The sequence below is a fragment of the Adiantum capillus-veneris genome, chromosome 1 (genome assembly GCF_014529385.1).
Source record: "Adiantum capillus-veneris isolate H3 chromosome 1, ASM1452938v2, whole genome shotgun sequence".
NCBI classification, from domain to species: Eukaryota; Viridiplantae; Streptophyta; class Polypodiopsida; order Polypodiales; family Pteridaceae; genus Adiantum; species Adiantum capillus-veneris.
Window position 1 is genome coordinate 58,119,148 of NC_140931.1, and position 144,179 is coordinate 58,263,326.

At 42.8% G+C, this 144,179-nt stretch overlaps 2 protein-coding genes across 3 annotated transcripts; both read left to right on the forward strand.

Annotated features, from left to right (window-relative positions):
- Positions 1 to 34,596: 34,596 nt before the first annotated feature.
- On the forward strand, positions 34,597 to 36,713 carry LOC147464854 (uncharacterized). 2 transcript variants are annotated; one of them, XR_015188733.1, is made up of 4 exons: positions 34,597 to 35,137; positions 36,324 to 36,409; positions 36,525 to 36,625; positions 36,698 to 36,713. XR_015188733.1 is itself a non-coding variant. In XM_086516918.1 (3 exons), exons 1-3 carry the CDS (start codon positions 34,687 to 34,689, stop codon positions 36,540 to 36,542), a joined length of 555 nt encoding a protein of 184 aa, XP_086373044.1. In that variant the 5' UTR covers positions 34,597 to 34,686; the 3' UTR covers positions 36,543 to 36,663. The 2 variants fall into 2 exon arrangements, 1 of the variants encoding a protein (XP_086373044.1); XM_086516918.1 differs by lacking the exon at positions 36,698 to 36,713 and having other exon boundaries at positions 36,525 to 36,663.
- Positions 36,623 to 98,310, forward strand: LOC147464855 (ribulose bisphosphate carboxylase/oxygenase activase, chloroplastic-like). The gene is made up of 9 exons (XM_086516913.1): positions 36,623 to 36,760; positions 48,488 to 48,601; positions 49,014 to 49,075; positions 57,348 to 57,402; positions 57,492 to 57,693; positions 63,511 to 63,617; positions 63,885 to 63,940; positions 64,337 to 64,429; positions 97,888 to 98,310. The coding sequence occupies exons 2-9, from the start codon at positions 48,547 to 48,549 to the stop codon at positions 98,017 to 98,019; spliced, it is 762 nt and encodes a 253-aa protein (XP_086373039.1). The 5' UTR covers positions 36,623 to 36,760; positions 48,488 to 48,546; the 3' UTR covers positions 98,020 to 98,310.
- Positions 98,311 to 144,179: the final 45,869 nt, after the last annotated feature.

The following is a 144,179-nucleotide window of genomic DNA, read 5'->3' on the forward strand; positions in this document are numbered from 1 at the left end:
GTTTTGTTGAGCCCACTATGTGGGATATGGTGCACACCTCGGGAGCTTTGGTCTTAATGATGGGGTCTTTTTAGACTTGCCTATGGCTTTACCATTATTGAGCCATAAGTCCGAAAGGAGTTATCCCTTGACAATTCTGCTATGTTAGACCCACCCCACTACTCTCTATAATTAACCAATTCGAGACGTGGGTGTAGATACTTAAGTGCTTATTTTCAAAGGCTAAGAGGAGTAGCAACTAAGGTTTTGAATTGCCAAAGAATACACTAAGTAAACATATAAGTATAATTAGCATGGCTGACAATAACCAAGAGAGTATAATAAACATTGATAACTTTGATTTTGCAGATGAAGGTGCTAATGATGATGCCCCCATGTTTATCAATTATCTTGTTACTAGGTTGCATCAAGCTATGGGCAACCCTACTTTGCACGCCGAAGTTACTCAACAAGTTTGTGCTTATGGGATTTCCCTTCCTCTCCAAGAGGAGAGAGAGCTTAAATGAATCCCTAAGTTCCTTTGAAGATGTGGCTCCACAAAGACGGTGGTCTAGACGATCGCCAACTCCTCCCATGAGGAAATTGTCAACACATAGTCCTTCTCCTCGTCACTTTGAAAGGGAAGAGCGGAAACAAAGGAAGAAAAGGTCAAGAAAGAGTTCGCCCTCTTCTCATTCTTCTTCACCTTCCTCATCTCCCGACGAAAGCTATGGCTATTCTTCTAGAGAATACAAGAGGGGAGGACATCGAAAATCATACCTTGCTTGGAAAAGGTCACAAAAGCTCAAGAAGTTTAAAAGAATATCTCTTTTCTCACCTATGCTGGCACCTTTGGTGCCACCAACAAAGTATTGGCCTTCATCCAGCAATTTGATGTGGCCTTGGAGACGAGGGCTTCATGGAGTCCTCCAAGCTACACCATGTAGCTATGCACTTCCAAAAATTGGATCGTCAATGGTGGGCTAGCCTTCGTGGCAATGGTGAAGCCCCAAAGACATGGAATAATCTACAAGTTTCCACCATGAAGCAATTCCTTGCAAGAGATGCAAAGGAGAAAGTACTTATCGAATGGCACAATTTGAAGGTTCTCTCACATGAGTCTATTCACAGGTGTCTTCCAAAAGATAGACTTCGCCGAGCAAAAGCAACAATTTTTTGTGGGATTATCTGAAGAAATGGCCGAGTATGTCAACTCCCAACGGCCTGGTTCTATCACTGAAGTAATCCACCACACCATGGTTGCTTCTCGCATCAATTTCCAACAAGAGGCTAAATGGAATGTCAAGCCCATGGAAAACAAAGGCAAAAGTAATGCAAGCGGGAAAACCAATGCCCAAAATTCTTTCAAAGGCAGTTCCAGTAACAATAACAACAACAATCGATCCAAGGAGAAGGGAGTTTACAAAGGTAAAAACAAACTCTCTCATGAAGAGCTTGAAGCTTTTCGCAAGGACCATAAGTGTTTTAAGTGTGGGGAGCAAGGACATGGCTATCGTTCTTGTCCCAAGAGAAATACCCACAGTGAACTCCTAGAGCTTCCACCATTGAAGCTCCAAAAGAGGATGCTCATTGCAAAGGATCACCTCTCTCCTATGCTTGGGAAAAGGTAAGGAAACATGATGCCTTCATGTTGTTTGACCTTGGCTCTACTCACAACTTCATATCAATGGAGTTGGCCACCAAGTTGGGCCTTCAAGCTTTTGAGATGGGAGATACTGTAACTATTGACACAACTTTCAAGGGACAGAAAGCCTCCATTACTCCCTTGATTGGGAAGTTGAGACTTCATGTTCAAAGCTATGTCAACAAAGAAGACTTTTTCATCTCTCCTCTCCAACATGAGGATGCTATCCTAGGGGCACCATGGTTCAACCACATGGCTGCCGACATGAAGTTCCCTGAAAGGAGAATCTACTTCACCTACAAGGGAAAGATCATATATATAGATGCTAATGAGTCTGGCCGTACTATACCACTTGTAAATTCACCAGCTATTGATAAGTCAATGAAAAGCTTGATTTATGTGTACATGATTTTAGTCAAAGAATCCACTAATGGTGCTAATGATTTATCAAATGAAAATGGTAGGAATCAAGTAGAGTTAGACTTGTCTACTTTTCTAAATGGATTCCACTATGTTTTCATCGTTGATGATATCCCTATGGACTTATATCCACAATGAGGGGATGATGACCATCAAATTGAGCTCCTACTAGGAAGCTCACTGCCTAACAAGCCTCCTTATCGAGTTTGCCAAACTCAACAAGAGGAGATCATGAGACAAGTACAAGAATTGGTGTACAAAGGGATGGTGAGGCCTAGCTCCTCTCCCTTTTGTTTCTCCAGTCCCTTTAGTGCAAAAGAAAGATGGTACATACCGTATGTGTGTGGACTATCGAGCACTAAAACATATCACTATCAAAAATAGATTTCCCGTGCCTAAGGTAGAATATCTGTTTGACAAGCTACAAGGCTCTACCTACTTCAGTAGGATTGACCTTAAAAGCAGCTATCATCAAATAAGGATAGTGGATGAAGATATCCTAAAGACCATGTTTCATACAACGTTTGGTCTTTATGAATATCTAGTCATGCCTTTGGCTTGACCAATGCACCAGCCACATTCAATCGTTTAATGGAGAAGATATTTAGAGCCTACCGCAAGTTCCTTGAAGTGTTCTTTGATGATATCATCATCTACTCAAGCAACATCTCCAAGTGATTTTTCAAGCATTAAGGGACACAAGCAACATCTCCAAGTGATTTTTCAAGCATTAAGGGAGAACAAGCTTTTTCTCAACCAAAAGAAAAGCGAATTTTTCCTTCAAGAGATTCAATACTTAGGTCATATTATCTTTCAAGATAGTATCCGTATGGATCCATCAAAGTTAGAGGTAATAAAAGCATGGCTTAATCCAAGGAATCTACTTGAGCTAAGAAGCTTTATTGGTATATGTGCATACTATAGACGCTTCATAGCAAAATTTTCTCAAATAGCAGGACTATTACATGACTTAACAAAGAAGAACATTAAGTATGCATGGACTGCTAAGGAGCAAAAAGCTTTTGACAAGCTCAAAGAGAAGCTTACCTCTACGACATTCCTCATACTTCCGGATCTCTCAAAGACATTTGAGGTCCAATGTGATGCTTGTGGTGATTGCCTTGGAGTAGTCTTGCTTCAAGAAGGGCATGCCATAGCATATGAGGGCCAAAGGCTCAATACGGATGAATAGGTCGTGGGCATTTATGAGAAAGAGCTTTTAGCTCTTCCACATTCCCTAGACACATGGAAGCACTATTTATTGGGGACTCCATTCATTTTACGAACAGACCACCAAAGTCTCAAGTACTTCATAATTGCAAACCAAGCTTTCCGACAAACAAATGAGGTAGGCAAATTTTCTTTCGCAATTTTATTTTCATATTGCTCACGTTGCTAGTAAGCACAATCAAGTGGACGATGCACTTTCACGATGACCAAAAGTCAATGCGTGTCTATAGCAACTCACAATGATCTATCTTCTATGATAGATGAGTATGCTACTGACCCTGACTTTAAAGATGTAATGTCAACCCTTGCTTTGGAGAAGAAAGAGGAACCATTCACCTTGCAGGATTGTTATCTTCTCCATGGAAATAGGCTATGTGTTACCCATTCCCTTCCTGAGAAATTCATGTATGAATCCCATGCTCCTCCCTATGTGGGACATAGAGGCATTCAACCTACTCTTTGAGGAGTAGAGACGTACTTCTATTGGCCTACCATGAAAGTGGACATACAAGAGTATGTTTCAAAATGTGTGGTATGCCAAAAGCCTAGGTATGATAGAGGGAAGAAAATTGGATTACTCCAGCCATTGCCAATCCCTAATTCACCATGGGAGAGTATATCCATGGATTTTATCTTTGGATTATCCAAGTCTATCCATGGAAATACGGGAATATGGACAATAGTCGACAAGTTTAGAAGGCAAGCACACTTTATTCCTGTCAAAAAGACTATTAAGGCACACCAAATGGAAACCATCTTCATATCTCATATTTTCAAACACCATGGATTACCAACATCCGTCATGCTAGATAGAGATCCTAAAATAACCATCAGTTTTTGGAAAGGTCTCTTTGAAAATCTAGGTACAAGATTGAATTTCTCTTTGGCCTATCACCCACAAACGGATGGCCAAAGTAAGATAGCCAATCTTTCAATACTCGATCTACTAAAGACTTATGTTACAGAAGTAGATCAATGCTCACAATGGGATAAGTACTTACCCCTTGTAGAGTATGCATCCAATAATAATGTCACTACTACTACGGGAAAAGCACCTTTTGAGATCATCGAGGGAAGACCTAAAAGTCCCTTGCTACTTAAAGTACTTGGGAAAATCTTCACTGCTCATGAGTATAGTCGTGACCTACAAGAATCTTTTCAAAAGGTTAAGGAGTCTATATGCATCTCTCAACAAAGGCAAAAAGTTGCTGCTGACAAGCACAAAAGGGCCTTAACGTTCAAAGAAAATGATTTGGTCTTACTTAAGTTTCCCAAGGCTTGATTGAGGCAAATGACCAATAAAAGTGCTATGGGCCATCAAAAATGTTATGCTAATTTAGCAAAAAGATACTATGGTCCTTTTCAAATCCTGAAGCCACTCAATGACATGGCTTATCAACTCAAGTTGCCAAACCATTGGCTCATACACAATGCTTTTTCACGTGAGCCTACTTAAGCCCTACAAAGGAGAGCCACCAAGAGAATTTATTATTGAAGACCCTCCAAAAATCGAAGACCAAGAAGAGGTGCAAAAACCCAAAGCTATCCTTTGGCATGAAAAGGTACTACAACATGGTAAGATTATACGACGATGTCTTATTAAGTTCAAAAATTATCCCTTTGAAGATGCTAGATGGATGCAAGGAATACAGCTTAAGGATAGTATGAACCTTGTCAATGCTTACAATGTTGCACTAGAGTAGGCAAATGTAAATGCTTTCTAAATGAACAATGTTTTTGTCTTAGACTAATCCTCTTTTGTGCACAAATTCAAATAGTATGCATGCTTAGAATCGTGTTTGTGATGACGACGTCACTCAAACACCAAGTAGAATTTGTCACTCTACTTTGGGAGTATGATATGAACTAAAGAGCATACATGCTTGCGACAGCTACGTCTCCCAAGCACCATGGACTAGTCATCCATTCTAGAATGATGTTGCAGGGTGAAAAGGGATCCTCTACCCACTAAGAAACATAGACTAATGACTAAAACTTTTATCTCTTCTACCTCATAGTCGAGGATGACTATGATTTCAAGAGAGAGGTAATGTCATACAATCTAATATCTAACCAACCCAAATGATTTATCATATTAAACTAATCATTTAATGTGGGATAAGAAACGGGAACAAGGGTTAGAATATAGATATGTGCTTATGGATCTGTCTCAACACGGGGCCAAGGTTAAAGGGATCCAAATGAGAGATGGTATGTTAAAGAGCAATGCTACCTAATGGAGCTTAAAGACCTTAGGGTTAGCTTCATTAAAGACCTCCAAAATTTAGTGTTAAAAAGTCATTTGACCTTAAGCAAGCTAGGGCTGACCTTGAGGTGGGAACCCTACCCAAGCATGAGGTGCTTGTCGGCTTGCTAACTAAAGTGCTTATAAGAAGTGTTTGTGGGAACTTTGCCCAAATCTTGAGGTGTTTTTTATGCTTAAAAATGACTAAGGTTCTTGAAGTGTTCAATTCAAAGAGAAACTCTCAAGAGGCATAAAGGGTTTCCATGCATAATTGATCAAGTCTTAAAGTGTTCAATTCAAACCAAATGACTTAAGAAGCATAAAAGACATATGTCAAAATCCTCCACATGTGGTCCTCATGATGTGCTTGAATCCTATTGGATAGGTTATAAAGGGGTCCAATGAGAATTTTGATGCATAAAAATAAATAAATAATTAATCACTTTCTCTCAAAGAGGAAAAAGAGGACACATGTCCAAATGATATAATAAATAATATGAGTGAGAGAGAGAGAGAGAGAGAGAGAGAGAGAGAGATGTGGACCAAGCATGAGAGGGGGGTATACACACACACATTCTCTCATTGTGTGGAGTGCAAAGTGCAAGAGCTCCATCTCCTTCTCCAAGCTTGTTGAGAAGTGGAGAGTCTACACCAACACTCTTGGCTATGTAATTCAAATCCAACCAAGAGCCATGCTTCAATGCTTAAGCTTGTCATCTTCTTCATCTTCATTACTATGCCATTATGCTATGCTAAGCAAGAAGGGCGATGATAAGTGAGGAACTATTTCTTTCTCTATGGATGATTCTTCTTCCTCTTCCCTACCCTCATTCCCCGCTAGCTCTCTCCACCGTCGAAGGTGTTTGAGGCCTTGGGACTAAGGCCTGGGATAGGTAATGATTTTTGCAAAGTTTATGTTATGCTTGTGATGCATGAAGTTTTCCATCTTCATTGCATTACCTAGGTCACAAGGAACACAAAGATTGTATTGTATCAAGTCTCTCTTGATGGGAGAATCTATAATACAAACGGCTTTTGGAGGGGGGACCATCGGCTCCAAGTAAATCTGGTCCTCAACTATTGTCATGTTCTCTAACACTCTCTCTCTTGCAAAAGTATTGTTCATGCCAAGTTAATTAAGTACTATGTTTATGTTGCTACCATCAATTAAGTTCACCCCCTATGTTCTCAAAGTAATCTCACAAAAATGCTCACTCTAATTCCCTTAATTCCACTATTCTCAAAGTTCATAGGCAATTTCCATTACAGGATCTCTATCTCCCAACACTATGGATATTGGCAAGCCATGGTATTTTAAAATCTTGGATATGAAGAGAGTTGTCATTTGATATGCTTAATAGTGTTTTTCACAGGTATAAAGTGTGCTTCTTTGCTAAACCTATCAACAAATATTGTCCATATTCCTATATTCCCATGGATAGACTTGGGTAATTCAATGATAAAATCCATGGATATGCTCTCACGTGGTGAATTAGGAATTGGCAATGGTTGGAGCAATCCAAGTTGCTTTCCTCTATCATACTTCATCTTTTGGCATACTATGCATTTTGAAACATACTTTTGTATGTCTATTTTTGTTGGGAGAAGAGGGGGGGATCGACCCCTTAAACAATTCAACACAAGCTTCCAAGCATCACTATCAACCTGTCCACCTCTTCTTCCAATTTCCAAGCACACACACTCACACTTAGACTATGGCACACACACACACACACACACACACACACACACACACACACACACACACACAGTAAACATAGAATTGACATAGACATGCTTGTAAGAGAGTGTAAGAGATGTGTAAGAGATGGAGACTAGATTAGAGAGTACACAACAAAATAACCATAGCATAAGAGAGTAGAGAAGATAATCTGCAAGAGAACGGCCTAAATCTAGCCCCAAAGTCCACGGCACCTCTCTTGTGGAGTTGGTATTTAATATATTATTTTTGAGTTTAAGGTGCCAAAAATTGAGGCCCCTCTTTTTACAACCACTTCACTTTTGTAAATGAGTGAAGCTCATTAGTTCTTGCATGACCCATAAGGGGAGTTCTCACTACAATTATTTACAGAGCCATAGTGGCTTATTGAAACTAAAATATTGTGTAAATATAAAAACGGCCGAGAGGGTTATTGCCTGCGCCTCTTCATCAACTCCCAGCATTCCACTCTACAAAATCATCATCATCAACTCAATTAGTAAAATAAATAGACAACACATAATTAACCATTACGCCCAGCTATCCTAATTGCAGCTAACCACTACAACAGGAGGGTACCCAGTCTCGTAACAATTTTCATGGTAGGCCAATAAAAGTACGTCTCTACTTCTCGAAGAGTAGGTTAATTCCCTCTATGCCCTGCATAAGGGGGTGCATGGGATTCATACATTACTTTCTCACGGAGTGAGTTAGTAGCACATAGACTATTTCCATAGAGAAGATAACCATCCTGCAAGGTGAATGGTTTCTTCTTCTTCCCTAATGCAAGGACTGAAATCATGTACTTGAAGTTGGGATCAGTAGCATACTCATCTATCATAGAAGATAGATCATTGTAAGTTGCTATAGATATTGCATTTTCTCTTGGCCATCGTGATAGTGCATCGGCCACTTGATTGTGCTTGCCAGCAATGTGAGCAATATGAAAACTAAATTTCAAAAGAAAAATTTACCACCTCATTTGTTTGTTGGAGAGCTTGGTTTGCGTCATGAAGTACTTAAGGCTTTGGTGATTTTGTTTGTAGGATGAACAGAGTCCCCAAAAGATAGTGTTTCCATGAGTCTAGGGTGTGTAGAACAACTAGTAGCTCTTTTTCATATATGCCCAATACTCGCTCATTGGAATCGAGTCCTCGACTCTTGTATGCTATGGCATGCCCTTCTTGAAGCAAAATTGCTCTAAGGCAATCACCACAAGCATCACATTGGACCTCAAATGTCTTTGAGAGATCTGGTAGTGTAAGCACAAGCTAAGAAATAAGTTTCTCTTTGAGCTTCTCAAAAGCATCTTGCTCTTTTGCAATCCATGTATACTTAATGTTATTTCTTGTTAAGTCATGCAATGGTCCTGCTATTAGCGAGAATTTTTTTATGAAGCGTCTATAGTATACACACATACCAATAAAGCTTCTTAGCTCATCTAGATTCCTTGGATTAGGCCATCCTTTTATTACCTCTAATTTTGTTGGATCCATATGGATGTCATCTTATTGAGTCTCTTGTAGAAAATTTCACTCTTCTTTTGATTAATGAAAAGCTTCTTCTCCCTCAAAACTTGAAAGATTACCTGGAGATGTTGCTTATGCTCCTCAAGAGAATTGGAGTAGATAATAATATCATCAAAGGACACTCCAGTAAACTTGTGGTGGGGCCTAAAAAATTTCTCCATTAAGCGTTTGAATGTGGCCAGAGCATTTGTCAAGCCAAAAGGCATGACAAGATATTCATAAAGACCAAACATGGAGCATTTGTCAAGCCAAAAGGCATGACAAGATATTCATAAATACCAAACATGGTGCGAAAAGTTATCTTTACAATATCTTCATTGACTATCTTTATTTCATGATAGCCACTTTTAAGGTCAATCCTACTGAAGTAGATAGACCCTTGCAATTTATCAAATAGATTTTCTACCCGCGGCATGGGAAATCTATATTTGATAGTGATCCTATTTAGTGCTCTATAATTGACACACATGCGGTATGTTCCATCTTTCTTTTGTACTAGAAGGACTAGTGAATAGAATGGAGAAGAGCTAGGCCTCACCATCTCTTTCTCTACCAATTCATGCACTTGCCTCATGATCTCCTCTTGTTGAGCTTGTGAAACTCGATAAGGAGTCTTATTAGACGGTGAGATTTTGGGTAGAATCTCTATTGCATGATCATCATCCCCTCATTTTGGAGATATCTCTCCAAGGATATCATCGATAAAAACATCTTGGAATTTATTTAGGAAATTAGACAACTCTAATTCCTCTTGATTCCTACCATTTTTATCTAGTAAAACATTAGGATCATTTACATATTCCTTAACAAAAATCATGTACATGGAAATTGAGCTTTTCATTGACAAAAGCATGTGTATTTACAAGGGGTATGGTGCAACCCGACTCACTAGCATCTATGTGCACGTTTTTTTCCCTGTACTTGAAATATATTCTCCTTTCAAGGAACTTCATACTAGCAACCATGCGATCAAACCATGATGCCCCTAAGATGACATCCTCATGCTGGAGAAGGGAGATGAACAAGTCTTCTTTGTCGACATATTTTTGTGGACATGAAGCCTAAATTTCCCAATCAAGAGAATGATTGTGGCTTCTTGCCCTTTGAAAGCTCCATGGGCATTCATAGTGTCTCCCATCTCATGAGCTTGTATGCCTAATTTAGTGGCCAACTCCGTTGATACGAAGTGCCAGGGTCAAAAACGATAAAGGCATCATGCTCTCCCACCTTTCCCTGAGTATAGGAAAGGGGTGATCCTCTTTTGAAGCTTCAACCATAGAAGCACCAATTGGCTCATTGCATGCATTTCTTTTGGGATAGGTGTGATAGCCATATCCCTACTCTCCACACTTGAAGCATTTGTTGTCTTTGCAAAAATGCTTTAACTCTTCGGGAGAGAGTCTACTCTTACCTTTTTAGACTCCTTTGTCCTTAGCTTTGTTGTTGTTTTCGCTAGAGTTGCCTTGAGAAGAATTTTGAGCACTGTTCTTTCTTCTAGGCTTATTTTGGTCTTTAGTTTCCATGGGCTTAGAATTCCTCTTAGCCCCTTGTTGATTAATTTGTGAAGTGACCATGGTATGGTGTATGACTTTAGTAATGGTCCTAGGCCTTTGAGAGTTGACATACTAGGTCATGTCTCCAGATAGCCCAACACAAAACTATTGTTTTTGTTATCCAAAGTCTGTCTTTGGTACAATAGCTTTGAGATGTAAATCCCAAAACTTGTCCACATACTTGTGGATAGACTCATAGGGAGACAGCTTCAAGATTCGCCATTCTCGGTGAAAACTTTGTCTTTGGCATCACTTGCAAGAAAGTGCTTCATTATGTAAGCTCTTAGAGCTTTCCATATCTTTGGAGCTTATCCATTAGCTTGTAGACTAGCCAACCATTGTTGGGAACACTTTTGAAAATGAATAGCTACATATCGTAGCTTAGAGGACTTCGTGAAGCCCTCATCTCCAAAGGCTGCATCAAATTTCTGGATGAAGGCCAAGACTTTGTTTGTGGCTGTGAGACCAAAGACCGGCATAATGATCTCCTCCCAAACTCCCTACTTATAGCCCTTGGCTCTAGTAAGTAGGACCCCTTACCTTATGCCCTTTCGCCCTTGGCCTACCCAAGCCCTCAACTCTTAGCCGTACCGAGCCCCCTTGGCCCTTGGCCTGACATTACTCCCCCCTTAAAGAAGCATTTTTGTCCTCGAATGGTTGTATCTTCATAAGAACACTAATGTTTCCCACAATGGAATCCTTCATGGATCTTTCAATCTAGTTGTTTGTTGGACCGATAGAAATTCAATGAAACCAAGAGAAACATTTTGATTTTCCATATTTTTTTCCCTTTGCAACCATCTTGTGTAACCATCTCATATACAACATAGCATGTAGATTCTATTTAGAACTCATGTGAGCATGCTAAACAAGCTATTACAATTAGGATGTACCCAAAAGAGTACTTACTTTCACTTTCCATGAAAGTAACTGGCCGACGTAACTCATCAACAAAGTAGAAGTCCTTGAGTTATTACCTTATCGCATCAGTAAACAACCCCACTATAACTAGTGTTCAAGGTTGAGAACCTGATTTATACATGAAGAGACTAAACCTAGTCGCAAACATGCCTTATCTTGTGGTAAGAAAACTCAACTAGAGCAATACATACTTTCTAATTGGATTTCTTGGTGCTAACATAAGGTCTTTGCATATCCTTTAGCACAAGGCTACACTTGTAACCTACCTATCATCTTTGGATAGCTAGTAGTACTATGGTGTGTTTTCCCATAGTTTATAGACAATCTTCCAAAATGACTGATAAACGGGAATCACAATGTCATACAACATTGCTAAGGAAGCAACAATGTCATCAATAGCCATCATGGTTAACTTGAAAGATCCACAAGCACCCAAACCGAGCCATGACCTCTATTGGTGATTGGTAGATCCAAAAGAAATCTCATAGAGATACTACACATAGAGTGCAAAATGCTTCATAAGCAACTAATTTGATGAATATGCATGCCACTCCAAATCAACCTTTGTTAAACACTAGGACCCATAACACCTAGTGTGCATGCATTTAGCAAAAACCGATCTGAACCTGCATATCCATGTTCGTTCTTGGCCCTTGGCCTGACGTTGGACCATAATGGAAAGTGAAAATCAACCACACCTAGGTACCCAATGAAACATGTTCATCAACAAAAGATAGCCTTCCTACATATATAAACAACTATTCATCAAAGCTATTTTATGTGTACCTCAACAAGTATGACTAGGTAGCCAACAATTTTTTTCCACTGAAATTGTTCATGATACGATGTGTGTAAATAGTCTTAGAAACGGATTTGACCAGCACCTAGGGATCTTGTTACGACATATAATTAAAGGGTGCGAGTGTCAGTCCCAAAGACTCATATTTTCCACATGTGGAATATGTCTCAAGTAAGGATGTCAGAAAAAAGAACATCCTTCAAGCACGAGATGTCCTTGTCAAGAAGATTGCATTCCACCTATTCACTAGCTATGCACTACAAGTGGGTGGTGGACCTGATTGCGAAGTCAGTAGGCCTGTGGCAAATGAGGTACATTGTTCTTGCCAGAGAAGATCTTACTAACGAGGTTGAAGGCAGAGCTTTGCATACCAAAGCTACTAGTTCAATATGCAAGTTCTTGCTTGAAGATGTTATTTCCAAGTATGGATGTGTTGAAAAAATTACTGTTGATAGAGGAGAGTTGGATGCAGATGAAGCTCAAGAGCTTTTTGCTTGTATGGGCATTAAGCTGGCTCTCACTACAGTATACAATCCAGAAGGTAATGGGAAAAGTGAAATATGACATCCACCTATTGTCAAGGGCAAATTGGTGATTGGCCTAAACTCTTACCATTTTCTTTGTGGACTGATCGCACTACACACAATTCTGTTATAGGTTTTATGCCGTTTGAGCTAATGTACGGGCAAAAACCCATTATGCCTACAAAGGAAGCGGTTATGACTTGGACCATAATGCCATGGGAAGAGGGTATGTCTACATAAGATTTGCTTGCTCTATGTATTCTCCAACTTGAAAGGCATCAAGAAGATATCGAACATGCTAAAGAGAAGCTTAAGGAGGCAAGGTTGAAGAATAAAGCAGCATTTGATGGAAAGCAAAGACTATGACCTCATGCTATCCAAGACAGCGAGGACTGGGTACTTGTTTATGATAGTAGTTTGAAGAATCAATATATTGCTATGCAAAAAATGGTTAAACGGTGGTTTGGACCATATATGGTGCTTCATCTTTTTGATAATGCAACATATCAATTATGTGCAAACTTGATGGTACTGTGCTCAAGGTGTCTATTGCGGGAAGACAAATCAAGTTGTTCAAGAAGCAAGAAGGAGAAATTGTTTTTGAAAATCTCAATTTGGATCAACTTCCAGAAGATAATGTTATGTATGCATCAAAAGATGTGTCTGATGATTCTTTCGATGATATTGATTAAGTGTAATTGGCATAGATCGGAGGCTATGTAGGTTTAAAGGGGGTGGATGTCATGCAGCTCCACTTCTATGGAGAGAAAGTGAGCAGAAGAATGCAAATTAAGCTTCATTGAAGGCTATATATTTAGTGATCAATGGTCAGGACTTGATAACAAGCCAATTTTAAGCTAAAAGTATGCCAGATGTAGCTCTAAAGGGCCAGAAGTTGTCTTGTTAATGCTAAAAGAGAGTATTCTAGAAATGGTCACAACTGGGATTTTATTGATTAGAATTGTAGTACTTGAAAGTGCTCTACATGCCTATCTTTACGGTTTGTCAATCGAAGCTACGGATAGGAAGTTATGCCAGTTTGAAGTTTGAATCGATAGCAAATCTGTACCGGATTGGGCAGCTATACTGATGAAGGGTCAAAGTTGATATGAATGTAAGGGCCTGAAGTGTTCACTTTGAGAAGCACATCGGTCTTTTCAGATCGGCAATCAGAGTTTTGGTTGCCAAGATATTGTCAGTTTAAGTTTTATCGGGGGCCAATTCTGTACCAGATTGGTCGCCTTGGTTAATGTGTCATCTAAAGAATTTGAAGCCCGCCATGGTTTGTATGTGTTCTATGAGGTATGAGAATGCCATAGGAATTTACGGTTGGTCAATTGGAGGTTGAAAGGGTGAAATATTGCAATTCAAATTCGGGGGTAGTTGCTAGTCGGTTAAGGCCAGGTGAATTTTCTTTTTTAAAAAATCACCTCAATTGGAAAGCTTGGCACTGTCCTAGATTAGTGGTATTGTCATGGCTTGAAGTGGGATAACCAAGCTTGCATTGAGATCTTACGACCGGGTCACTGGAGTCCTAAGCAAGGGATTGTGGTAGGAGGAACAGGTCAATAAAAGAAGATTTTTTAAAGGTAAGTTTGGGATTTTGGGGAGGCCTTGGAAGCCAAATGTTTCAGAAGCTCCACGTGGCAGTAGAGAAGGTGGGGGGGGGACCCCATATTCCAAGTTCAACTACCGGATTATGGGCTACTTATCCCAAAGCATGGCCACCATATGGGTAAACACGTGGAGAGTGGGAGCTTGCTGTCTCGCAAGGCTATGGCAACCGTCAGGGTGCTGCACTCAACGTGCCATGGCCTTTTGGCAACACAAGAGCTGAACATTGGTGATCGACGGCGGTGGGACTGGGCATCGTGGTGGTGCCATTTGATTGCTAACGTGGCAATCTGTAAGGGTCTAGCCCCACTTTTGAAGCAAAGGGTGAGGGCACTAGAGACCTCGCTAGTGCCTCCCCTCAGTGCAAGTAAGAGAGCTTCAAGGCAATGCAAAGGTGGCCTCCAAAGTGGTCGGACAAGGGGAAAGTCACATAGAGAGAGAGAGAGAGAGAGAGAGAGAGAGAGAGAGAGGGAGAGAGAGAGAGAGAGAGAGAGAGAGAGAGAGAGAGAGAGAGAGAGAGAGAGAGAGATGGATTCCACCCATCACCCTTATAAGGGACAGTTCCACATGCAATAACTTGAGTTGAAAGAACAAGTGTCCAAGGCTTCTGGGGCTTACTAAAAAACGAGCAGATGGGCTATTAAACAAATTTTTTTGCCATTTTTCCACTTGTTGTTGAAGATTATTGAGCGGGGAGTTTCCCCCTGGGGAGAGCAAGATCAGAAAATTTTTGGAAGGGAAAGAAGATCAATAGTAGGAGGTCTTTGGGAGGCGGAGACGACGACATTTGGACTACTCATCGAGATTGCATCGACTCCATCGGCTTACACTTCTTCTACATATCTCCCTTGGCTAATTTCTCTATTTATATGTAATCAACCAGGTTAACCCATTGTAAGGGAGTTTAAACTTCGTATTCTACAACTTAATTACAGTATTGTGCTGATAACGGTGCCGCTTGGTCAACGTGCATCTTTTCTTGTTCATTTAGCAAATTAATTTCTCCAAGCTTTAGCATTTCAAGCTTTAATTTCCTAAGGTTGAAGTCCAATAATGCTTAATTCTCCAAGCCTTAGCATTGCAAAGGTTCAAAATTCCCCTATTTCTTCCAAGCTTCATGTGTGCTGGAAGGGGAAGAATAATTGGGGGAAACAACACACTAGAAGGAGAGAGTGTGTGGTGCCTTTATTTTGTATATGAGAAGGGTAAAATGGTGTCAAAAGGCTAGTAGATAGAGGGTGTTAATCATGAGTGGGCGGCCATGGGCCTTTACCCCAACACATAGTTACTTGTGTACTCTATTGGAGCTCCTTAGTTATTGCATAGGTACATAGAAATACTTCTATAGGGTATCTTTAAGAGCTGCCGTATGTACTCCAGAATTGTTTATAATGTTCACATGTAATTTTGTTGTTATCCATATGTACTTCAAGAGAGCCTATAATGCCCATAAGTACTTTTGTTGACCTCCATATGTACTTCATGATTGTTGTCTAGAGTTACTTATATACTTTACAAGAACTATTTCCATAGGTACTTCAGATGTATCTATGGTGTCCCTCTTCACTTATAATGTTCAAAGTTACTTGTATACTTTACAAAAACTATTTCCATAGGTACTTCAGATGTACCTATGGTGTCTCTCTTCATTTAGGTTATTTGTATATGTGAAAGAGACTTGGATGACAAGGGGTTCATGAATTCTTTTTGTTAAATTTTTAAGGAATTGTTGACATAAGCTTAGGATTTACAAGATATTGATGTGTATTTTTAGGGTTTAAAACATGCCTTTGAAATAGTTAAGCCAATGTATGTTGCATAGTATGTGAAGCCATCATGCCAGCTAGTGTGAAGTATATAATTGAAATGGAAATTACCTATTCAATTTGATTCACTATATTGCTTGCATTGCCTAATGGATTCTGACCACGACTAATTGTCTTGTCATCCTTGCATATAGAGTGAAATATCTAATTTGCAGCTTCAAGAAAAAGCTATCAGTAGGAAATCCTTGTTTTGTGAAAGTATCTTGCAACAATAAGTAAAGAAGGGAGGCAGGGTTTTCTGACAACCTGCATCAATTATTGGCTCATATGATACATAGGGAATAGTTGTGATACTAGGATCCTATGCTACATGTGGTGAAGCTTTGTATGCTCTCCTAGCTGTACGTAAATGCTAGGATGCCGCCATCACTACCATCCACTTTGTTTTGCATATTGGGTGGGATCAAAGGCAATATTTTCTTATGATTGATGTGTAGAGATTGTTCTACAGTCTGCTCAATTGCTACATGTCCCCATTTGTATGGCATCAATGCTAAGGTCACCCTTCTTTCATGCATGTGTATGCTAACTGTAGAGAACAAGAAAATAGTAATAGTGCTTGGCTCACCATCCTTTCAAGATTTTTATGGTAGATTTTAGGTTGAATATTGGTTATACGCATTGTGTAGGAGGAAAAGCAAAGGTGACCATTGATGCAACATCGAGCACAAAGGGCCACACCAAAAGTGAAGCTCATACCACTCCACAAACATGGCTTGATGTCAGCTCAAGCAAGGAAGCTAGCTAGACACCATGCTCTTATGCACAAAAAGGTTTAGTGAAGAAGGAATATCTAGTAGATCTCACAATATACAAGCCAATCACCATAGCAAAGCTAGCATATTCCACGCTAGGTAAGCAAGCAACTCCTATGCTAGTCAAGGAAGAGACAACAAACGGGAGGCTAGGAGTAGGTAAAAGATGTGCAACAAATCACCCCAAGCGCCTTGAACTACCTTTTGAAGAGTTGAGGAGGAACTCAATTGTGTTTACAAGCTTCAATGTTGGTCATGACTTGTATGTTAGAGTGTTGCAATGTAAATTTTCGTGTCCCTTTCCAAACTTGCAAGATTATGTTTGTGTTAATGTTTGCATTAAGTTTTTGGTGATGGCTTGCCATGTGGGCAAATGTATACATTTGGACCTCTACAATGTGCAAAACCTTGGAGCGATGAATGCGGACATGCTTCAAAGAGGTGAGCCCCTCTTAAGTGGGTGGGATGGTTAGGAACTATGTGAAGTGGCAGAGTATACACTTCCAATTGGAAAGCCAATGTTCTTCAAGACATTCTATGCCTTCTTTGAGCTACACCAACAATACTGCAAAAGTGATGTCCTACTGATAAATGAGAGTTGGTACAAGTGTATGTACAAAAGGGAGGGCACATTCTTTGCCTTCTTCGAGTTGCACCAATAGTATTACAAAAGCAATGTCCTTCTCATAAGTGAGAGTTGGTACAAGTGTATGTACAATACGGAGAGCACATATATCATCATGCTTGAAATTACAAATTGGCATGTGGCATACCTGGTCACCACATTGGGCACATTGCTAGTGGGATGATATAAAGTTGATGCCCAACTCGCATTTGCATGGAGATACAAGGGACCAAAGAAATCAAGAGAGGATACCATTGTTACCTTAATGCTGAGATGTTAGGGTCTAGGATTCCCTACATGTCCTCAGGGCCCATGCATGTACAAGAGCTAGAATAGATTTTTTGTTGGCCCTGCATGACCACCTTTTATGTATACCTATGTAGATTTGATGATGTATATTTACCATTGATGGTGAATATGTATGGAAAAATGAGTAGCATAGTAGTGCAAAATGCGGAAATCCATACAACCTTGCCACGTCATTGACTATACGAACTGCCACGCCAGCATATCTCCGCATTCTACATAAGTCCTCAAAGTTCAAGCTTTTGGTCTTTTTAGGGATTTGGGCCCCACTATCGGTGCTTCATAAGTTCTTTTAGTTGGTTGGCTCAATTTCTCTTATCCACTCGACCATTTCTCTTCCAGTTGGGCATGCCACTCATCACTCTGTGACATGATCTGGTTGTGCCTCGGATTGCTATACCTAGCCGTCCTTGTCACCATCCCCCGCTAGTTCTATCTCCTCATCTTCAAAGTCCTCTTCGACTTCCTCTTTCACATACTCGTAGTCCTATTCTAAGTTGTGATGACTAAGAGGTGCTACGTCCATGGCTGGTGGTTGAAAAAGTTAGTCTAAGCTTGTCATAGGAGAAGAATCTCTCTCTCTCTCCATACCCTTTTGGGAAAAGCATTTTTCCAACCATACACAATTTCTCTTTATGCAATTGCAAAGAGAAATTGTAGAAATATAAGCTTTTCTCAGATGATTACAATGCCTTTCTTAGATATGATGGGAATCCTTTACTTTGTTAGATTCCCCCTCTTATCTCTCTCTCTCTCTCTCTCTCTCTCTCTCTCTCTCTCTCTCTCTCTCTCTCTCTCTCTCTCTCTCTCTCTCTCTCTCTCTCTCTCTCTCTCTCTCTCTCTCTCCCCCTCCCCCCTAGTCCCTCCCTTCTTTCACACCAACTTTGCACAGCAATCCTTGATTAACAATATAATGGTTTTTATTTATCATGCATTAAGAGATATTTATGGCTACAGGCAGAGAACCTAAATCATTACATTAATTTGCAGTGGATGTGTGATGCTCACAAATAAGACAACCATATTTAACAACTCTCTCTCTAATTTTGTAACACTTCATAAATTTAAAAATAGACTCACATGGGTTCTTGTATGGGGGATCTATTGGGGTAAAGAGCCAATAGCTACCCCACCCATGATGAACTCCTTACACATTGACCTCCACTAACTTACTTACTCTCTCCTTTATCTAGTAATAAAGGAACCCAAATCAGATACACTTATTGGTGTGTGTCCCCCCCCCCCCCCCCCCCCAAAAAAAAAAAAAAATCCCTCCCACGTTTCTCTTCTTCCTGCACTGCATGCACACATAGCACACACCATGCCTACAACCAGTATCAGGGCCTAAGAGCAGTGGTGTTCTCTTGGAGTATGTGAGAGCTTCAAGAAGAACCTTATCTTGTAAGGCTTGGAGCAAGGTAGCATGAAAAACAATGCAGCATTAATTGCAAGGAAAGAAGCCTTGCCCAAGTGTGCAGAACCTTAGGAATTGGAGAATGGCGTTTTTTTAAGATCTAGAATTAATGCAACAATTGAAAGGCCTTGTAATGTTGGACATAGATTACTAGCATTGTAGGTATGCAGAAAAAGAACACAGGTGATTTGCAAGGCAATAGTGTTGGATTTTAGAAATTGAAGACAAAAGCAAGGGTACATTGTTGTAGGCATGGTTGAAGAGAATCTTTGCAACAAGATTTGTGGAACCAAGGCATCATGTGGAAAAGTTAAGTCAATCTGGCACTTGAAGTAATGCAACCTGTAGCAAGGTAGTGTAACATGAGATCATTAGCAAGTAGCACTAAATCATAAGCATTGTAGCCTTATGTAGTAGCATTGAAAAGAAGTTACAGCAAGGGAAAGAAGCTTGGAAGATGTGGTATGTGTACTTTGTGTGTACCACACACACACACACAAAGCATAGTAGTGCTATCCTTCAAAAAATGCAAGAAGGGAGTGTATGGAAGCATACACACACACACACACACACACACACTTTTTTTGTGTAAATCTTGTTGATTCAAATTACAAGTGGGAAACCTCAAAGCAAGGAAACCCACCAAGCAGAAAAGATACAAAATCCCGGCATCATAGGCAAAATGCAATGCGTGACCCAACAAAAAATTGAAGTAGGGAAATGGGTCAACAACAATGCCTTGAAACATCAAGGAGTTGCGATGGTGCCAAATGGTCCGGAGAACCCAAAATTTGACCCAATCAAAAAAGATTGCAAACTGAGATTATAGAGACTGAAGCTCCCCAAAAAGCCAAAACCATATGTGGTAGAGGGAAAACACGATTGAAGAGCAGTCGACACCTATCGAATGAAGGACCTGGAGCACCGACAACCCCACAATAAGTGCAACACAGTCTCCCCTCAGCATAATGACATCTGAGACAATGAGAAGGTGCAATATGCCGAGCACTCAACAAGCTGCCAATAGGTAAAACTCCCACCAAGCAACACCACAAGAAAATACATTCCTTCAAAGGTAGATGATTCTACCAGATACTAGCCAAGATTTGCTTCGACCACAAGGCTGATTTGGAGACCATAAATGATTACCATTCCGCACAATCCATACGTCAGATTGTAATAAAGCATAAACATTGGCATTAGAAATGTAGTCTAGCCTCAAGTGAGCAAGATTCAAATAAAAAAAATGTGAGTCCCCAAAGGAGAAATAGGGGAAAAATCAACAAGCATCCTCTGAATCTCCTGCCAAAGAGAAGAGTAATGGTGCCCCAAGCAAAAGCAAGTTGCCGCAAGGAAATGAAAGAACGTGTCTAGTATCATCTACCACTTGATGCACCTGGCATATTCCTTTTTGCAAAAGGAAATAGGTTTGGCAAGGTGACCGCTCAACCAAATTCAAGGAGAAAGCCTTGCTCCAATGCAAACTCTCCAATCAAAAGGAATTTCCAAGAAGGTGTTGGCAACCATGCCATTGCATATGCAAGGTGACAACCTTTCAGTCCACAATGAGAGAAGAAGTAATGGTTCATCCTGGAATTTGTTCTTGAAGCTGCCCAAAAATAACCTCCCAATATGTCGGCTGCCAATTTCCAAATGATGGCGTAACAATATGTGACACCATAAGTGTCTAAGGCTGCTCCTGTTGCACCAAGATTGGTAACACTGATAGCTTTCCAAGCCAGAACATGAGTGCGCAAATCCAAAATATTCAAGCCTCCAAGGCGCTTGGGAGAACACAACTTGTCCAAGCTTGAAAGGGCGCTTTTTAACCACCAAATCTGTTGAATCAATCACAATGCCTACTGGAGTAGGGATGTCTGTGTCCCACAAGATGTAGAAACGATTAGTGTTTGGCTCCAACTTAGGAGAACAAATGACCTTACCTAGTTGAGCAACCAACAAGGAAAGGAAGTGACACCAAGTGCAGGGGAAATCCACCACCTCAACCCAAACTGGACACTTATGAGACGAATAAGACTCTGATAGTCTTTGGTGAGAGCCCATGGCAAAACATGAGTTATTTGTGTATTGAAGAAGAGAGGAGATATTTCAAGCAATGCATCTCGAGCATCCATGTCTATGAGTAATTCTTCATAAAACCCTCTCGCACCAAAATAAACTCCTTGGGTTGCTTGCCTCTTGAGTAGAGAATCAACCCACTACCTACATCCTGAGCAGTAGCATTTTTCCGGGAAGAAGAGAATCACTGCATTAAGGGCATATTGACCAATAGGATCCATGAGCTCCTGGACGGGAATATGCACTCCCATGATAGGACCAGACCCTTCCCATGCTCGGCATGCATCCTCAAAATCTTCATGAATACAATCTTTGATAAGAGATAAAGTATCCATAGCCAGATTCTCCAAAGCTTTTCAGTTCTTGTAGGTACATTGATCTCCAAAATCCATCCGCTCCAGAAACCACACTCACACCCCCACACATACACACACACACACTCTTCTTTTCTTTTTTAAAGACCTGGTATTAAAAAAAACAAAGAAACCCTGATCCTATTGTACAAACTTTTTCGGAAAAGATCTGTTGTACACACTATCTTTGAGAACCTTCTGTTGCACACACACAAGTACACACACACACCTCCCTCACAAACCGCCTGATGGGCCGCATGTAGCTAAGAGCTATTTGCAGCCATCGACACACTGTGTAGGGCCTGCAGAGTGTAGAGATTGCTCAGGGCAGAGTCATGCGACAGAGGAGCGGTAGAAGGGATCGCCACACACCCGTACACCACCACACACACACACACACACACACAGATGAGTACTTATTTAGCTAACATTTTTCTCTGATACCTATCAACTATGTTTTAAAAAAACACTAGCCTTACTCACATGTGGCTTGGCTTCATAAAAAAACCCAATAAATAATGCTATTTTTCCCCTATGGACACCCACCCATGCTAAAACTAGTGTTAGTGACATTCTACATGTGGACAACTAGCTAATCTAGATAGGTGAGGTTATTGTGCATGTTTCCCTCTTGGGTACCCTTGGATACTCCCATCGTGGGATGGTATCCCTAAGGAAGAAACTTAATAAGCTTAAACGTGGGCATAAACTCTCTCGTGTAACGAGGCCGGTTTCACGCCCTGTCTCTTAGCCTCAGTCTCTCCTCCCTGACGTGGTTGCTGGCACGTAGGCCGCTCTGTACACCATGACCTAGCCCTGTCGGAGGCGGCTACATTTGGTTTCTTGATGAGAATTACTGCTCACTACACGCCATGATTGTTCAAGCTCGACCTTCTTCTATTTAAACATGTGAGGGTGCACTTTGCCTCTCACTTAGCCTTGAGTGTGTTTGATAGTGTGAGAGTTTGAAAAAGAGGACTATGTGCATTGCTCTTTGATGTGGTGGTATGGAGCTCACAGTGCATCCCACACAAGTTTGTACCTGGCTTAAATTCATTCTTGTACTGTAATATGGTAATCTCTCTATGAAATGGTGGTTCTGAGGTGATGTAAGCACCTCTGCCTGTACCTCGGTAAGACACTGAAGGAACATTTGTGGTAACTACTTGATGGTTTGGTAAAATAGGTTTGGTAAGGCCCACATATTAGTTGAAAATAGCCTATGAATGGGTATAACATGACCTCATAAAAGCGGTTGACAGTAATTTTCGACTGTGTTAATAAAGATTTAAAGGTGAATGGCACAGTCTTGTGATGGCTATCTTTGGCTCTATATATGTATGATAAACACTTGGAGTGGTTGATTGTTAGGATGTATTGGCTGATTCAATGGTGCATGGGGTGGTTCCTTGCCCAAAAAAGGTGCTGGGTAGGAGGAAAAATTGGGTGTAGGGTTGTTCTGTTCCAACCTTGCCTTTTGACATTACTGTGCACTTTGGTATATATTGCACTATAGCTTGGTTGTACTGAGCCCTGCATAAATGAAACCATTTCATATTCTAAGTTATACTTGGCACCCTTCTTACCCTAGTGAAGGAACCACACATGGAGGGGGAGTGTTACACTACTCTTGACTGGTATGTTCTGCCATGATTTGTCCATACTATAGACGGGACCTCTTCATATTGCTTTGGACTCTGGCAGTACTATACACAACTAATGTACCTAGTAACTAGTAGGACCACCTGCCTTTTAGGACTAAAAAACATTGATGTCATGCTTTCTGTCTATTCTCTAGACTGTATTTTCTGACGGGTAGTAACCTCTGCATATTATTGTGTAATCTAACGAGGTTTGCTTCCCTGGTGCCATTTTGGGAAAGTTGCACTTGCAAAAATTCTCGCTTACTGTTTTACGTGGCATGACATCTGAAATGGTTGTTACAATGTCAAGACTGTAAACAAGTATTGTTATTTGTTTAAATTCTGCTAAACAAGCTGTAAAAGGAATTTTTCACAAAGGATGCATTAGCATCTTAGTTCTGGCTCTTTTTTGACATGGAAGGATGGGTTACTACGCTGGTTTTTGTTTTTTGGAAGGTTTGGTACCTCGTTCACTAGTTTGATGCAATATACTTAGTGGGAAGATTGGTATAAATATACAAAATGACTTAGTACATACAAACTAAAGTAGAGTGATTCAATTAGCCCAAGTGGACTTATATATTTTGGTTGATTTTGATAAACATGACCGAGCCGGATACCTTTTACTGACAAATAGAAGTTTTTGTTGATAAGAGGTATTTAAAAGTTCTTGTTTGGTTATTTTATAGCTTCATAGTACTTAAAAAACTAGAGGAATTAGTGTCTGACAAATCTGGCAAAATCTGGTATTGACTAATGAGATGCTATAGAAACTAAGACACTTGGATAGGAAGGGGTGGTGGCCTTCTGATAAAAAATAATAGGATTGCTATTATCTATTTAAGGTATAAATAAAAGATGGGGACCATACTTATAATATAATTTTTAAGTTAAATAAAACTTTTTGACAAAAAAATATAGAATACCTTGAAAACTTTGGACATTGGTTTTAAGTTAAAAAAGTTGTAAGTTGGACATGGATAACAATTGATATAGTCCATTTACACCTGTAAAACAAATCCAAGGCTAATGCATGTGTTGTCTTGTTTGGATGGGTGCAGGTGAGGACTCTATCCTTTCTTGGAATTTTTTTGGCTTTAAAAAAATGTATGTCCATGATTACACTTGCTCCTACTACTTGGGAAGTACTTCTACTATCAGTTTATATCGGAATGAGACTTCATTCTCATAATCCATATACAAAGATAATTCTAAGACTGAGTTGTTTTTGTACTTATCATTGCCTTTTCTCTAAAGCCAGTTGTCTTTTGAATGTTAAAGTTCAATTATATCTTATTACTAAGTAAAAACATCTACACACATGTGCGCGCACAGTAAAGCGGAACACAAGCCTTGGATGAGAGCTATATGGAACACTGAGGGCTATGCCCCCCCCCCCCCCCCCTCCCACACACATGCACACGCACACACATTCTCGGCCTCATCCGTGTGGAAAGTGAGTTCTTCTCTTACATTGGATAAAGAGGAAAGTTGTGCGTACTACACGCATACACACATAGAAATTTGAGAGCACACACACGCACGCACGCACGAGTACGCGCGCGTGCACACACACACACATCTTTGAGTATGTAGGTAGAGAGGAGAGTGTGTGCTTTTGACACGCACACGCACACACACACACACACACACACACATATCTTTGAGTATGTAGGTAGAGAGGAGAGTGTGTGCTTTTGACACACACAAACATCTCACACTTTCGCACTCGGCGAGCAATTTTAAAGTGGCTTTTGGATTGCAGTATTGGTGGTAGATCTCGACATCCGGCCCTTGACTTCGGCATCAACTTCTTGACTCTCAACATTAGGTCTCAACATTGAAGAGCTACAAACATCTTGATTGAGAACGATTCTCTTGGATGAAGCAATTCTTCTTTTGTTTTTGATTCGTCTTTCGGCATGGACAAGCCTTGCTTTTGACGTTATTCTTTGGCATTGGCTTTGTTTCAACATCAACGGTTCCAAGCACACACTAGCTTGGAGGCGTTTTTTCTTCAACATTACAGATGGTGAGCATTGGATCACTCTGGATCATTGCCAAGGATGTTTTTCCAGCCAAGGTGTAGTTTTTTGGCAGCGACACTACACGTGGAGAATTTAAGTAGTGTTTGTCTATGGGTTTGATAGATTTGACATTTATTTGCCATGTTTGTGGTTATGTATGCACTTGTGGTTACTCGTCCATAGATTCAATCTCCGATTCTCAAGAATACAACCTAGTTGGCTGATTACAAGCATAGGTTTACAAGTTTTACTCGATACAATTTTCTTCAATTGCCCTTTTACATATGATAGATTTTGCAGGATCTTTTAGTTCCAATGGGAGTTCTATTCATGGTTTATGCGTTTAGAGGCATGGATTTGTGATGTGTGCTCTTTTCATAACAAATTTTGTACAGGGATTGTGAGTTTAGTCCTCGCATTTCATTTGATGCCTATTTGTGCATGGTTCTCTCAAGTACATTGAGTTCCCGACATTGCCTTTGTACGATGGAGCCAATATTGGCTTGTTGTTTTGGCAGTTACTCAACTGTTTTTGAGACTCAATCCAAAAGACAGTCCTTTATAAGACTGGACTATAGTTGTCATGTATACTGAGACTTTTGGAGGGTCATTGGTGAGGTTTTCTTTGAGCTGAGGTATTTTTGAATGTTGAGATACCTTCAATGATACAAGTAGTTGGAGATCCTCTTTTATGAGGCCTTACCATTGGCTATGTATAGAGAGGGACATATGCATTTGATGCTGTGTTGATGGTCTATTTGGTCTGCTTTGACTTGGTTTTTGCACATTTTACCTTCTTGCCAGCTGATGGTTGATTTTATGCGCATTTTGGGTTGATTCTTGGCTCCCCGTACAAAGGAGATTGCAATTTTTTTCCTGTGACTCTAGTTCATGCATTGATAACCTTTTTTGCTACACTTCTGGGTTGAGATTTTTCTCCTATTATAGAGGAGATTCTTCCTTCCCCATGTTAATCGCTATACTTTCTTGGTTTTCTCACCATAGTGTTCAAGTCTTGCAGTTGTGGCCTCTTCTTTAGAGAAAGTTATTTACAACATAAGGAACCTCAATGACATGAACTGTTCCATACGGAAAGATAGATTTAGGACGTCTTAATCTAAAATCGTCAATTAGAGCCACTCTTTGATCCCCCAAAGGGTGATGGCTACATGGGTACACAATGGAAAATGCTTGGTGTCAAAGCTAGGTATCCTATTCATCTACACCTTGTAAGTATGTGTACTTCACTATTGTGGGTGAGGCTACGCTAAATCCTTATGGAAAATGTTGTGCAATATGTAGAAGAGAAAAAGCATAAGCAACAAATTTTACTTGATGAAGAAGCTATTTGAGTTTTGTATGAAAGAAGATGACATAGTTTTTGAACACTTAATGCGTTCAATGTACTTTTCAACCAATTGACGTCACAGGGACTCAACTTTGACGAAGAGGTGTTGTCCATCTTCTTGTTGTGCCCTCTACCTTCCTCATGGGACATTTTTATTACAACCATAAGCAACTCTACACCTGAGGGGAAATTGGTTTATGATAATGTAGCTGCTAGTCTGCTTAGTGAAGACATTCATAGGAAATCCATAGAGCCTGCCAAGCAAGGTGATGCGTATGTTGCTAGTGGAAAAGGACAAAGGGGCTGCCCTCATACACTATGCTAACAGCAAGGGGATGTGTATGTTGCTAGTGGAAAAGGACAAAGGGGTCGCCCTCATACACTACACGAAAAGCAAGGATCATGAAAAATCTCATAGAAAATCTAGAGGTTCTTTGCAAAATGTTGGGTGCTAGCATTGCAAGAAGAAAGAGCATTTAAAGAAAAACTCTTATGCATGGCAAAGAGACAAGAAAAAGTCTCAAAATAGCAAGAAATCTAACAATGATGGAAAGGCAAAGCTAAGATTGAGGAGCTCAATATGGTAGAGTCTCCTAAGACTTCGGATATGCCTAAGGTCCTAGCTTCCACTGGAATGGTTCTTGGTTGACTGGGAAGGGAAATCTTATTATTTTCAGAGGTCAAAATATTGGAACACTCTATTCTATGTTTGTCTCGTGTGTAGAAGAGGATTGTATATCCATAGTCGAGCTGCCGTTTAGTGAGGTGTGGCATAACTAACTAGGCCATATGAGCCAAAAGTGAATGAAAACATTGGCAGATTTTGATTACTTACCAGTGTTTTTTTTTTTTAAAACTTTTCCATGTGTGAGCATTGCATCTATGAAAAAAGACTTGGGATACTTCATCACCATTATACAGGAAGTGCTAGCCACTAAAACTTGTTCATAGTGACGTTTCCTATGTCGACCAAATCTCTAAGGGAAGCTAGCTATTTTGTGACCTTTATGTTTAATTCTACTAGGAAGGTGTGGGGTTATCCTTTGCATCATAAGGATAAAGTCTTGTCTACTTTCTAGAAATTATTAGCATTTGTAATCAACCTGGCACAAAGCTAAAAGCTTGAGGATTGATAATGGTGGAGAGTACATCTCCAAGGAGTTTGAGGATTTCTGTAGCAAGAGAGGTATCAAGAGGTAGATTGTTGATCCTTAGAATGGAGTTGCAAAAAGGATGAATGAATAATTCAAGAGCGAGTCATAACTATGCTTTATATGAAAATTTGACTTAAGGTTTTTGGACAGAGGCAGTATTGATAGCAATGCATATCATTAACAAGTCACCTAGTACGCCATTGAATCACCAGATTCTATAGGAGTTGTGGTCCAAAAAGAAGCCACATTATGATCATTTATGTGTCTTTGGATGTGAGACATATGCACATTTGCCAAAGAAGCTTCAAAAAAACGTAGATCCGAAGGCACGCAAGTGTATTATTGTTGGTTATGGTACATATGGATAAATGGGATATCATCTATAGAACCCGGAATCTTGTAAAGTCATTCATAGTTCACACATTATCTGCAATGAGTTAAAGATGCACAAGAAACCTATCAAAGAGGTTGAGTATAGAAGGTTCACATTTGAGTACGTTGCCTCAAATTTAGTGAAAACTCAGAAGACTAGTGATGCACCTTCCACTAGAATCACTCTAATTGACAGGGTAGATAGCAATAATTATCCATTGAGATGATTTAGTAGATCCTCGCTGTTATGAGCGCGTATAGAGCTAGAAGAGAGCAAGAGGAGGTGCTCACAATGTACAAGAACTTGGATCTGATGATAAGATTAATATTGATTACAAGACTTAATACTTTATTAAGAGAGCTAGATACAAGACTTGGATTACATGACTTGAGTACAAGACAAAGCTTGATTGCAAGGACAAAACTTGAACATAAGAACTAGAAGAGGGATTTCCTCATAGGAGGTTCACAACTGGTGTTGGCAAGAATGAGGGGCTTGTGGCCCAAGACTGCTATTTATACTAGTGCTTGAGGAGGTTACTTGAGGAGGTTATGACTTTCTAGGTTCTTCTTAAGGAGGTTAGAATCTTCTAGAACCTTTTTGATCCTTCTAGTTCTTCTAGAACCTTCTGGATCCTTCTTCAACTTTCTAGAGCTTTCCAGAAACTTCTAGATTCTTCCGGAATCTTCTCCAAGCTTCTAGAAACTTCTCGATCCTTCTAGATCCTTCTAGATTCTTCTAGAGCCTTCTGGATCCTTCTTCAACTTTCTAGAGCTTTCCAAAAACTTCTAGATTCTTTCGGAATCTTCTCCAAGCTTCTAGAAACTTCTTGATCATTCTAGTCCTTCTAGAACCTTCTAGATCCTTCTTCAACTTTCTAGAGCTTTCCAAAAACTTCTAGATTCTTTTGGAATCTTCTCCATGTTTCTAGAATCTTATAGATCCTTCTAGATTCTTCTAGCGATGATGTAGGCGATGACATAGGAGATGATGTAGGCAACGACTGACTCTCAAGCATCCATGACATTACCCCCTCCTTTAGCGACGAGTTCCATGAGGAGCTGTGGTGTTCCTTGAGTTGGGCTCCCATGGATGTTGTTTATGGAACTCTTGGGCTTTGAGAGATGCATATGCTGTAGATTGTGTGCTGGTTCCCAGGTTCGTTCACTAACATCATAGCCTTTCCAATGCACCAAGTACTGTAACCTGCCACGCGAAACTCAAGAATCTAGAACCTTCTCGACCTCATATTTGTCATGTCCTTGAATCTCAACGGAGGAGTTGGTTGGAGGGCTCTTCGTGGGATCTTAGATGTGTGACAAGGTTCTAGGACTGAGACATGAAAGACCGGATGGATTTTCATGGATGAGGGTAATCGGAGTCGATAGGTGACTGGATTGACTTGACGGATAATTTTAAACTGGCCAAGTCTTCGATAATCAAGCTTTTGACAAGGACGAGATGAACGCAGATCACATCGGAGGAGCCACACTTTATCCCCTTCTCTGTATTTTGGATGCTTCATGCGATGGAGATCTGTACTTTCCTTATACTTGGATTGAGCTTCTTTGATATTAATCGTAAGTTCTTTGTGAATTGCAGATAATTGTTGTGTAAGATGAATAGCAGCTGGATTCTTGACTTGATAGTGTCTGTGGATATCCTGTTTGGGATGTTGACCATAATTAACAAAGAATGGAGTGTGACGGGTGGAGGCATGAAAATTGTTATTATAGGAGAATTCTGCTAGTAGTAGGAGCTCGACCCAATTATCCTGGTGATAATTGATAGAACAACGGAGATACTATTCCAAAACTTCATTTACTCTCTCTGTTTGTCCATCACTTTGTGGGTGATTGGCTGAGGAGAGGTTGATTTGTACTCTGAGTAGCTTTAATAAGCTTTTCCAAAAGCTAGAGACGAATTGTGGACCTCGATCAGAAACTATGTCATCCAGTAATCCGTGATAATGATAGATATGCTGTAGAAAGAGTTTGGTTGTACCTTTGCTGGTGATGGCTTTAGTGGTTTGAATGAAGTGTGCCATTTTTGTAAACCGATCCACGACTACTAAAATGGAGTCAAATCCTTGTGACAAGCGTATCCCTACAATGAAATCCATGGAGATGGATGACCATGGTTTGGTTGGAATGGCCAAGGGGTGGAGTAACCCATGAGGACGATGACGAGGAGCCCTTGATCTATTGCAAGTGTCACAAGTGCCTACATACTCCTTGACAAGCTTTCACATTTGAGGCCACCAAAAGTCACGGGAGAGAAGCTCAATTGTCCTATTAACCCAAAAATGCCCTGCTTGAAGTTGAGTGTTACTCTCGCGAAGTTCTTGTAACTGAGCTTGAATGCTTTGCAATGCGTTGATGAGACCTTCCATCGTCGGCTCCATGATGGCTTGAAAAGATTAAGAGATGGTAGTCTTGCCAAACTGTTATGAGCGCGTATAGAGCTAGAAGAGAGCAAGAGGAGGCGCTCACAATGTACAAGAACTTGGATTTGATGATAAGATTAATATTGATTACAAGACTTAATACTTTATTAAGAGAGCTAGATACAAGACTTGGATTACATGACTTGAGTACAAGACAATGCTTGATTGCAAGGACAAGACTTGAACATAAGAATTAGAAGAGGGATTTCCTCATAGGAGGTTCACAATTGGTGTTGGCAAGACTGAGGGGCTTGTGGCCCAAGACCCCTATTTATACTAGTGCTTAAGGAGGTTAGGACTTTCTAGGTTCTTCTTGAGGAGGTTAGAATCTTCTAGAACCTTCTTGATCCTTCTATTTCTTCTAGAACCTTTTGGATCCTTCTTCAAATTTCTAGAGCTTTCCAAAAACTTCTAGATTCTTTTGGAATCGTCTCCAAGCTTCTAGAAACTTCTAGATCCTTCTAGATTCTTCTAGAGCCTTCTAGATCCTTCTTCAACTTTCTAGAGCTTTCCAGAAACTTCTAGATTCTTTCGGAATCTTCTCCAAGCTTTTAGAAACTTCTTGATCCTTCTAGTTCTTCTAGAACCTTCTAGATCCTTCTTCAACTTTCTAGAGCTTTCCAGAAACTTCTAGATTCTTTCGAAATATTCTCCATGTTTCTAGAAACTTCTAGAATCTTCTAGATCCTTCTAGCGATGATGTAGGCGAGGACATAGGCGATGATGCAGGCAGCAACTGAATCTCAAGCATCCATGACACTCGCATCCACCTTAGCGGTTTTAGCCCAGGCTAGACTATGTCATGCTGACTGATTACAGGGAGCCATCTTGTTACAAAGAAACTATCCAGAGAGATGGCAAGTTCAAGTGGGAGAAGGCCATGCAATCAAGGACTTAGTTGAGTTGCAAGAAAGCAAGCATGCCTTACCTTCCAAATGGGTTTATAAGAAGAAGTTTATACCTGACAACCCTAAGCCTAAGTACAAAGCTAGATTGGCTGCTAAGAGATTCAAGCAGCAGAAGCGAGTTGATTTTGACAAAATCTTCTTTTCTGTGGTCAAGATGACTACACTGTGTACAATGCTTGGACTAAGAACCTTTCTTCATGGGGATCTCGAGGAGGGTTTTTGTAATCTCAAGAAAGCGCTTTATGGCTTAAAGCAGGAGGAGCTTGTTTGTAATCTCAAGGAAGCGCTTTATGGATTAAAGCAGGGTTCAAGGTACTGGTATCAAAATTTGATGTAAAAAGAGCGAGGAGGATCACTGCTTATGGGGGGAGGAGCTTGTTTGTAATCTCAAGAAAGCGCTTTATGGCTTAAAGCAGGGTTCAAGGTAATGGTATCAAAATTTGATGTAAAAAGAGCGAGGAGGATCACTGCTTATATACACAAAAATTCAGTAATAGTTTGTTGCCCATTCTCATCTTATATGTCGTATAAAGGATTTGGCCAAGAAAATCATTTTCTTGGTATGCATATCAAGAGAGATATGAAAAAGGGTATTCTTGAGTTGTCTTAGGATCTTATATCCACAAGGGCTTGTAGCGTTTCAATTTGCAAGGGGGAAGGTAGTGAGTACCCCACTACCATCATATTTGAAACTAAGCAAAGAAAATTCTACCAATTCAGATGTTGAGAGAGTAGAAACGGAAAGTGTGCTGTAGGCATTCCCTTGTATGCTATATTGGTAGCTACGAGGCTAGACATTGCATTTGCAATGGGAGTGGTTAGGTGGTGTATGGATAATCCTAGCAAGTAGCATTGAATAGCAGTGAAACATATCCTCAAGTACTTGAAGGATACAATGAGCAAGTGCTTATGCTTTGGTGATTGGACATATATGATGAGCTTTAGGCAATGGCCCATGAATAATATCTGCAACATGGGTGGGTGGGATGAAGATGAAGGTAGTAATTTATTGTTGGTTGCACGCATGCGGATTACGAGGGTTGCAAAGATAGTAGGAGGTCTAAATTTGGCTACATATTTATATTTATAGGAGGAGCTATCTCTCAGAGGTCATCTCTCTAGCTGTTTAAGGGCTAATACTTAGGTGGATTACTTTTTGACATATGTATGAACCTTAATCTAATATGAGGCCTTTTCAAATCTTGAGAAGTTAGAAGGTCGTTTTGGTTTTTCATGTGAAGAAGATCATGCAATTATGTAGCGTGATGGTGTTGGGTGGATTTACTGTGTAGCAATGGCGGATTTCGAGATGAAGATGCAGCGTGTTAGAATATTTATCTTATTTTCTGTCTCATTCTCTATGTGTATTCCATGTTTCTGAGTGCAATACCAATGCAGTAATGTTAAGAGGGAAGTGCCTGTGTTGTTTAAGCGATGTTTATGTAGTAGGAGAAATTCTTACATTTGTCAAGGTATACACTGGAATTGTCAAAGTATGTGTAGAAACTGCTTGACTCAGTAACCATTATACACTAGGATTGTACATCTTCTTCCATTACAAAGGCTGAGTACGTTGCAGGGTCAGATACCAACATGGAAGCTATATGGTTGGCATGTATTGTAGATGAAGTTACCTTCTCTCTCTCTCTCTCTCTCTCTCTCTCTCTCTCTCTCTCTCTCTCTCTCTCTCTCATATATTGGTTCAAGACTCGTTGGATGGATCTTAGAGGTCTCTTGGGATAAGGCATGGAAATTGATATACTTCCCAAGGAATGGAAATCCCTTGGTTACCCATCATAGAGGAAGGCATGCCATACACTTTGCCATTAACCATGCAAGGAAAAAATGCACCAGCTCTTCACTCATTGTGCCTAATTTTCTTTGCGTCTTTGTAGATACTAGGGATAGGTTCTCTGCCTTTGGTTCAACTAAAAGTAGCACATGTAATAAACCAAGTCAAATGAGCATTAGGGCTTGGTATGACTTAACATGGGATTGGGTAGATAATTCTTTACAAAAACAACACACAAAAAAGTTTCTTACAAGAAATTGGGAGACGTGTGTTTATGCTTATTGGAAATGTACGTTACTCTTCTTTGGGAATGGTAACAAATACACTAATAGACTTTATAGCCACGAGTTCATTATAAAATAGTCAAGAGAAATGAATAAACATACACTATTCCTTTTCTCTCTATCTTTGGCAACAAATACGCTAGTAGAATTTGTAGCCAAGAGTTCATTATAAAATAGTCAAAAGAAATGAATAAACATACACTCTTCCTTTTCTGTCCAGCATTGAAAAGTATGAATAATAATAATAATGACATAGTGTTGGAAATTGCAACCCTTCTCCCCCTTCCTCACCTATTTGGCCTTGCAGCTTGTCAAAGTCTCCTTCCCATCGGATGGATACTTTGAAAATTAGAATGCACTATGAAGGACAAGTTTCAAAAATGCCCTTCATAGACAAATTCTTTACTGTGCATAATATATAGGTAAGATTTATTTTTGGAATACTATCGACTTTAAGATTGGTTCCATAAAGTTTAAAAACTCAGAGCCTTTTAGTGAGCATGACATGTTCAACATGTTTGTCAAAAGAACCTTGAAACTTGAGAGCCAAAAAAAAGGGTACAACATGTTGCCCGCTTTTGGCAACTGAACATTGCAAAATGATTGTGCATAGAGAAACACAAGATAGCGAGCTTAAGCGATTGATGCCTTTGTTATTTCAAGGGTTTATCTTTGTAGTTGCTCTTGTAGTTTGTTTCGGCTTCTTGCACAAGACAATCTCTTGGGTGAAACTTCCAAAGTCATTGTAATTTGCAGTGTTGAATGCCTTGGATAAGGGTTAGATTTAAAAGGTGGCTTAATGATTGGGATGGTTCCAATGATCCTAAAAAGTTCCTACCTCTCTCTCTCTCTCTCTCTCTTTCCCAAGTGTGGTAGAGTGGCTATCCCGTTTCTAGAGTGGGACTACTCTAGAGTTCAACTCGTCCCATGATCCATGATCCATCCCTCAAGACTTCTCTCTCTCTCTCTCTCTCTCTCTCTCTCTCTCTCTCCCCGTCCACTGTTGACACGTGGCAGAATATTAAGAGATCATCCACGGGAGTGAAAAAAGGGGTGGCTCATGCAAAGAGCATATAAACGCTGGTCAATCGAGTGAATGATATTGCAGCACTGGCTATGGTGGTGTTAAGCCAGGAGAGACACGAGACACGGGCATTGTGACTTCTTTAGAGACATGTCTGCCCTATCACAAGGTTGTGGGCCTCACGGTGAACTTCTCACTCGCTCTAATTTGAGATTTAATGGAAAGCTTGCCTCTCCATTGTTGCAGCATACAAGCTGCAGGCACATTGTGCACCTCAGAAGACGAAAAGGGTACCCACGCTTTCGTTCTTTTAGGGTTTCTACTTTGAGATGCTCCTCAGAGCAGCAGCAGCATACACAGCAAAATGATAATAAAGAGAGAGATAACACAGAGCAAGTAGGTGATGTAGGCACAGCTGCCCCGCCCGAGCCTTCAAAAGTGCGACCCAAGGAGTTCCAGTCTTCTTGGGATGCCAAGGACTCGCAAGGCAATGACTATCTTTACAGACTTGGCAAGGAAGCTTCCAATGTGAATATCAGTGTCGGAGCTCGAGCTGGCATGGTTGATGACCTCTTCACAGGGAACTTTCTTGGGAAGGAGGGTAAGCTATTTTCACCTTCAATTTGCAAGATTCTCTCAACTTCTTTGATGCTTTGGTATTGTTCAAGTGAGCATCGATTTTACGCAGTTTGGGCATGCACTTTGGGCTAAGAATTCTGCATCAATATATCTATAATGCATTCTAGGCACATGAATTCATTGCAATGAAACCCTTTTGGTCTCCAAGGGTGACAAAATCTGTGTGCTAAGTGAAGTACGTGAGTTTCTTGTATAGATAATCAATTGGACTGACATATCCTCTCATCATGTCGGTATCCATGTTCTGTACAGTGAAAGATATGTAGGTTGCATTTAATATTATTGCTTTTGGGTAGAGTCAAAGCCCAAGTCAGACATGAAGTCTAGTTTTTGTGCATACACATTAGCGAGTTAAGATCCAAAGAGGTATCTTATATTGCTGGCTACACAAAGTGGTCTTGATGTTGTACTTTCAGAGTGCCATTTCTGCCTACCATCTCACCAAGTTCCCTCTTCATTTGACTGATTATTGGTCTTTTCTCCTTTTGTTATAATTGTCTATGTAGAATAGGCCTTATTGATGGGGTGAGCTACTTCTAGAGAGTGGCACATATTTGGATAAGTTTTCTGGTATGAGTCATGCATGCATTTTAAATACATGTCTATACTCGCAGTGTTGCCTCATGGGCATTAATACTATTTACGTAACTCCCACCCTCTGCATTTCCTCAACTATTCAAGCCTCATGGGAAAGCTGATGTTAGTTTGATGCTTGTGCTTACAGGAATGGTGGTAGCCACACTTACCACCCAGTTTTTCGTTTTTAGCTGGCCGAAGCTGCCATTATTCACCCTTGCAACTCACTTACTCCACTGTTTCAGTAGTATCATAATATCTTTTTTGGAATACGTCAAGTCTTGCAAGAACCTTAGAGCTTGTGCTAAGCCCGCCAATCACAACCTGTTAGTGTTGTGACTGGCTTATTGAAATGATTCTGGCCAGTCCTACCTTGTTGGCTGTAGGTTTTGATACTGTTTTGTGTTCAACCTGAAGCAAGGTCCATAGGAAAGACATTAAATTGCTAATTTCTGCATAGAGATGCTGGTTTACGTTCACGTTGACTGCTTATGCTGCATGAGCTGTCCTGTCTACATGTAAGTAGAGGCAAGATGTTATGGAGACTTATATTCTCTTCCATTTATGAGCAGCGGATATAGTATTTGCTTACAGACAAAAGGTCACAAGATCATTTGATCACTTACAAGGGGATTATTACATAGCTCCTGCCTTTATGGTAAGTAGTGATTGAATGCTACTAATGCTATCTTTCTCTATCTTTTTTAATACAAACATAAATTTACTTTATTGATTTAGACATCTTTATGATCGATGTTTTGGATTGCATGCAGGAGAAGGTTGGTGAGTAGAGAATGACTTCGCTCAACCTAATGACTAGGATCTATTGCATAGTTCTTTTAAAGAACATGGCAATTCTGAGTTGATTGAAAAAGTCTGTTCAATGACTAATTTGTAATTCTAATTGTTTTATGTCTCAGATTTTTGTTGAATGTTATTTTTTTAGTTGTCCACATTGTGAAGAATTATATTGCAAGCAGCTTGGATGCAAAAGTACCCCTTATTCTTGGTACGTCTCTATCCTTTCACTATGCACATTGTCTCTTGTTGAAAGAGATGAGATGATATATTAATGTCTTTAAAAGGCCAAAGTGACTTATGAGACCAAAAAGAGTTACAAGTGATGAATCTGATACAATGTGTGAGTACAAAAAAGAGTACAAAAAGACTAAAACAAGGGGGGGGGGGGGGGGGGGGGGGGGGAGCTGATACAATGAGTGATACAAATGAGAGAGAGAGAGAGAGAGAGAGAGAGAGAGAGAGAGAGAGAGAGAGAGAGAGAGAGAGAGAGAGAGAGAGAGAGAGAGAGAGAGAGAGAGAGAGATGAAATGAAATGAAATGTTATATTAACGTCTTCAAAAGGCCAAAATGACCTGTGAGACCAAAAAGTTACAATTGGTGAATCTGATACCATGTCTGAGTACGGAAATTACAAAGTGACAAAGAACTAACACTAAGACTCTAAGGAGAAAGGAAATGGGGGGGGGGGGGGGGAGGGGGGGGTTCGTATGAAATCTCTCATCGGTCGTTGTCGGATCTCATCGACCTCCTCCATGGTCAGTACTGTGGTTGGGCGTCTTTCATGTCGAGCTAGAGTGATCTGTATCTTCTATTGCAGCCTTCGTCGGTAGTGGGAGAACCCCCAAGGTCGTGGACGTCTGGATCTGCCAAGCTCTGTGGCTCGATCAAGCAATGTACCTCTAGTATGAGTAGGCTCTGAGATTTGCTATAATGACTGCTCCGTTGGCTCTCCTCTGGCTGGTGTAAAGAAATCTATGATTCGTCTTTGAGACTGTCTTTCTTCTGATGTCCTCAGCAAGCTCTCCCTAAGTCTGCGCAGCTCTAGCAGGAACAATCCGAGACACCTCTGATCCTTGTATCTCATGACTCTAGAAAAAGGTCCGAACCCTTCTCTGAATAAGCAATGGTAGCGGCCGCGTATCTCATAGTATTCCGGGCAGTGACACGTGCAGTGTAGCTCTGTCTCTGGCTCTAAGTTACATAGGTAGGACATATCCTAGCTCCTACCGGCACCCCTCGATATATATATATATATATATATATATATATATATATATATATATATATATATATATATATATATATATATATATATATATATAAGAGAGAGAGAGAGAGAGAGAGAGAGATGAGATGAGATGTTATATTAATGTCTTCAAAAGGCCAAAGTGACCTATGAGACCAAAAAGTTATAATGTGGTGGATCTGATACAAAGTCAGAGTAACAAGATGACAAAATGACAGAATGACAAAATAAAATACTATGGAATCCTAAACTGCTAGGTGTGGACTAAGCAGCTAAACAAAAGAGAGAGAGAGAGAGAGAGAGAGAGAGAGAGAGAGAGAGAGAGAGAGAGAGAGAGAGCTGAAAATGAAATGAAATGAAATATTATATTAACGTCTTCAAAAGGTCAAAATGATCTATGAGACCAGAGCGTTACAATGTGGTGGATCTGATACAAAGTCAGAGTAACAAAATGAAATGACAAAATGATAAAATATAAAAACTATGAAATCCTAGGCTGGTAGGTGTGAACTAAGCAGCTAGCCGGGATAGCTAAATCACAAGTCACAAGAGATCCAGCATTGGTCGCTGGCGGATCTCATCAATCTCCTCCATGGTTATCAGTCTGACCGAGCGTCACTGTCACGTGACACATCCAACCCTATGTGTCCGTGGACAAGCTACAGCATGATCAGGGTTCAGTTCAGTCAAGTCAGTCTAGATTAGAAGTGATCTGGCACTTCTGTGAGTCTATTCGTAGACCGTGCATGCCCAGTCACTTAGCATAGATGCATATCCTCTGGTTGCACACAGCATGATCATCAGTATTTCCATCAGAATCCATTAGACTCAGTTAGGGGATTTTTCCAGTGATTTTAGCCTATTTTTCCTATTTTTGACATTTTTCACATATCAATTTAAGTGACTTTCCAACAAAAGTAGGTAGGGCAATTTTGCTAAGTTTGTATATAAGCAAACCCAAGTTAGCACTAAATGGTAGAAGAGGGAGCAGGAGCACCGCTCAACAGACACCTTCTCAGCAGGACCCCAAGGACTTCTAGCGCTTTTGCTCCACAGCATCTTGGCTAGCGTATCTTGTCTAGTGTTTTTGGACAAGACACAGTAGATCAGCCAGCGTTTTGCTCTTGCAGATCCCTGGCGACCAGAACACAGCCGATCAGCCTAGCGTTTTTGCATTTGCAGAATCCCGGCGACAGAAAGACCAATTTCAGCCCCTAGTGTTTTTGGTTGCAGATCAGCCCCGGCGTTTTGCACCTTTACCGCGACGGTAAGTCCAGGACCATGAGCGTTTTCAGTTTTCAGCAGCTAGCACCCGCAGATCAAGTCCCGAACCTCGCAGATCTCACCTTCCCGCAGCAGTTCCTCGTCGCACGGTCAGTTTCCGCAAGGTTTACAGTTTCAGCCCGGAAAACGCAGATTTCAGCATCTGTGTTTTCAGCGCGTCGTCGTCGCATCATCGTCATCAACATCGTCACCCAATAGAGTCAGAATTCAGCAGATAGAAGATTAGCAGATTTCAGCCCATAAGCGTTTTTGGAGAGCAGTAGGAAGATTGTAGATTTCAGCCCTTAGGTCGACTTCGTCATCACCGTCGTCATAGCCTAGACTTGCATCAATCATTTGCATTCAGTTGTACCAGTTTGTGCAATCATAAGTAGACCACTCTCGCCGACGAGAGTGGGGCCTTCGGAGGAGGGTTTTACAACGTCTCTGGTGTCGTATCTCTCTTCTCTCTCTATCTCTCAGTCTCATACACTTGCACGCATAGTGTCCATTCACTTTGTTTGTGATCATAGCATTCTCTCATTAAGAACGGAAGGCTCTCCCTTCCATAAGAACAAAAGGAACCTTGAGCACAGTTCGGAGCACTCATCTTGAGCAAAGTGCAAACATTCATTCCGCTGCACCTAACATTGGTATCAAAGCTTTGGTAGTGTTTTGTATCACTCAAGGAAAGAACCACAAGAACCACAAGAATTTTTTTGCTTGTTGCGGTCGCACGAACCCAAGTTCGCTTGGGCGTGTCGATTCCTAATCGTGTTTTTGAAGAGTGATAGGAATCCCAGGAAAGAAGGGCTTGTCCAGCCTTCCCTTGTGCCTCTTTTCACTCATTGAGAGCGGACCGTGCACTTAGCGGCCAACCAATCGACGTGAGGTGGGAAAAAGCAACCTTGGTGTGAAGCGCAAGGCGGCCAAGGGTTATGCCCGCGGAAAAGAGCAGAACTCGAGTGAAGAGAAGATCCTTCTCAAACACGGTTTGCAAGCGAAAGAAAACTTCAAGACCCTCAAGAACCTCAAGAACCCAAGACTCCCAAGAACCCAAGTTCCTAGTGAACTTAAGAACCCAAGACCCCAAGAACCACAAGGGATGGTCATCACTCGAAGCGGAATGGATACTTCGCTTGGAGGTGATGAGCATGAGAGAGGCGAAGAAGAATTTTCCCCACTAGGAGGTTTTTCCGACCCTCCCCCTTCCCCATCTACATCAAGGATTGCACACTCCTATGGAGGCTTTGGAGCAATTGTTTCTGAAACAGAATTTAAAACGCGAAGCAAGAAATGCAGAAAGAATGGCAGAAATGAAACGCAGAGACGCAGAAGAGAAGGCAGAAAGAGAAGCAGAAAGAAAGGCAAGACAAGAACAGTGCGACCGACACATGCAAGAGTTCTTGCGACTCCTTTCTCACGTGCCGGCACAGATGCAAGAGATTCAAGAGACGGAGACTCTCTCAGTCTCTTCTTCTATAAAGCATGACACACATGATTTGTCTGACTATGAGAAGCATGATGAATTGAATGACAATGACTTGCATGACAATTTGAAGGACAATGATTTGCATGATGATTTGGATGCCAATGACAAGCATGATGATTTGCATGATCAAGATGTGATTTCTCACAAGCATGATGATTTGCATGAAGAAGACGTGATTGTTCACAAGGATGATGTGTTAGTGGATGCTTTTTCTAGCGAAGCTAACCTCGTTGTAGATTCGATCAATCACGAAGAACCGATCTTGACTCTCGAGTCGAGGTCCAAAGAAACCCCACAGGACGATTCGATCATTCAGGAAGAACTGATCTTGGCTCTCGAGCCTAGGTCCAAAGAACCCTCACAGGAAGTATTATGTGTTCGCATGATTAGTACGCACGCATTGTACGAGTGTTTCATTCGTGGTCGTTGCCTGTATTTTAGTCAGCGTCTATATGTGATTCTTTTTCCTAGGCATGACATATTGTACGTTGAGCACGTTTCACTCATGAATGAGCACACATGTATGCGGATTATTCATGAAAAGCTGAAAAGTATGCATTCAAGGAAGTCACATTCTATGTCTCTTCCTTGGCACGACACAGTTGTAGAAAGAGCACATGAAAGTATGAGCACCAAGCATGGGCATTTTTATTGTGAATTGCCACAGCTGATTGCTCTAGATCCAAAGAGAAAGATTCGGTCTCATTGTTTGCATGTATTTGATGAACAGGTTAGCACTCCATCTCTTTGTTCATCTACATTGCATGCACAGTCTTTAGCGGAGACACGATTTTTTCCACTCACTTTACATGGAATATGTATGTTCATGGTTTTGTGTTGGAAGTGGTTTCAGGAATTTTCAGCCATGGAGATTCTTGAAGAAGAAAGAAGCAGGACTCTAGACGAAGTTGAAGCATGGAAGGAGCCACAGAAGACTTTGTGTCGCTTTCGGCGCGGCCCACAGAAGAAGGCATTGTAGACCTTTATGAAGTTCAAGTACCGCTCGACCCACACATCAGAGTGGACCGGCCAAGAGTCCCTTCCGGGATTTCGGATGCTATTGGCGATCTCCCTCGACGCCATACAGTTCGGTACCAGTACCTCACTTTGAAAAGGAGGGGATGTCACGTGACACATCCAACCCTATGTGTCCGTGGACAAGCTACAGCATGATCAGGGTTCAGTTCAGTCAAGTCAGTCTAGATTAGAAGTGATCTGGCACTTTTGTGAGTCTATTCGTAGACCGTGTATGCCTAGTCACTTAGCATAGATGCATATCCTCTGGTTGCACATAGCATGATCATCAATATTTCCATCAGAATCCATTAGAATCAGTTAGGGGATTTTTCCAGTGATTTTAGCCTATTTTTCCTATTTTTGACATTTTTCACTTATCAATTTAAGTGACTTTCCAACAAAAGTAGGTAGGGCAATTTTGCTAAGTTTGTATATAAGCAAACCCAAGTTAGCACTAAATGGCAGAAGAGGCAGCAGGAGCACCGCTCAACAGACACCTTCTCAGCAGGACCCCAAGGACTTCTAGCGCTTTTGCTCCACAGCATCTTGGCTAGCGTTTTTGGACAAGACACAACAGATCAGCCTAGCGTTTTTGCATTTGCAGAATCCCGGCGACAGAAAGACCAATTTCAGCCCCTAGCGTTTTTGGTTGCAGATCAGCCCCGGCGTTTTGCACCTTTACCGTGACGGAAAGTCCAAGGCCATCAGCGTTTTCAGTTTTCAGCAGTTAGCACCCGCAAATCAAGTCCCGAACCTCGCAGATCTCACCTTCCCGTATAGCAGTTCCTCTCCGCACGGTCAGTTTCCGCAAGGTTTATAGTTTCAGCCCGGAAAACGCAGATTTCAGCATCTGTGTTTTCAGCGCGTCGTCGTCGCATCGTCGTCATCAACATCGTCACCGACATAGAGTTAGAATTCAGCAGATAGAAGATTAGCAGATTTCAGCCCATAGCGTTTTTGGACAGCAGTAGAAAGATTGCAGATTTCAGCCCTTATGTCGACTTCGTCATCACTGTCGTCATCGTCGACATAGCCTATACTTGCATCAATCATTTGCATTCAGTTGTACCCGTTTGTGCAATCATAAGTAGACTACTCTCGCCGACGAGAGTGGGGCCTTCGGAGGAGGGTTGTACAACGTCTTTGGTGTCGTATCTCTCTTCTCTCTCTATCTCTCAGTCTCATACACTTGCACGCACAGTGTCCATTCACTTTGTGATCATAGCATTCTCTAATTAAGAACGGAAGGCTCTCCCTTCCATAAGAACAAAAGGAACCTTGAGCACAGTTCGGAGTACTCATCTTGAGCAAAGCGCAAACATTCATTCTGTTGCACCTAACAGTCGCGCATGTCGGGCCAAAGTGATCCGAATCCTCTGATGTAGCCTCCGTCGATGCTGTGTAGTCCTTCGCAGTCGTGGGCGTCTGGATCTCCCCAACTCAGTCACTCGGTCGATCAATGTGCCTTAGGTGTGAGGTAACAAGATATGCTATGGTAGTAGCTCCTCCGGGTGTCCAGTGTTTGCTCTCAAGAAGTTTGTGATGTGTCTCTGAGACTGGCTGGCCTCTCCTCTCATCTGGCTCTCTCTGTGTCTGCGCAGCTCGAGCAAAAGCAAACCAAGGCATCTCTGATCCTCGTACCTCATGACTTTGGAGAGTGGCCCAAAGCCCTCTCTGAACAAGCAGTGGAAGCGGCTTCGTATCTCGTAGTAGACGGGGCAGTGGCATGTGTAGTGTAACTCTGTCTCAGGCTCCATGTCACACAGGGGGCATGTCCTAGCCTCTGCTGGTACTCCGCTGTATCTCCCAGTCTCGATCCGCAGCTGGTGTGAAGATGTGCATATCTGGCCAATAGCACACCGTATCCCATGAGACAAGTGGGTGTCCATGTATCTGGGCCTCATCACAAAACCGTGCGCCGTAAGCTGGAGAAGATGCTCTCTGTAGAGAGAGAGAGAGAGAGAGAGAGAGAGAGAGAGAGAGAGAGAGAGAGAGAGAGAGAGAGAGAGAGAGAGAGAGGAAATGAAATGATATATAGTTTGGGTCCCTCTTCAACTAGAAGTTATGAACCTAACTCCCTTCAATTTTAGCCAATGATAGACATGTTTTGTTGCTAGGGGAGAAGGATGGTATTTGTATGTCTTTGAAAGGCCAAAATGACATATGGGACCGAAAGGTTACATCCATGTGTGACTCTAGTACAATGTTTGGGGAACATAGGAATAAAAATAAACGAAGGTACCTAGAAGGTGTGTAAGCCGACCCTACATCCTCATCTTTGTTAGTTCCTCGCCGGATCTATCCTGCACACATGACATGACACAAGCCAAACTCACACCTAGACGCACGTAGTGAGCGGACATCAGACATCATGCTCACCTCCCAGCCATAGAGTGAATGTGGGCTCACCCCCGAGCCTGGGAGCCTGTATCCAAGTGGGCTAGCCTTTGCCACAAGGGCCGGTGTCCCATACCACCAAAGCCCACATCGGTACGGGTGTGTGGGTAGAGCTGCCAAGGGTCCAAACATCAAGTGTGGTGATCCCACAAGATCTCCCCACAAATGAGGCTCAAGTCTTATTTATAGGACTTCATAACCAAAGGGCCAGGTTCACACTGGTTGGACATACTGCAGGCGCCCATCCTGATGTGTGGGGACGTAACACTTCCCACCTTGTTTTTAATTGCTGTCCTCGGCAATATCCTCGGTTATAAAACTGGGGAAATGATTCCTTAACGATTTAATTGACTCCAAAGTGGCTTGGGCTTCAGGACGATTCTTCCACTTGATCAAATATTGGGGGCATGAAGTCTTGCGAGACTTGCGGACCCTTTGATCGAGAACTGATTCGGGTTCAAGTGGAATGTAACGGGTGGTGTCTTCCAAGTTCGAAACTTGCTCAGGAGGAATCACTAAGTCATCCTGCCCTAGCCGTTCTTTTAGACGGCTTACATGGAACACGAAATGTATAGCAATGCCTTGAGGCATGTCCAACTTATAAGAAGCCCCACTAATCTTCTTTGTAATCTGAAATGGACCACAATAACGAGAAGATACTTTCAAGCATGGACCAGTCTGAATCGTTTCGGAATCCTTCGGTACCTTGAGGTACACCCATATGCCCGCTTGGAGTTTGCAGGGTTATCGATGCTGATAAGCGTAAAAAGGGGCACGATCTTGTGCCGTTATTATGCTTTCTTTTGCAATCTGGAGCATTCTTGCAGATCATGTAAGAAATCGGCTACCGATCGCATCTCGATCCCCTTGAATCCGGTGGCAATTGGTGGTTTCGGCTCATAACCGTACATAAGCAGAACGGGCTATAGCTAGTAGCCGAGTGCTTTGTATAGCTATAAGCAAACTCAATCTGTGGGAGATAGTGTTCCCAATCAGATTGACGTCGAGAGACATACGCTCATAGCATGTACTCCATAGTTTGATTTGTGCTTTCGGTGTGTCCATCAGTTTCGGGATGATCCGAGGATGACATGGACAAACGGGTTTCCAATTTTTGGAAGACCGTTTGCCAAAAGTTCCATGTGAATTTTGGATCACGGTCACTGACAATTTTGTCGGGCAAACCATATAATCTGTATATATGTTAACAAAAAGTTGAGCTAGCTCATGGCTCTGTACGGTGAAAGGTGTAGGGATAAATTGTGCTATCTGCATGAGTCGATCAAGGATGACCCAATGGCATCGTGACCACGGTTGGTTCGGGGTGATCCAACTACAAAGTCTAGAAATGCTTGTCCATTTGCTATCAAGAATTTGCAAAGGATGTAATAACCCAACGCTTTTTTGTCGTTCAGCTTTGTTGAGCTGACATTGCGTGCATTCCTGCACATACTTTTCATCGGAAGATTTCATGTGTGGCCAATACAAATACCAGCCAATCAAGGCCAAAGTACCATGTATGCCAGGGTGTCCTGCACTTGGTGCATCATGACACTTGAACAAAATTTACCTGCGGATATCCGCATCAACGGGCACACACACTTTGCCTTGCTTGAAAGTAATCCATTACGAATGGAATACTTCTCCACTACCTTTCTCTCCGTAGCCAGCTTAGCACCGTCCAGACCGCCATAGCTTTCTAGGTTATGTATTCCCTCTTGGATTCGTTGCCAAATTGCACCAAAGTGACGATTGTTATGGCAACGCCTTTTGAGAGAGAGATAGAAGTGAGTTGAAATTCCAGCAAACAAAAGAGTATTTACCTCAGAGTTCCTATTAAGGGCATCGGCTACCATATTGGTAGCACCCTTATGGTATGCAAATCTTGAAGTCGAACTCCTGTATGAGTTCGGCCCACCTTGCCTTTCGACCACGAGGTCGGGTTGATCACAGAGATATTTCAAAGAATGGGGTCCGTCCATACCACGAAGCGGGCACCAAAGAGGTATTGGCGTCAAACCTTCAAGGCGTGAATGACTGCGAGCAATTTCTTCTCTTGCGTGGAGTAACGTGCCTGCACGTGTGTGAGCTTACGACTCTCGAAGGCTACAGGTTGCTCATCCTGGTATAGGACAACGCTAATTGCCTAATCATTGGCATCCGTTTCCACCACAAACGGTTTGTTCAGATCCACAATCTGCAACATCGATGCAGTAGTAACAAGTCGCTTCAATGTTTGAAAACATTGATCAAGCTCATCGGTCCATCGAATTGACGGACTAACACTACGCTTTTTGCTTTAGACGTCCTTTAGCAGGCGAGTAAAGGGTTTGGCAATACGAGTGAAGACCTTGATAAATTTCCGAAAGAAGCCCGTAAAACCCAAAAAGGATTTTACTTGCCTAATTGTTCGAAGAATGGGCCAATCCAGCATAGCACGGGTCAATGCGAATGCCATCGGCCGAGATGACATGACCCAAACACAACAATTTTGTGTGGCAAAATTCGCACTTGCTTTGCTTCGCATACAAATTTTCTCGTCTCAAAACACGTAAGACGAGACGAAGGTGTTGCATGTGCTTTTCGAGTGTTTTATTGTAAATTAAGATATCGTTGAGTAACAACACAACCCACTTTCCCAAATACAGACAAAAGAGATCATTCATCATTTGTTGGTAAGTGGTAGGAGCGTTGGTCAACCCAAAGGGTAATACCTATCACAAATTGATGATGTGGCAATCCTGCCCGGACAACAACAGATGACCACCCTCAGCAGAGCTGCTAACGTGGACAGACAATACGGCAGTCTGATGACATGGCAACAATACGGACGTCTGTAAACGGCGCTAATAGGCTGATGATGTGGCAACTCGAAAAATGCGTGGACAATATGTTGACGTGGCAGAACTGTACGGAAATCTGCTTTTTGTGTCGGCGACTTTTTATGGCAGCTTTTGGAGCCAACTGCTTTTGAGTTTACTGCTTTTGGGGCTTCCCTTGTAAGAATAAATGGAGCCCGAGGGCCTCACTTTTCAGAGCATCTGGATGCAGAGTTTGAGAGTCGAGTACTTGCAAGAGTTGTACTTCGATCAAGCATTAATATAAAAGAAATACCGAAATGGGCACGAGTCTTTGGGGCCAATCTCTCTGGGCACGGAACTATGCCAGGCTGTGTCGACCATAGTGAATTATGATTTTAAAGTTGTAAAATAATTTAAGTGATTTTCTGTGTGTCATGTCGGATTATCTGCTTGGGGTGCCTAAGCTTGTGACAGTGGTATCGGTGCATCAGGCGTGTGCTTTTCTCAAAGCATACCGGACCTATCAAAGAGCAGAAAGGGCCCTTGGGCACAATTTTGGAAATTGTTATTGAAGTCCCGACCCTGGACATATTAGCCACTCCCACCCTTACTTCATCGCGCATCGGGTGCACTCCCATCTTCATCGCTTTGTCTTACAGGTTTAAGCCATAAAGAATCCCACATTACACATAGGTTCTCATGGAGAATTTGACACAGAGAACACCTCTCGGCGGGAAGGCAAAGAAGAGTTGAAATATGTAACAAACTTGGACACCCCAAGTCTAGATTCTGCGACACAATAGAGATTCACTTCAAAATACTTCACAAATAAAGAGTCGACACGGTCCGGCGTAGTTCCTTGCCAAGAGAGATTGGCCCCAAAGACTGGCGCCCCTTTCGGTATTTCTTTTTATATTAATCTTTGAGCAAAGTACAACTCCGCGGGTGCTCGCTCTCAGACTTTGCGTCCAGATGCTTGACAAACCGTTCTGGAGGCACCTGGCCCTATCAGCTGGGAGTACATCTGGGCATTGCTTTGTTTTGTGGTGATTCAGCCTCTTCATTTGTTGTCTGCTTCTTCTCGTCTTGAATCCTATTTATCATTTAGCCTCTGTTTCTTCATCAAGTTAGCTTCTACTATTCTAAATTGAGATTATAATTGGTCAATTTTTCTTGATGCTGCGTATAGACATGCTTACTATCGTAAAAAAGCTTTGGCACTTATACGCATACAGTATGGGTTACATAATGTATGGCTGATGTACATCGGATTAATGGCTGCATTGTTTCTTTTCTGAGATACTGTGTAGTTTTTTTAGAAACAGACTGTATTTTGTGAAAACAAACTGTATCCTTCAATCTTTGTTTTGTTGCTCCATACTTTTAACATATGGCATTGAAATAAACGATTCCATAGAACTTTACAGATGTACGATATTAGATCTCTTTGACAACAGGTGCTTAGTCGCATTAGTTTCTTGACGAGTTATTAATGTTGAGATCTATGGAATTTATTAGCACTTATTAATGAGTAAAGTTTTTATTTCTGTTTTGCATTACAGTGTTGACGAGTTATTAATGTTGAGATTTGTGGAATTTATTAGTGCTTGCTAATAAGTAAAAATTTTATCTCTGTTTTGCATTACAGTGTTGCTGAGCATGAGCACTGAATGAATGGGAATTTGGATGACTTCTTACAAGTTTGATTGTTAATTTCAGGAGTGTGGGGTGGGAAAGGTCAAGGAAAAACATTTCAAACAGAACTTATATTCAAGGCTATGAAGGTTGAGCCTGTCATTATGTCTGCTGGCGAAATGGAATCAGAATGGGCTGGTAAGAAATCTCTACCCTGAAAAGCTTTTTACTCTGCCTGTCTGAATGAGGCCTTTTCTATCTGGTAGTTTCATACACGTTGGATTCAAAAACAGTTAGTCTAGGCTGCCAGCTTCTAGAAAAGTATCAGACAAAGATGTTCATGTTTTGAAACATTCTGGGACTGGTTGCAGTCAGATTTTCTCTATATAGCGCATGTGTGAGAGGCAAGAAGGTGCATTCTTGAATGCTTGCATATAGTGGGACTACGTCCATGTGGAGAGCGAATCCATGTGAGAAAGAGTTACTTAAAAGTGTTTGGAGGATTTGATTTCTCTTTCCCTCCTGTACTAGTTTGGTAAATTTGAGCTTTGTATGCCTCCTGCATTTTACTGCAAAGTTAATACCTTATTGGTCTTGCTGAGGTGAACAGGTGAACCTGGACGGCTCATAAGAGATCGCTATCGTGCAGCTTCTCGGGTTGTCAAGAATAGGGTAATCACCTCTCCCTACCCCCCCCGCCCCCATGTCACACAAACGGCAACCAATCACACATGCAGGCATTCCCTTTTTAGTTTTGTAAAACCACGTGCTATTATCAGTGTAGGTAATAGATGGGGCAGATGAACTGCCTTGTAAAGCCATCATTGCAAGCAAATCTAAAAGTAGTGTCTCAAACTGGCAATTATTTATTCAACAATTCTGCAAGAACCATAGAGAGAGATTCTGAAAGAACCACGAAATAAGCGAAAGAGTCAAGGAAGACGTCGTATGTAGAATTATTATGCATCTACCACATAATCAAAAGAGTCTAGAATTCGGTCAAAGTACGAAGGCATTAAAAGCAGCCGTCCATGCTGGCACAATCCTAAAAATCTAGAAGACTTTCCACCAGTAAAAGATGGTAAGCAAAGATGAAGCTTGTACTTAAGGGTAATAACTTATTTTTATGTGTGCATATAGTCTTAGAGCATGTGGAATACTTTCCAATTGAAAAGTATTACGACAGCTTTGAGCCTGGTTTGCAGTTGTCCATGGTGGATATTCTCTCGTAATTTTGATGGACTTGATATGTTGGAGGACAGTGGACAGTTTGTCTTGGTATATCGCTGGAGACATGGTGGCTACAATTTGCATTGGAATTGCAAGATGCCTACAGGTGAATGTGTTGCTGGAGATGGTTTGATATGGTCTATATTCTTGTACCTATTCTCCTTGGAAGGGATTGCTATCCTATCAAGCCTTATGTGGCCCTTTGGTGTTAGGTGGTGTATCTGTTGACCAGAGGTGGTAATGTGCTGTGGATTCAGCAGGAACTTTGTCGTCTTTTCTCGGTCTTCTACATATCCCTTGGGTGGTGGTCCTGGATTCTTGTTTAGAAGGGAGGATCATCTTATTACCTATGCTTAAAAGCAACAGCTGGATTGATGGTACTCACTGGGAGTATTGTGACTACCTTATGACACGGGCTTCATAGCCAGAGAGGTTTTGTAGCTCTTGCACAGACAGCATGTCTGGATAGAGAAGCATATTTACATTGGTTTGCCATTGGTGGACAGGATCGTCTGTCCTAGTGCCCCGCAAGTTTCTTTTGAGAGGTCGTGTGCTTGATGCTGAGGTGGACTAGACTTGTCAGATTCTTCGCTCTTTGAGGTGCCCACATCCCTTCAACTTGTGGTGCACCCAAGATCTGAGGGGTGGGTATTAGACTTTTGGAGGTCATCTCCGGGTTTTCCGCTTTGGTCTAGTGAGAGAGGGCTTCTTTGTGGCTGTGCTCGGCCTTGTAAGGCTCTACTAGGTGCTAGGTATCATGAGAGCTCTACAGTTTTGTTCATTGTGACCACTCGGATACCAGCTCTGTGAGGGACTCCTATTTTTGTGGTCTTTCTTCATGTTCCCCAGATTTATGGTTCGTGGAATATATATATGGACTCCGGCAATTTGCTGTGTCCCAGTATGGGGGAATGAGAGCCTTGCACAATTCTCTTTCGTAGATTTTCCCCCGCAGGGCTTGTCTATCTCTCTCCTCCTCCTCTCTCTTTTGTTTTTCTCTCTCCTCTTCTCCTCTCTCATTTCCCTACATCTTCCTTTGCACTGTGGTAGATCACCATGGAAAGGCCACATATGTCACCTAGGCTATGAGGAGGAGGATATAGTGCTGATGTACTTATTCAAAGATTGTGGAGGTAGCATTGGATGTTAAAAATGCTTTGGACCGTTCCGATGCAACCTGAGATTGGATGATCAATGAATCTTCATACTTTTTTTTTTGCAAGAGAAGAGATCCTTCCATTAGTTAATGATAACTGCCCAAAGGCTACAAACCACCTCTACAAGAGAGGGCGACAACAGAAAACATGGGGAGACTTTCCCAGTGAGAAAAAATATGTACGTTGAGGGCTAGATCACGAGATGGGAGGAGAAAAAAGCCTCACTGGTGGCCGGTAGTGCCATCTAGAACCATGGGGAAGAAAGGCCCTGGGCGCCATAGTCGCAAGAAAGCCTCTCGGCGCTCTTGCATGCGGTCGGAGCTGCTTGAAGTCACCCCTGAATGTGTGTGTGTCAGCTCCAGCCAAATGTCCCAAACAGTCTGTGCCGGTGGAACAGGCCGGAGCCTCGAAGATGCGGAAGCAGCGTGCCCGCCAAATGAACCAGAGTGTCAGGTTGCAGATGAGCTCCCAACACTACTCTCTGTTACTGCACCACTCCTGAGGGATGAGCTCTGTGGCAAGGTGCAGTGTAGGTCAACCCTCCTGGATCACTATCATCCTGCTGGTAGTAGCCAACTCAAAATGGAGTGCTGGGCCCGTGAGAGTGGACCAAGCTGCAACACCCCAAATGTGCTGTCGGGCTGTAGAGAGGGCTGGCATCGACTGGAGAACCCGAAGCCAAACGTGTTGTGCCATGGGATAGTCCCTCAAACTATGTCGCTGACTCTCCATAAGACGGGCACTGGCTGCACATGCTGCCAAAAAGCCTGTGTACCAACCAGCTCCCAACTGCTATAGCCCCATGCGCTACCAGCCACTGAAACATCGTACCTCTCCTCGGCTGCCTGCTGTCCCACAACCGCTCCCAAAAAACTGTCAAGAACTCAGGTGTGAGGCCCCACTTTTGCCAGTGAAATGCTGCAGCTGGGTGAGCCTCTCTTTGTGTTGTCAGAATGTGTCGCCCTAGATGTGTTGTGTACTGGAAGAAAGGATCCCCTGGGTGGTTGGCTGAAGTGAAGGGATCCCGCCAGAACCCCTCACCTGGGTCCCACTGTACTCATACCAGAGGGCGGCTCTCCCAAGCCCAAAGTCTCCAGTGTCTTGACTCAAGGTCTGCTGGGTCAGGATCGATGACACAGGTCCTCCCACAGATGCCCACAACTCTAATCCTCTGATAACAACACTCTGCAACCTGTGGTGCCTCTATTGAGACTCTGTGAAGCTGCCCTTCCCCCTGAATCTCGAAAAACATGTGGGGCACTGTTTCCAAGCAAGCCCTAACTGCAATGAGAACCTGCAAGTGCGTGAAGGCCCCCATCCATCTAGGGGTTGCTGCAACTCCTGCTCAAGTTGACCCAGCGCATCTCTGTAAAAATCCACCTGATGGACGGACTCCAAGGGCCACCCATATGAGTTACTCGAGCACGGATCTGATGTAGCAACAACTCCTTCCAGGGCTCCTCACCTAGAAGAAGACCTCTGACCACCAACTTCCCAATGAGGGCTTTGCTCTGCCGTGCTGGGTCGATGATCCCCAGCCCTGCCTCTCCAGGTGGCTGACACAGGAACTTGAGAAGATCCAACAAGACATGATGCACCACATAGTGGCCAAAAGCACCTGGTTGGCCACTACCACTCTACCAGCTGAAGAGAGTCGTGCAAAGCTCCAATGTAACAACTTTCTCCTAATGGATATGAGAAGGGGGGTAGTTTGCTACTCTGGAGACATATCCAGGCCTACCTGACAGTCGAGATATCGTACCGAAGTCCCTGGGGGATATTCACGTGAAGCCCTCACCCGGCGACCAATCGAGCGTAGGAGCACTTCCAACCCTGATGCACGACAAAACACCTGAAGAGCCTGCTCACACCTGTGCTAATTGGCCTCATGGCCCTCCAAGTACATGCCTGAGTCGTCAGCAAACTTAGCGTAAAGCAACTCGTCTCCCCTAATAGGAGCTCTAAACCACGCAAACCAACCTCTTGTGGAGTCAGAAATTTGCTCATCGCCTCAGCATAGAAGAGAAAGAGGAAGGGGGCAAGAGGGCAACCCTGTCTAACGGAACGCGTGAGCATGAAGTGTTCCCCTCTTCCCCTTGCCAAGAGCGCCTGACTGTGTGCACATCTGTAAAGAGCTGACACCCCTATGATCCAAGCATCTGAGAAGCCCATTCTGGGCAGAGTGTCCTCCAAGAAATCCGAGTCAACTCTGTTGTAAGCCTTCTCAAAGTCGAGGAGTATCACAAGATCCTCTCCTCGGAGACGTACGAGGGCCGACTCCTCCCAGAAGGTAAAGATGTCAAGGATACCGCGCTCAAAATTTATTTGAGTCTCATGTATAATGCTCTCAAGTACTGGCTGAATTCTCAAGCTCAGAGCCTTCGCTAAAATTTTGCAGGCTGAGTTGAGTATAGTGATGGTTCGGCACTGCTGAATCTCATCCAAGGAGCCTCCCTCCTTGGGAATAAGGTAAATCAACCCCTCACTCAAGTTGTTAGGCATCTCTCCAGTGTGCAAGATGTGTTGATAGGCGCTACATAAATCTGAAATACTCCAAGAAAAAACTGGGTGTCAAACCATCCTCCCCTGGGCAACTACCTGGGGGAAGTGCTCTGGGGGCCTCATGTAGCTCCTCTAGCTGGAGAGGCAACTCTGACGCATCTCCTCAGTAACTAGGCAAGGCATGTGTGCCCAAACTTGCTCTCTGCACATGCTCTTTGATGCTTTGACTGAGGCTTAGCTGAAAGCAACTCACGGTAGAAGTCAGTAGCAATTGTACGCATATCCTCAGGCTTTGAAGAAACTGATTTTTAGTAATGTCGGATTGAATTACTGATGGGAAACCACAAGTCGAGGAAAACCCATAGAAATATTACAAGTGGCAAACGAGAAACAATTAAATCAGTGTTAGCCAGTTGATGAGTTGGCAAACACTGGTATGCGCATGGCAAGGCCTTAGAGTCTCAAAGAACTCACTAGTAACTCTATCGCCCACCTGGGTCTATTGAGATGCCCGTCGATGAACGGCAAACTCATGGCGCCGCTCCTCAATGGTTGTCAGCTTGTGTCATAAGGCCATACATAACTGCTCCCAAGCTACTAACTCAGCCCCGTGCATAGTAGAATGACTACCTCTATTCCTGTCTGAGCGGTCCTCCAACATGTTGAAGTCTCCCCCAACACACCACTGCATGCGGCAAAGAATCTACAATCTGTGACCAAAACTCAGCTTGTGCACTTGCTTCATTGGGCGCATAGATGCTCAAGAAGTCCATGAGGCAACCATGAACCTGCATAGTAATTCACTGGGCCCTACCTAGCACAATAATACCTCTGCTCACAATGGCCTGCTACCATGAGTCCGCAATAGTCATACATACCCCTCCTTGAATGCTTCCAGTCCCATAAGCAGCTGACCAAAAAGTCTCATATCGGTCACGCAGAATCTGACCACATCGCTGAATACGGCTCTTACAAATATGATGGTCTTGGAATATCAATCATACCACCCAAAAGGAATTTTTGAAGCTTTTGGCGCAAGCAGCCCCTCTTGCGCTGAAACTGAGGCCCACCTAAACTGTGTACATTCCATGCGACAATTCTCATGGGCTCGGTGACAAAAGACCATGCTGCTACAACAGCCAATCTCGCTATTCTCGAGGCCGGTTTGGACGGGGAATAATTTGTATCTAAGCAACCTCTAGACAAACGCATGTGAAGTGACTGTCCCACCCAAGCCCGAGTAAAGCGTGCAGTCCGTAGGGTTGTATCCTTTGTCCAAGAATCCTCATGTACAAATACATAGCAAGGGGGGCTCTGAGTGTGAGCAGACAAGTGAACCACAAGGTGTCTACATGCTGTTGCATCCAGTGGCGTCACAATGAACTTGGCTAGAGGCCAAAGTTTCTGTACCAAATTTGTCACACGCAGGTCCCGTGTGTGGTGTGAGCACTCTACCGCCTGGACCTGGAGCCTGTCAAGAACTGTGTGCAAGGTTCACTTTGTGTGATCCTTGCCGCACAATAGAAAGGAGAAATCTACCGCTGTATCCAAAACCTCTGTGCCCCTGGCTGCTAGAAAGAGAACGTGCACTCGAAAGCAAGCTGCCTCAAGGTCGGGAGAAGGGTCACTGAGGAAACGGGTGAAGCTATAGTAAAAAAAATCCGAGCGTCTGCCAATATCAAAAGTGCCCACTGCAAAAGTAGAGGCCCGAACCACAAGTGGCATCCTCAAGTAGGGCTCTTTCTCTCGAGCCATTTGGCTCGAAGTGAAAGCACTACCAAGAGAGCGTCTAGCTGCGGATGAGTGTTCAGTCCCCTGTGTTGTCGGAGGAGTGCGGGATGGTCGGGTGATGCGGTTGAGGGCCCAAAAGGGGAAATGGGGGGGGCGGGAGGTGGGGATGGAGTAGGGGGGGGGAGGGAAGGTGGTGGTGGTGATGGTGGCAGTGAGGTGGAGGGGGGATTCCTCAGAGGACTCCTGCTGTAGGGGGCCAAAACGGTTCCTTGTTGGAACCCAATGCTGCTGAAGTGGGGGAGGTCGGCCACCGGGGGCAATGCAACAAGCTCGTCCCTGTCGACGGCGGCCGGGCACCTGCTGCTAGCCGTGAGTTGGCTGATTGCTGGCTTGTGTGGAAGTGCCAAGCTATGTGTCCTGGGTACCTGAAAGTTGGGCATGTTCAGCCTTGGGGGGCTGAGTGGGTCGAGATCTCCTGCGAGGACAGGTCTTCGCTAAGTGGCCCATCTGCCTGCAAATGAAGCACTGGTTCGGGAGTCCCGAATACTCCACACTCTGGCGTAGCCAACCCCCTCTCACCTAGGTAGGCGAACCACCTTCGGGAGGGTATGAGTGTCACGAACCAGAACACGTACTGAAGGCACACCAACAGCCTTGGTTGCAACTGAAGTTATCGTGTGCGGGGTCTCCAAGATTGTCCCGATCTCGGAACCAATCCTGGAAAGAAGCGGTAAGTACTCCTTCCTCCGGCCGGGGAAGCAGACCGAAATGGGCAGATCTGCCTCCTCGACAAGAACATCCGAAGCTGGATCGAAATCATGGTGCCACTGTTTGAAGTGAGCTCTGTCCGCTCGGATGGCCAACGGGCTCATTGAAATGACCTTGGCAGCCATCTCGGGAGTCTCAGACTCAATCTGGTAGTATCCTCGCCCAAGAAGCTGGATGTCAATAATCTTTCCCACCTTTTCTAGAAGGCAGGCTTGGAGGTCACGTACCTCACCTCTACTGAGACGATTGCCAATGATCTTGCAGATGATAGAGCTAGCCTGAAGGTGTTCCGCCTCTCCTGCAAGGCTCGCATGCTTTGCTGGCGACGACAGAGCAAGTCGGGTGGTGGGCTCGGCGGGATTGGGCGAGGGGGCTTCATCTAAGTCCCTCTGTGGCGGAGCATGGGCCTCCATTTGCATCTGCATCTGCTACTGCTGCGAGGTCGGTGTGTTTCCCTGCTGGTGTGGCTGGCGACTAAAACAACCGAGGAAACTCCAAAGTGGAATAGGCTGCGAGGGCAAGGGAGAAGAAGGGGGGGAGGGTTCTTGCAAGGAGCAAGGCAGCAGGTTGAGGAAGGGCAGGGGCGAAGGCAGCGCGGGGTGGGAGGGGGCAGCAAGAGCTGGTGGGGACGGCGGGAGTAGGCTGGCGAGTAGGTCGGGGGGGGGGAGGGGTGGTCGGGTGATGGTACCAAGCGCAGGAGAGGGGAAGGAGTGAGGCTGGCGATGGCGTGCGTTGCAGCAGCAGCGAGCTCTCAAACGTAAGGTGTGCAAACTAAAATCTACATGAATCTTCATACTTGAGCTTCGACACTGTATGGAATCATTGCAAGGGACGGGAGAGCAGCAGGCCAGAGCTGCCTAGATCGAGACTTCTCATGGATACACTGAATCCAACGTGTATGGTCCATATGCTTATACGCTAAACATGACCGAGGGAAGAGCTAAAGGTGCTACCTTCTCGTAACAAAGAATATTTTTGATTGAGCTGTGATCATTAAATTGTTAAAAGATTGTGGTTATAAGGAGACAAGCCTACTTTGTTCATTGGTTGGTGGGCAAATTGGGCAAGGAAAGTTGTTATTAAGATGAGTGATGAGACTGACCACCAAGCAGCAACATTTGGTGGCTATTTTTTTATAAAGAGCCTTCACGTTGGCCTCTCTGCCCTTTTTGAGTAACTACATATCATTTTAAAAGTCGATTGCTACCGCATCCTATATGCTCATCTCAAGCAACTTAGCTTATCCGCAAAGTTTTCTCTATGAAGGTAAGTGCTTGTGTCTTATCATCATGATGGAAATCCAGCCTCTCAAATGTGGCAAAATCGTAATATTTTATAAATTTAAGACCTGAAGAGTTTCTTGATAAACAGAAAATACTGTAGAGCTAGTTACTGTTGTTATATGATGCCATGCCCACTTGCTTCCATGATGAACACCATAGGAAGTCATATTTTTCAGAGTATAACTCTGAATCAAGGCTCTATGAATCTTCTGATTTGTTTTTATTACTTGATTGTTTGTAGTAGTTATAGGTCACTCTCTTCTGATCTTGCAGGGTATTTTGAGTTGTCTCATGATCAATGACTTGGATGCTGGCTTAGGAAGATTTGGTATGAGGCAAGTCCTCTTCTTGCCTTGTCAAATTTCTTTAAGCTTATCAACCTGTGTTCGTGACAACACTGCCATGAATTGTTTTCAGGTAACACACAGATGACTGTGAACAATCAAATGGTCGTGGGAACACTCATGAACTTGGCTGATAACCCAACTCGTGTGAGCATTGGACAAGATTGGCAAGATGAGGATGTCGTGAAGAGAATTCCCATCATTGTAACCGGAAATGATTTTTCCACTATGTGGGCACCTTTGATTAGAGATGGACGTATGGATAAGTTTTACTGGTACCATCACATCTCTTTATCTACAAGTGCTTTGTCTGGCTAGCATTTGTGAAATGACTTTTAGCCCTTGATCTTTGCAAAGACCTGCGAAAAATGTAACTTAAAGGAAAAGGTAGATCACTCTCTTGAAGCTTTAATGTTTTCCAGTTTGAGTTTCTGGCTTGATTTTATTTTATTGCATGTGCCTCTCCTGCTGGTTAGTCACCCTATTTGAGGCAGAGGGAAGGATTGACCTTTAGACTGCAGAAAGATGTGTTCCAAGGGTGACATTAGCTTTCTCCAGGCCTCTGTAATATGGCTGATTGTCAGGTGATTGAGACCTGGTCCTCAATTGTATAAATCGTGGATGGACATGCCTGGAAGGTTTACCCAATATTCACAGGTTACTGAAGAGATGAGACACTATTTTCAATGAAATCTGGGTAATGTTATTGCAACGTTGATGGACAATAAGCACACTACTCCCAAGCCCGTAGTCCGAGGTTTAAGCTTCTGTATGCCTAGTTTTCCTGCAGGGGTTCCTCTTTTAGTGACTTGGAGCTTGGTAGGAAGATATTGCTTGCCTTGAAGTAGGAAAGCAGTGCCTGTTTTGAAGTTCATACACCCACCAAGGAGGACAGTGATTCTCACCCATGGCTTCTTGACTCAGCTGTTGTGGAGGCTTCTTTGCGCATTTGACCTCTTGTTTCTGTACATTTTTTTTTCCCAAGAAAAAGATCCTTCCATTAGTTAATAGAACTGTCCATAGGGCTACAAATCACCTCTACTAGAGAGGGCTACATCAAGCGTGGGGAGACTCTCCCAATGAGTAAACAAAATATGTACAATGGGGCTAAATCACAAAATGCGAGGAGGCAAAGGCCACACAGGTGGCCGGTAGTGCCATTTGTGAGCACCCTGGACCATGGTGAAGAAAGGCTTTGGGTGCCAGAGTCGCAGGAAAGCCTCTCTGCGCTCCCGCATGCGGTCGGAGCTGCCTTGAAGTCTCTCAAACTGACCCCTGAGAGTATGAATCTGCTCCAACCAAAAGTCACGAACAATCTCCGCCGGTGGAACAGGGCGAGCCTCGAAGATACGGAAGCAACGGGCCCGTCAAATGAACCAGTGTCGGGCCACAGACGACACACCTCTCTCTCACTGCACCAATCCTCGGGGGTAAGCTCAGTGGTAGGCTGAAGTGTAGGTCGAGTCTCGACCCCCTTGGATGACTGTCATCATGCTAGTGGAGGCTAGCTCAAAATGGAGCGCAGGGCCCGACCAAGCTACAACACCCCAAGTGTACAATCGCACTGTGGAAAGAGCTGGCATCAATCGAAGTACGCGAAGCCAAACTTGCTGTGCCATGGGGCAGTCCCACAGACAGTGACACTGACTCTCCAAAGGATGGCCACAAACTGCACAGGTTGCCGATAAGCCACTATGTACTAGCCAGCTCCCCACTGCTGTAGCTCTGTGTGTAGCTAGCCACTAGAACAAAGTGGCTCGTCTCGGCTGTGTGGAGTCCCACAACCGCTCCCAAAAACGTGACAAGAACTCAGTTGTGAGACCCTCCTCCTGCCAATGAGTGTTGCAGTAAGACGAGAATCTTTTCGTGTTGCCAGTATGTGTCGCCCCAATCGAACAGTGTACTGAAAGAAGGGGATCCTAGGGTGATTGAAACCGGCCCGTAGGGCGGTAGACTTTGGCTTTCACCCGATTCTTTATTTTAACAACTTTAGGACACAAAGGAACTTCACGAATAAACTTGTGACCAGAATTCAACACTTTAAGACATTTCACAAAACTTGGCGAGAAATTGCTGAATTCTTTGTTTTGCGCTCCGATTCGCGTGCCGATCACTTATGTGGATAGCCCGCGAGCTCTCGCACCTACACTGTCACTTTCCCCTTAAATTAGACGAGATTCCTGTCGAGAAATCTCTCTAAATTGTCCTGTACAAGCCACTGATGCTTTCCTGAGGCTCCCCTAGCAAATAAACGATCTGAACGCTTTCATCTAACCCTCGCCAAGTTGTCCAAACCTGTCCATGGCTGTAATAGCAGGTTTTTGACCCAATTTCGCTAGCATAAGGGCGCAAAAATCCCTGAAGGCCAAAAGTACACGTCAAGGACACTTTCCCTTGCGGTATGGAAGCTTTTCACTGAGCAGCAGGTCAATTTCAGCATGCTGTAATTCCCTGTTTTGTCACTGTAGGTGCTCAAAGCCCTGTTTAAGCATCGCACGGCTTTCCCGAGGCTCCCCTGATGATGTCGTGCAGTTTAGGTACGAAACCCTAAACCTGCAGAAAAAAACAGCAGGCTGTAATTTTCTGTTTTGGATCGTTTTGGGCAGAGCGAACATGTCTACACGTGTGTCAGATGCTCTCGCACGCAATGGGACAGTTCCTTCGCATTCCTTTGCGATGGAACTGTGTGTACTGAAGGGGATTAGCAATTAGCTAATCTGGTTCCTGTATAGAAGGCTCTTGCCTTGGCAAACACGCATAAAATCCCTAGAACTGTACATGGTTATCTGAGAAGCCCAACTAGAGGGGCATTACCATATGTGCAAAGGGGAGAGAGAGATGCGGGAGAGCAAATCATCGTGCTACATAGAGCAAGGGAGAAGGCAAGCTTTCCATTAAAGCTGTGATCATGTGCACCCACTACTCTCTCTCACACACACACACACACACACACATTGTAGAGCAAAAATCAGCCCCCTCTCTCAAAATGGGCGCCCCCAGCTGGGATGAGCTTGGCAAGTGCACCTGGAGCCGCCATGTGTTTAGTTTGCCTCTTTTGAGTTAAATTCCTAGTACCCACCAACTTATAAGTGTAGCGAGGGGCCTAAAATGACTTTGAACTGAGCCTAGACACCCTTTTACTGCTTGGATTCCAGAGCCGGTCGGCCCGATCAACTCGTGGCGACAAGGCCTTCCCGTCTGCGGGTGAAACTCTCAGCCGTCGACCGTTTCACACTGGCCATACAATGTCCGACCATTTACAACTTCAAAAAGAGGGTCCCAAAGTTTAAATAAAAATCATCGGAAAGAAACCAACAACTAAGGTTAGCAGTTGCCTCGTCCTCCTGACATACCCCCCTCTTGAAATCGCAAATGTCCTCGATTGTATGCCATATATACATGCCATTGATGATCTTGTGTTGTTAGTACGCTTTTATCATTGCATGTACCCTGCAAGAAAGGTCATAATGCATAGATACAAATGACTTAATGAGACCTTCATACTTTTGTCATTTCCATCTATTATAGAAGTGAACATTATACCTTTAACACTTGAAGAGCGATGCACACTTCTATTATACTGAATCCATATGTACACTTGATGTGCTAGCTCTATCATTACCCCTGTACACGTTGGGTTGGGGCATACGTGGGCTATAACCCAAAGGCCTCAAGGTAAAGCTATATTACATTTGGTGACTCTGACAGTTCATGCTCTTCCATCCACTTTGCATCCGTAGGTGGATAGTTCTTGAACTTCACCAAATAGCTCTTGCAACCTGTCCCTTAACTTTTCTTTCTTTTGGCATGTGCTTCATAAGACTCGGCTGAATCTTCAACTTTCTCTTCTTTTTCAGACTCCTGGGAAGCTGTAGGAGCAAAGGACTGCTTTGCTGGTCTTTTCTTTGACATACCCCTTTTCACATTGCCTTGAAACCCACTGTCTTCTCCCTTCAACAAGGTATGACCAATGTTGGCAGCTTTTATAAGCTGAGTAAGGTAGCCACTTTGTTCTTTGTACAGTGATTTTTGATCTCTTTAGGCAGACCACAAAAATACTTCTCAATCTGCTCTCTCAGTGGCACAAACCGGTAGGAGGTTATTGAGAGCAACGGTTTACAAAATCTCCGGTTGTACTCCTGTAGGCTCTTGCAAGTAGCCGAAGTGAGTTGGTGCCAATCAGTCATGACATTAGCTTCAAATTCATTTGACAGTCACACATATGCAAACATTTGCTTGAAGTATACCCATGTGGCGGGTGCCTGTCCTTGCATCAACAGTGTCATCCACCATGTGAGCGCATTGCCTTTCAAGAGAGTGGTAGCTTTCCTGACCTTAGAGGCCTCTGTAAAATTCCCTCCTGCATAAGCTGTATCAAATTGTTGGAGGAAAGTAAGAGCCTTCGTCTTCTCCTCGAAACCACTGATTGTATCAAACTTTACCGCTGTACCACCTTCTTTGTATGGCTTTTGCTTTTCCAATACTCCCAAATTGTCGTAGGGAAGTATCTGCAACATGACTTGGAGATATTCCATAAACCTAGGATTCTGCACCAATTGAGAAGATCCAACAAGACGTGATGTACCACATCGTAGCCAACAACACCTGGTTGGCCACTACAACTCTGCCTGCCAAAGGGAGCCGTGTCGAACTCCAATGCAACAACTTCCTCCTAAAGACTAATAGATAGGAGGAGGGAAGTAGTGTGTTGCTCAAGGGACAAGTCCAGGCCAACCTGACAACCCAAGTAACGAACTGCAGTCCCTGGGGGAATCCATCTAAAACCTTCACCTGGGGACCCATGAGGCGCAGGAGCACTGCCAACTCAGAAAGCTACTGTCTTCCTCCAGTTGATCAGTGCTCCTGATGCACAACAAAACACCTCAAGAGCCTACTCACACCTGTGCAAATTGGCCTCTTGGACCTCCAAGTACAAGGCTGAGTCAGCAAACTCAGCATCAAGGAGCTCATCTGCCCTAATAGGGAGCGCGAGGCCCTGCAAGTCAACACGTGAGAAGTCAAAAATCTGCTCATCGCCTCAGCATAGAACAGAAGAGGAAGGGGGGGCCTTCTCAAATCTAAGAAGAATCTAATCACCTTAGTTAAGCTTCAAATCTTGTTGATGTATACTTGCTGCCTTTTTTTGTTTTAACTGGGATATCTGAAGAGCCTTTTTGACTTGAGCAAAAACTGTCATCCAATCCTCCTCAAAAATGGTCTGGCTCAGTGATCTTGTCTTTAGTGCACAATATAGTGGTACTAACTTGATATAACCCGAGTTTGGAAACAACTTCAAGAGAAGACAAACACTTGCATGGAGATAGAGAGGCAGACTTTATTGGCTCCTAAGGTAGGTGCCCTGGGTGGGATTCCTTTCTTCATTGATGCTTCGATCAATTTACAATGGCTTCATGTACTCAAAAGGTCCGCTATGCCCACTTTTATAGCTCCTGTTGCCTTCTGAAATCAACTTGCCCTAAGCAAGTAAATTTACAAGATAACAATCTGCTAAAGCATCCACGTAGGATAATGTTGCTAAAAGGAACTGTGTTGAAAAAGTATATGTGTGGGGAGGCTCTGCTGTGCTGCTACATCATACAACGTCAGTTTGCCTCATCACCTTTCACCCACCTCAGCATTTGGTGCAGTACTCGTTTATTTTTCATGTCAGGTGGCTATGGACAGTGGTACTTTCATTGTGTGCCAGATGCAGGCTAGTCTTTGAATTCAAGTTTAACATTTATCAACACATTTTGGAAGAGGTTTGCAATATCATTTGCACTCTCAGAGGAGAGTATCAGTATCTTAGCACAATTCACACTCTCTTCACGAGCACGAAAGCAGAGGATATATCATGTTACATGATTTTTGTTGACATGTCATACTTTTTGTGAGATGAGGATTGGCTAGTCTTTATGTGATTGAGTGTCTCCAAGGTATCTCCTCCTCAATATTTGTTTCTTTAACCTTGTTGCGCATTTCTTACATGCAGTAAGATATGTTTACCTCCAAAGAGAAGAATACATAGTGAAAGCAAGGTTATGTGTCCTCTCTAACAAGGTTTAATAATTTTTTCCCTTACTTTCATCCAGGCAGCCAACTCGTGAAGATATCTTAAACATAGTCGATCAAATGTATCGTAAGGATGGACTATCCAAGATCGAAATTGGAAAGATCATTGACACTTTCCCAAATCAAGGTACTGCTCCTTTTTAGCATCAAACTTCATATGTATTGCATGGAACTTAATTTTTGGCCCTGTTCCATTCATAAAGAGCGTAGAAGATGAGTGTTTAGCTGCAAACATCCTTATACTTATCTCTAAAAGGTGAACTAAGTTCAAGGCTGTACTGTTCTAGGAATGGGTCTGATGTGAGCATGAGCTTTACACCTCGTGGCTCACATTGACCACACTTCTTGAAATTCGAGTAACCAGTGATTGGACCTTTACTGGATTTTCTTGCAGCGCTGGACTTCTATGGTGCTTTGCGTTCCCGCACCTACGACCGCTATATACTGAAGGTGACTGTTGTATTTTTATCCAAATTTATGCATGCAGGTGCGCGAGAGAGCGCGCGCGCACACACGCACATTCAGGCAGGCATGCACATTAGTCATGCATTTATGCATACAATATATATATGCTTTTCTTCTCCATGGGTCAAGGTGTAACACATTTTCGAACCGGCTGTTTTTCTTAGTTATTTCAAATAAAGTAACAATATAGTGAAATACACAAGGCAGATTGATGACAATTTTGTGTGAAGGGGGCTCGATTATAATACCATGGATTTTTAATACTCGTAAAACTTAAGAAAAGGGAAACACACATAGGAGCTTTTCAAGTTTTATTAGCACCTTTGGTGAAAAATTATGCCTCTTGGTCGTAACATGGGTACCCTGTTTGTGTTGTTGCAGTGGGTTGATGGGATTGGAGGTCCAGAAAAACTTGAAGAGAAGCTTTTGCGAAGGAGAAAGGATGAAAAACTACCTGAATTTATTGCTCCAAAGGTGGTGCTGAAGTGCTGACACTTTTGAAATTGAAAGTGCAATATTATAATTAAATATATTTAGTCTGGTGTCTAGGTCAAATGCTTTGCGTTCATTTTCTTAGAACTTGTCAAGATGTTAGAGGATGCCTGAGAACAGAGAGAGCAAAGGGATGGAACAGTTACACCGTGAGTATATTCTGATTTGTGGAGAGACAACATCGTCTCAGTATGACCAGCTAGAATGCTTATGCAAAATATATTCCCTAGACATTTTCCTGACAGTGACCAGCTAGAAACTTCAGGGTAAATTCATTCAGTCTTTTATAACATCAGTTGCCAAACTAAGTTGAACATGGGTACATGTGGACATAGAGCGTGACATCCGTTAAGTTAGCATATATGCCTGTCACCCTCTCTCCAGCTGGCAAGAGAGAGTGTGTAAGCTGCTTGGCCAAAGCGGTGAGACCAGGTGGCCATGAGGATGTTACCATATACATGTGGTAGTGATGTGTGTGAACACACTAGGATCGCCAAGGCATTTTTTCCCTCTTTAGGAGGTTTTTTCCCTCGAGCATTGTATATACGCCCATCACTCTAGGGCTATCTATCTTTCCATTGCATACTAAGTAACACACTCTCTATTGTGTGCCTTGAGCTTCCTTCGTCTTCTCCAAGCTGTGCGCGTTTCTCTGCAACCCTAATTCCAACAACCCTAATTCCAACAACCCTAATTCCAACAATTGGTATCAGAGCAGGTTGCGTCCTCCCGGGCTTAGTCGCCAGCTGCTCCAGCACACGCCTGCTCAAATTTTTGATTCGGGCTCATTTCGGCCTCCGTTTCCACTGCAGGCTACTAGTACTGCACAGGCTATTTTGTCATTTTCTGCAGAATTTCTGTCAGTGCCGTTTTCTGCATAACAGGTGCCTCATAGTCTTCTACGGTTTGTGCTATATAGCACGTGTTGTTCCCGCTCCGTTTCTCCTATTTTCGGGCAGTTTTCACATCAGGTGCAACATTTACCATGGCTGACAACAACATAGATGTGTTCAAGATGTTTACTGCTGAGGACAGGTTGGATGGGGACAACTACCTTATGTGGGCTTATATGATGCAACATGTTCTTGTGTCAAAGGGCGTCTGGAACATTGTGCAGGGCATTGATGTACGTCTTGGTTCTGAGGATGTAGGCGATGTTGAGGATGTTGCAAGTCTTGCTGCAAGGATTGCTGCTATTAGAGTTGTTTTGCCTACGGTAGAACAAGCTCGTTGGGATGTAAAGGATGTGCAGGCTCATGCATTGATTGCGTTGTCTGTGAAGGGCACCATTGTTCCTCACATACGTTCAACAAAATCTGCAAAACGGGCTTGGGATATTTTGGCTGGTCTTTATACAAGTCGCAATGAGGCTAAAATTGCTTTGCTGCGTAAAGAGTTTGAGTCGAAGATTATGCACGAGGAAGATGATATGGACACTTTCCTTGCTAGTGTCAAGGATATCAATGAGCAACTTATTTCTGTAGGTGAAGTCATTTTAGACAGTTTCCTTGTGCAGACTGTTCTTGATGTCTTACCAGATTTCTACGAGACTTTTGCTAGTACTTGGAGACTGATGACCCAAGGAAATCCTGAAGTTGTCAAGTTTGATGCATTATGCACATTGCTGTTGCAAGAGTCACTTTCCAAAAAAAAACAGAACTAGGCAGCGTGCAGTTGAACAGGCTTTTATTGCTTCTCAAAGAAAGGATGGTAATAGCAATGCAACCACTTCTTATGGTTCTGCTACGAGTGGCAAAACTTCTGTTCCTAATGCTTCTGTTGGCAGCAATTTGTCTGGAAATTCTGGTGATAAGGGCAAAAAGAAGATGTGTTGCCATTATTGTAAAGCTAATGATCACTTGATCAAGTCGTGTCCTAAGTTGAAGGCCAAAGAGGCTAAGAAGAAAGAGGGTGGTTCCACTGCAAATGCTTGTTTCACTACAAATGCAGCCATTGTTGAGTCTTCTGTGAAAGGAGACTGTGTTGCTGATGTTGATGCAGAATGGGCTTTTAGCGCAGAGTGCACTTACAATCCTGCTGTCCATGATGCATGCTTGTCAGTTGCTGCAGATTCACATGTGTGGTATTTCGACAGTGTAGGTTTGTTGCGGATCATACTTGCCATCATCAGTATCTGTGGTCACTCTAGGTCCACCAGTGTGCGGCTAGGCCTAGCGCCTATACCGCGGCTTTGTACATCAATGTGGGCATGACTAGAGTGTCAAATTTTGCCTCCAACTATGAGAGCCTTTTGAGCCTCTTGAAGCTGGCATCCATGCCTTGTACCTTCAACTCTTGCGCCTACTTGGAGGTTGGAAGTGTGCCTGGTGGCTCTGTCTCTCTAACATAGCCAATGTAGCATATCCTCATGGGAGCCTGACACGGCGCGGCGGAGTTCCAAGCCAAGACGTGTTGGCCCCAAACATTGACGCCCCTTTTGGTATTTCTTTATTATTGATCTGCAAGAGTACAACTCCCATCGGGTCCAGATCTACAAGAGTACAACTCCCATTGGGTCCAGATCTTCCAGCTTTGCGTCTAGATGCCTGAAAGAATGGCCCTAAAGGCACTTATAAAGAGTACATGGGATGCTGAAAGTAGAGACCCCAAAAGCTATTGTCCTAAAAGCATCTCATCCCAAAAAACTTCTGCTCTTAAAAGCTAGCGCAAAAACTACCCTGAATTAGTGCCGAAAAACGTGGAATTTCGTTTAGCTGCCACATGGCACTTGTCAACGCAAAATCTGGGTATTTGCCACGTCAAGAGGCAACGCAATATTTGGCTCGGGGCCTGAAGGTCACATAGTTGTCCTAGTATCATGCAAATGACTTCAGATGCAATTTCTACATAGAGAAGTCCGGCTTTGACCAAGAGATTGGCTTGAACCATCTTCCTAGGGAGAGCGAATGTGGGACGGGCCAAATGAACGCATTGGACCGATGTGTCTATGACCTCGATGCATAAACCCTAACCCGAAAATCCGTCACATACCACCTTCTAAAATCAAAGCAATCGTTCTCAATTGTAGGATACAAGAAAATGTCCACACTTCTAACATTTATGCAGCTTAAAATCTCACAATTGATCATTCAATCATGCATTCTTGTGTCATCATGCCGTGCATACATAAAAGCTAGTTGTAGACACCTCGGGTGCGTTTGAAAATCTGTCTTATGACCGGCATCTTAGCCAATGCCCGCAAAAGGTCATTGGACCTTGCTTGGATGTCGATCACACACCCAATATCTTAGCCAATGCCTATAAAACGCCATTGGATCTTGTTTGTGGTGCATGCACACACCCAAGATCATAATCTTAATCATAAATTCGTACAACAGAATTCTCAATTCATCTTAATCTATAATCATAGTTCATTCCTTATTCAACCGTCGCTCCTTGAGTAGCATGATTATTGAGATTCAACACCAACTCTTTGTTCTTGGGCTTCAATTGGATAGTTCTCTCAAATCCATAATGTAGAAGTTAACTGGATCTGTAAATGTCTGAACTTGTAGTCAAAGTGATCCGATCATCGGTGTCGATGATGTGTAGGTTCCATTATCCATTTGTGCTTCAGTTTGTGTCCTTTTGGCATATTCTTCAATACCTAATCTTGCAGCTTATCTGGGGAAATAAAGTTTTGCATAGAGCCCGAGTTGAAGAGGATAATGGCATTTTGATCTTTGACTTTTCCCATTGCTTTAATGGTTCATTGGATGCATTGACGGTAGGAACACCTATCAAGTCAAAATCAATCCAACTGAAGGTCGGGACTTCTTATTTCATGTGTTTTCATTTGTGGATGGTCTTTTGTTATTGGGGTTGTCTAGGTAGTCCCAAGCAACATGATCGTGAAGGCCACATTTGCAACACCTTATAGAGAAACTAGGAGCAATTATAGCCTTTAGACATAGGATACATTTTGGTGATCTCACTAGAATCCCTTGCCGTCGAGTAGTTGTGTTGGCCACTGTGCTAGTTTGCGGTTGTTGGAAATCTTGGACGGATGATCGAGGATTTGGGTTTCTTTTTAGGGTTAGGGTTTCTCTTGTGGGAGGAAGCTGTCATGACAGTGAACACTAGTTCTTTCTTCATAATGTGGTAGCCCACTCTTGCATGAGACATAAGCTGCCGCATATTTGATACCACTTTTTCTATACAATAATCTCGTAGTGGAAATGTCACATGACACATCCAACCCTATGTGTCCGTGGACAAGCTAACAACATGATCAGGGTTCAGTCAGTCCAGTCAGTCTAGATTAGAAGTGATCTGGCACTTTTGTGAGTCTTTTCGTAAACCGTGCATGTCCAGTCACTTAGTATAGATGCATATCCTTTGGTTGCACACAACATGATCATAAGCATTCCCATCAGAATCCATCAGAATCAATCAGGGGAATTTTCCAGTGATTTTAGCCTATTTTCCCTATTTTTGACATTTTTCACTTATTAATTTAAGTGACTTCCCAACAAAAGTAGGTAGGGCAATTTTGCTAAGAAAATATATAAGCAAACCAAAGCTAGCACTATTTGGTGGAGAGGCAGCAGGAGCTCCACGCTCAACAGACAACTTCTCAGCAGAACCCCCCGGGCAGGAGACTTAGCGTTTTCAGCCAAGGACAGCCTAGCGTTTTCTCCATTGCAGATCAGCCCCAGCGTTTTGCATGGCAATTAACCCTGCAACAGTTAGACACAGTAGATCAGCCTAGCGTTTTTGCATTTGCAGAATCCCGGCGACAGAAGGACCAAAATTCAGCCCTAGCATTTTTGGTTGCAAATCAGCCCGGCGTTTTGCACCTTTACCGCGACGGAAAGTCAAGGAGCATTAGCGTTTTCAGTTTTCAGCAATTAGTACCCGCAAATCAAGTCTTGAACCTCGTAGATCTCACCTTCCCGCAGCAGTTCCTCGCCGCACGGTCAGTTTCCGCCAGGTTTACAGTTTCAGCCCGGAAAACGCAGATTTCAGCATCTTTTTTTTCAGCGCGTCGTCGTCGCATCGTCGCCATCGACATCGTCATCGTCATCGACATAGAGTCATAATTCAGCAGATAGAAGATTTGCAGATTTCAGCCCATAGCGTTTTTGGACAACAGTAGAAAGATTGCAGATTTTAGCCCTTAGGTCGACTTCGTCATCACCGTCGTCATTGTCGACATAGCCTAGACTTGCATCAGTATCATGCATTCCACTTGTACCAGATTGTGCAATCATAAGTAGACCACTCTCGCCGACGAGAGTGGGGCCTTCGGAGGAGGGTTTTACAACGTCTCTGGTGTCGTATCTCTCTTCTCTCTCTATCTCTCAGTCTCATTCACTTGCACGCACAGTGTCCATTCACTTTGTTTGTGATCATAGCATTCTCTCATTAAGAATGGAAGGCTCTACCTTCCATAAGAACAAAAGGAACCTTGAGCACAGTTCGGAGCACTCATCTTGAGCAAAATGCAAACATTCATTCCGTTGCACCTAACATTGGTATTAGAGCTTTGGCAGTGTTCTGTATCACTCAAGGAAAGAACCACAAGAATCACAAGAATTTTTTTTGCTTGTTGCGGTCGCACGAACCCAAGTTCGCTTGGGTGTGCCGATTCCTATTTGTGTTTTTGAAGAGTGACAGGAATCCCAAGACCCTTGTGTCTCCTTTCACTCATTGAGAGCGGACCGTGCACTTAGCGGCCGGCCAATCGACGTGAGGTGGGTGAGCGCAAGGCCGCCAAGGGGTGCGCCCGCGGAAAAGAGCAGAACTCGGGTGAAGAGAAGATCCTTCTCAAACACAGATTGCAAGCGAAAGAAAACCCGCAAGACCCTCAAGAAACCAAGAACCCCAAGAACCAAGACCCCTAAGAACCCAAGTTCCTCGTGAACTTAAGAACCCAAGACCACAAGAACCCACAAGAACCCGCGACTTCAGAATGGTTATCACTCGAAGCGGAATGGATACTTCGCTTGGAGGTGATGAGCATGAGAGAGGCGAAGAAGAATTTTCCCCACCAAGAGGTTTTTCTCCCCCTTCCCCATCTACGTCAAGGATTGCACTAACTCCTATGGAGGATCTGGAGCAGATGTTTAAGAAAAGGAATTTAGAATGTGAAGCAAGAAACACAGAAAGAAGAGCAGAAAGAAAAGCAGAAATGGAGCGCAGACACCAAGAAAGAATTGCAGCCACCGTAAAAGGAATGAGCGACCAACACATGAAAGAGTTCTTGCAACTCGTTTCTCAAGCGCAGGCACAGGTGCAAGAGATTCGGGAAAAGGAGACTCTCTCAGTCTCTTCTTCTTCAAAGCATGATACACAGGATTTGCATGACTATGAGAAGCATGATGAATTGAATGATAATGATAAGCATGATGACAAGCATGATGATGATTTGAATGACAATGATTTGCATGATGATTTGGATGTTAATGATGATGTTAGGTGTAGCGGAATGGTTGTTTGCGCTTTGCTCAAGATGAGTGCTCCGAACTGTGCTCAAGGTTCCTTTTAGTTCTTATGGAAGGGAGAGCCTTCCGTTCTTAATGAGAGAATGCTATGATCGCGAACAAAGTGAATGGACAATGTGCGTGCAAGTGTATGAGACTGAGAGATAGAGAGAAGAGAGATACGACACCAGAGACGTTGTAAAACCCTCCTCCGAAGACCCCACTCTCGTCGGCGAGAGTGGTCTACTTATTGATTGCACAAAGTGGTACAATGACAATGCAATGGACTGATGCAATCTGGGACTATGCCGGTGACGACGACGGGGATGACGACGACGACTTTAGGGCTGAAATCTGTGGTCTTCTATCTGCTGAATTTCGGGGCTGTTTCGGTGGCTGAAAATGATTGTTTTGGCTGCGTTTTCGAGGGCTGAAAATGATTATCTTCTGCAACCAACTAGGGCTGAATCTGTTGCTGTGTTTAACTGCTGAAAACGCTGCCTCTTCAGCTACGGAATGGGCTGAAAACCAAAACGCTGGCAGATCTGAAAAACGCTAGCAAAATCTGGGCAAATTTGGAACTGTTGCTGGCGTTAGTGAATGCTGATGCAAACGCTAGGGAAGTGGTAATGATTGCGATCATGGGAATGCTGAAATCGCCAAGATGGGAAGGTGCTGAAGATGTTCAAAACGCTAGGGGTGGGGAGGTGCTGAAGAGGTTTAAAAACGCTGGGGGTACTGATGGGGGTTCCTGCTGAGAAGGTGCCTGTTGAGCGGGAAGCTCCTGTTGCCTCTTCTGCCATTGAGTGCTAACTTGGGTTTGCTTATATACAAACTTAGCAAAATTGCCCTACCTACTTATGTTGGAAAGTCACTTAAATTAATAAGTGAAAAATGTCAAAAATAGGAAAAATAGGCTAAATGCACTGGAAAATTCCCCTGATGAAATTCGATGGATTCTGAAGGGAATACTGATGATCATGCTATGTGCAACCAGAGGATATGCATCTATGCTAAGTGACTGGGCATGTACGGTCTACGAATAGACTCACGAAAGTGCCAAATCACTTCTAATCTAGACTGACTGGACTGATTGAACCCTGTTATGCTATAGCTTGTCCACGGACACATAGGGTTGGATGTGTCACGTGATAGATGAGCATGATCAAGATGTGATTTCTCACAAGCATGATGATTTGCATGAAGATGACGTGATTGTTCACAAGGATGATGTGTTAGTGGATGCTTTTTCTAGCGAACCTAACCTCGTTGTAGATTTGATCAATCACGAAAAACCGATCTTGGCTTTCGAGTCAAGGTCCAAAGAACCCCCACAGTACGATTCGATCCCTCAGGAAGAAGCGATCTTGGCTCTCGAGCTTAGGTCCAAAGAACCCTCACAGGAAGTATTATGTGTTCGCATGATTGATCGCACGCATTGTTCGAATGTTTCATTCGTGATCGTTTCATGTATTTTAGTTAGTATCGTTATGTGATCCCTTTTCCTAGGCATGACATATTGTATATTGAGCACGTTTCTCTCATGGATGAGCACGAATGTATGCGGATTTCTCATGAAAAGCTGAAAAGTATATATGTAAGGAAATCTCATTCCATGTCTCTTCCTTGGCATGACACAGTTTCCGAACGAGCACATGAAAGTATGAGCACCAAGCATAGGCATTTCCGTTGTGATTTGCCACAGTTTATTGCTCTAGATCATAAGAGAAAGATTCGATCTCATTGTTTGCATGTGTTTGATGAACGGGTTGTCACTCCGTCTCTATGTTCATCTACATTGCATACACAATCTTTAGAGAAGACAAGATTTTTTTCACTCACTTTACATGGAATAGGTATGTTCATGGTTTTGTGTTGGAAATGGTTTTGAGGAATTTTCAGCCATGGAGATTCTTGAAGAAGAAAGAAGCATGACTCTAGACGAAGTTGAAGCATTGAAGGAGCCACAGAAGACTTTGTGTCACTTTCGGCGTGGCCCAAAGAAGCAAGCGTTTCAGACCTTTATGAAGTTCAAGTACCGCACGACCCACACATCAGAGTGGGCCGGCGAAGAGTCCCTTCCAAGATTCCGGATGTCATTGGCGATCTCCCTCGACGCCACATAGTTCGGTACCAGTACCTCACTTTGAAAAGGAGGGGATGTCACGTGACATCCATCCTGTGTCCATGGACAAGCTAACAGCATGATCAGGGTTCAGTCAGTCCAGTCAGTCTAGATTAGAAGTGATCTTGCACTTTTGTGAGTCTATACGTAGACCGTGCATGTACAGTCACTTAGTATAGATGCATATCCTCTGGTTGCACACAACATGATCATAAGCATTCCCATCAGAATCAGTCAGGGGAATTTTCCAGTAATTTTAGCCTATTTTTCCTATTTTTGACATTTTTCACTTATTAATTTAAGTGACTTCCCAACAAAAGTAGGTAGGGCAATTCTGCTAAGAAAATATATAAGCAAACCAAAGCTAGCTCTATTTGGCAGAAGAGGCAGCAAGAGCTCCACGCTCAACAGGAAACTTCTCAGCAGACCCCCCCCCCCCCCCCCCCCCCCGGCAAGAGAGTTAGCGTTTTTAGCCAAGGACATCTTGGCGTTTTCTCCGTTGCAGATCAGCCCTAGCGTTTTGCATGGCGATCAACTCGGCAACAGTTAGACACGGCAGATCAGCCTAGCGTTTTTGCATTTGCAGAATCCCCGCGATAGAAGGACCAAAATTCAGCCCTAACGTTTTTGGTTGCAGATCAGCCCTGGCGTTTTGCACCTTTACCGCGACGGAAAGTCAAGGAGCATTAGCGTTTTCAGTTTTCAGCAGTTAGTACCTGCAGATCAAGTCCCGAACCTCGCAGATCTCACCTTCCCGCAGCAAATCCTCGCCGCACGGTTAGTTTCCGCCAGGTTTACAGTTTCAGCCCGGAAAACGCAGATTTCAGCATCTGCGTTTTCAGCGCGTCGTCGTCGCATCGTCGCGATCGACATCGTCATCGACATAGAGTCAAAATTCAGCAGATAGAAGATTTGCAGATTTCAGCCCATATCGTTTTTGGACAGCAGTAGAAAGATTGCAGATTTCAGCCCTTAGGTCGACTTCGTAATCACCGTCGTCATCATCGACATAGCCTAGACTTGCATCAGCCTCATGCATTCCATTTGTACCAGATTGTGCAATCATAAGTAGACCACTCTCGCCGACGAGAGTGGGGCCTTCGGAGGAGGGTTTTACAATGTCTCTGGTGTCGTATCTCTCTTCTCTCTCTATCTCTCAGTCTCATTGGCTTGCGGGCACAGTGTCCATTCACTTTGTTTGTGATCATATCATTCTCTCATTAGGAACAGAAGGCTCTACCTTCCATAAGAACAAAAGGAACCTTGAGCACTGTTCAGAGCACTCATCTTGAGCAAAGCGCAAACATTCATTCCGCTGCACCTAACAGGAAAAGGCCCGTAATGTGCTTCTCAATCTGTTCTGCAAAAGTAATTTCTTGAAAGGTGGAAATAGGCAGATAAGTGTCCGAAAATTTTTGGTTGTAATTTGGAAGAGTGTCTGAAGGGTACATCCTGAGAGCAGACCATGCTGCAATTATATCCACTTCGAATGTCTCATCAAGAAAGCTTGGGTAGAAAGTGAGCTTGAAGTCATGCTAGGTCTTTGGATTGTCCGGTTTCTTGGTAAGGGCAACCCACCAACTATCTTTAAGAAAGGAAGTGACCCGTAGCAACTTGGATTCTTCTATAAAATTCCCGTTATTGAACAAGAGGTCTAAGTATTGTAAGAACTTGAGAGCATTGTGGGAATCTTGGATGCCTGAGAAGGTCAAGAATTTAACCTTAGCACAACCATCCTTGAAAGGTTTTGGGTGTGATTCTGTCAGCGGAGGTGCTGAGTAATAATAATAATGGTGATGGTGTCCATGCATTGCATAAGTGGGTGGAGTTGGTGGTGGGGGTGCATTGGGAATCTGTAGCGATTCTTTGGAAACCACAAGCAGTCGTTCTCGTGAAGCCATGTTCTTGAAAATGCCTCCTAGAAACTGAGAGACATCTCCAAAGTTCTGTTGTGAAGAAGTAATCAGGTAATTTCGGGGAGGATCAGAGAAGTAAATCTAGGAATGTTGGGGTGCCATAATAGGGTTAGTGGGGGGATTCAAGCGCAAAGCTTCCAAATCAATCCTGTAAGCCATTGGCTTCTGTTTTTGTTGTTTTGCCAAATATACCAAGTGTCGTACCACATATTGGGCATGTGTCTTGTCAGGGAGCCTCTCGGTGGATGGGCTGAGTGGTGAGTGGATCTCCTCCTTCAATAGTGTGATCTCTTGATCGTCCATGCATGTCGATAGGATCTTGGGTTCTTCATGGCTTATGCCCCTTAAGACAAAGCGATGAAGACTGTAGTGTGCCCGATGTGCGATGGACTAAGGGTACTGAGTCCAAGGCAGGGTAAGATAACTTGCTCTGTCTCCTCTTAAACGACTGGTATGCTTTCAAAAAAGCATATGTCTAAAGCTTTGATACCATTGTAATCACGTCCAACGAGAGATAACCGCAATCTACACACTTGACAACACTTTAGTAATTCAATACAACTTGAAAATAGAAAAGAGAAAAGATGACAAGGCGCGGCGGTAGGTCCGGGGCAGGGTTAGATAACTTGCTTGTATGCTCTTGAAGGACCGGTATGCTTTGAGAAAAGCACACGACTTAATCTCTAACACCACTGTAATCACGTCCAGCAAGTGGTCGGACAGAAACACAGAGATAACCGCAATCTACACACTTGACAACACTGTACTTCAAAACAACTTGAAACGAGAAAACAGAAAAGATGACACGGCGTGGTGGAGTTCCGAGCCAAGACGTGTTGGCCCCAAAGATTGGCGCCCCTTTTGGTATTTCTTTATTGTTGATCTACAAAAGTACAATTCCTGTTTGGTCCCGATCTTCGAGCTTTACATCCAGATGCTTGAAAGAATGGCCCTAAGGTCACTTGTAAAGAGTACATGGGATGCTAAAAGCAGAGCCCCCAAGAGCTATTGTCTTAACAGCATCTTATCCCAAAAACTTCTGCTCCTAAAAGCTAGCACAAAAACTGCCCTGAATCAATGTCAGAAAACACGAAAATTCGTACAGCTGCCACGTGGCACTTGTTAGCACGAAATACAAAAATTTTCCACATTAGCCTGTCAGCTTAAAATCAAAAATCTTCCACATGAGCAATCAATGCGATATTTAGCATGTCCGTACAGTATCTACTACATCATCTGTTGTTTACACAAGGTCTCCTGCTTAGTTTTATTATAGGCCCCATCGTATGGGCTCCTAGTTGTTGGTAAAAAAATTTTCTTCTTCTTCTTCTTCTAGATTTTAGGCCTCTCGAACGGGATCTGCAAAACATAATCAAGTTAGTTTGGGACCTGAAGGTCACGTAGTTGTCCTTGTAGCATGCATTTGACTTCAAACGCAATTACTACACAGAGGATTCCGGCTTTGACCAAGAGATTGGCATGGACCACCTTCATAGGGAGAGTGAATTTGGGACGGGCCAAACGAATGCATTGGGCCGATGGGTCTATGACCCTAACCCCAAAACCCGTCACAACAGACTTCTTGTCTAGGAGCAGAAGCTATGCATGGATAGCTATTGTACATTTGGCAAGCTATTACCTTGGGCTTCGCATATTTTTTGGGAGATTGTGATTGGCCAACAGTATCCTGATGGTGGTGTTTGCTTTCCTATGGGATCACGTTGGCGACATTGTGTACGTGGCCATTGTACATTAGTGCAAGGCAGAGCTATGTGGATTTCTTTTGCGATTGATGATTGTTTGGTATGAAAGATGTGTATCTGTGTCTCTACTTCAGGTCGTGAGAGTTTTGGCAACAGCTTGTGGATGTATTGCCTATTGTGGAATCATGGATTGTTTGGGGAGATTTCAACAATGTAGAGACCTTTGAGGATTGGCGGGCAGTTATGACACCTACTTTGCCATCTATTGAGCCCTTTAGCCAGATGCTTGGGATAGATTCCTTTTTCTAGTTTCTGGCATAGATCCTTGGCATGTTCCATCCTTGACTCACACTTTGTAGTCCTTGCTGTCTAGTTACTGGCACAGATCCTTGGCATGTTCCATCCTTGACCCACACTTTGTTGATTTCAGAAGATAGTTGGGTCGCTTGCGAGAGCGATTCAGATAGATATTTACATTGGATCCTGGGCAGCATCTCATGGTGGGATAGTTACGATTTGGCCTACTACAATGCTATCTGATCATGCCGCAATTTCTTTCCATTTGAGATTTCAGACTTCTTGTATGGCTAGACAAGGATCAAGCATCCTGAATCGCTGTTGCATGATGCTCTTTTGTCTCAGATGATTGAGGATGTTTGGTCGCTCGCCGCTTCTACAGATCCAACAATTCATTTGGTTGCATGCATTATCGCGACTTCTCAGGCGTGCGGAAAGGCAGCTAGGATGCGGCAACGAGCTCTGTTTCGTAGGGAGAGGAAGTTATAGGACTGTTTGGGATGCATGCGAAGACAGTTTGAGGTGTTTTCAGAAGAAGGGTTCCTGGGAGAGGACGAGATTAATACCAGAGAGACTCTTAGCCACATTTAGATAGAAAAATCTGACTTCTCCTATCATACTACGGTATTGGCTTGGATATCCGCCGCGCTTCAGCCCGTCCGCTTCAGCTTCGCACTCCCATTCCTTCCGCATCGCTCCCCCCGCCTCCTCCCCCCGGGTCTTGCTTGGCTGAAATCGTCAGTATTTTCGGCGTTCTCGGGGTGCTCAGCCAGCAGAGGGCCACCACTCGTCATCGTCTCTTCGCCCTTCTCCACGGCAATAGACACTGATGGAGGCTCATGCTCCACCTCAAAGGGACTCTCAGGAAGCACCCTCGCCTGAACCCGCAAAGCCCACCATCCGACTTGCTCTTTCGCCTAGAGAGCAAGCGAGCCTCGCAGCAGAGGTGGAACGCCTTCAGGCGACTTCCATCATCTGCAAGATTCTCGGCACGAGACCCAGCAGAGGAGAGGTGCGCAATCTTCTCCAGGCCCGCCTCCTCGCTGAGGTAGGCAAGATCTTGGATGTTCAGTTCCTCGCACACGGCTACTTTCAGATAGAGTTCGAGACCCCTGAGATGGCATCCAAGGTCATCGTGATGAGTCCCTTGGCCATCAGAGCAATTCGAGCCCACTTTCGACAGTGGAGGCACGGTTTCCATCTAGCTACAGATGTTCTGGTAGAGGAGGCAGACCTCCCCATCTCCGTTTGCTTTCCCGGTTTGAGGAGGGTGTACCTGCCACTCTTGTCCAGGATAGGCTGAGAGATTGGGACTGTCCTGGAGACACCTCGCACGGCAGCCTCTGTAGCTGCCATGGCGGCCGACATCCCCTTAGTATGTGTTTTGGTTCGGGACACCCACTCTCTCCTGAAGGTCTTCCTACTACCTAGGGTGAGTTTGGGTTGGTTCTGTCAGAGCGTGAAGTATTCGGGTTCCCGAATGAGTGTTTCATTTGCATACAGATGGGCCATTTGGCAAAGGCCTATCCTAGATGGAGACCTCAACCCACAGCGCAGGCGTAGCCTCCCAAGGTTGAGTAGGCCCAGCAGCCAGACACAAGACGCACAGGCTAGTACCTCGACAAAGAACAACGATCAGACAACTGACGGTTGGCAGCAGGTACTTGGCCGCCGAAAGGGGAGGGCTCGCTCCATTGCTCCCCCATGGTGGCCAACCTTCTGCAGCTCAGCAGCATTGGGTTCCGATTGGGAACCGTTTTGACCCCCTTCAGCAGGACCTGCCTAAGGAGGCCTCGTCCACTTCAGTTCCTCCACCTCCTCCTCATCCGCTGCCGCTCCGCCTCCCCCACCTCCTTCCCCTCCCCACCTCCACCTCCGCCTCCCATCCCTCCCCTCTCCTCGATGGGGCTTACAACCTCATCTCCCGACCCCTCCGCCACTCCTCAGGCTCAGAAGACTAGACACATGTTTTCCGCGAGGCAATCTCTTGGTAGTGCTTTCGCCACGAGCCGAGTAGCTCGAGAGGGACTTCCCCACCTGAGGCCGCCTTTTGTGGTGCAGACTTCTCCCTTTGCAGCAATCCCTAGAGGTTTGACTTGTTTCGATATTCGCAGACGCTGGGACTTCTTCGGCTACAACTTGACACGTTTCCTGGGCGACTCTTCTCCTGACTTGGAGGAGGCTTGCTTTCGAGTCCACGTCCTCTTCTTAGCAGCTGTAGCAGTCCCTAGAGGTTTGACTTGTTTCGACATTCGCAGACGCTGGGACTTCTTCAACTACAGCTTCACACGTTTCCTAGGTGACTCTTCTCTTGACTGCGAGGAGGCTTGCTTTCGAGTCCATGTCCTCTTCTTAGCATCTAGAGGCACTGAGGCTCTGGACACAGCAGTCTGTTTCTCCTTTTCGTTGTGCGGCAAGGATTTTACAGAGTGGACCCAACACACTGTTCTTGATTGGCTCCAGATTCAGGCTACTGAGTTCTCACACCACATAGGGGACTTAGGAGTGACAAATTTGGTGCAAACACTTTGGCCTCTTGCCAAGTTCAGCGTGACGCCTCCAGATGCAGCGGGTTGCAGGCACATGGTGGTGCATGTGCTTGCTGACACTCAGAGCCCTCCTTGTTATATTTTTGTTCATGAGGTTTCGTGGACAGAGGATGTAGCCCTTCAGACTGCACGCTCGGCTTGGGCCTTGGTGGGGCAGTCACTCCTTTCGCGCTTGTCTAGAGGTCGTTCCGATGCAGATTACTCCCCATCCAAACCGGCCTCAAAGATAGCGAGGTTGGTTGTTGTGGCAGCATCTATTTTCTCTCACTCACTCCATGAGGATCATCTCATGGAATGTGCAGGGACTTGGAGGACCCCAGTTTCAGCATCAGAGAGGTCGGTTGCGTTAGGAGCTCCAGAGATGCCTTGTGGGTGGTGAGATTGACATTGTTATGCTACAAGAGCATCATTTTTGTGAGAGCCTCATTAGACGGTGTGATCAGATTTTGCGTGGTCACTATGAGACTTTTTGGTCAGCTGCATTTGGACATGGAGGCATCTAGGGAGGGATATGTATGACTATTGCGGATTCTTTGCAACAGCCCATTGTGGGCAGAGGGATTATTGTGCTAGGCAGGGCTCAGTGGATCACTATGCAGGTTCAGGGTTGCCTCGTGGGCTTCCTGAACATCTATGCGCCCAATGTGGCGAGTGCACGTGCAGAGTTTTGGTCTCAGATTGTTCAGTCTCTGCCACAGGCAGAGCAATGGTGCATTGGGGGTGACTTCAACATGTTGGAGAACCCCTTGGATAGGATTGGAGGTAGCCATACTACTGTGCATGGAGTTGAGTTGGCAGCTTGGGAGAGGTTTTGTATGACTTTGCGGGTTTCAGATGTGTGGCAGCATTCTAACTTTGTGAGGTCCCCCAGACAGCCTGGCCTTTTCGTTCGGACTGAAGAGTGGGAGGAGTGAATCTATCTCGGATAGATCGCTTCTACACTAGTGACCACTTCTATGACTTGGGTGGGACAATTTGCATTCTGGCTGGGACTTCCTTTTCGGACCATGTACCAGTGATCCTCACAGTGACAAATAGACAAAGAAGGTCTTGTTGGGCTCTGCGCTCAGAGAGCGAGTGACAGTGTGACATGGGCTTTCTTTTAGGCAGTGGGACCTTGGCATGCGCATGCCAAGGTCAGCCAGTTGAGGAGGCCCTACGGGTCAGTTGCTTTAGAGCCTGAGGACTCGAGAGCAATAGCTACTGGCTTTTACCGTGACTTACTTGCAGAGCAGAGCCTCAGTCAGAGAGTCAGGATGCATGCAGAGAGCAGGTTTGGGCACAAATGCCTTGTCTTGTGATTGAGGAGATGCGCCAGAGGCTTGAGCTGCCTCTTCAGCTAGAGAAACTTCACACGGCACACGGCTCTCAGAGCACTTCCACGTGGTAGCTGTCCAGGAGAGGATGGTTTGACTCCCAGTTTTTTCTTAGAGTACTAGGACTTGCTTGGCTCAAATCTTTGCAACGCTTTTCAATACATCTTGCACACAGGAGAGATGCCTGACAGCATGAGTGAAGGTCATATCCACCTCATTCCCGAGGAGGATGGCTCCTTGGATGAGATTTGACAGTGTTGGCCCATCACCATCCTTAACTCAACCTACAAAATTCTTGCCAAGGCTCTAAGTTTGAGTATTCAGCCACTACTGGAGAGCATTATACATGGGACACAGACTGGTTTTGTCAAGGAGCGTAGTATCCTTGACAACATCTTTACTTTCTGGGAGGCTTTTGCCTCGCTCTCCTCCGTGGTGAGGATCTGGTGATACTTCTTCTCGATTTTAAGAAGGCTTATGATGATAGAGTTGACAAGACTTTTTGGAGGGCACTCTACGTAGGATGGGCTTCTCTGATGCTTGGATCAAAGGTGTGTCAGCTATGTACAGACGGGCACACAGTCAGGTACTTGTGGCAGGTGGTAGAGGAGACCACTTCATGCTCACATGTTCGGTCAGACAGGGCTTCCCCCTTGCCCCCTTCCTCTTTCTGTTCTATGTTGAGGTGATGATCAGATTTCTAGTTTTACAGCAGGTTGGTCTACTAGGTTTAGCGCTCCCTATTCGGGGCGACGAGTTACTGGATATTAAGTTTGTAGACGACTCAGTTATGTACTTGGAGGGCCAGGCCAACCTTCACAGCTGTGAGAAGGCTCTTGAGACCTTTTGTTGTGCATCAGGCGCATGGATCAACTGGAGAAGGTCAGTGGATTTCTCAGTTGGTAGTGCTTCTACGCCTTATTGGTTGCTAGGTGAGGGTTTCTGGTGGATTCCCCCAGGGACTGTAGTTCGGTACTTGGGTTGTCAGGTTGGTTTGGACTTGTCTCTTAAGTAGCAGAGTGCTCCCCTCCTTCTGTCCATCAGGAGGAAGCTGTTACATTGGAGCTCGGCACGACTCTCTTTGGCAGGCAGAGTTGTACTGGCCAACCCGGTGTTGTTGGCTACTATGTGGTACATTACATCTTGTTGGATTTGCTCGAGTTCGTGCATCAGCCAGGTGGAGAGGCTGATCAGGAATTTCCTTTGGTCAAGGCGCGACACTTAGATAGCCCGGGCCAAAGTGGCGTGGCAGATTATCACTCTTCCTTGTTCTTAGGGGGGGCTGAGGGGGATCATAGACCCAACACTGCAGAGTGGAGCCCTTCTTGGGAAGTTTGTTGTCGGAGGATTGCTTCCAGGGGTGGAGCCCTTGAAGGAGTTTTTGCTTCAGCGGCTTAGTGCTTGAGTGCCTCAGGCTGGAGGCCCTTGGAGACCTTCGGCCATATGGATTTTTACAGAGATGTGTAGGGTTGGCTTGAGGAGGAGACTGGAGGACCGTTTTGCTCCCCTCCTGGGAGCATCTGAGGAGAGGCCTGAGCAGCACCAACGTACTTGCACGGAGGAGCGTTTGCGACATCCCCTTGTTTGGAACCCCATGGTTAGCACACAGAGAGGCCACTTGGCTAGTAGTAGGCCTCATGTTTCTTGGGGTCCCATGGCAGAGGTTCCAGCACGCACCTTAGGTGACTGGTTACAGTTCTCAGGCTTGTCAAAGGAGCTCTAGAGCATCCAGCTACAGGGCATGAGAAGGGTGCAGAGCATGTGTCAGGACATCACAGAGGTAGTACCAGCTGAGTGGCTCACACCTCTCGAGTTAGCAACGCCCAGATGGATGGGGGCCTTCATGCGATAGGAGATCCTCATGGCAATTAGGGCTTGTTGAGAGACTGTACCTTCCCTGCTTTTCGAGCTACAGGGTGAGGGTCGTTTACACCGAGTGTCAGCTGAGGCCCCACAAGTTGCACAGTGCTGTTTTCAGAGGATCTGAGTTGTGGGCATTTGTGGGAGGACTTGTGTCATAGATCCTGACCCAGCAGCTCTTGAGACTGGTCACTGGAGACTGTGGGCTTGCGAGAGCTGTCCACTTACACGAGTGCAGTGGGATCCTGGAGAGTGGTTTTGGAGGGACCCTTTCGCCTGAGCCGCGGCCGTCTAGGTGTCCCTTTCTTTCAGTACACTGTTCGACTGGGATGACACATACTGGTAGCACGGTGGGAGGCTCGTCCTGCTGCAGCACCTCATTGGCAGGAGGAGGGTCTCACAACTGAGTTCTTGTGTCACCTGACACATCCAACCCTATGTGTTCGTGGACAAGTTACATCATGATCAGGGTTCAGTTCAGTCAAGTCAGTCTAGAATAGGAAGTGATCTGGCACTTTGGTGAGTCTGCTCGCAGACCGTGCATGTCCAGACACTTAGATAAGATGCATATCCTCTGGTTGCACACAACATGATCATCAGATTTCCATCAGAACCCATCAGGAGCATTTTTACAGTGCATAGACCTATTTTCCCTATTTTTGACATTTTTCACTTATTATTTTTAAGTGACTTTTGTTGAAAAGTAGGCAGGGCAATTTTGCTAAGTTTGTATAAATAGAAACCTAGCGCTAGCACTCTCTGGCAAAAGAGGCAGCAGGAACCAAGGTTCAACATGCAACTTCTTAGCAAGACCCCCCACATCAGCTGAGCTAGCGTTTTTGCATCTGCAAGGACCTAGTGTTTTCATCTACAGGCAGCCTGGCGTTTTGTGCACAGCAGATCAGCCCCCGTAGCAGCAAGACAGATCAAGAAGCCTAGCGTTTTGCATTTGCAGGACAACCGGCCGTAGCATTCAGTTTTCAGCCCTAGCATTTCTGCATCAGCATAGCATTTTGCAGATTCACCGCGATGGAACACCAAGAAGCATCAGCGCTTTCAGTTTTCAGCCCTTAGACACAGCAGCAGAAGTCCCTAACCCCGTAGATCTCACCGTCCTGCAGCAGACCCTCGCCGCACGGTCAGATTCCGCGAAGTTTACAGATTCAGGCCGGAAAACTCAGATTTCAGCATCTGCGTCTTCAGCATGTCGTCGTCGCATCGTCGTCACCGACATAGAGTTAGAATTCAGCAGTTAAAGATTCTCAGATTTGAGCCCGTCTTGTCGTTGTCCTCATCGTCGTCGACATCGTTGGCGGCAAGTCCAAAGCATTGTAGAGATTTGTGCAATCATAAGTAGACCGCTCTTGCCATAGAGAGTGGGGCCTTCGGAGAAGGGTTTGACAACATCTTTGGTGTCGTATTCTCTTCTCTCTCTATCTCTCAGTCTCATGCACTACCATTCACAGTGTCCATTCACTTTGTTTGTGTCCATTGCACTCTCTCATTAAAGAACGGAAGGCTCTCCCTTCCCTAAGTTAAAGGAACCTTGAGCACAATTCGGAGCACTCATGTTGAGCAAAGTTCAACATTCACTTCCGCTGCACCTTACATTGGTATCAGAGCTTTGGCAGTGTTCTGTGTCACTCAAGGAAAGAACCACAAGAACCACATAATTTTTTTCTTTGCTTGTTGAGGTCGCACGAACCCAAGTTTACTTGGGCGTGTCGATTCCTAATCGTGTTTTTGAAGAGTGACAAGAAACCCAAGAAAGAAGGGCTTGTCCAGCCTCCCCTTGTGCCTCTTTTCACTCATTGAGAGCGGACCGTGCACTTAGCGGCCGGCTAATCGACATGAGGTGGAAAAAAGCAATCTTGGTGTGAGCGCAAGGCCTCCAAGGAATGCGCTCGCGGAAAAGAGTAGAACTCGGGTGAAAAGAAGATCCTTCTTTAACACAGATTGCAATCGAAAGAAGAACCTCAAGAACCTCAAGAACTCAAGAACCCCAAGAACCAAGACCCCCAAGAACCCAAGTTCCTCGTGAACTTAAGAACCCAAGACCACAAGAACCTGCAAGAACCCACGACTTCAGTGGATGGTCATCACTCGAAGGGGAATGGATACTTCGCTTGGAAGTGATGAGTATGAGAGAGGCGAAGAAGAATTTTTCCCACCAGGAGGTTTTTCCGACTCTCCCTGTCATGAGGACGTGGCAGCTATTAACCATGTCACAAAGATGTGGCAACTGCTAACCTTGGTTGTTGGTTTCTTTCCAATGGGGTTTATTTTATTTGTTTTGAGACCCTCTTTTTGAAGTAGCAAATGGTCGGACATTGTATGGCCAATGTGAACGGTAGTTTCACCCGCAGACGGGAAGTGGTCGGCACTGGAATTCATATGGTAAGAGGATGTCTAGGCTCATAGCAAGATCATATAGGTCCCCCCGTCGCACTTAGCAAGTTGGTGGATACTAGGAAGTGAACTCAATAAAGGCATAAAGTCAAGGTGGGATCACCAACAGAAAGTATCCGACAGTTGGGCCACATTGCACTTTTGGATGCGGTCCCAATGAGGATAGATGGTCAGATGACCAGTGGGAGCCCAACGGAAGCATCTCCTAAAATTTAGGGAACTGCTATTTTGGGCAGTGAAATGTGTTCGCGTCATTACCTCCGGTATGACTAGGGAACATTTTATAACTCTGCCGCGAAGTCAACTGACGCGTCGGTTGGGATATTTTTAAGCAGCGAACCCGAAACGAGAAAATGCTTGTAAATGCGCCAAGTGGCACATTTCGGTGCACTTGCCTCACAAGGAAGAAAGGGCGCTGAATTTTAAGCTGGGAGAGGCTCTTTTTGCAAACTGTAGGTTAAGAGCTATGGAGTGCTTCTTTTCCCTCTCATGTACAGTGTGGTGCTAGGAGTGATGCCCTGCATACTACACACTGCTCTCTCTCTCCCCTACGTGCAGTTATGTGATGCCCCTTAAGAGGGCTACTCATTTGACTGATGTACAGTTGTGTGGGTTCATGCTTTTGTGCTGAGGCAAGAGCCTCCTTGAGCAGGAACAGGGGTAGCTAGCTGCTGCTCCAAAGCAGTCACTGGTGAGGGTCATAACCTCACCGTACAGGTGCAAAATCAGCGCTGTGTATGCGCTGTAATTTTACTGTTTTTCAGCCATACGGACGCCAGGACCATTGGGAATTGCGCCCCACTGGCAGAGGACAGTTAGGGGACTGTTTGGGGCTGAAAACAGGGCAAAAACCAGTAAATACAGCATGCTGAATTTACTGTTTTTGGGCAGGAATCAGAGGGTATACGCCAGTAGAAGCGAGTTCTAGCAGGGGAATTGGTTTCGCGCAAGTTTTGGGGCTGTGATGCTGCCGAAATTTGGCCAAAACAGGCGGTATCTAGTGGGATACAGTCAAAGGATTCCCATGACTCTTCTTTGTACTTTACCCTCCTAAGGAATAAAGAAATACCGAAAGGGGCGCCAATTTTGGGGCCTACAGGTTGTCGGTGTCTGCTCGGAGCATTCTAGCTTCCGAGCTGTGTGTATTCAAGTGTTAATTCCCGTCGCAGGTTCTCTTTGCAAAGTGCTCTGTGTGTTTGTGTGTCTAAAGTAAAGAATTTCGGGTGAAAGCCAACGCCTACGGCCCTACGGGCCGGTTTCACTCCCCCTTCCCCATCTACGTGAAGGATTGCACTAACTCCTATGGAGGCTTTAGACCAGATGTTTATGGAAAGGAAGTTAGAACGCGAAGCAAGAACAACAGAAAGAATGGCAGAAATTGATCGTAAGTACCAAGACAGAATGACAGCCATAGCACGTGAGCGCGACGAAAGAGAAGCACAATTTGATCGCGAGAAGAAAGCAAGACAAGCAATGAACGACTGACACATGAAAGAGATGTTGCGACTCTTTTCTCAAGTTCAGACACAGATGCAAGAGATTTGGGAAACGGAGACTCTCTCAGTCTCTTCTTCTCCAAAGCATGACACACAAGATTTGCATGATAATGACAAGCATGATGATTTGAATGACAATGATAAGCATGATGATTTGCATGATGATCAAGATGTAATTTCTCATAAGAATGATGATTTGCATGATGATCAAGATGTGATTTCTCACAAGCATGATGATTTGCATGAAGATGATGTGATTGTTCACAAGGATAATGTGTTAGTTGATACTTTTTCTAGTGAAGATAACCTCATTGCAGATTCGATCAATCGCGAAGAACTGATCTTGGCTCTTGAGCCTAGGTCCAAAGAACCCCCACAGGAAGTATTATGTGTTCGCATGATTAGTCAGCACGCATTGTTCGAGTGTTTCCTTTGTGATTGCTTCCTGTATTTTAGTCAGCGTCTTTATGTGATCCCTTTTGCTAGGCATGACATATTGTATGTTGAGCACGTTTTGCTCATGAATGAGCACGGATGTATGCGGATCTTTAATGAAAAGCTGAAAAGTATGCATTCAAGGAAGTCACATTCCATGTCTCTTCCTTGGCATGACACAGTACATCTACATTGCATGCACAGTCTTTAGAGAAGACTAGAATTTTTCCAGTCACTTTACATGGAATGGGTATGTTCATGTTTTTGTGTTGGAAGTGGTTTCAGGAATTTTCATCCTCGGAGATTCTTGAAGAAGGTAGACACATGACTCTAGACGAAGTGGAAGCATTGAAGATGACTTTGTGTCACTTTCGGCGCGGCCCAAAGAAGAAGACTTTGCAGATCTTTCTGAAGTTCAAGTATCGCACGACCCACACATCAGAGTGGGTTGGCGAAGAGTCCTTTCGAGGATTCCGGATGTTGTTGGCGATCTCCCTTGACGCCATACAGTTTGGTACCAATATCTCACTTTGAAAAGGAGGGGATGTCACGTGACACATCCAACCCTATTTGTCCATGGACAAGCTACAGCATGTCAGGGTTCAGTTCAGTCAAGTCAGTCTAGAAGTGATGGGCTCTTTTGTGAGTCTGTTCGCAGACCGTGCATGTCCAGACACTTAGATAAGATGCATATCCTCTGGTTGCACACAACATGTTCATCAGATTTCCATCAGAACCCATTAGGAGCATTCTTACAGTACATAGACCTATTTTATCTATTTTTGACATTTTTCACTTATTATTTTTAAGTGACTTTTGTTGAAAAGTAGGTAGGGCAATTTTGCTAAGTTTGTGCAAATAGAAACCTAGCATTAGCACTCTCTGGCAGAAGAGGCAGCAGGAACCAAGGTTCAACAGGCAACTTCTCAGCAAGACCCCCCACATCAGCAGAGCTAGTGTTTTTGCATCTGCAAGGACCTAGCGTTTTCATTTACAGGCAGCTTGGCGTTTTGTGCATAGCAGATCAGCCCCGGTAGCAGCAAGACAGATCAAGAAGCCTAGCGTTTTGCATTTGCAAGACAACCGGCTGCAGCAGACAGATTTCAACCCTAGCGTTTTTGCATCAACATAGCGTTTTGTAGATTCACCGCGACGGAACACCAAGAAGCATCAGTGTTTTCAGTTTTCAGCCCTTAGACACAGCAGAAGAAGTCCCAAACCTCGCAGATCTCACCGTCCTGCAGCAGATCCTCGCCGCACGGTCAGATCCCGCGAAGTTTACAGATTCAGCCCAGAAAACGCAGATTTCAGCATCTGCGTTTTCAGCGCGTGGTCGTCGCATCGTCATCACCAACATAGAGTCAAAATTCAGCAGATAAAGATTCTCAGATTTCAGCCCGTCTCATCGTCGTCGACATCGTCGGCAAGTCCAAAGCATTGTAGAGATTTGTGCAATCATAAGTAGACCACTCTTGCCATAAAGAGTGGGGCCTTCGGAGGAGGGTTTGACAACATCTCTGGTGTCGTATTCTCTTCTCTCTCTATCTCTCAGTCTCATGCACTTCCATTCACAGTGTCCATTCACTTTGTTTGTGTCCATTGCACACTCTCATTAAAGAACGGAAGGCTCTCCCATCCCTAAGTAAAAGGAACCTTGAGCACAATTCGGAGCACTCATCTTGAGCGAAGTTCAACATTCACTTCCGCTGCACTTTACATCTTGTCAGCTTTTTGGGCGAGGTTGTGGGACGCCAGACCACCACGGCGAGTCACTTTTTTCCAGTGGCTCGTTGCACACAGGGCTACAACAGTGGGAAGCTGGCTTGTACATAGTGGTCTCTTGGCAGCATGTGCAGCTTGTGGCCACCCTATGGAGAGTTAGCGTCATTGTCTCTGGGACTGCCCTATGGCACAGCAGGTTTGGCTTCAGGTTCTTCAGCTGATGCCAGTTTTTTCCACAGCACGACAATACACTTGGGAGGCGGGTGGTTGGTCCACTCTCACGGGTCCGGCACTACAGTTTGAGCTATCCTCCACCAGTAGGATGATAGTGATACAGGGGGGTCGACCTACACTCCAGCCTGCTACAGAGCTTACTCCACAGGAATGGTGCAGCGAGAGAGAGAAGTGTTGGGAACTCATCTGCGGCCTGACACTCTGGTTCATATGGCGGGCTCGCTGCTTCCGCATCTTCGAGGCTCGCCCTGTACCACCAGCAGAGATAGTTCGAGATCTTTGGCTGATCCATACTCTGAGGGGACAGTTGAAGAGACTCCAGGGCAGCTCCGACCGCACACGGGAGCGTAGAGAGGCTTTCCTTCGACTCTGGCGCCCTGGGCCTTTCTTCACCATGGTCCAGGGTGGGCTCAGATGGCACTACCATCCACTTGTGTGGCTTTTCCCTCCTCCCATTTCCTGATTTAGCCTCATTGTATATATGCTGTTTTTTTTACATTGGGTGAGTCTCCCCTTCTGATTACTGTAGTCCTCTCTAGTAGAGGTGTTTGTAGCCCTATGGGCAGTTTCATTAACTAATAGAAGGATCTTTTTCTCAGAAAAAAAAAATCGGGACTTCTTTGCACATTCTAGGGAGTGACGGATGGGGACTTGTATTAGGGCCTTGCGTGAGTCTACAGACAGGTTGCATACATAACTTGATGAGGTTCTTGACATAGGCCAGAGTCACTTTGTTAATGAGCAATTTGTTGCTAGCCTTTTATACAGTCCGAGAGATTTGTGATGCTCTTGTAGGTATTGATGCTGCTTCTTGTCTGGGGATAATGGTTTTACTAAGCAGTTCTTCCTAGACTGTTGGGATGTCTTGCACTTGCCTCTTCTCCGTGTTTTCCAGCTAATATTCGACACTAGTCAAATGCCTTCCTCACTTACCTCAGCCATCGTTATGCTTATATAAAAAGGGGGACATCACACATTGCTCGTCAATGGCGTCTCATTACTCTCCTCTCTTGTGGTTATAATATTCTCATCGTGTGATTAGCGCTAGACTCCGGTATTTTTTACAAGATTTGATACACGCGTATCAAACGGGTTTTGAGCAAGATAGATGAATTACTTTTTATTTGGCAATGAGGCATGTGATATAGTGCGGACCTTGGCAATCGTCGTCCTCAACTTCGAGAAGGCTTATGATAGAGTGGACTTGGATATTTTGAAGGGCACTTTTGCATAGGCTTAATGGATTCATGGTGTTTCAGCATTGTACAGACATGGCAGTAGTGCTGTTACGATTGGGGGTTTTGTTGGAGAGTCTTTCTGGTCATCGCGATTTGTACAACAAGGTTGCCCTCTAGCACCATACCCTTGTCTTTTCTTTGCTGAAACCATGTCCTCTTATTTGGGATGTAGGATTCCACAAGGTAGAAGACTCATTTTCCTCCTTCACGAGGGTGAGGGTGCTTGTGTGCTTGATGAGGATTATGCCGATGATACCGTGCTTTTTGTTGAGTGTTCCTTACCAGTCACAGATTCTTTGCGCTAGGCTGTGGACAGATTTTGTGTGGCTAGTGGTGCTCTCATGGAGCAAGTTGCATGGGATTGCCATTGGGGTGCAAGATGCGAGCCAATGGGGGCGAACAGATGGTTTCTCTTGGCTTGCATTAGGATAGGCATGTTGATTTGGGATTTCACATTGGGATTGATGTCCCTCCTTGGCAACAGTTTTTACCGGTTTTATAGACTATTGGGCAGAAGCTATGTTAATGGTCCTCCTCACCTTCGTCTCTGGCAGGTCGGGCTTTGGTGACCAACCAGGTGCTTTTGGTTATAGCTTGGTACGCAAGTTCTTGTTGGATTATGCGTTCAGAGAGGTTGTATAGATTGCGTTGTCTACTTAGGAACTTCATTTTTGGTGGTTCGAATGGGAGCAATAGATACTCGAGCTAAAGTTGCTTGGGCATACATGCATTTGCCACGTCCTAAGGGTTTTGGGCTTATTGATTCAGAAATGCAAAGTTTTTTATTACTTTCTGAGCTCATTGTGTGTGGTCTTTTCCCAAGGAATGAACCTTAGAAAGTCTTTTTGCATCATGGGTGGCATTCATGGCTCCCAGCTATGGAGCGATGGATGCAGGTTGGTAGCGTCGTTCAATCCGCCATATCTGTATAGATGCTCCATTGTCCTTTGCTCCCTGCTCACTGTTATTCGATGCTTGTGGATGATTTGGGTGAAGATGAGGAAAGGTCTTGCACTAGCCACCTAGGACCCTCGAGGAGTTTGAGTGTCAGCCATTGGTTTGGAGCCCATCTCTTTACGATTCTGAGGGACTCCAATGGGGGGTACGGATTCATATTGATTGGGCTGGCCGGGACAGAGGGCTTACAACATCCCTTGCTACATGGTCACGTCATCGGTGTTTGGATGCATAGTTCATCAGTGATGAGTTTGGCCTGTGCAGATGGATACTTACTCGGGCTATGGAGATTGACGATGGTATTCGTCCTCCCAGGCATGAGGTGACGTAAGGCACTACAGTCTACCTACACATGATGGAGGGTAGGTATGCTTGATGCTAATCGTACTCCCTTTGGTGCACACCTTGGTTGCATATTGTTTGCAATGGATAAAGACCCAGTGATTGAGGACACTCATGCAAGGTTCGAGTTTGTTACCATTCTCACACACACACACACACACACTTCCTTTTCTTTTTTTGTAAATCAATTTGATTTATCTATCTGTGGGAAACCTCAAAGAGAGGAAAACCCACCAAAAAGATGAAGTACAAACGAAGGAACACAAAAGTGTTCGACTGTACAAAACAACTAAAAGCATTCATAAGAGAGCTGATGTATCTCTGCAGTGATATCACCAACTTCCAAGGCGAACCGTAAAGACTGCCTAAGGGAAAGTTTGAAGAAAGGCAGGGGATTTGCATGAATTCGATGAAACATATGGCCATTATGCTGTTGTGCCACAGGCTACAGTAAGCCCAAAACCGGACCCACATGAAGAAGACTGCAAAGCGCTGTAACGCCGGTGAGAAGATACCAAAAGCCCAAAACCGTTTATGGAAGACCGTCGAGGGAAAACGGAGCCACATACAGCAGATACCCGACGAAGAAAGTCTCGAGTAATACAACAATTCCACAAGAGGTGACAAACATCCTCCTCGGCAGATGAGCAACGGACACAGGGTGAAGGCCGGATATGGCGCATCCTAAGAAAGGTACCCACCGGGAGCAAACAACGCCAAAGAAACAAATGCTCCTTCAGTGGCAAACGGCTTTCCCATAATGCAGATAGAAGACTTCTCCACCAAATACCTGATTTATGCATGTGCCAAAGAGCGTTACAATGATCAGCAAGCCATGGTTGAGGCGAAAGAAGAGCATATGCCCGACCAGCAGAAATATCTTGAAATGGCATTTCCCGAAGATTCTAGTCAGACATGCGATCACCATCAGCCAAGGGTAAAATGGGCAAAAAACCAACCAACATTCGCTGCAATTCTCTCCAAAACTGGCGATAATGCATTCCCAATCCAAAACGTCGAGCGGCAAATGGAAACTCCAAAGTGAAACCATCTGCATCCACCATATCCTCAACCACTCGAATGCCCCGACAGGAGAGGAAATACGCTTGGCGAGGCGAGCGGTCAACCAAGGTAAGGGAAAAGGCCCGGCTCCAATGAAGACTCTCCAAGCGAAGGGAGTTTCCTTGCATTCGAGCATTCCACGATAGATGATTCGTAACCTATTTCCAGGCAGAGAGCAAGGTGGAAGCAAGCGGGCATCCAGGAATATGGCCATCCATCTTACCAAACACCACCTCCCAAATAGATGGTTGCCAATGACCAAACGAGGACGTGACCACATGCTGGCTCAAGTGCGCAAACATATGAGTCCAAGGCAGAAATTGTTGCGTAAGGGTAGGCAATAGCATAGTCTTCCTAGCCAGCACATGCCTACGCAGGTCCAAAATATTCATACCACCAAAGCGCTTTGGTGTACAAAGTTTTGTCATTGACATCAGACGCAGGCCTTTTTTGTGTGCATGAGTTCGCCACAAATGAGACAATATGGCCAACATGAGAGAGTCAAGATAGTGACGAGGCCAGTGCAATAGTGGCAAAAAGAACTGAACATATGCCATGAGGATACTCTGAACGATTCTCAGGCGAACATGCATTGGCCAAGTAGCACGTGCTCGCGCGCGCGCGCGCACACACACACACACACACACACACACACACACACACACACACACACACACACACACACACACACACACACACACACACACACACACTCACACACACACACACCTGTAAACCTACATTGGGAGCTTGAAATCAACAGATTGGTTAACTCTTGCTCTTGGCTGGCTGGGAACCGATTTGTACTGTAGGCTCATTTGGAAAACACTGCGTAGTGGACCCTATTTTCTCATTCGATGATTTCCACTCATAGCGGTTGTGGATTGGGGAGAGTAGGCTTCTCACATAGTTGTCACGGGACCCTTAGGAGTGGTATTTGCCCTGAGATGCGGATTGGTGTCAGACAGTCTCCTTTTTTTTAGTATTCATTAGAGTTTGGAGTGTCAGCTCGCATGATTGGTGTCTTAGATGAATGTTGGCCTATCTCATGCCTTCATGTACAGTTTTTGGTCCCTCTTGTGGGATTTGCGGATCAACTTCCATATACTGTACTTCATGTGGTTGATGGCTCATGATGGTCTGCTAGTTGGGACTTGGGCTGGCAATTTTGGATATGATAGGACTTATTTGTGTTGCACCTTACATGTAGATGAGACTATTAGCCACCGCCTTTGGGTCTGACCACACGTACATATGGTCTAGCATGTAGTTTGGGCCCTGCTATGTCGGGTGGTTGTTTGCACAGTTTTTGTTTGTTGGTTGTTACAATTCCAGGTTCTTGCCTTACTTTTGAGGGGGAGGGAGAGGATCCGGCTTTCCTGCTACTACGGATCTCGGCTACCGAGAGGGCACATTGAACATGTTTCTAGATACCATACATGCTTTTTAGCCTCACCCTCGCGAGTTGATTTTCGACATTGTAGTTGCAATCACCTTGTTGGTGATTTGGAAGGCTAGGTGCTTATATGTTATTGGTGATCAACCTTCAACTTCCATAGATACACGTGAACGCGCCCTCGTATCTCATAGTATACCGGACAATGATAAACGTGATGTAACTCTGTCTGTGGCTCTAAATGGCATAACTGGCATATCCTGGCTTCTGCTAGTACTCTCCAAAATCTGCCAGTCTCAATCTCTATCTGACGCGATGATGTGCGCATCTCATCAATAGCACATCGTATCCCATAGGATAAATGAGTGTCCATATAGGCCGGTTTGATCACATATCCATCCTTTGTTAGTTGGATGATATGCCCTCTATAGAAAGCCATCTTCGTGCCCAACTCTTGTACGGGCTGTATCCATGTGCTTTTAGTATCTAGCTGAATCAAATCCTGACGTATAAGTCTAGTGGTCTCTGTCCGTGTGAGAGAGAGAGAGAGGGTGCATCCAAGGAGTAGTGGAATGGAGGCAGTCTATCCATGCTGAAGCCATGTGACTGAAACCATGATGCCATCTACCCATACCAACATGTTGTGTCCCCTTGTAGCGCTAGCTGTCGGGATGACTAAAGTGCTAGTCGAGCATATTTTAGGCCAAAAACCGACTTTTGAGGTGGTAAGAAGTGTGTTCGTTTCGAGGATGACCCAAATTTTTCTTCGTCTTCAGAGAGTGTTGACCGTTTGTCGTCCTCTAGTTCCTTTGAGGATGAGAAAAGGTGGAAGAACTGGAGAAAATGGAGAAAAGCATGAAAAGCCGATTATGAAAGAGTCTAGAAAGCATGGGAAGTAATCTAGCAGGTTAAAGGAGGAGATCTCAAGTCTTCTCACGGTTCATACAATAAGAAAAAGAGAAAGAAGACCAAGGAGTTCAAAGATGGGGGTCGCAAGCAGTCAAGGTTGACAAGAAGTATTCTCATGGTTCATACAATGAGAAAAAGAGAAAAAAGACCAAGGAGTCGAAAGATGGGGGTCAAGCAGTCAAGGTTGAAATGTTTTCAGGCTATTAGGACACACATTGAGCCCTTGAATTCATACAACAGTTTGACATCGACTTTTCTAGAGGTTGTTTATCAGGAACGCTCCAAGGTTGAAGGTTGGCATCTTACTTGAGAGTAAATGCATAGACATGGTTGTCTACTTTGTTGTTGCACAAAGAAGCACCTAATAAGTCGGTAGAATTCAAGAGAGTTTTCACTTCTGCTTGGATCATGGAAGAATATGAAGTAGATGTCATCGGATCTTGGCATCATCTGAGAATGAATAAGGATCGCCCAAAAACTGATGATAGTTACCCCCAAGAGGTCTTAATATAGGTACTAGCTTAGCCTTTTGGGTGCCCTTGACCCTTGGCTTTTCAATTGTTCGACCTTTGGCTTTTCATATATCCGACCTTTGGATTTTCAATTGTTCAACCTTTGGCTTTTCATATATCCGACCTTTGGATTTTCAATTGTCCGACCTTTGGCTTTTCGTTTGTGTGACCTTTGGCTTTTCATTTGTCCAACCTTTGGCTTTTAAATCATCCAATCCCTTGGCTTATAAAAAGAAGGGCGCCCCACTCTTAGGGCTGATTTGTGTTACACGCCTCCGTGGCACCCTTGCTTCACACTAATAGTGCTAGCCATGGCTTGTGAGGTGTCTCCTGGGTATCATACTCTGCCTGCCACATGCTCGCACAGAGAGAAGATCCCTCAAATCATTTCTGATGGCAAAGGCGTTGGAAGTGTGTGTCGTGTGGGACCGTGTCGAAGGCTTGCTGAAATGCATAAACAAGAGTGTAATTCCCTCTTCTAAACCTTTGCATGATCAATCAGGCAGTGCAGAGTAAAGATGTGGTCGATGGTAGAGAAGGCTTGTGTGAATCTGGCATGTCCAGTGGCTCAGAGGCTCTCGCGCTCTGCATATGAGCTCAACTCTGCCTCCACCAGTGCGCCATAGGGTTTGGTCAATGTGTGGCCAATCATGATGGGCCAGTAGTTACCCAGGTCAAGATTGTCCCCGGACTAGTGGATAGGCACAATAGGGTGTGTAATCCACGCTGCTGATAATGCCTTGTTGAAAAGCAAGGCAATTGGGGCGAGGGTGCCTGTGGCAGCATTGAGATGCTCACTCTGCATGCCTGTGTGATATGGGGATTGGCTATGCTGCATGCGGTGAATAACTCACTCCACTATCGTGCCTACAAAGAAGGTGAACGTGGTCGGGTCAGGGTCTGGAGGCTCTCAAATTGATGGCTGTCCAGATTCATGATAGAGTCTGTGTGCATGGTCATGCCAACTCTTGTGGGTCCTCATTGGGAGGGGCTCCTGCTTTCCGCGCCATGCATTGGCTGAATTGCAGCTTATGAGTAAGTAGTACAACTCCAGCTCCTCCGCTTTCTTGCACTCCCACTTTTTATGGCAGGTGAAGGTCCTCATTTGTCTGTGAGCCTCTAGGTCAGTGATCTGAGCTAGTGTATGGAGTTGTCTGTGTAGGTCTCTGTACTCGTCATCATACCATAGTTTCTCAGCATGTAGTGTTGTGTGTGAAGCTGAGGGCTGATGTGTCAAAAATGGAGGAGAGCTCGGTAGTGAATGTCACAAGTGGTGCTGAGGGGTCTAGCTGGTAAATGCATCATAGACGTGTGAGAAGTATATGGTCATGCGTGGGGTGCATGTAGATGGTTCGTGTGGTGGGATTGCTGTCAAGGGAGAGCAAGATATAAGTATGGTCAGCACCAATAGGTGTGGGGGGAATAGTGAGCGATGTTTTCAAATGTGTTACCTCTGTTGATCCATGAATATAGTAGTCCACTGCGCTACCTCATTTTTAGCCTGATGGTGGGAGACATGTTAAGACCTCTTGAATGTGGCCACTAAGCCTTTCCGTTCAAGGTAATGAGACTGTGTTGTGATCCCAATCTGATTAGGTCTTGCTTATAGATAAGGAGACGGTGCTGTGATCTCAAATTCAATAGGTGGCTTTAATAAGCTGTGGGTGGGGCTGTGTTTGTTGAGGTCCTTGACTCTGGTTTCACGAATGGGGCACAACTCGCGGACTCCTCAAAGTCATATGTCTCACACTGTCTGCTCTCTGTCCGGCCATTGAAGTCTCCCATGAGGAAGACCTCAAAGGCTAGCACTCCATGATCCCTTCTAAAGATATGTACATGGTGAGGGGTCTCACCCTCTTAGTTTTTCTGCTCCATTGAGGCTCGTCTCTCTGCATCCTCTCCCACTGTCACAAACTTTGATCCAGAGGGGTCTAAGGAGCAGAAAGCTCCCCTAGTTTGATCCACATAAACAGGCATCTCGGTCCCTGGCTATGATCTATATCCACCAATGCATCTCGTCTTCAAGACTGCCACCTCTCTTGATTCCCTGGAAGTGTAATGTGTTTAGTCGCATACCGGGACTATCATACAAACCCCTGACCTCCTTCATGCTCCCCATGTCCTAATGATGTCTGTACCCTTCGTCACCTTCTCAAGTTGCGCTGGGTACTTTTGTAGAAAATGCATTTTTATACCGCCATCTGTCTCTTTGTGTGAGGTGTCTTATAGGCGCTCAGTCCCTATTCGACAATCTTGCTATCAATAATTACTCAACCATTGCGGTGTATAGCTCTTTTGCCCTCTTTGTGGGCGTGTAGGACTTGTGGCGAGAGAGAAATGAAATGAAATGTTATATTAACGTCTTCAAAAGGCGAGAATGACCTATGAGACCAAACTGATACAAAAGTGGTGAATCTGTTACAATGTCTGGGTACCTTAGTACTAAAGTACTAAGTGAGTGAGAGAGAGAGAGAGAGAGAGAGAGAGAGAGAGAGAGAGAGAGAGAGAGAGAGATTGACATTATTTCCTCACTGCAGCAAACTCTTGAGTCCTTGATAGAGGCTGGAGAATCTCTGGAGGAAGAACAAAAGATGGTGATGCAAATGCGTTTGTCAGATGAGTACATGAAAAAACAAGAGGGGACAGGGCCAGGCATTGGTCTTGCTTAAGGCTTGTTTGGGTCTTTCTAATTTTTTTGCAGTGATTAGTTTGGACCTAACTTGGTACGAATGAGCAAGGAATGTGTGGTCAAAAGGCCTTGCATGGTACAGTTAATTGCTGTGTATTTGCACCTGTGTGAAATGGTTAAGCTATGTAAGAATCTGACATCCAAGAGTCATCTATGTACACTAGACTTCATTTTTACAAGCAAAAAGAAGGATGACAGGTTATACTCTAAATGGACATGTAAGACCATTGCAACTTTTCCATTGTGAAATGTGTACATTTTTTTACTGTTACTCATGTTTGAGAAATGTCGTTGCTTTAAAGCATATCATCACAGCTTTGTGTAAGTGTTAAACTGGTTAGATTGCTATTTAGACCAGTAAATTTTGTCAAAAGATGCTCCTTCATAGTAGAAGCAACTTTGCACTCTGAAGAGAAAGGTTTTAATTCAACAACATGCAGTGTGAACTTACTCACAAAATTTGTTTATTTTGTGCTTATTGTGAATACGATGAGGTTGAAAATGGAATTACCCCATTGAGTGTAGTTCACATGCTAAACTAGGAGGAGAAGGGCTATGTGCATGTTGATGCCATGCGGAATGTGGTCATGATGGAGGTCAATTGAATGCCATAAGGAAGACTTATGTTAGTAGCATTATTTCTCGTTGCAAAATCCAAGTTCACATCATCTATTCTCTCATGGGTAGTTCATAGAAGTTTTGTTGAGCTTGAGGGAAGGTCTTAAAAGAGTGCAAGTTCATTATCTCTACAAAGGTGTAAATGATGACTAATTGTGGGATTGACCCAAGCTAACAAAATGATGGTGGAATGGCATGATAATGTACGCCCTTGATGATACATTTGGTCATTCCACACGCATAGTTTGATCATTCTACATGTTGGTACAACACACATCAACTCCCCTACTTGAGTGGTGTTACTAAATAATGGGTCATCTCCTAGAGGTTTTTTGTGGCATTACAATTTTCATCTCTTAACTACTAGAGGTAGTGCTTAAATATTTCACCCCATGAATTCATAATGAGTATTGTTGACTTTGCTTATATTTGCATTGGTATGGGGAATCAGCTGGAGAAAATTCAAAAAATGATGGTATTAGTTTGAGAAGGAAAGAGGAAGGGTTTACAACCCAAAGGAAAAGGGGAGGGGAGGCCATGTGCCTTACTTGCCTTTTTCATCTCGATGTATGCAGGGCATTGCAATCGTCTCTCTCTCTCTCTCTCTCTCTCTCTCTCTCTTACACACACACACACACACACACACACACAATGTTTGCAAGGGCGTCTCTCTCTCTCTCTCTCAACTATTGACGCAGAGGTCTCTCTCTCTCTCTCTCTCTCCCAGTAGTATGTGATTATGTAATCTTACAAAAAACATTTGTATAGAGGAAGGGAATCGAAGTTGATGACAAATGACATGGCACTATTGTTTTTGGCTTGTGCTTCATGATTGACCTTTTATGTCTTAAATATTTACAAGAAGCTTGGTTCATTTGTTCCACATGAATTGCTTTCCTTATGAGAAGTTCTATAGAATTGAGCACCGTTGTCCTTGTCTTCATAGGCAAAGGCTAAGGCTAAGGGGAAGGGGAAGTAGCAGCAGCTTGCATCTGATTTCGTTTATTTTATCTTCAATGAGAATAGAAACTTGGAATGTACTCGTAGCAAGCAATTTGAAATGTGAAATTATGCATGCAAATACTGGATATCTTTACGTGCTATTGAGCATAAGAATCACAAGGAAGCTGGACGTTCTGTTTACACACTTGGGTTTAAATTATTCAATGTTGACACCTCGAGCATCAAACATTCAGACATCATGATGCTTGTACATGAGAAATATTAGCTTGTCTTGGTTATAGTTGGTTATAGCTAGGATGTGCACGGGAGGTTTCTAAGCAGGATGTGCATGGGAGGTTTCTAGTTACTCATATAATTTATGCTGGAGAACATATATGGTTGGTTGGTGTATGTTTTTCAATTTAGGGAGTCTATGGAGGTAATAAGTCGTGTCTCAGATTTGGCAGACCTAGCTTGCTAATGGATAATATTAATGTGTGTCTACATACTAAGTATATATCTCATCATAGTCTTTTGGACATTACTAAACAAATATGTGGTCTTGGCTTCATTTTGGTGAGATACGTACACCTTTCATTCTACTCAATATTTAGAGACTTGGGGAGTAGACCGGATCATATGTGTGTTATGCATGAGGATTTCTTTTTGCCAAAAGTACTAGGTATCATTGTGCATCCACAATATGTTCCTTTTTACCACTTTCAATGAAAAATTGATTTACTCAGATAGCTAGTGCATATGTTCGCATGCTATTTGGGTAGGTTAATCTTGAGATTCAATTAGTCTTTTCTAGCACATCATCTTTTTAGTGGTTATATGCAATAGCCCTAGCACCAATTTTTGCTTCGTCTTCCCGTTGATAGGCATGCTCCCTATGAATCGTTATTGGCCAATGTGCATCAAACAACAAGACAATATGGAAGTTATTATGCAATTCTTAAATGGTAGAAACCACACTCATTATTGGTGGCTGCTCCACAAGATACTATTTGGATCTTTATATATTAGCATCTTATTGAATAGTTGAAGACTTTCGTCTCAAGTCATACCAATAGGCTAAACTTGCAAACCTATCATATACTTTGCAAGATAACAATCGTCAAACACAAATTTTATCAAAATCTGCATGCTTCTTTTGCTAGGGAGAATGTGATGCAATTGATCCATGATGCTACATTACGTACAATTCCTCATACAAGTTACCATTCAAGAAAGTGGTTTTAATGTCTAATTGATGTACATCCCATCTAAAATAAGATGCCTATTGTGAACAATAGTCATACACGACAAGTGAAAGCTAAAATTCCTTTATAATCATTGCCATTTTATTGAGCATAACCTTTTGCAACATGCTTTGCGTTGTAGCGATCAATACTACCATCCGCCTTACATTCCAGATTATAAACCTACTTTGTACCAATGGCCCCATGCCAAGAGGCAAGTCACATAAAGATCAATTATTGTTCTTCACATGTCATATTCATCTTGCATAGCAGCCATCCAATTTTTTGAACTTTGTGCTTTACAAATGTAAGAGTTTCCTCATCACATATTCTTAACACAACAAAAGCATAACAATCTACTGCTCAAGAAGCATGATGAGAATCCTAATAAACATGATTAAACAAAGGTGCATCCAATTTATTATCACGCAAAGTATGCAATAGCCATTTTAGCATACCTCTAACTTCTTAATTTTCAGTCGTATGCTCATGAAGTGTATCATTTACATATGCATCAGAAATAAAATGATCTCTAACATCACTTGAAATTTGTGTGGGATGATTATTTGCGTCATTTGGACTTACATTTATATTTCCACCATTGGAAAGAGACAAAAGTGTCATGGAGCATACAAATGTCTCTTTAGTACATGGCAACAAGAATTAAACTATATCTTCCAAAAAAAAACATCTCGAGATGATATAACCTGTAACTCTTGTTTGTTAAGTATGGAGCCTGATTTACCCTTATAATTTTTATTCTAGAACTCACATTTGTAAGGTCCCCATATGAAGAAAATCCATTGTACGTGAGAAAAATCACACGTTAAAAACCCCAAATTCATAACCGAAATATTCATTTTCACCCCAATATGTTGGCCGAACGGTGGTCAAAAAACGGCCGGTAGAAGTAGACATATGGCCGGTGGTTGATTTTTGGATGGACTCCTCTACAGATGGGTGCGTCTTCACATGGACGACTACCTCTTATGGGAGAGGGCAGGCCATAGAAACTTCTTTGCATCCATAAAAGAAGGCCTCTTTTACACAAAAAAAATATAAGCGAGAAGAAGAAGAAGCAAGAAGTGCAAAGTAGAGAGAATATCAGACGACCATTAACGGCTTCTAAGCCCTTTGTAAACTACTTCAAGTTTGAAGTGTTAATCCATTGAGCGGTTTCTTTTTCGTGGACGTAGCCCACACTTGGGTAAACCACGTATATCTTGTGCTCTCTCTCTCCCTCTCTCTCTCTCTCTTTTGTATGTTTTATCTCTCTCCACTAAGTACACCACTCTAATCGCTACTTAGTAACTCATTAATCCTAACAATTGGTATTAGAGCAAGGTTTATTAGTAGCTAATACATTTTTAAAAATGTATTTCTTAAATTGAGTGGGAGATGGTAGAAAAAGTAAGTTCAAGATTGAGAATGTCAATGCCAAAAACTACCAAGATTCGAAGATGCAAATCGAACATTATCTCTAACAAAATAATCTCTATTTGGCATTGGGAGGCCTTCCAAAAAATCCCACAACAATGGTAGATGAATCTTGGAACATCCTTGATGGAAAGGTGTTGGAAACAATTTGACTTTGCTGCGTCAACAATGGTATTGAACGTTTCGGAGATAAAGACTGCGGAGGACTTGATAAAGTTCCTTGACGGCCTCTACGAGAAACCGTCCATGTCAGACAAGGTATTTCTTATGAAGCCATTGTTCAACTTAAAAATGGCAGAGAATGGTTCGATTATAGAATACTTGAATGACTTCAACACCAACATAAGTCAGCTTCGATTGGTGAAAGTCAACTTCGTTGATGACGTCTGAGCTCTCATAATACTATCCTCTTTGTTAAATAGTTTGGATAGCTTTGTGATGCCTGTAAGTTATTTCATTTCTAGTACAAACAATCTCAAGTTTGATGATGTTGTAGGTGTTCTCTTAGGCGAGGAAATGCAAAAGAGAAGCACACAAAAGGAAAACCAAAGGAGATATTTAAGAACCAAAGGAGTCCTGATTGCCCAAAGCGTAGCAAGTCACGGGCAAAGTGAGTTCTAGAGTGCTAGAATTGCAACAAGAAGGGCCACATCAAAAGGATTGTTGGTTCAAGAAGAAGAAAGAGCCGGAATCTCACGAAAGCAAACCAACACTGGAGGCAAATGTGGCAGGTAAAGTAGAGCAAGATGCTCCAATTCTTATATTTGACAATGTGTCAAACTCTTGCGTAGTAGACTCTGAGGCTTCATTCTATGCATGAAGTATTTTCAAGATTACACCAAAGGTAATTTTGGGTATATGTACTTGGGAGATATTTTTTTACGAGCTTACTTAAACGAGCTTTTATTGATAAATGGTTTATTTCTGTGAGATTTTATCCACAAAAGACATGATGAAATATTTCACTACAATTAAGCACAATCACATCTTAGTCCACAAAGATTGATCCTTTCTATATGACATCCCTCACTTCTACATAGGAATGAACTAACTGTAATCTAGCATTAAGTACTTTACTTTGAGTGCTAATGCTAAAATAAAAAATTGATATTTATAACAAGGATATTTCTCATTGCAAATCAACTATTCTATTTATTATGTCGATTAAGCTTTACATCTAGCACAAACAAATAGACCAAGCACAGTTTGGGTTCCTCAAACAAGCACAACCCTTTGTCCAGAGTGCAAATGCCACAAAAGTATTTAGCTCACCACAAGAAAAAATTAAAAACCTCAAGGAATTGGATGACTTTCCATCTCACATAAAAACATAGGAGACCTTTCTGCACCACCTCAAATATAGTGTCCATGTTTCAAAGTGCGTGGAAATGGACACTTGTTCTTGTTCTCTATAATGAAATTTCTTTGAGCATTGAATAATTTTTCCACCTACAATTACACAAAAACTTCTTCCCTTATCATCTATATAGTATATACACAAGGGTGAAAGCTAAGATTTGATCTATGTGTACTCACCTACTCTTCGTTCTTGTATAAATAACTTGATTGCCCATGAAGAGACATTGTCTGCCAACCCAACCTTCCTTTCCACCTCGTGTATTTTAGGAAGGTGATCCATAAGACTCAAACACACAAACCATCCCTCATTAGCCATGAAAAGGCAACAAAGCTAAGTGTGGCACGTATCAACAAGTATGTGGTGCTAATCTTGTTCCATGCGGGACACTCATCCACATCTACATCTACCACTTGTAAATCCATAGGAAAATTAGCTCACACAAGACGAGAAATTGCATTTGAGGGAGAACCTATGTGATATATTGATGCAACTATCTTTATTAAAAGCTTGTCCTCCAATTGCATATGCAACACCTCCACCTTCCTAAAGGCAACAAAGCTAAGTGTGGCACGTATCAACAAGTATGTGGTGCTAACCTTGTTCCATGCGGGACACTCATCCACATCTACATCTACCACTTGTAAATCCATAGGAAAATTAGCTCACACAAGACGATAAATTGCATTTGAGGGAGAACCTATGTGATATATTGATGCAACTATCTTTATTAAAATCTTGTCCTCCAATTGCATATGCAACACCTCCACCTTCCTATTTATAGAAACAATATCATAATAAACAGTTGATTCAAAACTTTCAATGAATAAAATATTTTGAGCATTGTATCTATTTCGGCATACCTCTCTGATCAAACACAAGAGGTGGCCACATTGTCGAGATTTTCCTTTGTTAGTGAAATCATTTATAGAAACAATATCATAATAAATAGTTGATTCAAAACTTTGAATGAATAAAATATTTTGAGCATTGTATCTATTTCGGCATACCTCTCTGCTCAAACACAAGAGGTGGCCACATTGTCGAGATTTTTCTTTGTTAGTGAAATCATATTCTTCTTTGACCAGTCACAGTTAAAGATGAGCTGAAAGAATCCATCACCATTACTTGGATTTGCAATGGTGAGCATTTTGTATGATCTATCTCTGAATGTTGTCTCCACCATTCCTTTTTCCTTCTCACATTTTGCAACATACTCCTCTAAGCCCATGTTATGTCTATCAATGAAGCTATAGACAACTTCATTGCACTATCAAAAGAGGTCTATAAAAATTTAAAACTTGTATGCTCATTGACAAGTATAGTGTGCTACTTAAAACGTGCTTTAGAATTAATGAAAGAAACTTAACCATTACCTTCCATACAAATTGGCCTACAATTGTAGCAAGAGCATTGTACCATTGCTCTCCTATGCATCACTCTAAGCTAAATTCTATTGAATCCCACTTCCTTAGATCCTCACCACATACTCTAATATTGAAGTTTTATCAACCAATTCAAATCTTTGAAACAAATATTTCATGTGACAGCATAGGAGTTACACTTGTGGGCACCAATTTAAAAAATACCACATATTTTTTCTATGAAGATTAGCACTTATCAATTAAAAAATGAAGCTAGCAATAAAGGAACATTAAAAATGCATAAAATTAATAAGAGCATCTAGAAGATCAATACAAGACAATTTTTTTTCAAAAAAAATTATAGAGTACTATACGTGTATAATTAATAAACATCCTTCTTTCAAACCTTGGACATTGAGAAATAAAAGCCCCTTAAGCTCTCTCCAAGTTTTGTGTGAACTTACCGTTGACAAGGTGAGCTATAAGTTAATAGTAATTAGAGGAAAATGTCAATTGACTACTCTACTACCTCATAGAATAATCCAAATTCCTAGTTTTTGAAATGATCTTTGCCTACAATTTGCAGATGGCAAGAAGTTGGTTCTAACGATAAATACTAGAGATAATTTATAGAGACCTTGATGCATCAAATTTGGTATCGTCCATTCTAAGATAGTCTTAGACCATGAGGATTCAATGAGTATGACATGATTCCAGTGACATAGTACTATGAAGAGCACCCCATTGAGACCCCATCTACCTTCTCCCTTGAGAAGACCAGGTTGCACTTGTAGTGCCTTGTTAAGAAAAAATCCTTGGTTAATAATAAATTTAAACTCAAAGTTTTTGGAAAAAGAGCCAAGCTATACAAAATTGAATGTTCATATGAAATACATATTAATAACCAAAATTAGCACTATTATATTCAAATCTCGATGCAAAAGAATTCATACTCCAATTGCTGCAAAAGTTACAATTCCTCACCCAACCAAGCTATAGAAATCCATGCAGTATAGGTTCCTTGATCCACACCACTCAAGGTTTCCAGTCTCAATAGATGGACTCTTTCTTGGGTTCAAATAATTTACTAATGTCCCATCTACTTTCTACAAAATACAATATGCCAACTCATACGACTTTCTCAAGTTATTCTTTATGATGGTATAGATAACGAAAAATGCGACTTCAAGTGAGCTGCAAGGTGTAACAAGGTCTTGATTTGTTCTCTCACTTCCCCTCCCGTACATTGTTCGAACGCCTTGGTGGAACCATCTGTTAGGAAATAAGACGTAGCTAAATAGATTTTTGAGTAGATTACTTAATGGAGAGAGATAGATTTCACACACAAGAGATTATAGAGTAGAGAGAGAGAGAGAGAGAGAGAGAGAGAGAGAGAGAGAGAGAGAGAGAGTACACACAATATACGTGGTTCACCCAATGTGGGCTACGTCCACGGAAAAGTAGCCAATCAATGGCTTTAGCACTTCAAAAGAAGAAGTAGTTTACAAAGGGATTAAACCCTTGATAGAGCTCCCGCCTTGCTTCACTCTCACCACCTCACACTCACCTTGTTGCATTAACTTCACACTATGAAATGTGTGTAGAAATGGCCTCCTTTTATAGGCCAAAAGGGCTGCCCTCTCTTATGAGAGGCAGCCATGTGTAGCCGCCCTTGTGCGAATAAGTCCAAATCGGACCCTCCAATCTGCCCATGTGTGGCCGCCCTTGAGAAGACAAGTCCGCTTTTGAATTCGGCCACCGGCCATTGACTTCCGATCACCGGCCATCGGCCATTGACTACCGGCCACCGGCCACCGGCCATTGACTTCCGACCACCGGCCATCGGCCATTGACTACCGGCCACCGGCTAACCGACCGGTTGTTTTCCGACCACTTTCCGGCCATAATATTCCGCCCCCGAGGCCTCTAAAGTTGCCCCTGATTCTTGTCCGTGAAAATTTTGGTTTCCAGTGAGTGATTTTCCTTCACGCACGATGGCTTCTACTCATAATGGGGGCCTTACAAATGTGCGCTTTTACCACATAAAATTACAAGGGTAAATCAGGCTCCATACTTAACACCATCACCTTGCCGCCCTAGCTAATATTCTTCAAATCTATCTTGGCAAATCATCAAATCATGAGTCAATCACTCCTGGAACCTAGATTTTTTGTTTTGGACAAGTGCATTTGTCTTTGGCATGGATGCACCACATTGTTCAACACATGCGCTAATGTCTTGATGGTTTTGGTTTTTCTCAAAGTACTCGTATGAACACTTGTAAAGGCTCATTGTAGTGTATTCTTGCACATCTCAAAAGGCTTCATCTACAACTGCCTACAGCTCCTTCTAAAGATTAGCCGTTGCCAAGGAGCTATCTACCTCCAAATGATAACTCATGCTAGAGTATTCTTCGAGCCTGTGTGTGTGTGTGTGTGTGTGTGTGTGTGTGTGTGTGCGCGCGCGTTACTATGCCCAGATCTAAGGCTCTTAGTTGGCATGATATGGTCATTTTCAACGAAGATGACTCCCTTGCCCAAGCAACTTCGATAATACCTTTGCAAACTCCCAAGAATAGTCCTCAAGGGGACCTCGTTTTTGGTAGTCCTCTGCACACACTATGGCATGTAGGTGGCATGAGGGCGGTACAAAGATTACATAGAAAGGAAACAAACAAAGAATACAAGTGACGAGTACATAGAACTTGAATACAATGAAGACTCAAAGAGTGCAAGTGGCGATAGCATGCAACAATGCCAATATGATGAGGAACTTCAACCTATTGAAGATCTATGAAAGTTAGTATAACTCTAGAGAGATTCATTCCTTCCTTGAACCACCTCTTGGTCATAGATTTTGGAGAGCCATTGTCATATGAAGAAGCTATGCAACATGAATCCAAAGAGGAGTGTACGAAGAGAATGCAAGCAGAGATGGACTCATTGCATCAAAATCAAACTTGAGAATTGTTTGATTCGCGTAAGGGTAAACATGCACTACAAGTTGAAGGAGGAACAAGGCAGAAAAAGACATACAAGTTTAGGCTTGTGGTAAAGGAGTTTTGATTGTTGATTTCAATGAAATATTTTCTTATGTTGTTAAAAGAAACCCCATTAGATTTGTTTTAAGCCTTGTAACTGCTCAAGACTTGAATTTTGAGCAAATGGATGTAAATATGACATTCCCTTATGGCAACTTGGAGAAGGAAATTTGCATGCTTCAACCAAAGGGGTATGAAGAAAAGGGTATGTAGATTGAGGAGCTTGTATGCTTTAAAGCAAGCATCAAAACAATGGTACCGAAAATTTTATCGCTAGATGCTCGATCATGGATTCAAATGATGCAACTCAGATCATTGTGTATACACAAGGAATTTGGAGGATAAAAAATATATCATCCTAATGTTGTGTATTGATGACATGCTAATTGTAAATGCTAATATGTATAATATACGAGAGGTAAAAGAAGAGTTGTCTAAATATTTTTTAACGAAAGATTTAGGTGCTTCAATACGCATACTTGGTATGAAAATATCGAGGGAAAATTGAAGAAGACATTAACACTATCTCAAGAGGATTATACTAAGAAAGTACTAGACAGTTTTGCAATGCAACATGCAAAACCAATTTCTACACCTTTGACTAATCACTTTAAACTCGACAAGGATATGTGTCCAACGGCACAAGAGGAGATAGTTTATATATCTAAATTTTTATATACCATAGCAGTAGGTTCTCTAATGTATGCTATGATCTCGACAAGGTCAGATATTGCACATGCAGTGGGAGTTGTGAGTAGAGTCGACAGGGGGTTCACTATATAGAGATCTTGTATAGCACGTGCATTCAAGAGATATTTATAAAACCCCCTATTCTACACTTTTTGAGGTATATAGAGATCCCTTATGTACCACTTTTGTCAATAAATAGACCCCTTTTGTGTTGGAATTAGGGTTACAGGAAAACACACACAGCTTGGAGAAGACCCCAAGGGATTCACCATGAAAAACTTACCGCACCACGTAAGTACAAGGGAGGGTTTTTTTTTTTACAAGTTACATAAGCTATAAGTTAGGGGCAGGCCCCCAATAATTTATCTCCCAAGCTTAAAAAGAAGGGAGGGGGTATCATATTTATGGGGGAGGGGAGAAGTGATAAAAGGAAAAAATGAGAGGAAGTTTTTGTGTTTCAAAATCATGGCTTCCCAAAAGATTCTCCCCTCGAACTTGTGAGTCAATAGCTACAAAGATACATGCAAGAACTAATAATGCTTTGTATCAATTGCTTGTTTTGTGATTATAGTTCATTTGTTGAAGGATGAAATCTATAAATATTTTGTATAGATGAAAATTTACATGGAGAACCTAACACAACTTTATAACCATGTTTTTGAGTAATTTAGATGTGTCAAATTGTACGAGTAGCTAGAGTGCAGGCTGAACGAGCACATATTTTGAAAGTCAAACTAAGACACATTGAGGGTACATCTAGTTATCAACAAAAGTGGTTCCTTAGTACATTGCCAGCCACTATGCTACACGCTCTTTGACTAGTTTTACTCAATTAAATAATATGAGATCTAAAATTTATATGTTAGATAGGGGTATGGTAGTTTTTTTCATTGATTGTCATATAAGCATAGAAAGGGGGGTCATATTCCCTAATATGAATCGTATATAGGGGTTGTATCAAAGTTATCCGCTCGTAGGTGGCATCCCGTTTTGTATATAGAGTGAATCCCCCGGGGAGAAGACGAAGAAAGCTCAAGGCACACAACAGAGAGTGTATTACTTAGTGTGCAATGGAAAGATAGATATCCCTAGAATGATGGGCATATATACAATGCACGGGGGGAAAAACCTCCTAGTGAGGGAAAAATTTCCCCAACGGTCCTAAGTGTGTTCACACACATCACTACCACATGTGTATGGTAACAAATCCCCCTTGGGAGTGATGTGCTGAATGAGAGCTGGCACATAGAGTAAAGGGAAGTGCCATGCCCTAAGGACATTATCATGTCCTGTGTTGGCACATAAGCCAAGCTGATCTCTCCTGCGGCTGAGAGCCTCTCCCTGACATAGTGGTAATGCATCTCAATGTGCTTTGTGCGAGAATGAAAAATTGGGTTCCTCGCAATTACCAATGCACTCTGATTGTCAATGTAGATAGTGTTGGCAGTGTCCTGACCAACATCCAAATCAGCTATAAGGCGTCTGAGCCATACACACTCAACCATAGCTGTGAAGATTGCATTGTACTTAGCCTCACATCAAGAAGTGGCCACAGTAGTTTGCTTCTTGCTCAACCATGATATACATGAATTTCCAAGCATGAAACAAAAACCACTTGTGGATGCTCGCGTGTCAAAACAACCAGCCCAATCTGAGTCCAAAAAAGCATGTAAGTCTGGCGGCAATGATCTCCCCTTGGGATAAAACAAGCCAAGATGTAAAGTGCCACTCAAGTAGTGAAAATCCTCTTGACAGCCTGCCAATGCTTAGACCCTGGGCTATGCATAGATCTGTTGACCCGTGAGACTGCAAACTGAATATCCGGTCTCGTGTTGCATACATAAATGAGGCATCCAACAAAAATTTGGTAAAGAGTGACATCTGTAGGGATCACCATCATCATGAATACTCAATTTTAAACATGTTTCCATGGGAGTGGCAATAGGCTTGCAATCCTCAAGTCCAAACTTACATAGCAATGTCTCTATGTAACTTTTCTAACACAAGGCAATATCACCATCACACTGCTTAAACTGTATACCCAAGTAATGATGCAACAGCCCCAAATATTTCATCTTGAAAGTAGCATTCAAATCAGCCTTAAATTCAGAAATATGTCTCAACAAATCATCCACATAAAGAACCACAATGAGAAGTATATCACCCTCACGCTTTACATACAATGTGCTTTCCGTTGGACTCTTACAAAAGCCTTGTTTGACCAAATGAGTGTCAGCCTTCTCATACCAAGCATGAGGAGATTGCTTCCATTAGGGAAAATTTGGATTCTCAAAGGGGCCCTATAAGGAGGTTTGACTTTGCCTCTCTTGTTTAAAGTGGGCAACCCAGTAAAGTACATAGAAGCTTTGTCAAAACCCTATCAACCAACAAATCATTGGAAAAATATTAGAAAGTAGGTCCTAAATCCCCAATCTCCGAAAAATTTGGAGTTGATTTGCGAAGTTATGGCCTCCCCATTGAAGCTAAAATGTAGGGAAAGATTCCATTTTTAAGACGGAGTTGTCACATCAAAAAATGGAGTCTTCTAGAATATAAGGAATATGATGGCATGCTATATATCAATGGATAGATCTTGATGAGTACATTCTAAATTCAAAAGGTGCAACAAGTTTTGATTTCATTTGTAAAATTTTTACCGTGCACCCATTTTGGACAAGATAGAGAAAGTCAAAGTCCTTATAGGGCCCATTTGAGAGTCCAAAATTCCCCTAATGAACCCATACAAAGCTTTCTTACATCTGCACACTTTATCCTCTTGTCCTTTCTTGACAAAACTGCAAGGCTGTGTTACATAAAACTCCTCAAATATGTCACCATTCAAGAAAGCAGTAACAAGTCGGATTGATGTACATCCCAACCAAAACAAGGTGCCAATGCACATAGAAAATGCATAGTAGTCATACGACAAGTGGGAGAAAAAGTTTCTTCATAATCTATGTCTTTTTGTTGTCAATAACCTTTTGCAACAAAGCAAGCCTTATGGCGATCAATCTCACCATCCAGCTTGCGCTTCAACTTGTAAACCCACTTTGTACCAATGGACTTTTTGCAAGGAGGCAAATCACATAAAGTCCATGTGTCATTTTCTATAAGTGCATCATATTCTGATTGCATAGCAGCATTCCAATTTTTTGAATTTTGTGCTTCATCAAAAGACAGAGGTTCCTTAATAGCATGTAAGCTAGACACAGCCAAAGCATAACAATCTGATGCATAAGATGCATGGCGATAACCTGAAGGAGTACGGCTAGACAAAGGTGCATCCAATTTACTATCACGCAAAGTATGCACCAGCCATTTAGGCATACCTCTAGCCTGCTCATTCTCATCCCTTTTCTCATCAAGTACATCATGTACATCTGCATCAGTAATAGGCTGATCTGTAACATTTTTAGAAACCCCCATAGGCTGTACGTTTGCCTCATTGGAATTTACATTTGAACTTCCACCATTGAAAAGAGGCAACAAAGTGTCATAAATGTCATGTGAGCTAACATTACTGTCTCTAGTACATGACAACAAGGGTTGAACATAATGTTCCATAAAAACATCATCCCATGAGAGCAAGATACACTTTGTTTGTGGACGTTACAACCTGTAACCTTTTCTTTCAGCACTATAACCAAAAATAAATAAATTGAAAGCCTTATCATATCCAATTTCTTGCGCTGCGTTTGTGGCACCAAAGCATATGCCAAACAACCAAAAGCACGCATGTGCTCAATAGAAGGCTTTCTATCATGCTATTCTTCATATGGATTCATAGACTGAAAAGATTTCGTAGGACACTTGTTTAGTATATTAGTGGCACACATGATGGCCTCAAGCCAAAACGAATGCGGAAAAGCTCGACTTTTGACCATACATCGTGCCATTTTTGTAACATTTTCATTAGGCTAATCTGTAACATCACTATGCACAAGCTGCAATCTGCATGTGGCCCTAATGGAACCATACTTTGGAAACTTAGAATGCTACATTTTACCCAAAATACAGCCTTCAAAAACATGTTTGACATGTGCTTCAAGAGGTGGCAAAGAAGCAACCATATCAGATTTCCGCAAACGTAGCAAACTGGCAAAATTCAGATGTCCAAAACGTGCATGCCAAAGTTTTGCATCTGAAACAACCTTAGAATCCACAACTATATTTGCAAAATTATGCCCACATTTGTCATACAAAGTGAGCTTATACAGCCCACGGCATAAAGTGCCAGATGCAACAATTTCATCATCAAAAACTGAGATCATATACTGTACATCTGTCATCCACAAATTTGACTACAAGACCAAGTCTAGCAAGTGCAAATAAAAACAAAATATTCTTCTTGATCCCAGGTATAGAAAGTGCATCAACAAGTTTGAAAGAACTGCCATTTGCGGTAGTAAGAACAATCTTTCCAACTCCCTGAATCGGATAAGAGACATTGTTGGCACAAGTAATTGAATTCCCATGAGGGTCAGATACAAGAGAGATGAAAAAATCACGATGTGAGGTAATGTTCTTTGTAGCACCACTGTCAAAATACCACACATGTGAATCTGCATCAACAACTGACATGCATGCATCATGGACAACAGGATTATCAGTGCACTTTGCACTAAAAGCTCATTCTGCATCAACATTAGCATCACAGGCTCCTTTCACAGAAGACTCAACAATGGCTGCATTTGTAGTAGAACCAGCATTAGTAGTGGAACCAGCCTCTTTCTTCTTAGCCTCTTTGGTATTCAACTTAGGACACTGCTTGATCAAGTGATCATTAGCTTTATAGTAATGGCAATGCATCTTCTTTTTTTCTTTATCACCAGAATTCCCTGATGAATTTTTGCCAACATATGCATTAGAAATAAGTGATTTTTCACTTGTAGAAGAACCATAAGAAATGGCTACATTGCTATTACCACCTTTTCTTTGAGCAGCAATAAAAACCTGTTCAATTGCACGCTATCTAGTCCTTTTTTTTTTTTGGGAAAGTGACTCTTGCGCAACAGCAATGTGCACAATGCATCAAACTTGACAACTTTAGCTCCTTGAGTCATAAGTCTCCAAATACTAGCAAAAGTCTGGTAAGAATTTGGTAAGGCATCAAGAACAGTTTGCACAAGGGAACTGTCTAAAATGACTTCATCTGCAGAAATAAGTTTCTCGTTGATATCCTTGACACCAGCAAGGAAAGTGTCCATATCATCTTCTTCATGCATAATCTTCAACTCCAGTTCTTTACGCAACAATGCAATTTTTGCGACTTGCATAAAGACAAGCCAAAATATCCCAAGCTTGTTTTGCAGATTTCGCTGAACGAATGTGGGGAGTAATAGTGTGCTTCAAAAACAATGCAATCAATGCATGAGCCTGCACATATTTTACATCCCAACGAGCTTGCTCAACCGTAGGAAAAAGATCTCTAACAACAGCAAGACCTGCAACATCCTCAACATCGCTTGTATCCTCAGAACAAAGACGTACATCAAGGCCCTACACAATGTTCCAAATTCCTTTCAACACAAGAACATGTTACATCATATAAGCCCACATAGGGTAATTGTCCCCATCCAATCTGTCCTCAGCAACTAACATCTTGAACACATCTGTGTTGTTGTCAGCCATGGTATATGTTGCACTTGATGTGAAAACTGCCTGAAAAGAGGAAAACGAAAGCAAGAACAACACATGCTATATAGCACAAACCGTAGACGACCATAAGAGACATGTTATGCAGAAAACAACACATTGATGAAATAACATGTGTAGTACTAGATGTAGTGGAAACGAAGGCCGAATAAAACATATGAGCAGACAAAGCTCTTCGAGCTAATCCAAAATATTTGTTGACCTATAAACGCTCGTCAAAGCTCACTGAAATCGAAGACTAGAGCTGCTGGCGACTAAGCTTGGGAGGATGCAACCTGCTCTGATACCAATTGTTGGAATTAGGGTTGCAAGAAAACACACACATCTTGGAGAAGATGAAGGAATCTCAAGGAACACAACAGAGAGTGTATTACTTAGTGTGCAATGGAAAGATAGATATCCCTAGAATGATGGGCATATATACAATGCACGATGGAAAAACCTCCTAGTGAGGGAAAAAATGGCACGGTGGTCCTAAGTGTGTTCACACACATCACTACCACATGTATATGGTAACATTATGTACCAAAATTTTCACTTTTTCAATCTAAAACGCCCTTATGTATGTATATTTTCTATAAGTTCATAAGAGAAACTAACCCATTCTATTGAACTCACGCGCTATTCTACATATTTTTGAGTAAACCCCTAGAGGGAGAATCCAGGTAAAGAACATCAGCAAGCTATGGAATGGATACTTAGGTATCCAAAAGGGAAAACCACAAATGAATTTTCTTTTTGAGGCACTGACATTTGTCTGCAAGGATATGCTGATGCAAATATAGTAGATGATAAAAATACTCATAGAAGCAATACTTGCTATATATTTACCACTGGAGGCACAATAGTAAGTTAGACTTCAAATTTGCAAAAAGTGGTCTTGCTATTTATTGCGGAAGTAGAATATATAGATCTTACAGAGGATAGCAAATAAATTTTGTGGATTCATAGATTTTTGGAGGAGCTTTAATAAGCAAGGCAAATTTGTCTTGTACAATGATTGTCAAAGTTCCATTCATCTTGCGAAGAATTCAGCCTCTCTCTCAAGGACAAAGCATATAGAAGTGAGGTATCACTTCATAAGTACTCTTTTGGAAGAGGGACAACTAAAGCTTGGAAAGGTGCACACAAACCATAATTTTTTAGACATGTTAGCAAAAGTGGTTAACAAGTAGAATCTTCAATTGGTATTCAAGGATAAGAAGCCAAGAAAAAAAAGCAGTCACATGTTTGGTGGATATCAATATCCAAGTGGGAGATTGTGAAGTATGGAGCTTGATTTACCCTTATACTTTCTATTTTAGAAATGCAGCATAAGACCTTAGGGTTAGCTTCGTTGAAGATCTCCAATAGTTAGTGTAAAAGTCTTTTGACCTTAGGTAAGCTAAGGCTGAGCTTGAGGTGGGAACCCGGCCCAAGCTTAAGGTGCTTGAGGTGCTTGTCATGCTTAATGACTAAGGTGCTTGAGGTGCTTGAGATGCCTGATGATTGAGATGCTTGAGGTGCTTGTCATACTTGAGATATTAGGGTTGCACTTGAGGTGAGAACCCAGCCAAGCTTGAAGTGCTTAAGGGCCAAGATTGTGGTGCAAATTGGGCCTAATCTTAAAGGGTCTTGAGGTGTCAAAAGTCAATATTCAATCCCTACAAGGAGGGGGCAAGTCCTACATGAGGGGGGATGAGAGAGAACACCCACACACTTGCACAAGGCATGCTTGGTACAAAGAAATCAAAAGGGACACTTCTCAAGTTCCTCCTCATGTTGTTCTCATGGTGTGCCTGAAGCCTATTGGTTGGCCACCCAAGGGGTCCAATGATAATTTAGGAGATGTAATTAATTGTCTTTGCATTTATCAAGTCTCTCTCTCAAAGGGGAAAGGGGGACACTTGTTCCAAGGCTACCCTTGTTGCTTGTAATGCCTCCTGCTTGTGATTGGCTAGGCTTGGAGGGGTCCAATGAGCTTCAAGCATGAGCTACAAGGGGGGTTGATCAAAGCAAGCTAGGGGGTTGCTTAGGGGGTATACTCTCCCACACACACTCTCATTGTGCATTGTGCAAAGTGCAAGATCTCTCTCTCCTTCTCCAAGCAAGTAGAGGTTGAGAGCCTACACCAACACTCTTGGCTATGGAGTGCAAATCCAACCAAGAGCCATGATTCAATGCTTAATCTTTCTATCTTCTCTGTCTTCATTACTATGCTATTATGTATTCTAGCAAGAAGAGTGATGATAAGTGAGGAACTAATTCTTTCTCCTATCAAAAGTTTCTTCTTCCTCTTCCCTACCCTCATTCCCTGCTAGCTCTCTCCACCTTCGAAGGTGTTTGAGGTCTTGGGATTGAGGCTTGGGATAGTTAAATCTTTCCACAAATTTTATGTTATGCTTGTGATGCATGAAGCTTTCCATCTTCATTGCATCACCTAGGTCACAAGGAACACAAAGATTGTATTGTAACAAGTCTCTCTTAATGGGAGAAATCATAATACAAATGCCAATAGGAGGGGGGGGCGGCTCCACATAAATCCGGTCCTCAACTGTTGTCATGTTCTCTAAATTCTCTCTCTTGCAAAAGTATTGTTCATGCCAAGTTAACAAATTTCTATGTCTATGTTGTTATCTTCAATTATGTCCATCCGCTATGCTCACAAAGTAATTTCTCAAAAGTACTCTCATTAATTTCCGCTACTCTCAAGTTAATAGGTCAATTCCATTACATAAACTGCCAATAAAGATGTCTTCTTTGAGACATCTAATGCAGTGGTGCACTCCATAATGAGAATCAAAGACAATTTGATTGTCCAATTATGCCGATAGCCCCCAAAATGCAAAAAAGGGAATACAACAAGCATTTTTCACGAAGAAAATTCTACTAATTTGGGTTACCTAAAACTCAACATAGACATTATCTTGCATAAGTCAGAGATATATCTAGTTTATTAAAATATGTTCCAAAGCCAACCAATATATAATTTGCCAATCTTGCCAAGGCGCAACAAAGTCCATCACAAAATGTGGATAGCAAGGAGACAAGGAATCCAAGAATGTCCATAAACAACTTTCTAGGCACATGAAAAATTTTGTGCATTGATCTAAAAGACATCAATGTTATTTATAAATGTAGGCTACATCCACAACCAAGACTAAGCCCAATCTTGCTATGCTATTCCGCTTTGAACGAGCTTGTTGTTTCCCATCCCAAGTCACCAATCAAGAGGAAGTCAAAATTTGACTTTGCAAGGAGTTTGACCACAATCTAGTATTGGCAGGATGCAAGAAGACCTTATGAAGGATCACTTTCCAAGAACTCACCAAGAGAGATAAAAGAACCAATGATTTCAGCTTAAGAGAATGATCCACTTTAAGAGTATGCCACGTACAAATCGACCCATATGTTTCAATTCAATATAAAATAACAACTTCCAAGAAGTATCTAGCTATAGAGACCAAAGGATGCTATGTCTTTGAATAATGACAATTAAGGGCTATCATGTGAGTCTTTACATTCTAGATTGCTCTCCCTCCCATTATTTTAGGTGTACATGTGTAATCCAATGAAGTCCAAGTGATCAATGATTGTTTAACATTTTGCTTCCATAATTTAAAATGTATGATTGTGTAAGCTCTCGTTAAAACAAAAATACCAAGAAAACAATGGAAAATATTAGGCAACATGATGGAATGAGAACCCTTTAAAGGTAGATTGAATGTTTGAGCCTATGATTTCCAATACATAAATCTATCCATAATGTGAATCAATAGCCAATCCAAAAGTTATTGAGGGGAAACCTGCATCCCCATGGGCTATCCCAAGTGTCTATTGATCTTATATCATGTGATCACTTGTCCTTGCCATCCCAGATTGTCTTACCATGTATATGGTAGTGATGTGCATGAACACACTTAAGACCACCGAGCACTTTTTTCCCTCACCACCATGAGGTTTTTTTTCCCTCGGGCTATCCCAAGTTTCTAGCGATCTTACATCATGTGATCACTTTTCCTTGCCAATTTGTTTTACCGTGTATACAATAGTGATGTGCATGAATACACTTAAGACTGTCGATCACTTTTTTCCCTCACCAGGAGGTTTTTTCCCCTTGGGCTTTGTATGTACACCCATACTCTAGGACTATCTTACCTTGTATTTTCAAACCAAGTAATACATTCTCTCTTGTGTGGCTTGAGCTTCTCCTCCATCTCCAATCTATGTGTGCATTCTTGCAATCTTTACTCCAACAATTGATATCTAAACACATTGCACTCTCGCGGGTATAGTCACCAGTGTGCAAGCACCCCTTGCTCAGTTTTGCCTATTTTGGTGAGTGTTAGAAAACGTTAATAGGTAAATAAATACTTTGGGAAGGCTTATAGAGCTTGGGTTATTAGAATTTTGATTTGGTCTCATCTTTAGTTTTTACTCAGTTTGGGTATTTTCTACATCAGGTTTAACATTTCATTATGGTAGAGAGCAATGATGTTTTCAAGATGTTGTTTGTTGGTGAATTGAATGGAGAGAACTATTCATTGTGCACTTACATGATATAGCATATACTTGTTTCTAAGGGAGTGTGATTTTGATTAGGCTTTTATTGTTGTAAAGACAATGATGCTACTTTCAATGTTTCTTCTTTAGGGAGTAAACCATTTATCACAAATGCCTCTCATAACATCAATGCATCTGGTAAATCTATTGAAAGAGGAAAGTTGTGTTAAAACTATTGCAGAGTTGTTGATCATCTTTGATAAAACAATGTCCTAAGTTAAAGGCTAAAGGGGTGTGTAAGAAAGAAAGTAAATTTAATCAAATGCAGTCATTGCATAACCTTATTCACATGTAGTCATTGTAGAATATACCAATTCTTTTGTTGATGCAAAATAAGCTTTTAGTGTACATCTATCCATGATGCATGAATGATTGAGGCAAGAGATTCACATATGTGGTATTTTGATAGTGGTGCTACAAAGTACATTACATCTGATTGTGATTTGTTCATTTCTCTTGATATTGTCTCTAATGGGAATATTGTTGTGCCAACAATGCCTCTTATCCAATCCAAATAGTTGTCAAGATTGTGCTCACTATATTTAATGCAACTTTTGATGTACTTTTCTTCCTAGTGATTGTTGTTTTTTGGTCCAGCTATCATGTGAAAAGAAATAGGAAAAATGCCAAACATAGCCAGAATAAATCGATTATGTATATATGTACAAAATTCTAATAAGCTATCTACATATAGGTAAAATGGTGGGATAAATATCCATCGTCAATCTTTCTCATGGGAATAAGTGTGCGTTATTAATAAGTGTGAGTTTACATATGTACATTATAATTGAGGGTTTTTAAAATAAATAAATGAAAAGATCCTCACCTATACTTTTTTACTTTAAGCTTACCCATATAGCTTTCTATACTACTCCTTGTATATATCCATAGAGTAATAAATAAGGTTGATAATATCTCCACATGGCAAAATAGCTTTGGGAGGACTTTTTCTCAAGAGGACATGTACATTTCTAGGAAGTTAAGGAGACTTGACTGCAAAATACATGAGGTGTCGAGATTTCAACCTGCATATTTTGAAAGTCAAACTAAGACACATTGAGGGTACATCTAGTTATCAACAAAAGTGGTTCCTTAGTACATTGCCAGCCACTATGCTACACGCTCTTTGACTAGTTTTACTCAATTAGATAATATGAGACCTAAAATTTATATGTTAGATAGGGGTATGGTAGTTTTTTTCATTGATTGTCATATAAGCATAGAAAGGGGGGTCATATTCCCTAATATGAATCGTATATAGGGGTTGTATCAAAGTTATCCGCTCGTAGGTGGCATCCCGTTTTGTATATAGAGTGAATCCCCCGGGGAGAAGACGAAGAAAGCTCAAGGCACACAACAGAGAGTGTATTACTTAGTGTGCAATGGAAAGATAGATATCCCTAGAATGATGGGCATATATACAATGCACGGGGGGAAAAACCTCCTAGTGAGGGAAAAATTTCCCCAGCGGTCCTAAGTGTGTTCACACACATCACTACCACATGTGTATGGTAACAAATCCCCCTTGGGAGTGATGTGCTGAATGAGAGCTGGCACATAGAGTAAAGGGAAGTGCCATGCCCTAAGGACATTATCATGTCCTGTGTTGGCACATAAGCCAAGCTGATCTCTCCTGCGGCTGAGAGCCTCTCCCTGACATAGTGGTAATGCATCTCAATGTGCTTTGTGCGAGAATGAAAAATTGGGTTCCTCGCAATTACCAATGCACTCTGATTGTCAATGTAGATAGTGTTGGCAGTGTCCTGACCAACATCCAAATCAGCTATAAGGCGTCTGAGCCATACACACTCAACCATAGCTGTGAAGATTGCATTGTACTTAGCCTCACATCAAGAAGTGGCCACAGTAGTTTGCTTCTTGCTCAACCATGATATACATGAATTTCCAAGCATGAAACAAAAACCACTTGTGGATGCTCGCGTGTCAAAACAACCAGCCCAATCTGAGTCCAAAAAAGCATGTAAGTCTGGCGGCAATGATCTCCCCTTGGGATAAAACAAGCCAAGATGTAAAGTGCCACTCAAGTAGTGAAAATCCTCTTGACAGCCTGCCAATGCTTAGACCCTGGGCTATGCATAGATCTGTTGACCCGTGAGACTGCAAACTGAATATCCGGTCTCGTGTTGCATACATAAATGAGGCATCCAACAAAAATTTGGTAAAGAGTGACATCTGTAGGGATCACCATCATCATGAATACTCAATTTTAAACATGTTTCCATGGGAGTGGCAATAGGCTTGCAATCCTCAAGTCCAAACTTACATAGCAATGTCTCTATGTAACTTTTCTAACACAAGGCAATATCACCATCACACTGCTTAAACTGTATACCCAAGTAATGATGCAACAGCCCCAAATATTTCATCTTGAAAGTAGCATTCAAATCAGCCTTAAATTCAGAAATATGTCTCAACAAATCATCCACATAAAGAACCACAATGAGAAGTATATCACCCTCACGCTTTACATACAATGTGCTTTCCGTTGGACTCTTACGAAAGCCTTGTTTGACCAAATGAGTGTCAGCCTTCTCATACCAAGCATGAGGAGATTGCTTCCATTAGGGAAAATTTGGATTCTCAAAGGGGCCCTTTAAGGAGGTTTGACTTTGCCTCTCTTGTTTAAAGTGGGCAACCCAGTAAAGTACATAGAAGCTTTGTCAAAACCCTATCAACCAACAAATCATTGGAAAAATATTAGAAAGTAGGTCCTAAATCCCCAATCTCCGAAAAATTTGGAGTTGATTTGCGAAGTTATGGCCTCCCCATTGAAGCTAAAATGTAGGGAAAGATTCCATTTTTAAGACGGAGTTGTCACATCAAAAAATGGAGTCTTCTAGAATATAAGGAATATGATGGCATGCTATATATCAATGGATAGATCTTGATGAGTACATTCTAAATTCAAAAGGTGCAACAAGTTTTGATTTCATTTGTAAAATTTTTACCGTGCACCCATTTTGGACAAGATAGAGAAAGTCAAAGTCCTTATAGGGCCCATTTGAGAGTCCAAAATTCCCCTAATGAACCCATACAAAGCTTTCTTACATCTGCACACTTTATCCTCTTGTCCTTTCTTGACAAAACTGCAAGGCTGTGTTACATAAAACTCCTCAAATATGTCACCATTCAAATATGTCACCATGTAATGAAAATATACATGAGAAGAAGAAATGAGAAGTCTAGAGAAGAAGAGTATGAGAGGAAGTGTGAGAGAGGCTGTGGGCGGATACGCCGCGATGGACGTCAGCACAGCGAGAACTCACCTAACAAGATTTGTTAGCTAAGGACGAAGCTCGACCCGCAGGTGCGTGGAAGCATGTCAACCTACACTCGATCGACTATTGACTACTTCCTACAGAGGTTTCTACCCAATGTCTAGGTTACAGCCTTCAAAAGTACACAGGAGGAGATTTCCTACAACGCTTCCATGAGCCAAATACCCATCAGACGTTCTCGAAACGCTATGAAACTTGAGGGATATCCTATTAATACCAATAGGCCACTCTTCCTAAGGTTCATGACCCGAATCCTACCCAAAAACACCCAATGTAGAATCACGTAGGATGTCTGACAGGTTTTTGCAGGTAGTCATTTCTGAAAACTAAAGTGCCTAATGTGTAGCTCTACTCAATACAAACATGTGGATATGCTGAAATGCGAAAACAGATACCGTTTGCTCACCGAATCACTAGATATAGCTCGCGGTTCAATCTCGCAAAGCCAAGCCGTACAACTGCAATGTAGGTGTTGGCGCGTAGCTCTCTCCAGGGGCAACACGCTGCACTTCTCCTCACTCAATTCCGACCACCAGTGTGCACGTAGCGTCAAGATAAACTCTCACTCTCTCTCGTACACAGAATACGCCTCTCACAGACACTTGATAAAATGAACAAAGGGTGCTTTCATTAAGGTCAAAATTTGATATAAACACCTTCCAAATACAATATCTCATGTTCCAAAGTAAAATCCTACTCAATCTAATGGCAAAAATAATATACCAAATTGGAAACTTCTCGAAGCCCCAAGTATTTACAAATGAAATTACAAGTTTTCTTAATCAGAGAATGACTACATAGGAGCTCTTTCTTTTCTCATTCTGCTAGTCTTCTGTTGAGTGTAGCCGCCAATCTTCAGTTAACACTCCCCCCCTCCTAGTTCATGTCGTCCTCGACATGAACTAAGAGTTGCTGCTTCAGTGGAGGCTTTTGCTCATCTTCAAAACAGACTCATACCGTGCATGCTGGGCGAGTAACGTAGGGCCGAATATATCTGTGTCGATGGTGAAGAAGCCAGTGTAGAAGGCTTCTTCAAAGGCCTGGAGGTGGTATGAGGGCAAGAACATTATTCTTTGGTAGAGGGCATGTATCACCTCATGGGAAGGTTGAGCAGACAATTCATAAGTACATCTATAAGTATCTTGGAAGAAGAATATGCTGTCTATGGCTTGTCCGGGTTTGAAGACCTCAAAGACTGCCAAGAGAGGTCAGGCGAGCCAGTGAACAATTTAATGGTGTTCATTAGGGTTTTCACCATGTATTGCTCACTCATTCTCTCGCCTGCCTTCAAGCCTGGCAGCTTTGGGTAGTTGAGCCACGTGGGGTGGCTTCTCTTCAGCAATTCATGCTCCTTCCATGTCCGCATCCTTGGTAGAGGGAAAAAGCTGAGGTTGTCTCTGATCATTTTAGGCGCCTCTACCAAATGTACTAAATACTGAGGGTATTTAGTGAGCCATGCCTTCCTCCATGTTGGTTGAGAATCTACAATGAGTTTAACCCCTTCTGGTTTGGTCATGTCTTCTATGTACATCAACACTATGGGCTCCTCTTTGATCCTTTCGTTGATTGTAGTAGCCTCATATTTGAGAAGAGGATAGGGGAGAGAGGGTTGTAGCCATTCATGTCGAACGACATTTGCATCTAATTTCTGAATGTTCATCAACTTCAATATCCTCTGCTCCCACTGCATTGCTTCTTTTGCGGTGTCCTTTATGGTTGCTTCTATGGCTTGCTGTAGATTGTCTTCTTCTTCTTGTGTCAGACCCTGGGGCTCTTGTAATGATCCCTCAGGAATGTCCTCTTGTATTGTTGTGTCCACCGGATCTGACACATTCTCTATATCAATTCCTTCCATAGCAGCCGGCCCATGACTTTGTTGACGTTCTTCACTTGTTTGGCTTTGAATTTTGTCCAGCTGCTTCTGTAAACTTTCTTTTGCTATCTGAGCTTGTTCTGTCTCACGGATACTAATATGTCATTGAGTTCTGCATTGACTCTATCAGCTTCTTCTAGCTTTTGTTTTATCTCAGCATTCTCTGTCTGCAGCATCTGTGAATTATCTTCTAGTCTTCTCTGAAGCTTCATCAATTCTGCCTTCAATGATTTGTTCTCATCTTCCAATCTGCTTTGTATCACCATTGATCCTTCTACCAGCATCACTCTCTGATTCTTTTCAAGCGTCATCTCTTTTTGAACTTCTATCATTTGTTCTTCAAACGCATCTATTTCTTGGCTCGTGCTGGTTGCAGCTGCAGCTCTTGCTCTGCCTGGAGATTCTCTCAACCTCTGAATTGTTTGCTCTTTTACTTTGATTTGATCCTTGAGTTCAATTACCTCATCTTGGCTAGCTTCATATGATATTTCAGCCTTGTCCTTAGCCTCTTTCAAGCTCTCCACCTGCTTTGACTCTTCCGCTAACTGTAGGGTTAGCTCATCCCTTTCCTTCTCAGATTCAGAAAGAGCATTGCTGACTTTCTGGTATTCCTCTTCAGAGTTTAGCAGCTTCTGATTGCTTTCCTGGCTTTGATTTTCTAGCTCTTGACATTTTTGTAGGCTGGTTCTAATTTAGCTTGCATCTGTGCTTGGCCATGCATCTGCTCTTGGTTTTTCTTCTGAAGTGTTTCCACTTCAACTTTCACATTTTCTTCATTCGATCTCAGCCCTTCATACTCCATTTCCTTGGCCATTGATCTGGCTCTCAATCCTTGCAATCTTTGTATAACTTCTTCCCAGTCTTCCGCTTGTGGTTGCATATCCATGGTATCTGTGGCAGTCTCCTTTAGCTCCACCAAAATAGGGCTCAGTGTGGATTTTTCTAGTTTAGGTGTTGATAATTGAAATTCCGTCTAAGCTGCCTCCTCTTGGGTGTATCCAGTAGCTAGCAGATCCAGGAATATTCCATAATTTCTTACTTTCGGATCTTGCTTCTCAGGCTTTGGTTCAAATTCGACCTTCTGCTCTTTCTCTTTGTTCTCCTCTTCCTTTGAGTCTTGTTGCTTCTCAGATTTATTCAACTCCTCAGTTTGTTGAGGTTGAGGAGGACTAGGAGGAGGTGGTGATGGTGTAGGACTTGACTCGCCGCTTGATGGTGGGGTTTTTGGCTTCTTTTTGAAGTCTCGGTCAGCTTTTGTTTTCCTCTCTCTTTCTTCCCCTTCCTGCTCTTCTAGCAGTTGCCACCTCACATCATCAACCTCTTCTTCAGTAAAAGGTATGACTGGAATGTTCTCAGCCGCTGCATCTAGGATCTCAAAATTCTTTATGTAATCTTCGAAGCGATCCCTATTCATCCTTCGAGAAGATCCAAACATTGCCTCAAGTGAGGGCTTCCATAATTCATATAGATCTCCTTTAAGCATTCATTGGGCTCTAAAACTCTCCATCAACCTTTCTAGCCGACCAGACTTCTTGAATTTGGTCTCTTTTGCTGGCATCTAAATAGTAGCTTTCTTTCCTTTCTTTGGCTGAGTAGGCTCTTCTTCCATTGTCTCTAGTCTTCTCTTCAGTCTGTTGGTTACCCTGGGAGCTGTAGGTTGCTCTTCTTCCTTGTCCTCTGTCAGCTTCAACCAATCACTCTGTGATGGAGGAAGAGGCCACTGACCCTTAGCATGTAGAGCTTCATATATCACCTTTGTGATCATCTCCCCTGTTGCAATGTATGTAGGATTTGGGATTCCCATCCTCACAATGTTGTACTGTAGGTACGCCGCGTAATCTATCTCTCCTGGGCTGCTTGTCTTCATTGCCCATGTGAATGTGGTTCCAATTGCTGCAGGTGGCACAATGTACTTTTGAGGCCTCTTTGTGCAAATATGGAAATATTGGTTGTAAAGTTGGCACATGGTTGCCACCATTGGATCTGCAATATCCTCGAAGGTGTAGTTCTTCTTGATTTCCTTGTATACCTTCACCTCTTCTCGCCTCTTGTTGACATTTTCTCCTGCATTAGAGAGGTTCAAGGCCTTTGCAACCACCTCTTCTCGCCTCTTGTTGACATTTTCTCCTGCATTAGAGAGGTTCAAGGCCTTTGCAACCACCTCTTGTGTGATTACAATCACTCTATTCTTTCCTTGCAGATCTGTTACCTTGGCTATGCCATTCTCCTTTATTGTGGTGACAAATTCCCAGACTCTCTGAATGTCAGTTCCCGCTGGCAAAAGCCTCAAAATAATTGTCTAAGTCCATGTTTTCCAAGAGAGAAAATATCTCTGGTTTTCTTGTGAACTCATTGAGTTCCTGTGGTATCATTGGTAGCTCTATGGCATTGCCTTCTAGGTCCTTTAACAGGCCTTGGTATATCCTGAGGTCATTTGCTTCCAGTAAATTGCTTTGTAACCAAGTGGTAGTGGGATTTATGGTTCCTACTGGTATTACAAATGGCTCCACTTCATCTAGGTGATCTTTGTTGGTCATTCTTTTCTTCTTTGCTCGCGACTTAGTGGTTGCCATAGATCCTGTTGCTCTCAGTAGTCCAAAGTTAGTATTCTTTATGGATTAGTTGATAAACTGAGTTTTAACTATCCAATTGACTTGAAAATTGAAACATGAGCTCAAGAGGGACTAAGGATGCCCTGCAAATGAAAACAGTAAGAATTGTGCTTCAAAATAAGCCTGAAGACATCCTACACGTAGGATGTCTTTTTTCCTTAGAATGGCTTGAAACTTGTTATGATGATAGCCTATGACGTGTGCATCACAACTATGTGCTTGGATTTTGAATTAGACACCAAAAAGTGAAATTTTGGACTATTTTAGGCTTTTGGTGCACAAATGAGTAGGATGTCTTGTAATGATGAGCAAATGTTGTCCAAATGACTTGAAAAGTGATATGTAGGCTTCTTGTAGCATGTTGGTCCCATTTATGATGTCAAACTTTGCTCAGCAGGTCAATATGACTCTGGAGACATACTACGCGTAGGATGTCTTTTTGTTTAGAATTGCATGAAACTTGTCATTATGATAGGGCATAGCCTGTGGATCATCACCATGGTCTTAGATTTGAATTTGGATAAGTTTTGAGTGTAGAAAGACCATTTCTGGTGTTTGGGAATCTGAAAAGTCCATCTATGGAGCTATGAGGCCAAAGAGTGATTTGTTTGGCTGGAAACTTGGTGGGTGGGCTTGTATGAATGTGATAAAGATGTATGAAGATCAAAAAATGCATCTGGAGGCCATTCCAAGCTTGGAGACATACTACGCGTAGGATGTCTTTTTTCATGATTTTGTAGATGTGACCTCATAGTTAGCTTTGACATGGTGGGAAGAGTGTGTGGTTCAAGTTTCACTAGATTTGGATCATTTTTTATAGGTCTGTGACCATTTCTTGCCTCTATGCTCTGACTTTGTGTTATTTGATGCATAAGAGGTCAAACTTGGTCCAAATGGAGTGAAACTTGGGGAATTATATGTAAATGACATGTAGAGGCTGTGTGTATGGCTGAATGAAGAGTTGGGTGCCCAAAAGTGGCCTTGAGACATCCTACGTGTAGGATGTCTCCTGTACATTTTTTTTGGAACAAGTCCTACTACCATGTGCATATGACCTCCCTAAGTCCCTTTGTGCTTTATTTCAATTAAAAAAATCAAATGGTTAGTTAGAAACTCCCTTCTTGGCTTTTGGAGCCTCAGAGGTGATTTCTGACTCTTGGAGCGCTTTTTTGCGATGACATTTCTAGATGATGACCAACATAGCTTCATAAACCCTTGGGGAACCTCGCCATGTGATTCTTGTTGGCTTTGGCTTCACTTGAGCTTCGTTTGGCGATTTGTCGCCTTGGAAGCACCCATGATTGTGTTTGCATGCCTCCGATGATTTGTAGTGGTCTACCACCATAGGACTTGGTTGTTGAAGGCCTTGGTAAGCTGCTCGTGAAGTTTGGTGGCAAACGGACGTCCCCCTTGGCTATGAGATCCAAGTGACGCTTTGCGTTTCTGGTGCCGTTTCTGAAGGTTAGGCCTACTTTGGGTCGCCTTTTGTCCATGTGGACCATGTAGCCTTGTAGAGATCGTCGAGAAGCTCCTACCCATGAGTTTTGGTATCATTCAGGTTACTTTTGTTGGATTTCCTCTTTGTGGCCTCTTGCAGGGCTCGAGATGTAAGGGTTTTTTCCATTGCTTTCTTGCCTCCTTTGGGCATCCAAGATTGGTCTCCTAGGCTAGGGTAAACCCCCTATGAAGTCTTGTTGGTATTGGGTTAGCCGTTAGGTGGTTACCTATGCTCACAGGTCTCTACCCTGCAAACCCCGTTGAAGTTCTAGGCTAGTCTTGGCGACAAAACATCACATATACACGAAGAGCATAAGGTGCTAAGCCTATCTCTCATATCTGGTGGCCGTCGGATGTCTGTGCACGGCGTATCGATTGCTGGAAGTCCTGTGCGCTCTAGGTGGCTAGAGCTCTCTCTCACAAGTGAATAGTAGAAATGAGCTCTAAGTGGAGTGAAAAAATCTTATAATGGGGGTCCCAGAACCATTTTTCATGAAATTTGACATGTGCTCCTAACTTTTCGCAAAATGCGATTTAGGCTCGAAAAGTTCTCCATTTGGACTTCGTTTGCCCAGTTTTTGAGAATTTTGACGATTCGGTCAAAATCTGGCCACAACACACCTCTCGTTTCATTCTCATAATTGCACCCCCACTGCACCCTGGGTTGTCTTATAGTCACCGATCATTTTTGTTTTTCATTACGATCGCATTCCACCTGTTTTTTGCATTTTTGAAGTTTTTCTGCCAACCATTAGTAAAATTAAAAGGAAAATAGCAAAATCAACCCAAAAAAACTCCAAAAATAAAAATAAATCAAAAACTTCACCCCGACACACTATGTACACTCACATGTAATTTTTATGGCCGGATTTCTCCGTTTTACCAATATTTTTTCCAAAAAATGGCTATTTTTACATATATACACACACTTATAGGCTTCAATTTGGCATTTGGCCTCATATATGTGTAGATTAATGACGTATAAGGGCATATGTACTTTGGTTAGTCCAGAAAATGTCACAATCAAACGTAAACTCCTCAAAAATAGTCAAAACATGCCCTTTTTGCTGGTTTTTTTCAGTCATCGGGTTCGCATTGAGAATGCCTCCCCCCCTCCTAATCGGAGTCCTCCCGGACGACAAGTTATCGCCTCAGGGTATGTGCAGTGCATGGGTTAAAATCGTGCTAATGCGCGGCCTTGTAACGTGGCCCTACCTGATGCATACTCGGTCAATGCATGTTAAACTTAATGCGTTGCGAGAGGAGGGAATAAGCAAGATGCTTATTGGCATTCGACGGCGAGGTTTCCTGTTTGTTCTTGGTTTAGTTGGCAGATTTTCTTTGCAATTAAAAGTTGTAATTCTGCCGCTCGTTGTTTGATCGTCTTCTTTGCGAAGGTGGACTAGTTTTCCGCTACTGTTGGCCGTTGTGGTTTCCTTTGATAGGAGTGTCGTGTCCGATGTGGACATAATCTTTTTCTCCTTTGCTAGCCATTTGCAGCTTTGTTTTGGAGGTGTTTGTAGGTTTATGGCCTCTTTTTTAATCGTTATTGTTGTTCTTTTGATCGGCATCCACATAGATCGATTTGCCGATGTCGGATTTAGGGATTGTCTGGCTGCTTGTGTTGCTTGTACTAAAGGGAGTTCCTGTAGCACTGCTTTGGGGATCCAAATGTGTGTCTCATGTAGTTGGCGATTGATCAATTTTTTCGGTATCCACATCTGTTTTATGACCCTGTTCGGTGTTTGTTTAACATTGTTGTGCTGAGGATGTCTGCTACTGCCTTGTGGTGTGTAGACTCGTGCATTTCCATCTTTCCATACCCATACCTGTTGTTTGCTTATTCCTAACCTTGATTTATTCCTTGTCGCCTGTGGTATCTCCTTTTTTGATTGAATGGGGTGGGCAATGTCGTGGTTATCCTTCTTAGGTGTCTTTTGCTAATTAAGTAGCACCCATCTTTTTTGCTTTTTATCAAGTGATTGTGGCACTAGTATCGGGTTCTTCATGGTTGTTTGAGAAAAGGCTACCACCTGGTTTTCTTGTGCTTGTTGAATTCTGACCATATTCGTACTCCAATCTATCTGCACATAGTAATCTTTTTGCTATGGTTGTCCCAACAACATTGGATGTGGTGTGCACGCATCCTCAACCACATAAAACTTATGGGGATAAACATATTGATGTATTTGTACATGAAATATTGCACAGCCCAACGGGCTTAATGAATGTGATGTACTGCTTTCCAGCGCTTGTTGAGTAGGATGGAGTTGTTTCTTAAGCTTTAGCTGACTATATAGTTTGCAAGAAATCAGATTTGCTTGAGCTCCAGAATCAAGCAATGCCGTCGATTCAACTTGATTGCTACCCACTTTGACTGCAATTATTGGTTCCACTATATCTTCATTGAAATTTGTTAATCGAATAGCATTTATTCGCAATGGTGATCCAATTTGTTGTTGTTGTCGTAGAAGCCTTATTTTCGCAATGCGTTCTTTTGCTTCTGCTTGTGCTTCGTCTCGTACCCTCTGTTTCTCCTTCGTCCGTTGTTTTTCTTGATGGATTTGTCGAAGCATATCCTGTGTTAGTGGTAAATGATACTTTTTTAACAGACACCCACTAATCCAATTTGTCATTTCTTCTCCTTCCAATGTCGCAAGTTTGACAGCTCCGCTTTGTGATAAGTCACTAATCACAAAAGGTCCCATCCCTCGCTTTTTAAGTTTCTTAGCATGTTGCTTCAAAGTGTAAACAAGTACATAATCATCTGTTTTGAAATATTTCGTGCGCACATGCTTGTCAAAAAACTCCTTTTGTCTTCTCTTCTGAGCATAGATCAAAGCTACAGCTCTTAGTCGAAGTTCATCTAACTTTTCAAGATCATCTATTCTTGAAGAGAGTTCATGGCCTATCCATTCTAAGCGTTTTACCACTCATAGAGTTGGAATTAAAAACTCTATGGGTAATATAGCGTTTAGACCAAATACCATGTTATACGGTGTTGTTCCGATTGATGTTTTATAAGCTACCCTGTATGCCCATAGTGTTGAGTATAATTGTTGATCCCAGTCTGCCCTTGATTCTGATACAATTTTAGTCAAAATAGTGCATAGGGTTTTATTTGTGGCCTCAGCTTGTCCATTTGCCTGTGGATGATATGGAGCAGATTTCTATGTATGACCATGAATTCCTCTAGCAGGTATTCAATGAATTCATTAAGAAAATGTTTTCCTCAATTACTGACAATTTCTATTGGTAATCGGTATCGTACAAAGACATTCTCATACAAATATTGTGCAGTGGTCCTTGCATCTGCTTTTTGTGTCGCTTTGGCTTCAACCCATTTTGTGAGATAGTCCGTAGCCACAATGATATATTGGGTATGGGTACGATACGCAGGGGGTGAAATAGGACCCACAAAATCAATTTTCCATTTTGCAAATGCTCGTGCTCCCATCATTGGCCGTAGTGGCATCTCATCTCTCTTTATCGGCACCTTAGTGCACTGACATGCGTCACAACGCTTTACAAATTCCTCAGCATCCATGTGCAATGTAGGCCACCATATCCTTGCGGTTAAGACAATTTTTGCCGTCTTATCGCCTGAAAAATGGCCTCCACTTATTCCTCCATGTGCATGTTCTAGAATCAACAGATATTCACTCTCACTTGCATAGATTCTAAGTTGATTGTCCTTTCCTCGCTTGTAGAGTTGATTTTCAATTAAATTAAAGTCTCGAGCCTCCAACTCTATAGCCCTTTGTCGGGCTTTTGTTATGTTTTCAAGAAATGTCTTTGTTGTTAAGAAATCAATGATATATTGACTCCATGCAGGGCCAATGGTTACCTAAAACAATGTCGTGTGATCCATCGGTCGTTTGGCACTACATATAGTACAATTGTTAACATAAGCATGTGTGTCAGTATACATAGTTGGCCAATAAACTCCTAAATGTTTCAATATTTGGTGTGTTTTCATTGTTGAACAATGAAATGCACAGTCTTGGATGTGTGCTTCTTCAAGATAACACTTGAATTCCTCTGGATTTATGCATAATCGTAGAATTTGGTCCGAGCCTAGATGGTATAGCCGTCCCGCAATCAACTGAAAGTTTTTTGTTTGTCAAAATGTTTGTTGTTTGGATCCCTCTTCCTTTTTATCAAATCTACCTTCCAAAGGAAAGAATGCTAACAATTTTCTGAGACCATTTGGGTATCATTTTAAAATTGAAAGGATAAGCGTCAGGTATGTCATCATCTACTCCTTCAGAAGCTTCCCCGTTTTGCAGTCTTGAAAGATGATCCACTCGTAGATGAGTTTTACCTTTTTTTTACTACCACTGTGAAGTCAAACTCTAGAAATATAGTAAACCAGCGTACAATTCTCCCAATATTGCATGGTTTATTTACTAGATACAGAAGAGATTGATGATCTATGAAGAACACAAATTTGTTTGCAAGCAAGTAATGCCAAAATTTCTTTACAGCATATATCATTGCTAATCCCTCTCTTTCAGTGGTGGTGTAGTTATTTTCTGTACTATTTAGTTGTCAGCTCGCATAACATACTGGGAAATCCATTGTTTCGTCTCCAGGTTGAGCCAGAATACTCCCAATTGCGTATGTAGAGGCATCAATGTGAACATGGAATATCTTTTTCCAATTTGGTGCTTTAAGTACAGGTGCTGATACAAGGTTTTCCTTAAGCTTTTTGAATTAAGTTTCACACTCCTCAGTCCAGTCGAAACTGACTAATAAGCAATATAGTGGTTATGCAATGACCGCGTACATATATATGAATCTTCGATAATATCCGCAGTGTCCCATGAAAGATTGTACTTGTTTGGCATTAGTAGGCCTGGGCAAATCTGTTATGACTCTAATTTTGTCTAGGTCATTGGTTATGCCATTTCTCGAGACAATATTTCCTAAGATACGGCTTTGCCTTACCATAAAAATGCACTTTTTTGGTTGAGACAAATTCGATATGTTCTGCACTTCTCAAATATCTTTTGTAAATGGTCAATGTGTTCTTCCCTAATAAGAGAGTGAACACAGAGATCATCCATATATATTTCTAAGATTATTCTTAGGTATTCTTTGAATGCATGAGTCATTAGCCTTTGGAAGGTGGCGGGGGCATTGGTTAAGCCAAAAGGCATAACTCTATATGCATATTTTCTCCATTCTGTGGCAAATGCTATTTTTTGTTGATCCTCTATGCAATTGGTTGTACCCCGAAAATCCATCTAAAAAGGAATAGACCCGTTTTCCTGCTACCCTCTCAAGCACATGTTCTGTGATTGGCAAGGGATAGTTATTCCTTATTGTGGCTGCGTTCACCTTTTTGAGGTTCACACACACACACACACACACACACACACACACACACACACACACACACACACACACACACACACACACGCAACTTTCCGTTCTTTTTGGGGACAACCACAATGGGTGACACCCAATCTGTATGCTCGATTTCATAGATGAATTCGACATCCATGAGCTTGTCAATCTCTTCTTTGATTAGTTTAGCAAATGTGTCATTATATGTGTAAGGACGCTGTTTGCTTGGTTTGGCATCTGATTTTAAAGGAATTGTATGTTGGCATATAGATGGATCAACTCCCTTGAGGTCTTTGTAAGACCATGCAAACACATCTTTATACTTCTTGAGAAGCTTTGTTAGCAATTCTTCTTCCTCAGGCTCTAAATCAGTTTCTATATAGACAGGCTGAGGCTCTTTGCCTGGTGCAGCGAGGTCAATTCGTTTTGCATTTTTCATCCCATCGTAAGATTCCTGGTTTATTCTTTCCCTTTTTGGTGGTGTCATTATGATTTTTCTGTCTTGGATGGTGAATTTTTGATAGTGGGATGGTACATTCATGTTTCCTTCTTCTGAATCCTCCTTACCTTCACTTTCTCCCTCAGTAGTCCATACCTCTCGTAACGTCCGTTTAAGTTCTTGGTATTTCTTTTTACGCTCCATTTTGGTCCACTCTAGATCTTTTGTCTTTTCCTGTTTTGATTGTTGGGATTTTCTTGATTTTGTTTCTGTTTTAGTTTTTTGTGCTTGGTTTATTTGGTCGTGTGTCCTTTCTCTTTGAACTCTTGAGAATCTCCCTGATATTTTGTCTTTTACACAATCCTCTGCCTTGACTAGCATTAGATAGTGAGTTTTATCTTTTATCCTGGGCATCAGGTTTCTCTAATTTTGTTCTCTGCTCATTTTTTTCTATAGCGTTCCTGGCGTCTAGGGTGTTGATTTGCAAAATCATAAAACTTGATATCTGCGGTTGTCTCCCCAAGCTCGCTTGAGCTGTCTGAATACTCGTTATCCGCATCGTTACTTACTTCCAGATGCTCAGAGGAGTTATAAAATTCTTCTTGTTCTGGTGAGTCTACATTTTCATCTCCTACTGGTACAAGGTTTACCATGTAATAGGGTAGCACATCATAGCCATCCTTATCGCAAAATTTTGTCGTTGGGCTATCTGTAATGGTACAGACATCCAACGTTGCTAATATGTGTTCCCATTCCATGGGTTCTAATGCATCTTCGAGAAAAGGTTCCGGAATATAATCCTCGTCTTCAATAGCTCTTTCTAAGATGCATTCCTCTCTTTTCAAACTTCCACAATGTGAAGCTCCACACATCCATAGCTCCTTTTTCTGCCCTAACCATGCTGGGGGTTCGGACCCTGCCAACGTAGCCGAATCAAACTCTTCCACTGGTGTCTGGTTCACATCTTTGTAACTATGGTCTTTTAGATATATTTTGGTTGTAGTCTCCCCACGCCTGAGATATATGTGGTCATAACCCCAATCCTGTACCATCTTTAATTGTCTCATGAATGGTCTTCCCAAGATGATCTCGTAATTGTTCTCTTTGTCGAAATCAACTATTGCAAATGTATGCTCATACTTGATTCCGCAAGAGGTGACAATTACTTTTTCTAAAATCCTAGAGGCTTTTCCATGAACCCGTATGCCAGTTGTAATTTCATTCTGGTTGCTCTCAAAGCCGGTCTTCCCCATTTTTTCCAGATTTCTTTGGTGGCAATAGCGACTCCCACTCCACTGTAGAGAATAGCCTTGGATACTACTCCCTGGAATTCTACTGGTAGTGTGGTATTTCCATCTTCTCACTCGCAATATACTCCAACCTTGTTTAAAGGTACATGCCTAGTGTTCAATTGAGGCTTGTCCAATTCTCTGATCCCTTCTTGAATCCTTGAGAAAGGGTCTTTTACTCCAAATTTTTCTAAGCATTTGCCTACGATGGTCCACATGTTTGGTCGTAACCTCAGGAGTTCGGCTAACGTGATTGTGCATGCCACCAGTGTGGACAATAACTCAATCAACCCTTGTGAATCCAACATTCTGTTGGGAGAAAGTCTTTGAGATGGGATTTCTCTCACTTCAAACTTAGCTTCATACTCCCCTAGATAAGAGGGTAGGGTTTTTAGCGAGTCTAGTTGGCTGTGCCCCGAACTAATTGACCCGTGGTCTCCCCCTTGTGAATGCATATCAAAGTTCATTTGTGATCTTGCCTCAAATTCTTCAATGGGAGGTAAGATCTCATTTTTCCCCTTCCCAGTGAGATTTAGTTGGTAGTTTACCCCATTAGCTTCATTTGCTTCCCGGATTTGCTTCCACAGGTCATCTAGACTGTCACACTCTTTATCCATCCCCGCAGGTGTTTAGGTTGGAAACCATCAAATGTCTCATTAGTTGTATTTGGCACTATGATAGGTTCTCGCTTAGACTCTGAGGCAGTCGTGAGTCCCTCCATTGTGTCCACTTGTTTCTCTAGAGTTGGTGTGATAGGGGATGGGAGCTGGCACCTCGTGCCAACTTGCAGGTTTACTAGGTGGGTTTTCTATCAAAGATTGGGCTGTTTCAATCATCTTCCTACACATTTCCAACCTCTGTTTTTCTAGTTCCGCATATGGATAAGTCATCCGTCGTTGCTCTTGATTTTGGTTGTTTTTTATTCTGGCTTCATATGCTTTTAAAAGTGCGTCAAAGCTGCTCATTTACTTTTTCTACCACTACTGATCCTCCCGATCCTACACTTTTGGGTTCCGCTATTTCCTTGGGCCCTATGGTTGCAGCAGTGTGTGAACTTAAACTAGTTAGATCCTCTAATCGCTCCAATCTATCCTTTGTGTGTTTTAGCTCCTCGGATAGAGCCGTTTGCTCTCGTTCCTTCCTGGTTTTCATACAAGCCTTTCTAGCTTTCCAAGTGCCTCGTTGATTTTTCAGTTTTGCATTGGGGGCATCGGTCTTTGGCTCTTCAATTATGGGTTCGTTTGTCCTTCTTTGAGCTTGTGCCCGTGTGACTGCCGGAATAGGTATTACTATTTTGTTTTCTGACCCCCCACTGGATGGCACTGCTTCCAGCATGTTCAAAGTAGTTTTTGCTCCTTTACTTGGGTTCTAGGGCAATTAGGAATCAAGTGAGCAATTCCACACTCGGTGCAATACACGTTGACTCTAATGATTTCATAGTGAGGGCAGTCCCTTAGCCAATGATCTCTGCCACACTTGTAGCAGGGTCCCTTAGGTTGTTGAGGTGCTCCTTGAGCTCCTCTTTGTTGGTAAGCATGCCTCTACCCGCCCATGCCTCCGTTAGCTATGAAAAACAGTGTTCGTTCATCCAAGCTGTATCTTCCTTCTCTTGCAGCCTGTGCAGCTGTTGGTGGTCTTGTACTTCTAATCATGCTCCAAGGTTCTTGCGTCTTAGGTTCTTCCGGTGGATAATAGAAAGGATTTGTTGCATATCCATTGGGATCTTCGTAATATGCATGCATAGGTACCAAAGCCTTCTCTTCTGGTTCGTTTATCGTTGATGTGTATCTTCTACCGACCGGTCGTACTCCTGGTAGGGGTGGTTGTTGCCCCAATATTGGTTGTGGTCTTTCAACTCCTACAGGTCGTAGTAGGTTACCTGCTTGATACCTAGGCATCGGTGGGATTTGAGGAGATGCTACCTGAGCTTGAGGAGCATATGGTCTCTCTCTCACATATCCCTTGTTATAATAACATTCCTCCGTCACATGGTTTGTCCATTTTTGTTCACTAGCACACCACTTTGGCTGCTTAGCCTGAGGCTTGGTATACATATTAATTATTTTTAGCACTTCTTCCACAAGTTTCTCCTGGCTTACAAGTACTTCTCCTTTTGATGTTGTCTTAGCGAACTTGCTTCCGTCATCAAGATCCTTGATTCACCCTCCTTGTAGACAATTGCACTTGTAGACCGCACAATTGTCTACAAGGTAAAGAGCTTCCTTAGTTAACTCATTTAACGTTGTGCTCCTCTTCATATGTAAGTCCTTCTGGAGATCTGTGTTTATCGGTCCTTGAATAAATATAAGCATAAGTCTGGACTAGGTTGGTAGTTCTTCCACCGGGCAGAACTTCACATATCTCTTTAGTCGTAGGGTTTCCTTTCGCACAGATTCCCCTTCTTTCTGTTTGAATTTATGGATTTGTGAGGCTGTATTATGAGCTATCCCCCTTGGTGATAATTCCTCAATAAACTCGTCAAAAACCTCCTCCATAGATTCAAAATCCCTACGCTCCACAGAATCAAACCACGTGGCGGCATCCTCTTCTAGGGTAAGTCCAAACCCTGCAAATTGAGTAGGGAAATCTAAAACTTCTACAGCTCTAATTACACACACGAAGGCTGCTACATGATCCCTAGGATCTCTGTTTTCCGTGTATTTCTTGTTTACCCATTTTTGCATCTGAGAAGGTCTAAATCTAAGATGGTCTACAAATCTCATCATTGGTTCTCCTCGTCCTGCTCGATATACCTCCTTTGGCCTTCGGTAGTGGGAGGGTTCCTCTCCCAGAGGTGCTCCTAAACCATAATTTCTGACGGTTCTTGCAAGAGGTGGTTCATCTCTCCGAACTCGTTCTCTTTGATCTCGTTCTATGGGTTGTCTTCTGGGCTCTGCAGACTCTTGAGTTTTTGGCTTACTCTCGCCTTGATACTATGAATGGAGTGGTGGTTCTTGTAAATCCCTTAGCCCTCGTGTGGCTGAATAACCACCTCTATTTCGGTCTTGTTCTAATGCCGCACTTTGTTGAAGCCAAGCCTGCAATGATGGTTGGGTTGCTTGTTGGTTCTGGTAGTTGAACGTCGGCTGTCGGTTAGAATGTGATGTTGCATCATACTCCTCTGAAAATAGATTTGTTGACTTGCTAGGGGTATAGGTGGACCTTGGTACTTCTTCGGGGGTGTATGTTGATGTTTTTGGAACTGTTTCCTTCTGGCAGAATTCGTTTGTATTCTCGCCCGTACCTGTCAACAAAAATGATATCCTTCCCCATAGAAATTTCGTAAGAGAACAAGGAAAGAACCTTGTCATTGCTTAATTCATTTGGGTAGGGTTCTTTGCATCGAAAATAAGAGACTAATCCCTCACTCTCATGCTTGTAAATTCCCACATTCTCATTATAGGTAGAGACTCTGGTTGTTTTTTTATCATACATAAAAAGAGCTCCAGGTTGATCAATTTTAGGAGGTGGCTCTTGAGTTTCTGAGACCATTTTTCCTTTTGCCACATTATCTCCATACCTGTTGTAATCCTCAGGGTTGCTAACTATTAGATAGTGGTTCCCCTTTTCATCTTGGAATCTATCTCCATCATCATAGACTTGAATTATCTCCAGTCTCTGAGAAGGCCGTTCCTCTATACAAATACACTTGCCTCCCCGATAGTCATAATAAACTAAAGCTCCCCGAGAGTTTTTTCCTTCTAAGAAGATTATAGTGAACTTGGCCTTGTTCAAAGGGTTTTGGGAGGTGCTTCCTCCTAGGATTGGTCTTTCACCGGAGAAACCTCCTGGCTGTTGACTACCCATCATGAAGAAGGACTTATCTAATGAAGTGTCAGTATCACTACCTTCCTCAATGATTGGGGCTAATGGATCTAGCCTTGCCTGAGTTACACTCTCCTCAGTGGATACTAAGCTACCCTGATCACCTGCCACTTTTTGGTCTCTAGGAATGTGTCTTCTTGATCTTAAATTCATCAAACTTAGCAATGCAGTTTATCACAAATTCAACCACTCACCTGGCAAGGGATCAGTTTCCTCACAAGTTCTTGCCTTGCTACTGAATATACCTGTACACAAGCATTTAACCGCTAGAGGTGGTCTTAGTAATGATTGGTATAACAGGAGGGTTAATCCCAACCACTACTGTACTCTATACACTTCTGATGTTCTTGATTAGGTCTGCTAATCTTGGATTGTACACCACCCAAGTGTTTGTCAGTCTAGAGGTAAAGTCTTAATTCTATCTTTGCTCCGTCAAAAGGTCAAATAAAGTCCAATTTCACTTCTAAAAGAAGTTTTGGAACTCTTAAGTCAATTAGAACCTCCTGGTATGTCCACAGTTTAATTTTTTCCAAGAAATGACCCTATAGACATCCTACGCGTAGGATGTCTTCTTGCTCTGTTTCAGTTAAAATTTTCAATGTAGCTTTCTGTTGATGTGCTGAGCTCATAGCTACTCTTGCTTTTTGGTTTGGACACCTATAAGCTGGTCAACTGATCAAAAATCTGTTTCAGAAGCCTAATGTCCGCTCTGATGAATTCACCAGTCAAATCAACTCCAAATTGGATCAAACTTGACTAGGAGGCTTGTGTAAGGCTATATGAGAGCTTGGTATGTCTTAAATATCATTTTTGGGCTTTTAATCATTCATTAGACATCCTACACGTAGGATGTCTTTTGCATTAGGATTTAACCCAACTTGGTCCACATCCTGTCCTTGATGTGCTGAGCTCACTAGTGTGTTTAGATTTGAGTTTGAATGTCAAAAGACCCCAAACTTAGCTATTCTAGCCTTTTTCAGTGAAAAATGCTAAAGTCTGCTTAAACTCCAATTTTCTCACCCAATTGAGTGTTGGGGTATAAAGCCCAATGTGGTCGCCCAGGTAAGTGGGCGGGCCGCCAGGTATGTACACATATTCTTTTGTTAAAACCTAATAAGAACTCACTATGATCTACACATTACAGTAGAGCGATTTCACCATATCGTCGTGCTCTTCTTCTCGCACTCTCTCTCGCGTCACACTTCCGCTCGTACTCCTTCAACTGGTATCAGAGCTCAGATCGAGGCTCGGGGCAGCACTGCAGGAGGCTAGAGTCACCAGCTTAGATTGGAGTGAAATTCGACAGGCGAAGACACGGACCCAAATCCTGTGGGCAAGCCCGAAGGGCTTGATGTTCTCATAATTTCATTCTGAGGTCATCTCGGCCAGCGTTCGGCTTCGACAAAGGTCTGCGCAGGCCATTTTCTACTACGTGGTCTCAGCAGGTGCAGATCCGACTCTGCAAATTTGGGGTTTTCGGCCTACGACTGCAGGTGCTGAGGATATCGACACTCCCAGAGTGTTGATTTGTGGCTGTCTACACATCGAAGGACAGCTCACAGTTCTTGGAGGCGTGTCACATATGACACGGGCGCATCTACACACAGACTGTAGGCGACATCCACTAGTTCATCAGGTAGCTTGTGTTTGTTGCTTGATATTCCAGATTTCATCCTGACATTGCAGGTACTTCCACATGGGATGTATTGTCAGAGATGATGTATGTTTGTTGAGGGTTTGCTGGATATGAGTCACGCAGCAAACAACCGCCGCAACAGTTACAACATACAGTGGGAAATTTGTGGATGTATGACTTTGTGGGAAGTCTATGTACTGTCAGATTTACTGCAGCCTTTGTTGAGGGTCGAGTGAGGTTTTATTGAGCTGGGGGATTCTCGAATGTTGAGATCCTTCGGTGATACAGGTCTTGGAGCGATCCCTCAAGCACCCTTAGATAGGCAGCTAGGATGTATTGACTGTGAGTTAGACAGTTGGGATTGCATCTTTGCTTTACTGCCATTGAGGCATTGTCGCAGTCTATGCTTACAGGACAGTGACAGGACAGTCAGAGACAGGATAGGTGCAGGACAAGTTTACCCACAGCTTACAGTGTCAGAGAGACAATGTTTTTTGAGCTGTTTTTGGTCTGTTTTTGAGTACACCAGAGCCATTTTACAAAGGAGACTCTGCCGAAATTTATGCAGAATCTGAATCTTTCTTGGTTCATTTGACAGGTTGATATTGGTTCAGAGGTCAGTTTACAGGGGAAACTCTGCCAATTTTTTCCCAGGAAAGTAAACCACTGTGAAGCGTAGCTATGGCTGGATCACAGGACACTGCTCTTTACAATATCAAGAAGCTGGATGGAACCAATTTCCCATTGTGGAAGAAGCAGATTTGGCACGTGTTGGTACAAAAGAAGCAGATAAAACCTATAAAGTTCAAGGGGATAAAACCAGAAGATATGGACGAAGATGAATGGAGCGAAATGGATGAATTGGCACTTTCTACCACTATGCTGACTTTGGCAGAAAGCATTTACTTCAATGTAGCAGACGAGATGTCGGCTTATCAAGCATGGTTAAAGCTGAGTGATCTTTATGAGAAGCAGAGTGCAGCTTCATAGGTATACTGGCTTAAGAAGCTTGTTGACTTGAAGATGAAAGAAGGGACACCTATGTCCAATCATCTAAATGAATTCAACACAATCTATAGTCAGTTGTCAGCTCAAGGTGTCAAGTTTGATGAACCTGTTAGAGCTATGTTCCTGTTGATCACATTGCCGGAAAGTTGGGACACTTTTCGCACAGCTTTGAGTAATTATGCACCTCCAGATGTTTTGAACATAGCAGGTGTAGAAGGAAGTCTGCTTACTGAAGAAACCAATAGAAAGACAATGGACAAAGGCAAAGGAACAGCCTTAGTTGTCAGGGGAAGGACCAAAGAAAAGTACAAAGGTGGAAAGAGGAATCAGTCTCGTAGCAAGTCCCGCAGTGCTAAAGGTAAGAGTGACATAGAATGCTACCATTGTGGCAAGAAGGGTCACATGAAAAGAGACTGCAGAGAATGGAAAGCAGAAAAAGGCAAAGAGAAAGCTGAAGACCATAGTGAGAAGAACAAGTCCTCAGTGAAGATTCAAGAAATAAATGTGACAAGCACTGTTGCAGAGGATGACAGTCTAGTGTCAGGAGACATCTACTTCTTGAAGAATACAATGGACTCAGCTCTTCTTACAGCATCTGATGGAAATGCACTGAGTGACTGGATTATAGACTCAGGGGCATCACTTCATGTGTCTCCAAACAAGGAGTGGTTTACCTCTTATGTGACCACTAAAGATCATGTTCGGCTAGGCAATGGGCAGACATGTGAGATCTTAGGTGTTGGAGATGTTCAATTGAAGTTTCAGAATGGCTCTTCTTTCACGCTGAAGAATGTGAGACATGTTCCCGCAATTACAAAGAGCTTGATCAGCACAGGTTTACTTGATGATGCTGGCTACGTCACCACTTTTGGACAGAACATGTGGAAGATATCCAAGGGTTCTATGACAGTAGCACATGGAGTAAAGTCTGGAGGACTTTACATGATTTATGTATCAAATGTCTCTAAAAATGTAATCAATGTAACCGAGCAGCCGAACGTTTCTTTGTGGCATAGCCAATTAGGACATATGTCCAAGAAGGGAATGGAAATCTTGTCTCGTTCTGGTTATTTGCCTGGCTTTTCATTTAATGATTTTGAATTCTGTGAACATTGTCTGTATGGTAAGCAAACACAGTAGCCACATAAGCATAGAAGCAGTAGAAGAGATACACAGTTGGCACTTGTTCATAGTGATTTGTGTGGACCTATGCCTAACCTATCTCTAGGGGGAGCTTCTTACTTTATGACATTTATAGATGATTACTCGAGGAAAGTATGGGTTTACTTTCTCAAGCACAAGGATGAAGCGTTTAGTGTTTTCAAAACGTTTGTGACACTTGTGGAGAATCAGAGTGGCAAGAAGCTTAAATGCTTACGCACTGACAATGGTGGAGATTATGTTTCAAAGGCCTTTCAGGACTTTTGTGAGTCAAAAGGTATAAAACGTGAACTTAGTGCTCCTTACAATCCTCCTCAAAATGGTGTTGCTGAGAGGATGAATAGGACCATACAAGAGAAGGTCAGAAGTATGTTGTCTAATGCACAGCTGCCAAATGGGTTTTGGGCTGAAGCTGTATCAACAGATGTTCATCTTGTAAATAGATCTCCTAGCAAGGTTTTGCAGAAGGATTCAGTGCCAGAGATGGTATGGTCAGGCAAAATGCCCTCATACAAGCATCTCAAAGTCTTTGACTGTGAGGCATATACTCACGTTCCAAAGGAATTTAGGAACAAACTTGAGCCAAAGAGTAGAAAGTGCATCTTTCTAGGCTATGGTAATTTTGGTGAGATGGGGTACAGACTTTGGGATCCCGAATCCAGAAAGGTTGTCCGCAGCAATGATGTTCACTTTAATGAATCCAAATATCATTCTAAACCAGAGAGGGTTGAGGAGATTAGAAGAGTTGTCTTCCAAGAAGATGGACTTGCACGTGCAAGACAAAATGTCAGGGCTCAAGAGGAGCAAGGACAGGATAGAGTGGAACCACAGGTTGTGGCTGAGCCTGAGCCACCTATTGTGCGTAGATCTGGACGTATCACGTGACCTCCTGATAGGTTTTTTCCATCTATGAACTATGTCATGTTGACTGATTGAAATGAGCCTTCATGTTACAAGGAAGCAGTGCAAATGAAGGACTCCGGGAATTGGCAATTGGCCATGCAGTCAGAGATGACAGCTCTGCATAAAAACAAGACATGGAAGCTAGTTAAATTACCACAGGGCAAAAAGGCTCTACCTTGTAAATGGGTTTACAGGTATAAGATCACCGCTCATGATAGTCAGCCAAAGTACAAAGCAAGGCTTGTTGCCACGGGCTTTAAGCAAGAACAAGGCATTGACTTTGATGAAGTCTTCTCTCCGGTGGTCAAGATGACTACATTGAGATGCTTTCTTGCATTGGTTGCCATATTAGATTTG

Bases quoted from the DNA above. Each gene is read 5' to 3' on its own strand.
- LOC147464855 (XM_086516913.1), top strand. From the start codon at position 48,547: ATGAAGGTTGAGCCTGTCATTATGTCTGCTGGCGAAATGGAATCAGAA. The intron at 48,602-49,013 runs GTAAGAAATCTC...TGAGGTGAACAG, and splicing joins AATGGAATCAGAATGGGCTG to GTGAACCTGGACGGCTCATA. The intron at 57,694-63,510 runs GTACCATCACAT...ACTTTCATCCAG, and splicing joins CGTATGGATAAGTTTTACTG to GCAGCCAACTCGTGAAGATA.
- LOC147464854 (XM_086516918.1), top strand. From the start codon at position 34,687: ATGTCTGCCCTATCACAAGGTTGTGGGCCTCACGGTGAACTTCTCACT. The intron at 35,138-36,323 runs GTAAGCTATTTT...ATTTATGAGCAG, and splicing joins GAACTTTCTTGGGAAGGAGG to CGGATATAGTATTTGCTTAC.